The 144,179-nt window shown below is 37.8% G+C and overlaps 1 protein-coding gene across 4 annotated transcripts; it reads left to right on the top strand.

The window, feature by feature from the left end:
• Positions 1–33,172: 33,172 nt before the first annotated feature.
• Positions 33,173–123,912, top strand: LOC132157385 (echinoderm microtubule-associated protein-like 4). Of its 4 annotated transcripts, none has more exons than XM_059566722.1 (24): positions 33,173–33,525; positions 83,105–83,287; positions 91,457–91,589; positions 92,059–92,256; positions 94,835–94,972; positions 97,958–97,983; positions 98,573–98,605; positions 100,331–100,454; positions 100,799–100,948; positions 101,382–101,451; positions 101,711–101,821; positions 102,433–102,528; positions 102,823–102,957; positions 103,457–103,592; positions 106,279–106,430; positions 108,032–108,157; positions 111,069–111,200; positions 114,301–114,368; positions 114,483–114,571; positions 114,662–114,759; positions 117,806–117,893; positions 118,107–118,205; positions 120,593–120,723; positions 123,061–123,912. In XM_059566722.1, the coding sequence occupies exons 1-24, from the start codon at positions 33,501–33,503 to the stop codon at positions 123,553–123,555; spliced, it is 3,036 nt and encodes a 1,011-aa protein (XP_059422705.1). In that variant the 5' UTR covers positions 33,173–33,500; the 3' UTR covers positions 123,556–123,912. The 4 variants fall into 4 exon arrangements, with proteins under 4 accessions (XP_059422705.1, XP_059422703.1, XP_059422704.1 ...); XM_059566720.1 differs by lacking the exon at positions 33,173–33,525 and adding an exon at positions 66,432–66,686; XM_059566721.1 differs by lacking the exons at positions 33,173–33,525; positions 98,573–98,605 and adding an exon at positions 66,432–66,686.
• Positions 123,913–144,179: the final 20,267 nt, after the last annotated feature.

Raw genomic sequence — 144,179 nt, 5'->3', positions numbered from 1 at the left:
CTGCCTGTGGTTCTGGTTATTGACTCCATTTACCATCTTGCTGTGTTTTGTATTAGTGTCTACCTGGTTCAGCTGTGTTCCATTTCCTGTTTGTTCCTATGTTTGAGTTTATTAAGCCCTGGTCTGCCATTGTCTGTTGTGAGTTGTTGATAAGTGTTACCTCCTGTGTTTCTTGTGACCCTTTCTTGGTTCCGTCATGTATTTTTGGATGTATACCTCTGTGGATTATTATTAATGGATCTTAAACTGCATTTGGACCTACTGCCTGTTGCCTACTTGTGCTCAACCATAACAGAACAACTCACCACAACAAGGGATCCAGTAGTTTTCATCAAGCACCCAGGTCAATGTACTTGTTGTGACCCTTAAAAAGACACTTTGTTCCATTTGTCAAAGTGTACATAATATTGAGGCTTATGTGGAGGAGTTTCTTTCCTATTGCTATCTTGTACATAGCGACGATGCATTGCTGAGGGACTATTTTTGGAGTGGGCTCGACCTGGATATTGGCCTTAACTTGTCAGGTTAGACCCTGGGGTGCAGTAGTATGTTGTCGCCAGTGGCCACAAAGTCCGGCCGACCAGGATTGCCAGCATGCCACACACTGATGATTGCTGGTCTAGTGTTCATCACCACTCCCATGCCACAGCCAGAGCCAATTCCCAAGATGGCTGCATGGCTCCAGCCAGAGCCAGTTCCCAAGATGGCTGCAAGGCTCCATGCCAGAGCTGCTTCTTCACCTGCCACCTCATTGGCCAGAGTTGCTGCTTCACCTGTCTAGTTTGCCACATCAGAGCCTCCAGCCATAATGAAACCCACGCCAAGGTCTTCAGCCACCATGGACAACACTCCAGAGTTTACGGTCGTCATGGACACCAAACCAAAGTTCCCTGTCCTCAGGAGTGTTGTATTTGGAGACAATAAGGCTTTATCTGCATGTTTGAAGCTGGCTTCTAGTTTGGCATATCCACCACTGAGGTCAGTGAGAGCATTTGGCATCCCAAGGCCTTCAGAAGTGGAGGTTATAGAGGTGGTTCCTCTGTCCGCAGTGCTTCCATTTCATGGCAGTGGCTATGTTGTGTGACCTGGCAGTGCACTGTACTCTCACTCCAGAGGCAAGTCCAGTTCAAGTTTCTATTCCTGAGCCAAGTCCAGTTTAAGAATCCATTCCGGAGCCGAGCCCATTTCAAATCTCTTGTCCTTAGCCAAATCCAGTCTGAGAATCCATTCTGGAACCAAATTCCAGTCCAAGAATCCATTCCTGAACCAATTCCAGTTCAAGTCTCTGGTCCTGACCCAAGTCCAGTTCAAGAATCCATTCCAGAACCAAGTACAGTTCAAGTATCTGTTCCTGAGCCAAGTCTAGTTCAAGAATCTGTTCCGGCACCAAGCCCGGTTCAAGTCTCTAGTCCTAAACCAAGTCCAGTCCAATAATCCAATCCGGAACTAAATCCAATCCAAATTTCTGGTCCTAAGCCAAGTTCAGTCCAAGACTCCATTTGCTGAACCCAATGCAGACCCAGTTGCCTTCTGGCCACTGATCCATCCAGATCCACCTAACCCACCATGTGCTCCACCAGCTACACCAAGACCGCCATCTGTCTTAACTGTGCCACCTTATGGTCAAGCAGCTCAATCAGCTCAAGCCTTCGCCTCAATTTGGTCTGTGCCCTTTGCTTCGCTGATTCCACTGTGGCCACCGCCTTCAGTTCAATCAGCTCTACCTCTGAATTTACTCTAGTCCCTCCACTCTGATCCGCTGATTCCTCAGTGGCCGCTGTACTAAGTTCTGTCAGCTTCATCTTTGGTACTGATCTGATCTCGACCCCGTGGTTTGCGGACTTATCCATGGCCCTCATCCTCTGTTCCGCCTCTTCTGCCCGTGCCTCTCCATGGTCCTGGCTATCCTTCTCTCGCCTGTGTCTGCCTCTGTACCACCGCCCTCCTGGACTTTGATAGTGTAGGGCATCTGGAATCAGCCCTATGGCTGATATGTGGATTATCATTAAAGGATCTTAAACTACATTTCGACCCACTGCCTGTTGCTCAATTGTGCTCAACTGTTACAATACAAATGGGAAACTTCCAAGATGGATAAGTGGAAACATATTGTTGTGAAAGTTGATGGTACGGTTTAATTTGAAAGCATTTGGATTCATCTTATTGGTTTGTGAGGTGGTCAGTCTTTGTGGTAAAACTGCATTTATACATCTACACCATACAAACGATGGTTTGGAATGGTTTTCCCCAACAGATGTTGGGTAAGTTGTGGCCTAGTGGATAGACAGTATGACTCCTAACCCTAAGGTTGTGGGTTTGAGTCTCAGGCTGGCAATACCACGACTTAGGTGCCATTGTGCAAGGTACCGAACCCCCAACTGCTCCCTGGGCGCCGCATCATAAATGGCGGCCCACTGCTCCGTGTGTGTGCACTTTGGATGGGTTAAATGCAGACCATGAATTCTGAGTATGGGTCACCATACTTGGCTGTATGTCACATCACTTTTACTTTTTTTCACTTTCAACTACAACTACAAACACCTACTGTGCATCATTTGCTCTTTATTTTGGAACTTCCTTTGTATTTTTTGTAAGGAAAAAGAAACATCAAAATTTTATTCTATCCGGAAAAAAAAATAATTTACGCTTGTGAGAAGTAGACTTTAGAGTGTGTAGAATCTTGCATTAAAATCTTTGCATACTGAATGTAATGTTTTCAAACACCTAATTTCATGCTATCTGCAATTAAATTAAAATGTATTATAGTTTTATATATATATATATATATATATATATATATATATATATTTGACGATTTCGTGCGTGAAGTGCTTCGAGGCGAGCTTATCCGTGACCTCTCTGTTATCCCTCCTTCCTCGAAATGTAAAACTTCGAGCCATCTGGACCGTAACGAGGGAATTTTAGGGAATGGGAAAAGTGTTTTGTGAGTGCCACAAACAAAAATGCACCTCCTCGCCATCTCTCCTTTCACGCGCTGTCAATGCCCGCAAACACAAAGGCAGCCTGTCTACTGTCAGTTGGAGGGGCGTGGTTACGGATGCTAAGCAGACACCCAAACCGTCAAACCTACGTCATCAGGGAAGGTCCTCCAAATCAGAGGGGAGGGACATTTTCAGATTTTGATTAAAGATTACGAAGCCCAATTTTTTTTTTTTTTGGTGTGGATTGACTTGCATGGATGAATTGTTCACCACAAAACGATCAATTTAGGCAAGCAAAGTAAATATGGTAAATTTTGATTTCAGTTGGACTTTAAGAGATGAAGTTCACTACAAGTGTACATTCAATACAATTAAGCTTATTTTATTTACACTTGCCAGGTGGACTTGGCACACCTGACTGTGCCCTTCTCTCCAGATCCCATATAAATCATGCATACTAAACTAACTGACAATTTATGTATGATGAAACATTAGAACTATGGTACTGAATGTGTAATTAATGAGTTATTTGTACTTGGCTTTCAATAACGGGAAGGGAATTAACAAGCTCACCCGTGTGCTTGTGACGCGATGTGCAGACTGCAGTACATTGAATAGGGTACATTTCCATGCTCTCACACTCCTTCATCAGTTTGTTTATTTGCACCGAGCCCCAGGACAGTCCAGCACTGTTGCCCCTCTGACAGCTGGAGGAAGAACAGACATGAGCCGTGGCCCACTGCCCTGCCCAACTCAAAACAGAAACAATTTGACCTGAGGCAGAGAACCACACCGCTGAAAGAGTGAGGAATTATGGGTGTTTCTTTAAATACGGGCACTTGTGGACTTTTAGAAAATAAACGAAATCTTAAAATGAACTTTTCATAATCATTATTTAATGATGTCATTTCATTTGTACAAATAGTTTATACATGAATCAAAGAAGAATTCTGTCATTTTCTATAAACTTTCATGAACTATTAATTTTGGGTGGAAATAACGATGGCGACATTACATATTAAACATTTCAGAAATAAACTTGTTCATTTTTATTATATGATAAGGGATGTTTGCCTTGGTTGAAAAGAGAATATGGAAAGAGGTGTTCAAGAGAGAAGATGAACGAGAGCTAACCGACATGAGTGAGGCAGCGTTAATGAAAGCTTGGTGAAAAAAGTGATAGAAATGTGTGTGTGTATTTGGGCTTACATCATACATTAGATATCTTTAGATCTTTAAGATCTTAGTTGTTTTTCATTTTATGAAATATATGAAATATGTCACATATTGACACTTGGTCAGGACCCTTTGACATCACTTTTTGACACACAGGGTACACCTTTAGTGTCATTTTTCGACGTGCAGGAGCTTTAAATTAGAAACCCTTGATGTCAGTATGCTGACACGAAAGGCACTGGGAATTTTATCGTCATGATTAAATTATATATTGGTTAAAAATATTGGCATTATTGCATATATCTTGGGGTGTGATTTTTCAGTGTAAACAGTCACAAAAGTTTTATTTATTACACTATTTACACATTTATGAGCAGGTAACCCAACCCCTGCTCCTAAACCTACAATTTGTCAATAAAACACAAGATATAAGAGGCAGATACAGCTACAGTCATAATTTATTAAAAATATTAATATTCCAGGTATTTCGAGGCAAAACAACAAAGCAGGATCGTTTTCAGCGATTTAAACCTTGGGCTCTATCATACTCAGGCGCAAAGCGGTGCCAGGCATGATACAAGTGTATTTTTCTATTTTCAGCCTGAAGCAGTTATCCTTTTCAGGTCCTGCGCCATGTTGTTTAAATAGCAAATGCATTTGCACGCCCATGGGCATGCTGGTCTGAAAATGAGGTGTGTTCTGGTGCATTGTTGGCACGTTGCCATTTTTAGGCAATTGAAATAGACTGCACTATGAAGTGTTGCAGTTATATCATTGGGTAAGTGGGTAATGTTTTAATTTGACGGCATCAGACAGGGAGCTGCTATTATGCCTGGCACTGAAAATCCTTTTTAATGCATGATTTTATTTTAAATTTCGAGATCCGCAATCGCACGTGCTTTGTTTTTACTATGGAGAGGCAGTACTTACCACACATTTTACAAGATTAGATGTTTGTCAGTGGTGCTCAAGATCTCCAATTCACCCACTGCCTCAGTTATCTCTCCTAACTCTGTTTATGTGATAAGTGAAATTTTATGTACTGTAATGTAACAGACATTATGTAATGTCCGCAATGTAAGTAAACATCTCACACATTTTATGTTACGTTATGGAGTCAGCATAATCTGAATTTATAGTTTCTAAATGGTTATGCAGCGCTAACGTGATGCTAACGTGTTGCTAACTTGATGCTGACATGTTGTATCAGTAGGAAAAAATAAAAATAATAATAATAATAACCAAAATCAATTACTCAATAAGGCCGGAATATTCCCTCAGCAGTGGCCATCATTACAGGTGTTTCTGTTTAAAAGTGTTTCTATTTTTATATTTGCCATAGAAGGCTACAGCATACATGACCTCTTGTTGTCCTGTTGCTGTTTCCCTGGGTGTCCACTAGTGGTCTCACTTCCCCATAGTCACCCCACTGCAGGCACTACATTTCCCACAAGCCTTTGTCCCATTCGTCACTGTTAATTGCACACCTGTTAATTGCACTCAGCTGTCTCCACATTCATCGCTTGCACCTGCATATAAAACAGTCTGTCTCTATCTGTTTCATGGAGTCCTTGTTTTCCGTCACCGGGCTTTTTCGTGTTCTGTTGTGTTTTTTCATGTTTCTTGTTTTTGTACTGCTTTCCTTGTTATTGACCTCTTGCCTGTTTTTGGATTTTGATTTTGGATTACCCCATTAAACACTGCAATTGGATCTCTCGTTTCCTGTGTGCATTCATTACATAGTGATTGCTGAGGAGATAAAGTAAGAATTAAATTGTTCAGGACAAAAACCAAACGAAGTATAAGACGAATATTGAGTGAGAGAGAAAAGAAAGAAAACACAACAGGACCCTATAACTGACTGGGAGGTGAAGCAGGTCTGCTGGACCAGACTAGGGCAGACACTAGGATGTGGTTGCTACGGCAACTGCCGAACACTTCAAAGAACAAGACAACTTGAGATGGTGAAGATGTTCCTCTCAGCTACTGCATGCACATCATCCAACACTCACTGTGGCTGGTTGAAACTCGCAGCTCTGCTTTGAAACCAGCCTTCAAAGATCAGAAGACCTGAAAGGCCACATGCAACCATGGAAACAGAGTGTGTGCTCAGAATAAGGAACCTGATATTTACAGTGCATGACACACGTTCAGTGAGCAGACATGAGACAGCTGGATATAAACCAAAAATCGAAAACAAAAATATTTATTCTTGTAGACTGATATTTATAGTAGGCTGGAATTGAATGGTACATGTGCATGCCCCAGCATAAGCAGTACTGTAATCAAAGGTAGTGTCTCTTTGCACATTCTTCCCAGTGGAACAAGCCCATAATTCTGCTGAATGTCTGAGAATGAAGAGTTATGCCATGTTTGGTTTCCAGCAGGTCTAATCTTTGACATCTCATGAAAACCTCCTTATTGCATTAACGCCTATCAGCTTTCCAGAAAGCTCCTCTGCATTAAAGGAATACCTTTGTAAGAAAAAAAAAAGTATTGAATGCACTCGCAGTGTACTTCAAATCTTAAAAGTATATATATTTTTTTAAAATGTACTTACAGATAATATATTTCATGAACTTCATGTTATTATCACCCTTAAAGGGATACATTTACATTTTGTATGATCACTTATATATATTCATCTATTAGTTAATCTATATTTAATCTAGTTTCTTTTTTTATTTCATATATGTATTTTATGTAGGAAGTTTTATCATATTTGACAGCACATTATTAAATAAATTAATCCAACCAAAATGAGTTCATCCATCAGATATCTTAAACAGTTTAGCTTTAAATGTTTTGTAATCGAGTGTAAAGACTATGTTTGAGCCACACGCCTTGCAGCTCACACCCATGACATGTTTTTGTCATGTGACCTACTTGGGTCACTTACCTGTCATTCATGAATCCTCTCCTATGGCCTCATGGGATACTTAAGTGCCCATCAAATGTGCAAACAAGAATCTCAGCAGAAGCTGTAAGTCACTTTTGCGTGCTAATTAGCAGTGGTGTATAAAGTACCTGAAAGTCATCCTCAAGTAAAAGTACAGATATCTTAAATGACTTTGGTAGATGTTAAAGTCACCGTTTAGAATATTACTTGAGTAAAAGTCTTAAAGTATTTGATGTTTATTGTACTTAAGTACGAAAAGTATTTTCAAATCTTAAACGTACTTAAGTATTGAAAGTAAAAGTACAAGTAAATGCAAAATGGAAAAGAAGCAATATATATATATATATATATATATATATATATATATATATATATAAATGTTCATACACAGCTTGAGTAGCAAGATTGTGTTCAGTTCTAACTATTTCTTCCATTTTGTATTTTTGGGTAAGAATAAGAAGCACTTTATCTGGTACTTAGTGTCTTTCAGTCCAACATTCAGTCCAATCTTCTTTTCACCCCAAATTAAACATTATATTAATGCAATTTATATACATACATACATATATGTATATATATATATATATATATGTACTGTATATGTTTTTCTTCCTGTAATTTGAAAGTCATTGAAAAATTCCTGAAACGTTTAAAACGTCCTGAAACAATTTATTTCCACTCAAAACATTGTTAATTAAAAGTTTATTTTTAATATTGTAAAAACCTTTTCTCAGCTTTGTTTTTCCACCACTGGTTATATAGGGGTTAAATAAATACAAACTGTTCGCACATCATAAAGTACAAAAACTGTTTGTAAAGGTAATTCATATGAATCAAGCAGTTTAATCCAAGTTTTAAGAAGAGACATGGTCACTTTACGTGATGAGCTCCCCATTGGTTATACAGAGGTTAAATACATTGCGATACATCAAACAATTTGACCACTGCACACACAACAAAGAGCCTATAAAGCTTTTGCATAGGAGGGCACTCTAAAATCCTGTCCTAATAATGAATTCTGAGCTGGGCTCTTTCCAATAAAAAGTCTTCCAGATTCACTGTAGGAGCACCGATCTTCATTACTGGAATTCAAACAAAAACTGTCATGGAGAAGTAGAGAAAGCGAGAGAGACAGAGGTAGGCAGATGTAGCCGCAAAGCTTGTTTTTATGGAGAAGGTGGGGAACAGCATTGTTGCGCATCGCCTCTGCCATGCTCGAACACAGAACATCTGTCAGAAATATTCCTGTGCAATGTGGCGTGAAAGAGCGTAAAGGAGGGCAATGAATGAGGAGGGTTAGCACAATCATGTCAAATGCTGTAAAATACAGTAATCAAGTAAATGTGTGCTAAAATTAAATGAGAACCTTGGTGAAGAAAATTACATATTGTTTAAGGACACTGTGGCGATTGGGGCGGGGCCGAGGGAACACGAGTGAGGCCGGCAGTGATTGGGCAAATCAGTGGCACCTGCGGCCCACCGCCGGTCTCGAGTCCCACGTAGGAGATGGAAGGATATAAAACTGGAGCGACGACAGTGAAGGACGAGAGAGGACCAGGCCTGGGCTTTTAGTTGTGTTTTGGTTTCATTTTGTGCGCATCAGTCGTCCGTGAGGGGCTGGTGCGCTGTTTTGTTTTTATTTGGAATTATTAAAGTTTCAGTTGATTGTCCGCCGGTTCCCGCCTCCTTCTTCCCGATGATTATGGAGTCTTTATCATTACAGACACAATCAAAAATCCATCTGATTTAATTAATTTCCACCATAATTGGGCTTATGTAAAATAAATTGTGTGTCACACTGATAGAGCAGACAGCTTCTGATGCTGCCAATGCCAGAGTAGATAAAATTATCCCATAGTCCTTAGCAAACATAGGCCTCAGTATCCACGTTTTTCTCGTGATGTCTGTCAAGGTACCAAAAGGGTTTTTCAGAACGATGCCAGATTAGCAGAACCAGATTTGGCTCTCCAAAAACACTTTGAATCTGAAGAAGCTATAAAGAATATGGAATGGAAAGGATCTATACATGTTAAATATTCTTTACGGAACCATACAGTAGTTGCCATTAAAGAACCTTTATTTATTTTTTTTAGCAGTGAATGGTTAATAGGTTGTGTTTGTTCCTCAGAAAAGAAGAGATGAAAAGCACAGTGAATATGTTGCATTGCACTGCATTTCTCTTAGGAGAATTTATATGATTTGAGACATCATTCTGAAACTAAAATGAACCTAAACATAAATAAACAACAGATGGTCATAGAGGAGCGCTACACCTAAGTTAGTCTGACAGTAAAAGAAATTTTGTGTTCTCTGTGAAATGAGGTCATAATCTAATGCTTTAATCTCCTCAATCTGCTACAAACCTGCATGTGGAGCTTCATAGACCATAAACTCACTGTGAGTATAATATACATTGCAGTAAAAGGACAGAATAAAGCTAAGTGATAATATAGGCCTACTACTGGAAAATGAAACAGTTTAACCTAGATTAGGTAATATCGTAATTTATCAAGCTATTTATATTTTCTGAAGTAAAATTAAATGATTATGTGGGTGGTTTGTTAGGTTTTCTGACATGTTGCTATGTGGTTGCTTTTTGCTAGGCCTACAGGATATGTCTATTAACTCTGAAAACATGTGCTGTATACTACTTATAAATGTTGACAGTAATCTTCTGCAGATGAACACATTTAAATGTTACACTCAAAAATAGTAATGAATCATGTTGCACTACACAGAATTTTGTTCAGTCAAATAAGAATAGCCAGTATGATTGATGGCTGTGAGACAAGAAAACTACATTTAAAAGTAAGGATCGATTGATATGTCCCACCCAAACTACCAGTTTCAAAAGGAAATACATCAACACAGAAAATAAAATCTCACTTGCCACTTCAATTTAAATTTTTTGTCACACTTTATTTTAAAGTCCAGTTCTCCATATAAACAACTATGAATTTTGCCTCAATAAACTCCTAATTTGCTGCTTATAGTTAGTATGGTTAATTTAGCTATTGGGTAGAATTAGGGATGTAGAATATGGTCATGCAGAATATGTGTTTATAAATTGTAATAAACAGCTAATATGTTAACAATAGACATGCTAATAAGCAACTTGTTAATAGTGAGGACTAGTCCTAGCTGTTACCACATTTTGAAGTGTTATTTTTTATTATTAAACGGGTTGTTCAACCCAAAAATGAAAATTATTTAATCAATTACTTACCGTCATGACGTTTGTTCATCTTACGAACATAAATGATATTTGCTTATAATTTTTGTCCATCCAACCATAGAAAGTCCATGCACACAGCCAAACTGTTCGCACATCATAAAGTACAAAAACAATTTGTAAAAGTAATTCATATGAATCAAGCAGTTTAATCCAAATCTTCAGAAGAGACATGGTTCACTTAACATGATGAGCAGATTTGATTTGATCTTTTTTCCCACATATAAACGCCGATCAACACATATAAATAGAGCACATCAACTATGGTAAACACTGTGTCACGTTTCTGAACTTTGTTTCCTTATTTGGTCACCTTCCTTTTCTTGTTTTAGTTAAGTGATTGATCCCCACCTGTTTCCAGTTCCCTCATTACCTTCTGTGTGTATAATTACCCGTTCTGTTCAGTTCCTCCTGGTCCGTGATTGTCGATGTTTAGCATTATTGGTGATTGTTTATCGTTGTTGATATCGTTGTTGATGTGTTTGTTGTATGCTAAATGTAATATTGTTAATATAGTCTGTACCTCCTTCGTTTTCATCAGTAAACTCCTTATTTGTTCCAAATCCTCTTCTCTCCCTTTGTTTTACGTTTAGCTCTACCTCATCTGTAACAGAATCACGGACCTAAACAGTATAGTTTATTTTTAGCGGCGTTTTTTCTTTCATTTATTTTTTGCTTTTTTTCCCTCCTCTCCCGGAATGGCCATCCCAGCAGTCCGTCTCCTATGCCTGGAGCAACTGGACCGTTCGCTGGAGGACCACACCAGGGACTTTCTAGATCTGGCGTGCCTTACTCACTTCCCCGACCGCTCGCTCTCTAACTTTTTCTACACCGGCCTGAGCGAGCGGAGTAAGGCACGCCTACCAGCGAACGGTCCCCGAGAGGATTTCGCCGCTTTTGTGGAGTGGGTGCTGGAGAAGAATGGATCTTCGTGGACCATCAGCACCGCCGAAGAGGATATCTCCAGCCCCACTCCCGACCCAGAGACCAGCCAGCCACCATCAAGCCACACAGAGCCAGAGCCCACCGCAGCCGCAGAGCCCGAGCCGATTCAGGACATCGAGAGCGCAACTGACCAGGTGTGTGAGCCGGCAACACCGTGCATCATGGGAGTCCTCGTGGAGATCGAGGGCGTGGAGGAAAGCCCTGCCCACACTCCTGCGACTTAGGGTGAGCTGTATTCGGTCTCGGGAAATATGGAGCAACATATGGATCTAATGGACTGGTCTATGGAGGTAATTCCTGTATCCCCTGTTTTTCCGCTGGTTCCATCCAGCCCTGATCCCCTTGTATACCCTCTCAGTCTCTCACTCCTACCTCCTCCAGTCAGCTCCTCTGCTCTATTTCCGCTGGTTCCGTCCAGCCCTGAATTTTCTGTTTCTCCGCTGGTTCCGCCCAGCTATGAATTTCCTATGTCTCCGCTGGCTCCGCCCAGCTCTGAATTTTCTATGTCTCCGCTGGTTCCGCCCAGCTCTGAATTTCCTATGTCTCCGCTGGTTCCGCCCAGCTCTGAATTTCCTATGTCTCCGCTGGTTCCGCCCAGCTCTGAATTTTCTGTGTCTCCTGTACTCCCTCCCAGCCTCCCTCTCCCACCTCCTCCTAAACCTGCCAGTCCCTCTGCTCCACTACCGCTGGTTCCGTCCAGCCCTGATCCTCCTGTGTTTCCTCCCATCCTTCCTCTCTCTCCTCCTCCTAGACCAGCCAGTTCCTCGTCATCCCTGCTGGTGCCAGTCAGTCCCGCAGCTCACCCTCAGTCCGCGCCATCTGGGCGCGATGGTTCGCCGCTGGACCGCCAGTCTCCAGCTCCGCCTTGGCATGTTAAGTCCCTGTCTCCGCCTCCAGCCTCCGAGCCCTGGACTCCTCCTCAGTCCTTCGACCCAGCGGCTCCGCCTTGGCTCTTAGCTCCCTCGTCTCCACCATGGCCTGTCATCCCACCTGCTCCACCGGGCTCCCTCGTCCCTCCGGCTCCACCTTGGTCAGTCGTCGACCATCCGCCACCACGGGACTCCACTCTTCTGGTTCCACCTCGTTACTCCATCCCTCCGGCTCTGTCAGGCTCCTCCTTCCCTCTGGTTCCACCGTCATCCTCCGTCACTCCGGCTCCACAGCGGTCTTCCAGGACCCCGCCTCCGCCTTGGTCGCCAGAGCCTTCTGCTCCACCTAGGCCCTCCGGATCCTCGACGTCACCCTGGCTCTGCGGCTGTGCTGCTCCATCTTGGGATCCTCACCCACCGGTGCAGTCTCCTCCTGTCGGCCCCCTGGTGTCGTCGGCCGCTTTTCCACCGTGGCTCCTCCCGCCGTCGACTCCACCGTGGATCTCCGCCTGGCTGGTCTCTGGTGGACCATCTGGCTCCTCCTGCTCCGGGCTCCTCCCTCCATCCACTCCGCCCTGGTCCCTACCTCCATGCTCCCTCGTCACCTGCTCCTGGCCTACTCCTCGCCCGCCTCCAGAACCCCCACCCTCCCTCCGCTGGTATTCCTCTTGCGGTGCGATGACGCACCGTTCCGGGAGGGAGCGAACTGTCACGTTTCTGAACTTTGTTTCCTTATTTGGTCACCTTCCTTTTCTTGTTTTAGTTAAGTGATTGATCCCCACCTGTTTCCAGTTCCCTCATTACCTTCTGTGTGTATAATTACCCGTTCTGTTCAGTTCCTCCTGGTCCGTGATTGTCGATGTTTAGCGTTATTGGTGATTGTTTATCGTTGTTGATATCGTTGTTGATGTGTTTGTTGTATGCTAAATGTAATATTGTTAATATAGTCTGTACCTCCTTCGTTTTCATCAGTAAACTCCTTATTTGTTCCAAATCCTCTTCTCTCCCTTTGTTTTACGTTTAGCACTACCTCATCTGTAACACACTGAACCTCAGCTGTATTTTACTGACACACACACACACACACAAAAGTTTGTTTTTGTGAAAAGTGGGTTCATCCCATAGGCGTAATGGTTTTTATACTGTACAAACTGTATATTCTATATCCCTACACCCATCCTACACCTAACCCTCACAGGAAACTGTGCATTTTTACTTTCTCAAAAAAACAATTTCTTTATGATTTATGAGTAATACATGTAATACATGTAATACATGTGTCATACCCATGTCATTATACAGAGTTGTGTCCTGATATGTCACAAAAACAAGAGTACACACACACACACAACACACAATGCTAAAATACTTGCAGCCTGTTTTAAAACTAGACTTATCAAATAAGAATTTACAGTCAGAAGTATCCATTTTTAAAGAGAATCATGTGGTCTGAGTCAGACACACATGGGCTGCCAGTGCTGGTTATCTCATTATACGCTGAAGAGAGGACATGCATTGGTTCATGGGTTCATGCCCATATGTTTGGTCCATTTGGAGCAGAAGAGAGATGGTACGGATCCTAACTTTGATCCTAACTCAACCCATCTGCTGGACAGGAATTTATCTAACCCTGCTTATGATGCTGCTAAAAGGCAAAGTATGGAATAACAATAATCACTGCATGCTCGAACAATAACAGGCATGTCGAGATGTTTGCATTCATACATACTGTACACTGTAGATGAGTCTGTGAGGTCAAGTTCCCTTCACCAAAATGTTACGTCTCTGTATGATGCCTGATAGTCCTGAACTCTGTGCTAAGGGACACAGTGAAGTGGATAGAATTGAAATGTTTGGTTTTGTTTACAATAATTTTTATTACTGGCCTCAGGGAACGAGTTATTAAGAACTATTCCGTAATTCAATATTCTGTGGTTCAGTATCATTAAATTCTCTTTTTTGTCTCATTTTGATTTGAAACAGATTTGTTGCACGTTGGCCCGCCCAAGGCAACTAGCGTATAATGCAGTGTGTACGCTTTGACAGTGATGTATGAGTCTCCGGTGTTTAAGGCATATGTTCGTACACACTGCTGCATGTGTGAGTCTGGTATACAAAACACACTCTCACATTCGCCCCATGGAATTCAACACATTGCTGCTGAGGTGTCGTTGATAGCAGATTTTCACGTTTTCATAGTATATACATAATGACTCAATGGATAGGTTTCAAAACCTAGTGAACTGCCTATACAGACAGTATTTTAAAGGGACACTCCAGCCAAAAATGAAAATTCTCTCATCATTTAGAACAATAATTCATAATAATCAATCTCTGTGAGTCCGCATAATGCAGCTTAATAGGTTTTAAAATGTTAATGCTTTAAAAAGCACGTACAGTCATCCAGACAGTAATTCATTTGACCCCTAAAGATGAATAAATGTGAGACGATAAGTGTGTGTAAGAAACATACTAAAATGTTAAACGTTTTAACTATAAACGATCATTTACAGCCAGGATTTACACATTTACACACAACAAAACTAAGCGCTTGGTGAAGCTCAGCATAAACCGTTGTGAATATTTGTGAATATTTTACACTATTATTTTATGTTGAATATTTTTTTTTGTTGAATTACTTATCGGTCTCGGGTCCCACGGAGGAGCTCCGGAAGGATACAGAAGAGGAGTTACAACAGTGAAGGACTCGAAACCGGTGAGTGGCGCAGGTGTCGCTTATTTCAAATCACTCCACCGGCCTCGCTCTGTTCCCATGGCTCTCGGCCCCGCCCCACTCGTCACACAGGTGATCTGACCAATCATAACACAGAATCTGCCATTTTTGTCCAACAAACAAACCAGACAGGAGAATAGATTAGCTACACTCTACTTAAACTTGAAAAATGGTGACACCTTCTGCTGTTCATTCATGTTTATTTCATGCTATTGAGGGACTACTAATGAGGAAGAGATGATCAGTTCATGTGCCACAAAGAGCAACAAAATGGTATGTATTTTTTGAATTTATTTAAAAGTGACAGAATTGTCAGTGCGTTGTCAGTTTCTTCTTTGCTCCGCAATGTATTTTTAACTGTGTGAGAACATGACGTATGGCGTCAGAGCGCCATGGCTTGTCGGACGTAGCAACTAAGGGGGGGGGGGGGGGGGGGTTGTGAAGAGTCAATTGTGAGTCAAGCCATGCATACATATGGCATGATAAGTGCTAAATGTGTGACACAGATTTTTTTGCCTGCGTAGACTTTCCCAACTGAGTGACATACGAGGCACTGTTTCAGTTAGTATGCTGCCTTGAAAAGTAGTAAGTAGGCAGTAGACAGTAAGGCAGATCAAAGTTTTTGATATGAAGCCAATTTGAGCAGATGTTGAGACCAACCCTATGAAAAAAAAGAGTATATGTGGACACTAAAGCTTCTACATACTCTCTAGTGGTTGCAGAGATTGGAGAGGCCACATGAAAGATGCAAGAGCAGTTTAAACCAAAGTGTTTGGCAGCAAAATGTCATCTCTGCACTATCCCACCAGTATTTTTACTAATTACAACCACATTGTGTTTGAAGACACACACAAACTTCTCTTCACTGTGTGTCACTATACCAGATGAGACCAACACACACAAAAACTCATATATGCATTGAAGCCAGCTGAAATAATACAGCCAGTAATGACCCTACACAAAAGCCTGAGGGAGGGCCAGTTTTCAGAGTTCATAGGAAAGATGAAGCTATTTTTCATTTGATGCTAGATGGTGCATGTTGCTTAATGTTCCATATGTTCTATGCTGATCCATCGATTTTCTAGTTTTAAATGTCTTGTCGTTTTGTGCGAGCCATCAGGGTAGCCACAGAGAAAAGCATAAAGCCACATGACTTGATGTTACCAAATGCAACCCTCATAAAACCAACAGTACATTATTCCAGAAGGACAGGCCTAATTACTTGAATCTGCCACTGAATTATGTTTACAGGCCTTTCTGGTCAGTTCTGACCCTAAAAATATCAGTGCTGAGTTTTGAAAAAAATACGTAGATCCCAAACACTGTGTATGATTGATTTTACCAAGCTGAGAATCACAATGAAGATTATTCAGACTTCCTAAGAATAGCCTAGAAGGCCGATGGTTTGGATGGCAGACTGGCATAGCTATATCATTCACCAGGAAAAAAAAGAAAAAAAAAAGGAACCAATGAAGATGATGTGAAGCCGGTTAAGACATGAACATCTCGTGTTAGCATCCAAAACAGAACATGTGCTATATTTCATTCAGCTTTTTTGTGTTATAAATATAAGTATAATACAGAAAGTGTTAAAAGCTCGCATTTGCATGAGGGACAGAAGAAAAAAACATCTTTGAGGAAAGAAATGAAGCTCAGTGAAAATAAATCCTCAGTTTACAGGGTTTGTTTACATCCTATTTCTATTTCTGTTCCATTCTTAAATGACAGACTTCAACTTGCCTGGACCGCAAGCAGGAAATGCATTTGTGTCCAAAAAATGCACAGCAATAACAGTCGTGATGCATTGTGGGATGTTACATAAAACTTTTAATGACTCCTATAGAGCAGGCGCCGCCCGCTGTACAGAAGGAGGAACAGAGAGATGAGGTAAGGACAGGAGACGTGTTTAAGATCCTCAGAGTGTAAACCTGTCAGACTTTGTGCTTCCTGCTAATAAATTATGTGGTCTGTGGCGTTAATGTTTAAAAGCAGGTATTTAAAATGTCACGTTTTGAAATCTGTGTTCTCCCTCATATTTTTAACTGTCAAACACTGAACCCAAGGTGCCCAGCTTTGAGAAGTAGCCTACTTTTTATTTTCTACAGTGAAATTTGATATTGCAAGTATACGTTATGTGTTTTATATTCCTTGCTGGTTACACTGGCAGGACCTCAGATGTGAAGAGAGCAGCTGGGAAGAGACTTGGCTTGAAGAGAAGTCGCCGTCCTTTCTCAACCACACCTAGGACAATCTTAAATATCCAGAACATTCCCAGACATATTTAGTTGATGAATATTACAGTGGCTTGTGGTCAGACGTTTCAAAGGCTTCAGAGAAGGGATGACAACAGTCTGGACTGCAAAAATACTGAAGATTCAAAAGTTATAAATCAATTTCATCCATTCAATAAAAAATAATTAGTAAAAAAAAAAAAAAATACATTAAAAAAATTGGAAATATGCACTTCAGGTTTAAAATTACATTAAAACCTGTTAACCTGCACCAGAACGCCCTCGTCCTCAAAGCCTCCCCACACGCACATGCAAGTGATTATGAATAGATTAAATGAAACAGGACAAATTCAATCTTGACAATCTATGTATCATTATAAAGATCTAAGCCTCAAAGCATCGACGACAGATCGCTGTTTTTCAATGGAAAGCTTATAAAGACTGTATTTGCTACATTTGTGCAAGCGGTACACATAAAAAAAATAAGCAATGAAATCGCTGTACATACCAGATACGTCGTAATAACGAGTCATAAACACATCCACAGCTGTAAATCCCGGTTTAGTTAGAAAGATAAGGGTCCACTGAACGACATCTCATGAAGCACGTTTAGTCCAACGAAGCAATAACGTTGTAATATGGATCATAATTCCTTTGTTTACGTTTCATTTCTTCAGCGACAGAATTGTTTGCGTCCGTTATGGAATAACTCACGGTAGGAAACTGCGTCTTGGTAGTAAAAACACGGCATGGTTTTGCAGCGTACAGTGTCACAAACAGAATGAGGAGATCCACCGGAAAAAAGAATGAATGAAAAATAGGCGGAAAATAGTTTATTTGAATTTGGCGCTCTCTCCTGAGAGCTGGTGACGCGCTCTGACGCACCTGTCAGCTGATGGAGGCGGAACTTACAGCGATCGCAAATTCCTGTCTTTCTTTTTATTTTAGAGAGTTTTTATATATGTGAGAGTGTGTTTTATGTTGAATGTGAATGTATCTGCATGATTACCATCTGTCTGAGTGCTAATCAGCTCGCTATTACTGAATGGTCACGGCTATCAAAGTGAACGCGTCTATATGAATAGAGAGAGTGGATTATTTACTTCGGCACATTTGTGTTATTACCATCTGTATAAGTGGCCATCAGCACATCAGCACTTATTTGCATCGTAATTCATTGTAAAATATGCATCTCTAGCAATCTCAGGATGTTCTATATTGGCAAACAAAGTTAAATCTTTTTTTTATTTTTCTTATTATTCTTATTTTTCTTACTCAAATTATTCTTATTGTATTTTTCTACTGCTCAAATAAATAATTTATATGATGTCTAAGTTTATGTCTAGTGTTTTATAATTGAAAAAAACTATGCAGTGGTATGTTTACTGACTAAATAGTTTGTAGAAGTCTTCAATACTATTGGGAAATATATTTTCTTATATTTGGGGGGTGGGGGGTGTGGAAAAGTAACTGATGAGAAACTCATGAGACATGTGGCTTTCAACCCATTACTTTTCTAGATTGCTCCAGGACTCATTTCATGTATTTTTATATCAAATAAAAAAATATTTAAGAGTGGTAAAAAAAATTCAAGGCACTTCACCGTCTATAACTTTTAATATTTTTGAGCATTATCAAATCTGGTTGATAAAAAGTGAAGCCCAAAGGGTCTTCTTTCTAAAGACACCACAATTATGTTTGTACACTGAAGAAGGAAACTATTACAATTATAAGTTAGTTAGAGCACTTTCAGCTGTGAGTCCCATAATGGGGGTTCAGGTTAACAGGTTACAAAAAGACATAAAAATATTTAAAGTAGACAAATGCATGCACCACCCCATCATATATTTTATACACACTGCCCAGAGTAGGATCCCATATTCCTTGACCAAAGCAGATGGGAAGACACTGCAGGGATTTGCTACAATTTTCCATGGTATAGTGAGTCATCTCCAGATCTGCCCAGCTGTCTGTCTTCATTCAGAAATTAATACTGGCCACGCATATTTGACTGTGAAAGGTCTAAATGTTCTCAGGCAGAGAGAAACAAGAAGCCTAAGAAATAATATTGTATCTGGTAACGTGAGACAAAAATATTTTTAATAAGAGACTTTTAAATAGAGACATGTGCCGGAGCACCAGCAAAGATTCAATTTAGCAGCAGTGAAGAATAAGATTAATTTTATGATTCAAATCTTTTGAGCCGGTTCCCAAACAAATATTTGTTCATTGATTCATTCTGTTAGTGGCTGCTAGTGAAAGGCTATTTGAATATGCTACATCATTGAGTATTAGATCGTGGGTTAGGAGAATAAGTTGACATGTACAGTACTTTCAAAGTTGCTCATGCAATTTGACACGAACTGTGTCCATAGTGTCATTGTGTCGCCTGCCAATGACGTCATACACCCTTGATTTGATGGAAACACTAAAGAAGTTTTAATATTTTATGCATATTATTGGACAGGTGATGACCACACAGAGTAGCATTATAACAGAACTTTCAAACTTATCTAGTATGATAAAACAGCACTGCTTTACCCCACATAAGCACGACTCAAAAGAGCAGAAGCGGTTGACTATGGCATAATAGAAGCTCTGCTGCTTTCAAGCCGTGTGTCACGCTCGTCTCTCATTAACAATTACTTCAGCGACCGTGTTTCACTTCAACGGCTTTCAGCCTCACCCTGCTTCATACAACGACGTTAATAAATCTTTCATACTTTAGCTCATCCATCAACATGATTTCTGCCTGAGTCCCGTCGGATTGCATCGGCTGTGGGGATGAAGATGACAACTCCCATGATTCCACACTCAGTCACGACATCATCAAACTACAAACTACAAACATTGTTTCCTTGTCTGTTTTGAATATGCGCCCTCTAGTGACGAAAACTTGTCATATTGTGCCTTTAATGAAAATTTTGAAGGATAAAACGGATAAAGTTTCCTGTGTGTTGAAGGAGGAGATGAGGATGGGATGGTGGAGGGTAATTAACTATTAAAGCTGCTGAATAATAATGAATAGACCATAAAGGTATGCCATGATAGGTGTCATATTCCTATAGGTAGATGTGGATCAACAGAGAGTAATTGACAGTAATAACGTTATGACTGATTTCACATCCAGGCTTAATAATTAAAAGTAAACAAACTTGGCTTGATGTCCTCGATGTAGACTCGAACCAGGAACTCCTCCCAAACCTACCCGTTTGGAACGTCATTAGAATGTCTATTGGGGGAAATCAAAATGAATTGTTAGCAGATATTAAGCAGATAGTCTTCTGATACTCTAATTACTGCTAGTTGACAAGTAGTCTGCAGAAAGTGGACTATCGAAGTAGAGTGTTATCAGTTTTTGCGAAGTGCACATTTTACCAGTATATATATATATATATATATATATATATATATATATATATATATATATATATATATATATATATATATTCTTTTTTTTTTTTTATGTATTTATTTTATTTTTTTTATTTTTTTTGAGGCTCTTAAATTTTTACTACATATATATATATATAGTAAAAATTTAAGAGCCTAAAAAAAAAAATATATATATATATATATATATATATATATATATATATATATATACACACACACACACATTGTTTTTTTGCCGCCATCTGCTGACATTCACATCAGGTTAGTCACTAGAGAAGGATTTGAAAAATAGAAAGTAAAAAAAAAGACCAATGTCCGTTCTTAATATAGACCAAAAGTCACAATTAATGAAATTCAAGATGCAAAACCAATGGAAAGGTATAAAGCGTATTCAAAGAAACCAAAATGCAATTTCATGTGGCGTCTGAACCCGTCACAGATCAGAACTCTTTTAGACTGTTATGAAAGCCGCCAGTGACCGCATGATATATCAACATCTGTTCAATCTCTACATGGATGTCTGCATTGCAATTTTTGCAAATGATTATGTGGATTATTTTATTTCTTTTTTGTTACTGTGTATGCAAGATCGCTCCAGAAATGTTCAGCCAAGAGCAATCACAGACAGTTATATTCGAACACACTGCAGACACAAAGAGTCGCAGCCAGACGCTGTCACACTGGCGTGAAGCACATGTCCGGGTTTGTTCCGCTAAGGTCGGTTGCTCAGATTACCGTAGCAAATGCGATCAACATCTTTGATATGATGCTATATGCTTGTGTTTTACCCACAATTGGGTTTGACTTTAAGTTGACTGTTTATGGTAAGGCAGCCAAATCATTTGCGGATTTGGGCCGATCTCTTTCCACTCCTCCTGCTTTTGGTGGTCTGTGTTATGATGAAGAAATTAAACGGTAGTTCTGGTCCTATTACTGGAAACCTGATCAACAGCAGATGCCAAAGTCACGTTTCTACTCTTCTGACTCTCCCGTTCTCGCTCTATTTGGGATGTCGTCGGCGCTAACTCACGGCCTGTGAGGAGGAATGTAAACATGCATACGTCTCAAGACTTTCTGTTAAAACTGCAATCTTGAACTGTTCTTTTAAATAAAGCAATCAAGAGGCACTATCAGCATCTTAGTGTTACAATATCAACCCACCGTTGAGGTGATATTGTTATTACCTCAGACCAAACGTGAAGTTGACCTGCTAAAGTTTGGGTATTGTCCTCCAACAAGACCCTACATGAGTGTTTATAATAGAACGGCCATCCTTCAGTGAGAAAAATGGAAAATGATGCAGTGTTTTCATATTAGCCGGCTTTCCTGTTTATGTTGGGGCACTCTGTGACGGTGAGCAGGGTAAGGCAAGGCTTTGATCAGGGCTTTCGCAGGGATTGGGGTGATACAAGGGGGCATTGAAGGGGCTCTGGCCCCTGAGGGCCCCACAGTGCAGCTCGAAAGCCCTCAGAATTTGGGTCATGTCTTGGCCCACATCCTACTGTGGCTCATTTCCTGCAGTTTGATCATGACGAGAGAGCAGGTCTCGTGTTGAGCAACTATGCCTTACATCTGGACTATCAAAGCAGCATTTGGTACACAATATACTCAACCTACATCAATGCCATCTTTATCCAAGTGGATTTATTTAGATTTATTTCAAGACACTGAAATTTTACTCTTTAAAGGAAGAGTTCACCCAAAAATTCACTGACTGAATGAGTAAATGATGGCAGAAAGATGAATTTCTTTTTTGGATAAACTGCTTCTTTTTTCAGTCGCATTTTATTTCCAAACAATGAACAGAAGTATAAATTTGTTCTGCCATTAATTCACACACACACACACACACACACACACACACACACACACACTGAATTTGAATTGAATGTCAGGTGCAAAATAGGATGTTTAATTGCAATTAAATTTTGAACTTTTAAGGAAGTAGAATTAAAATAGAATTTTTTATAATATATATTCTGTTTGATGTTTTGTCAACAATTGTCTTAAATGATATTTCACTATTGTGTGACATAAAATGTTTATAGTAATATTATTGTGAGTGATGTATTGACTTGTATAAACTTGAATTTCTCAGTGCTAATTTTGCTTTAGGTTTGAAAAAGGTAGACTAAATAAAAATTATTATGAGTAGTAGTAGTATAAAAATAACTGAATAGTCATTCAGTTTATCATCTATTACAAAGTTTGCAACATTTTGAAAAATAAAAATGAAAATAATAATAATTCAAATTCAACCAACCAGTCAACCAATAAAACATATAAAACAGCATTTTTTATTGATTTATAATAATAATAATAATAATAATTAGTATTATTATCATCATCATCATCATCAACCAATAGTGTTATTTAGAGAAAGGGCTAAAGAAATATATATTTTTTTAATCTCCCAACACAATGGCATCACACTATATTGAAAGATAAAATGATCCAGTGTTAAAGAAGCAATCATTTCACACCTGCAGAATGAGCGGCAATCACACTGTGTTCACACTCTTCTAAATATAAACTTTTCCACATCTTCTGCGGGCAATTTTTGCCATGAGCCCAGTCTTCAAATTTAGCTCCAATGAGAAAATGTGCCTGCCATAAATATTCCTATTGGCTTATAAATATTTATTATTTCTGCCATGAAACTGTATTTATTGGAATATATTTTATTTGTATGACCATTGAATTATTTATTTTCCCTTGCACAATTTTTTCTTTCAAATCTGCATAAATCTGAGTCATGCCTGAAGTCTCTTAGGCACAAGAATGAAGTATTTTAAAATTCTATCTAAAAACTATTTTTAAAATGTATCATACAGCCCAAACTGTAAGAAGTATTAAAGACCAACAGCAAAGAAATATACGTGAAATGCATAATCTGAGGAGGTTCATTTGTATAAAGTTCAAACTTGAAAATAAAAACTAAAATATATGATTAGCCAGTTGCAGGAATAGCATTACACGTGGCTTATTGTGTGGAATATTCATTCAGTTGGCATATGGGTGAAAGCCAAAATTAAGGCATCCTAGATAAAATTATGATGGCAATCTTTCCACTGAGGTAAAAGTTATATGAGGCGACAGATGTTTTCTTCAGTAGATGTTAGTATGTCTTTGATTTGAATCTCACACATCGCTTATTACATCAGCGACGTCAGGCTATCATTCTTTCAGCATTGCTACAAAATAATGTTTATTCAACGTAAACATTATGTTGCAGTTCCCAATAAAGTTGCCGGCCAAATTGGCACATGTTAATTCTGAACCCTGTACGCACTTTACTGTGATTCCTGGCAGGTCTCTTCTTTTAAGGGTCACATCTTTAATGTATAAACAGGCATGCCAGCTTATTTTCTTCCATTCACCCACTTGTCAAAACTAAAGCCTTGCTGGATAGTGCAATGTGCAAACCAGCTGGGAACGGTTAAATCTAGGCATGTTTGTGGTGAAAACGTACACTTTTAAGTTTAAGTTCGAGTTGGCACTGATAATTGAATTGCCTGGCAGGAGTATGATTGGTTTTTTGGATGGTTTGTGTGTAAATGTGTGCATTTTTGAGATAGAAAGTAAAGGCAGAATAGTATCTGAGGGTTAATGAATGAGAGTAGCAGTGTGCGAAGAAATCTTTTTTTAAAAAGCAGCAGCTGATATTACTATTTCCAAAAACATGATTATTTTGTCCAGATAGCAAGCTAATAGTGACCTGAAGAGGTTCAGTAACAGAAAACAGACACCTCTCGCCCCCTAGTGACAGCATCCAGCAAAACACGCTCTCTGTTTTCTCTCTTAACTAGGTCTGGTTTATTTCATTTAAAGGGAGGTTGAAGTTGGAGCAAGGCATCCACTTTGGTATGTTCCATTACATATGTCCAATAAATATTTATATGAATAACATATATGTCAGAGTCAAGGAAGCACCAGAGTTCCCTGCGCGCCTCTTGCTTCTGGTTTTCTGGATGATGAAGATTATCTGGTGCTTCCATTGTTCTAAAGTATGTTTTTTGTTAAGATCTTTTTAATCCCTGCTCTTCAGTTTTTATACCACTGAGCTCCCAGGACAATTTTCTTTGCCAACCCAGGAGCGAAAAAAGCATTTTTCTCAACTCTCAAGTTAGCAAACATGTCTCTTTTTAAAGATAGGTAAACGAGGTCTCAACAATAGGAAAGGCTAATGGCCTGAGAGCAGTGTGAGAGAGATTCAGGCCAGTTTTTAGACATTTCACTTACGCTGTAAGACTATTAATTACAGTATGTTCTTTTGCTCCTGTGATCTTACATCCACAGATCCTGTAAATGTGTTTTTATGCCATGTGTTACATTAGAGTTGCCAATTATTATTGCAAATGTTAAACATTATTAAAAATGAAAAAAGTATGCATACTTAAGTAGAATTATTATGTAAATAATATGTAAATAATAATCTTCTACATTTGTACAAACTAAATGTAATTATTCAGACGCTGCATGTTAATTGCAATTAAATGAAAATGTATTATTGTTTACATTAAATGCAATTAGTTGAATTAAGAAGTGCTTTTTGGTCCATTTAAGTAGGACTTAAGTGTATTTTTATGTGTAATATGCTGTCACTGCTAAACAGTGTTGGGTAAGTTACTTAAAAAAAAAAGTAATCCACTACAAATTACTAATTACTTCTTTAAAATTGTAATTTGATTACATTACTGATTACTGCATTTAAAAAGTAATCAGATTACTAATTACTTTTCTTTCAAGTTACTTTAGATTTTAGATTTAGACGTTTTTGTTCAAGTAAAATATATTTGAATATTATTTCTATTGAAACTTGTATTTGATGTTTTTAAATATATTCGTAAATTTGCATTTGCAATTATGAAGGACATTTAAAATATCTCAACTTTAAATGTAATATTTAACACTTAAAAAAATTGAATCAAATACTTTACATGTGCTGAAAAATTAGTGTATTCCTTAAAGAATGACAAAAGATGTTGTTTTTTTTAGGTAAAACTTTCAATTTGATATTATTAAAAAAGCTGTTTTTAAAAGTGCACTTAAGTGTGAATAGAAAAATACAGGTAGTGTAACAATTTTTTTTTTTACAGTGACATTGTTACACACTACATGTATTTAATATAGTAATAACAGTGAATTTGCATAAGCAACTAAATCTAAACCAATACTTAATTGTATACAACATATAGTCATGAAAGTGTACTGTACATTAATGATATTAATGCCATATTATTTGCAAGTACAGATATTTTAATATATACTTTTTAGATATGAAACACACAAGTGCACATTCAATTCAAGGGTGACTATGGACAAAAATTCTATTTTTTTTTTTTTTGCATGCAATGCAAGTTTTTCAAAAACTCTGTACTGGCACTAACAGAACTTTTCCTCAATCATAAAAGTAACACCCACTCACATTATTGATATAACTCCTTGAGAGAAAAACCGCAGGCCTTGACGTCCCATTCCGCCTGTGCTGTGTGCGGAAGCCATTTGAAGCAGCTTTCTCTCCCCTTTGTGGCTTTGAGACCTGAGCTAATAGAAGGTTTCAGCACTGGTGGTGTTTGATGAAAGCGAACGTGAGCAGACAGGGAGCGGATTGTTCATTCATATGAGGAGCAGTTGTGTTAAAAGCGTAGGCGCCTTGTGATGGGCACACATAAACAGAATGGACTGAAGTGTAAAGAGCTCTAAAGGAGGGTCCCCAGTCAGGCGTCTCATTTCTGTTCCCTCTACATTCTCCATAATTCAGAATCCCTCCATCAACACGTCCTTAATGACTCCACTCGGCCTCGTACTCGTTTATCTGCCCTCCATCTTTGCGCCAGCTTATATGGCTCTGGGTGTGAGCATTTAAGAGGAATTACTCGGAAAAGTGAGAGAGATGTGCCATAGGTCACGCAAATATTATATATATTTATTTTATATATATTTTTTCAGAATTCCCTGCATGTCAGCTGATTAAAAATAATAATAATTGAAATTACTGTTTAAAATAAATGTTTTTTGTGAATACAATATATGTGTGTGTAGTGTGTATATTATATAAATATATATATATATATATATATATATATATATATATACACAAACATGCATGTGTATATTTAAGAAAAATATGTTATATATATATATATATATATATATATATATATATATATATATATATATATATATATATATATATATATATATATATATATATATATATATAATGATGACGTAAACAAATCATTAAATCATAATTATGTATCGATTCATGGGAATCTGCATACTAGAATCTTATATACAAACCAAAGTGCTTAATGAAAAAAAAAGGTTAAGAAATAAGAATTTCAAACAAAACTCTTGATGTTTGCTTGAAAACCTTTTATCAAAATCCAATGTATATTCGTGCACAATCAGAATGTCTGGATTGAGAACATCTACTGTTTGTCAGTAAGGGTGAATGAACATGTGCTGGGGCTCTATACAGTAAGGCCTCACATCTACAGAGTTCCCATACAGGAGGTAATGATAGCATGTAAAATGATTTTACCCCTCACCACAAATGTACACCAATTAGTGTAAAACACAGCGAAGAATTGCGTTTTAATGGGGTTATGAAAACATGGCTAATGAGCCCACCATCATACACATTCGTCTCTCAGCACCAGCACACAGATGGCTTCCAGCTCCCCAGTGATCCTCTCACCATCACCATACAGACCTCACCATGACGGAGAGCGCCATCAATCAGCTGTCCACATCATTAAAACACTAACCCAGACTTGATATAACAGTTTAAGGGAAGGGCAACACCGCTCAGGATTCCTTGAACGTGTTCTGTGCAAACATCAGCTGCAGACATGGAGCGTATTTTGTGGAAAGTTGAGCACAGGTCTCATTGTAATGTAATGTCTCACTGCAGCCACTAGAGGGAGCGATTGCACAGTTACAAATGCTGGCTGGAGGAAATACTTTATGGAATGGCCTTTCATGAGGTTTTAAAAGTACGTTTATTTATATTAAAAAAAAATTTAATTATTATTATTATTTGTAACATATGGTTATATAAAGAACATTTAACATCTATGGAATTTTCCCATTGTACAAAAAGCTCTTTATAGTGGAAAAATATTTATACTATGCTCTAAATGTTGTTCACGATAAGAAAAAAAATAAAATAAATTATAAAATAATAAAATTATTATAAAATAATTATAAAACAATTTTTTTTCTTTCTTTTTTTTTTTTTTTTTTTTGGCACGCCAAGATGGTTCTTCTATGGCATCACTTCAAAAATCCCTGTCTGGAACCTTTATTTTCTTAAACTGTAAATTTTTTTAACTTTTTTTTTATATTTCTACCAAGAAAGGCCATTGTGTTCATTAAATATTTGCTTGGTTATGTTCTATACATGATGTTATTGTCTTGTTTCAAAGCATTTTTGTTATTATTATTATAAACCATCTGTAGCCCATCTATATTAGTGTTTTTGAACTTTAAATTGTGTTATAATAATGAAAAGAACTCTCTGTTGAAGATAAAGGCAATAATCTTTTTTAAATGCAAGATTATATAGATTAAACAGCCATAAAGCCACTATTGTTTTTATAGAAAATTCAAAATAGTTTTCCAGTTTATTCCCGTGAGGCTGTTTTGAAACTATATCTGTTGTATAAAACACTGAATAAATAAATGTGACATGACATTTTATTAATATTAAGAAATATTTAGTAACAGTGCCCACTGTTGTCGGTTGATAGTTCACAACTCACCAACCAATTAAAGTTAAATTGTTTAATAATTGCTGTTATATTATATTAATATTAGTATTTCTACAAGAACACTCTTGAATATCAATGGAAAATGCTTCTTGCAGGATGAGTGTGTATTTCCAGCATCCACCAGCAGGGCCAGGGCAGATGGAGTCGTGCTTATCAGTCTATCACTGAAACCTTCGTCTTGCTCACTCACCTCTTACCTTTGGATTACAGATATAGCCTATATATACACAGAACATTGTTTATGTTATGTTATTATTGATTATAATGTTTAGTTTTTTTATTATATATGATCAGGGTTCTGAGGGTTGCTAAAAATGATTAAAAACCATGCCGTGTATTGTAAATAACAATGTTTTATACTTTGTAAGTAGTAAAACAACACAAACGAGTCAAAAATGGGATTTAAATTGAGAAACATTTTGAGTCTCCCCCTCCCTTGCCTCACAATGCTTTGGTCCAAATGCCTGCTTTCCTCTTTTATGTCACCGCGGTTTTCCCGCGGAATTGGGCTACTTTCACACTGGTGCTGAGGTTTGTTTTTCATGTTAACGGGTTGAATCGACCCCAATAACGTGATATTTAGCAACGTCCAATGCAAATTTTTACTAGAGGAACCCCGCCTAAAAACATGAATTTAATCCCCCAGAATGCCATTTTCACCAGGGAGGTTTTTTTTCTTCTTCTTTTTTTGCAAAAACCTGGCAACCCTGTGCTTTGTTCATTATTACTAATTATTATTATTATTATTATTATTATCATCATCATTATTATGCTGCAACTCTTAATTATTCATAAGCTGAACAAAAAAATTATAATCTCTGTCATTACTGTTATAGTTCCTTACAGCTATTTTCATAAAACTATTACTAACAACTTATTAAAACTGTATAGTTATAGTTAGCCTATTGTCCTTGGTTTGAACTTTTAGGCTGTGCTTACAGTTTCAATTAGGTAATGTATTTGTATATTCTTATACCTGGTGACTTTTTTAAGGTACATTATTTAATTTAAAAGTATCGCACAAATATCCATTCAGTGTCATACATTTCAGTCTAACATGTATTTGGTGAATGGATCATGAACTTAAGCTTCTATATTCCAGTTGTATATAGTTAAAATATGCATTCTATATCATCTCTGACAGAGAAAGCCTAGTGAATTTTACTTGGATTCAGCAAAAGTTTAAGGTGATATTTAAACTGGCTTAGGCTGGCCAAACAACGCATTGTTCACATCTGGTTCAGGCCATTTGAAAACTCTGTAATTTGCCAAAAAGAGACTTGGAAGGAAAACAATGTCAGGCGGCATCACTTAGCCGTAATGTATGGGATGAGTCACTGCGAATGTTTAACACTCAACGTATTCTTAAACTCCCATAGTCATCTGATGAATTATTAATGTCCAGCATATTGGCTGGAGTTTGGGTGATTCATCATCTTCAAAGAGGGAGAAAAATAGCTACTGCACAGTAGAGACCACAGCTTTGGTCTATGTGTCATTCTCTTTACTGGCCCAGAAAGAGAGAAAAAAACAAAGAAAAGGATTTCTCCAGTCCGTATTTGATTCCCTGGACGAGGACGTCCTTCAGCAGTGAAAAATAAAGAGAGCTTTGTCTGATCTTCTCTTTTTCTGGCTGGCGCGAGAGGTCAGACCCTGCCAGGAAGTCATCAGGAGAAGGGGGCATGCAGTGTGAAGCTACAATGCTGACATTACAGCTCAGCCTGAGAAGAACGCGTCTCTTTCCCATACACACAATGACAATCTCTCAGAGAAGATCCCAGCATGCTGATTCAAGGGTCATTCTGGAGGACAATCTTGTCTCTGTCCTGATCCAGTGCAAACGACAATGAGTCCTGGTATTAACAAAGACTCAGCAGCTGGGTCTAAGAGCAACCGTGAGCAGAAGCAGCAGTCACACACAGAGATCGTCTGTTTGCTCAACACAGTAGCCTGAACCTTTGGTATTTCACTGCTTCACCAAAACACTATTCTGTTTTCTTCTAATTGGTCCAGGGCTGAGTGGCCAGACTGTGCATTGTTAGTGGCGCCTTCTATATTCGCTTAATCAAATGATTTGAATCTCCAATGTGGAAAAACCCACATTCCACTTTAGAAGCACTAATAGCTCATAGAACCCGTTAAATCATTGGAATTCTCCATGTGAAATATTTCATGGCATGCAGAATTTGCAGTCACACTGCAGTAGTTTAACAGTTCATGGGTGTGCATATTCCTTGCTTACTACCTTAATGGTCCAGTGTGCAGTGAACCCCAACACAATGTGCTAAAAACTAACAGTGGGCATCTGTTGGGCAGATGTCATTCAACCACATTTTAACCCTTGCTTTCTGTCTTTTTAGACAGAAAAGATAGATAGATTTATCTATTTATCAATATACATCATGTAATGTTAGGACACCCTATTGAATTCCATGTTTTTTTTTTTATCAAAATTTTTTTCCAGGTCTTATAATTCGGGAAATAAAACCTCAGATGAACAACAAAACATGACCTAGTGCACCGTGTTATTATTTATTTGACAAAAAATGGAAAAGCCATGGGTGACAACATTAGGACATCCTTACTGTTAACATGAGAATTAAGAAGCGGTCAGGAACTGCTAAACAAATGCCTTTGATTAACTGATCATCAGCAAGTGTGAGCACCTCTATAAAAGCAGATGTTTTGGCAGTTTGCTGTTCTGGAGCCTTCAGGTGTGTGTTAACACAATGCCAAGGAGGTAAGGCATCAGCAATGATCTTAGAGAAGCAATTGTTGCTTCCATCAATCTTGGAAGAATAATAAGGCTATTTCTAAACAATCTGAAATACATCATTCTACAGTGAGGACGATTATTCACAAGTGGAAGACATTCAAAACAGACACCAAACTTCCCAGGAGCAAAATCACCCCAAGATTAGACTGTGTAATGCTTAGAGAACTGGCAGACAACCCAATAACTTCACTGCAGTCTCCACACGCCTCAGTTAAGATGTTAAATGATAAAATAAATGACAGTACAGTTAGCAAAATAGGGGACAAGTATGGCATGTTTGGAAGGCTTGCCAGAAGAAAGCTGCTTCTATCTAAAAAAAGCATAGTTTAGGTTTGCAAAGTTGCATCTCAACAAAACATAAGACTTCTAGGACAATGACCAAATGATGAGACCAAAGTGGAGATGTTAGGCCGTAATGCACAGCACCACATTTGATGAAAACCTAAAGAGCATATCAGCACAAACACCTGATACAGAATTCCACCTCACACATGCTGGTGGAGGACTGATGATTTTGGGCTTGTCTTGTAGCCACATGACCTGGGCACCTCACATTCATTGAGTCTAATAGTATTGTAGAGTCCAATGTGAAGACATCCATCCAACAGCTAAAGATTGGCCAAGATTGGGTGATGCAACAGGACAATGATCCCAAGCACAACAGCAAATCTAAAACAGAATGGCTGAAAAGAATCAAGGTTCTACAATAGCCCAGTCATAGTCCAGACCTCATCCTGACTGAAATCATGTGGTGAGAGCTGTGTATAAACAAATGCCCAAAAACCTCAATAAACTGGAGCAACTCCGTAAAGAAGAGTGGGACAAAATTCTTCCAGAACGATGTGAGAGACTGATAAAGTCGTACAGAAAATGATTACATCAACTAATTGCTGCTAAAAGTGGATCTACAGGCTCCTGAATCACAGGGTGTCAACTTTGTCACACATGGCTTTTCCATCTTGCCTATATATATATTTGTCAGTTTCAGTATGTGTTGTACACAATGAAACTCAATTAAATATATTTTTAAGTGTTTACTCTCATCATTCATATACCATAACATATTTCAGGGGCAAGAAATTTCCAGTCTTACAGTAGCCTACATGTGGCCTACATTTGTTCTAGAGATCAAAGGTAATTTTATAATTGTTTAATAATGTTTCATATTTTTATATATTGCAATATTGCATTCTTTTAATCTATCTATCTATCTATCTATCTATCTATCTATCTATCTATCTATCTATCTATCTATATTAAATGAAATGAATTTAGACGCTTTTATCCAAAGCGACTTACAGTGCATTCAGGCTATCAATTTTTACCTATCATGTGTTCCCGGGGAATCGAACCCCCAACATTGTGCTTGACAACGCAATGCTCTACCAATTGAGACACACACACACACACACACACACACACACACACACACACACACACACACACACACACACACACACACACACACACACACACACACACACACACACACACACACACACACACACACACACACACACACACACACACACACACACACACACACACACACACACATATTTTTGGTCATTTTTGTATATTTGGGAATATATATTTTTGCTGTATGGGAAAGGTTTTACCCATTTATTCTGCAATTTTTGGAAATTTCCACTTAGTATAAACTTTTTGTGTAAGTGTACTTCACTTCATTTTAAAGACAAAACTGATATTTTGATGTTTACTCGGTTACATCATGTGTCCAAGTCAGTTTCAATGAAGCTATCTTTACTAAGTATGACGATTGGATTATGCCACACTTCTACAGAGACAGACTCTAGAGTCTAGACTAATCAAAATGTACTTTTAGTATCAGGTTGTAATCAGGTACTTCAGACGTATACAATGATATTGACAAGATGTCAAGATGGTACCATATCTAAAACATATAGTTGGAATTTTTTTTTTTTTTAGATTTATAAAAGGATATACAAGGAGCAGTATGTCAATTATTAGAGGTACAAGCAATGATAAATAGACAACTGTATAAACAAACAAACAAACAAACGCAGCTCTACGAAGACAGCGGTCCTCTCATAAGGACAGCAGTGCGCACGAGAGTACAGAGAGCTGTCGTACTGAGATGCTGCGTAATGTCGGAGGCAGAGCGCGGCGCACTGCGCAGTCGGGTTTGAGCAGCAATGAGCGATACTCTGCGTCTGAAGGGAAGCTCGCCGTGCCAAAGCAGGCGGAGTCGGAAACGCGAAAGCCCAGCGCTCCTTCTACTCCCTCCCCCGGCGGAGGTGTAAACGATCGTGGTGGAGCAGCTCAGCTCAGGGAGCCGCCGTGAACAACTGCCCCAGAAAAGCGCTGCGTTATTCGGACGGAGATCCAGCCGCCAGTCGCTCGTCCCGTTGTTCTTGCATTTAAGCGCTTTCAGAGGAGCCGGTGTGACATTACACGAGCTATTCCCTTTCTTCTCAAATAGAGGACGAATTCCCCCAGTCGCCCCAGGAATATCTCCCTGGATATCTACCCCAGAAATGGACGGTTTCGCCGGTAGTTTAGGTGAGTGCGTCTGTCTGTCTGTGCGCTGAAATGTTGACTATTAATAGATGCGTCTTCTGCAGACATGGCGAATATAGACGCATGTATGGAATGTGTGTGTGTGTGTGTGTGTGTGTGTGTGTGTCAGCTGTATAGCCACGCTCCTCTGACACTGCATTCACGGTGGAGACTCACGGTGGCCGTATATCTTTACCCTGCTGTTTATTTCCGTTGTTAAACCCTGCAGTGACATGGCACTGGAAAATGCTCTGAACACAACACACTGCAGCTCACGCTTTAGACAGGATTTGCATTTCCTGAAGGAAGTGCCGGTGTTTACTTGTAATGCAACAAAAGGACAGTGTTAAACTTACAGGTAGCTTATTCTTAAAGGTTCTGTGTCGGTGTAAATGAAATCCCTCCGCTGTCACGACACCAGCTCGCGTCTGATTTTCTTTTGTCAGTGCACTTGAATCACATAGGTTAATTGGTTTGCAATGTAACGCGCCAAAGATGTTACCGTACCTGACCCTGGAACACAAAACCAGTCATAAGTCGCTGTGGTATATTTGTAGAAATAGCCAACAATACATCGTATGGGTCAAAATTAGTTTTTTAATTCCTAAAATCATTAGGATATGAAGTAAATATCTTGTTCCATGAAGATATTTTGATAATTTCCTACTGTAAGGCCTATATCAAAACTTAATTTTTGTTTAGTAATATGCATTTCTAAGAACTTCATCTGGACAACTTTAAAGGCGATTTTCTCAGTATTTTGATCATTTTGCACACTCAGATCCTAGATTTTCAAATAGTTGTATCTCAGGCAAATTTTGTCATATCATGTCATGCATCAATGGAAAGCTTATTTATTCAGCTTTATACATTGATATATTCACCCTTATGACTGGTTTTGTGGTCCAGGGTCACACATATTTATGTAAATCGTAACTGGAAGTCACAATAAAAATGCAAATAAATTCAAGAATGGAGACCAATCGCAAGCCAGTATGCAAATTCTTATACGAAATTGACTTGGTTAGATTTTTAATAGCGAACATTCTAGTCACAAATTCAAATTTCACTCTTAAATAATTACAAATATATGGTTTATAAAACAAAAACAGCACCCTATGGCTTAAACTATCCATGTTGCTGAATGAGGACTACAACCACAAGAATGTGAGTTTATGCTTGACAAAGCAGACATCTGTTGCAGCAACTTATTTTTTATCTATTATTATTATTTTTTTTTTTTTACAAAAAACAGCAAATTCAAATTACTGTGGGTAATTTATATTTTTGAACAAAACATAAAATGAATATTAACCTAATGAATCCAAAGAAACAATTCTTCAGGAAACCAGTGGCAGATTAGATTGCTCTGTTAGGTAATGCCACAATTCAGCGAATAGGATAGAATAGCATTAATGGAGCAGCAGTGCAGGCTGTGTGATCATGATGTTGGTGGTTTTAGAGCTCTGTCAGTGCAAATTATTTGGTCAGATAACAGTCCATGCCAGAGGCACAGGAGGCCGCAGGAATGTATTTATTGTTTATGAAGGGTCCACTTGAGGTTTGTGAATGTGCAGAATGCAGATGTGTTGATGTACTGTGTGTGTGTGTGTCTGTCAGACGTGTCAGATGGGTTGGTGGAGGTTAAGGGGTTTTTCCGATAGGAAAGTCTGATAGGTCTACAAGTAACTAATATTACAAGGCCTTTTTTGTTGCATAATTTTCATTATAGTATGGACTCTTTTTCACATTTATGGGTTTCTCTCAAGCGGAAGTAGTCAAACACTGCTAAACTTATATACGTAGCAGTGAATGGTAGACTACATCGAATATATGTTTCCATTCCCATTTGATCAAATGGCAAAAAAAAAAAAAAACCACCCTCCACAATAGTGTTTTCACGACTCTCAAAATTGTTTGATAATGGCAGTCAGATGAATTAAATTTACTGTTTCTCCCACTGTATAAGAAACCCCCTCACAGCAGAGTAACTTTTTTTAATTTGATGCAAAGTTAATATAATGCAAACTAGTATAGTGTTAAAAATGCCCGTACAAAAAAAAAAAAAAAAAAAAGTCTGTAGAAAGGGGCCATTTACTAATTACATTTTTTAATTACTCAGAAGTGCAGAAAAAATATTTCTATTTCAAATTTATTGTTTTCTAATGTTGAAGTTGCACAATTAATCAAAATAAAATCCCAAAGGCAATAAATCTGGATTTAGCAGAAGCTGTATGGCGTTATTTCCCTGTCAAATGTCGAGAGCGCATAATTGTTGCGCGAAAGTATATTAATGCAATGCGTGAGCATGAATCTCTCTGCTCGCGCGTGGAATATAATGTGCGCGAGCGCGAATCTCTGCTCGCCCGCGGGAACTGGGCGCGCGCTCTCAGATACACGTTGCTCTTGTAAGAATGTTCTCTGGGCTCGCTCAGAGAGTATGCCTGCACTTAGAACGTGTTCAGTGCAATCGCGAATCTCTCCACTTCACTTAAAGTAAGTGTGTACATGCTTAGACTGCGTCCCGTGTGTTCGCACATGGCCAAGTACTCTTCTCTTCGATTTCTTTCTCTTTGGTCTTGGCATAAATGCTGTCAAAACGGCAACAACCAATCAGAAATAGGCTTCAACGACTGACCAATGAAAACGCGACATTGTACATGGAATCTTATTGGTTGATATTGAACCGCACATGGAACACATGGAATAAGTTCACTGAAGTTCAATCAAGACGATACATTTGACATATTTAACATCAAAACAAATAAAACTGGTTACCTGAGATCGTCGATTCGGCGGATCCATCTTGGCTCGTCTTGATTGAACGTCAGTGAATTTATGCCATGTTATGATTGATGATCAGCTGACTTTCTCAGACCACATTGCTAAAACTGTCCGATCCTGCAGATTTTCTTTATTCAACATCAAGAAGATCAAGCCCTTTCTTTCAGAACATGCTGGACAACTCCTTGTTCAAGCTCTTGTTCTGTCCAGGCTGGACTATTGCAATGCCCTCTTGGCAGGTCTTCCAAACAGTTCTATAAAACCTTTATAATTAATCCAGAACGCAGCAGCAAGATTAATTTTTAATGAGCCAAAAAGAATACACGTAACACCTCTGTTTATCAATTTGCACTGGCTTCCAGTAGCTGCTCGTATAAAATTCAAGGCATTGATGTTTGCCTACAAAACTACCACTGGCTCTGCACCCATTTACCTAAATTTGCTACTTCAGACTTATGTGCCCTCTAGAAGCTTGCGTTCTGGAAGTGAACGTCGCTTGATTGTGCCATCCCAAAGAAGCACAGTCACTTTTACAGACTTTTGAATTAAATGTTCCCTCCTGGTGGAATGACCTCCCCAACTCAATCCGAGCAGCTGAGTCCTTAGCCATCTTCAAGAATCGGCTTAAAACTCATCTCTTCTATCTTTATTTGACCCTCTAACTTTAACACTCACTATTCTAATTCTATTCTTAAAAAAATCGAACTACTTTTCTAATATTTTTGTATTCTATTTTCTTTTCATTTATTATGCAATTGTGTGTGTATGTATGTATGTGTATGTATATGTGTATGTATGTGTATATATATATATATATATATATATATATATATATATATATATATATATATATGTATATGTATATATATATATATATATATATATATAGTATATATATATATATATATGTATGTATGTGTGTGTGTGTGTGTGTGTGTATATATGTGTGTAGAGCTGAAACAACGAATCGATTTAATCGATTAAAATCGATTATTAAAATAGTTGTCAACTAATTTAGTCATCGATTCGTTGCTAAATAACTTTTATTTGCCGTAAGCGGCTCATTTCGTGCATATTTCAAATCTGCGGTGACCAAAGTGTGGCAGTAATGAGCCACCGGAGGTTTTACTCAGCCAGTACAACAGGAGAAGTAGCGAATAGCCAATAGCTGGCCTTGTTTTATGTCACGTGCTTCCCGAACAGCGTCTCTGCAGCCATAGACATCATATGATGTCTATGTCTGCAGCATTCAGCGTGATGTGGGAGTACTTTACATTGAGCCTTTAAAAAAGAAGAGTAACCTGTAAACTCTGCACTACTGCACTGTTTAAGGGGAGGTTCACATATCGCGTCTTTTGCGCGCTCAAGTTCGTTATTTCCAACACCGCACCGCATCGAGTTAAAAACATTTCAACTTTTCAGAATGCAGCAACCGCACCGCGGGTCATGTGACAAGAACTAACCAATCAGCTTCATCCTTTCCCGTAACAACGTTAAAAGCTCAGTCAAGATGAAAGGAACAGCTGATCATAGTTGTATATGTATATGTATTTATTTCCATTTTGAAATAAATTTAGTAGCAGAGCTACTGCAAGCGATTTTTTGAGCTGCAAATCCATTTATACTTTGCTGAAATTTCCGCGTCTTCAAGGAGAGAGCACGTCATGGTTGCTTAGCAAAGGCAGACGCCTCGGGGGCGCTTCTGCGCGAGCGCTTTGGAAAGAAGGAGAAAGCGGCGCGCCTAGCGTTTTCCACGCGTTTTTAGGCGCGATTTGTGAACGGCCCCTAAGACTTTCATTTGTGCAGATTCTCCAGTACAATGTTGTTTGCAAATGTTTAGTCGTAAAAGCATGTTCTGTGATCAGTTTGTCGTTTACCAGTTCAAAATTCAGTCGTGCAGCCTAATTATGACTGAATGAGAGAGGTAAATGTAGATATTTGAAATGCACTTTTTTTTCCTAAGTATTATTCACTGCTCTTTTTCACACAGCAGGTTTTTTGTGTGTGTCCTATTTTTTTTTCTGGACAACCTTCTGATGGATTTTACTTTAAATTGTGAGTTCCATTCAGGTTTCATGCCATTGGCACTTTTTTTGAAGGATTGTTTACAATTTCACAGCAAAAGCTATATAGCTTTTTCCCAGTATATAATAAAATACAATGCACTGCAATTTTATTCTGTTTTATCCTTATTCTTCGTGAAAATATGTTCTGAAAGATTCCTTAAGCTTTGTTCGGGATGTTAAACTACTTTAGGAGCTCTAAGGACTGCCATGGTGAAAACATTATTTGAAATCTCCTTGTGAAATTTGCTAGAGTATGGGTCAGTGTTCTGATTGCAGAAGAGTTCGACAAAGGATTACTAACACAATAAAACAACTCCAGGTATATTTTTGATGAGGATATGACAGTGCAAAATGGTTAAAATCTCTTAAATCTATGCTGAATGATAAAGACCATTTATTAATAATTTACTTGGGGAAAAAATGGAAAAAACTAAAATATAAGTACATAAACCGATTAATCGATTAATCGTAAAAATAATCGACAGATTAATCGATTATCAAAATAATCGTTAGTTGCAGCCCTATATGTGTGTGTGTATATGTTTGTATATATATATATGTGTGTATGTGTGTGTGTATATATATATATATATATGTATGTATATATATATATATGTATATATATATATATATGTATGTATATATATATATATATATGTATATATATATATATATATATGTATGTATATATGTATATATGTATATATATGTATATATGTATATATATATATATATATATATGTATATATGTATATATATATGTATATATATATATATGTATATATATATGTATATATATATATGTATATATGTGTGTATATATATGTATATATATGTGTGTGTGTGTGTGTGTGTGTGTGTGTGTGTAAAGACCTCTAACACAGCTTGCTCTATTCTTTTTTTTTTCATTCTATCTGTTTTCTTTTTATTTATTATATTATTTAAAAGCCCATGCTTCGTGTACTGTTAACCTAACTGAGACTTGTTATAGCACTTATATTTCATTGCTCTTTTTCTTGTTTTTGATTGCTTCCACTGTCCTCATTTGTAAGTCGCTTTGGATAAAAACGTCTGCTAAATGAATAAATGTAAATGTAATGTTCCATGTGCTGTTCAATATCAACCAATAAGATTCCATGTACGATGTCGCGTTTTCATTGGTCAGTCATTGAAGCCTATTTCTGATTGGTTGTTGCCGTTTTGACAGTGTTTATGCCAAGAGCAAAGAGAAAGAAATCGAAGAGAAGAGTAATTGCTAATTGGCCATGCGCGAACGCACAGGACGCAGTCTAAGCACGTACACGCTTACTTTAAGTGAAGAGGAGAGATTCGCGATTGCACTGAACACGTTTTAAGTGCAGGCATACTCTCTGAGTGAGCCCAGAGAACATTCTTACAAGAGCAACGTGTATCTGCGAGTGCGCAGAGAGAGATTCGCGCTCGCGCAGACGCGCACATTATATTCCGCGCACGAGCAGAGAGATTCACGCTCGCGCATTATATTAATGTACTTTCGCGCTACAATTATTCACTCTCGACATTTGACAGGGAAATAACGCCATAAAGCTGTGATTGTCATGCCTATCTTGCAGTGAAGCACAGTTCTAGGATCAGCAGTAAATATCCATTCAAAGGCCAGAGGGCGCTAGCTTGCTGAAAATCTAAATATGCCTAGAAGAAGAAATCCAGGAAATGCTGGATAGATCACTACAGCTAAATAAACAGAAGATTTAACTGCTTTCATTGATTGAACGTGACTAATAAACACATGACTACAGCAATATATGCCTTATCTGAGTTCTTCTTATTATAATTTTCATCATAATAAAGTACATCTATAATGAAATGCTAATCAACATAGCCATTATCACTGCTTAGAATACAATGAAATATTGTGTGCCTTAATTATTCTGTTTAAGAAGCCACATAATCGCACAGAAGGATTATTTTAAACGCTCGACTTATGTTGTGAATTGAATTTGCAGTTAAAACGTTATTAATTTTCATGTGCTCTCAGATGGAGCAGCATTTACTACACAGAGCTATAGTTCACTGAAAAGATATGCAAACAGCTGTCATTATCGTGAACGATTTTGTCAAATTTCATAATCATACAATTATATCGTCTGCGATTAAGAACGCGATTTTGCATAGCTTGTCAGAGAACTATGGCTCTGTATAGTAAATGCTGCTCCACCTGAAAGCAGTTGACTGATATTTACTGCTAATCACAGAACCGGTGTTGTACCCAATTTTGACCCCCTGCCAAATTATTACCCCCCTAGTATTGGTAGGTTTAGGAGTAGGTTTGGGGGAGGGTTAGGATTAGGGGTGGGGTTAGGATTAGGCAATCGGGTAGCGATTTGAACGAGGGGGGTAATAATTTGGCAGGGTGTCAAAATTGGGAACTACACCGGCTTTACTGACATGTTCTATTAATCATGCTGCCTTAGTTGAAGTGCTTCATTTTAATGCAACAGTGTGAAGCTGTGTGGGACTTTGCCCTGTAATTGTTGACTTGAGAGTGGCTGCTTGAACATCCTGTCATATTACGGCTGATCAATGAAATTCTGTGCTGATTATATAGCTTGATTCTGTTGCTTGGTTACACTCGGATGAGGATTGAGCGCTCAGATTGTCCTGCTCTGCATTACCTTGGTGATGTTGCAGTGTCTGGCAGGGTTGCAGGGATGCGATATAAAGTAAAGGACCAGTTAACTAAATAGAGAAAACTGTCAGACTTTTCTGCAGGTGCATGTGATAGAAAACTTCATTTTGGGCCTGTTTTGAAATGGCAGTGCATTTTTGTGTATATTGCCATTCTGTGCGGTCAGAATTATTGGATATGACTGCTGCTGAACTGCTGTGTGTTGTAGTCTCTGTCCTGCAATGTCCCTATCATTCCTTACTAATGTCTTCTACTTTCTTTAAAGCTTTTTATTATTATTATTTTTATTTTATTTTATCTATAAAGAAGCACATTTGTATCAAATCACATTATCTAAATTTAATTTACCAGTCAAATTAAATCTAGTTTTGGCTTCCTTTATTTTGTACTGGCTTTGATTTCTCTGAAACTGCTTTTCTAATGACAAAGGTTAAGGTTTCAAACTCAAAAGTGCACTAAGCGTGTATAAAACCAGACCTAGTATCAGTTTTGCACCGCAGGTACATCCGTCAGAGACAGACCGCACTATCAGCCACATGCAACCTTGTCACCTCCGTCTCTGCGTCACACAAGGCAGCGACAGAGATTAAACTCAAAGTTTTCGGTATGACGTGCTGGCCCGTTTGACTCACTTTGGTTCTTGGAAGATCTAAATGTGGTTTTTGACAATGTCAAATGTGGTTTTGGTCATGACGACAGTGAAGCAAAACTTGCACAGCTAAGCTTCAAAAATGTGCGCATGTAATAGAAAGCAGACTGATTTCTTTTCATGACACCTGTGATAAGGGTGTGATAAAAGTCTTAAAAATACCACCTCAGTGCTAATGTAGTACTTTGTATTAATGCTCCTTTTGGAAAACTTGAAATCCATTTTCAAGAAAAGCTTAATTTTGATGACTCATGAATAAAAATGTTGTGTCATGTCATGTGGTTTTTACTTAATAGTGTAACCATTAAGTAAAATGGTGTAATACCTTGAATACATGTGAGTAAACCTTGTTAAAAAATAAATAAATAAATATAAATTTAAATTTTTTAATTATAAAAAAAAAAAATTATATATATATATATATATATATATATATATATATATATATATATATATATATATATATATATAAATTATTTGTAAAATTAATAAATAAATATAATTGCAAGTGACTTTTTAAATTGTTATTAACAGTGAAGCTGATTAAAAAAAAAAAAAAATTGATGCCAAAGAATTTTCAATAATTTTTTATTTATTTATTATATTTTAATGCAATTTTCCTTGTATTCAGATCTACCCAATCAAAACAGACTCAAATTTAAATTTTGGGTTGCGACCCATCAGCTAAGATCTAGTGTTGTTAGATCTCTGAGTAATGTGTTCTTACGAGTGTAGGTCAGTAGGTTGGCCTGTGAGCGGTGTGCTGCCTTTTAAGGCATGTGCATGTGTTATGTTGATGTGTAAAAGACACTGAAGCAGGGAGCCTGATGGAGGTGTAGGGTCTTGCTCATGGCTCCAGTATACTTAAAGGTCTCCATGTAGGCCTCAAGTGTAAACTGTGCCGAGATGGCACCAGTTTTCGCTCTGCACCCAATCAGTTGCCCAACTGTCAAGCTTAACATAAAAATAGCAGCCGGCCCCGTTCCTCCCGTCGCCAGGTGCATTCCCCACCTCTATTGCTCAATCCCAGGCCTCTGTGGGGCCGTGTGTGGGTTATTCAGCTGTAGTGCAGGGACTGAAAGCTCAGGGTGGATAACCATATAGCTGCTGGTTTAAGCCCTGTATGGAGCGAGCTTTTCCACAGGGGCGGTGAACTTCACACTTATATCAATTCATAGTGAAAACAGAACCAGAAGCTGATTGATTTGGTTATAGTTGCTGATTTCCTGTGAAGCAGTGTAGGTTTATCCATTGATGCAACAAAGTTTTTATGCAAATGAAAAGCAACAAAATGTGACAACTAACGAGAATGGGTGAATATATCGGTATGGAAGCTTATTTCTGCAATGGAATAAAAAAAGTAATTGCGAATAATTACGATCACGATTCTGACTTTTCTTCCCCTCACAAATCTGAGTTTATATCTTAATATAAACTTAAGATATCTATCTGTATCCGTACACACACATACACCTGTATACACCTGTACACCTGTGTATGTATGTGTGTGTGTGTGTGTGTATATATATATATATATATATATATATATATATATATATATATATATATATATATATATATATATATATATATATATATATACAGTACAGACCAAAAGTTTGGACACACCTTCTCATTCAAAGAGTTTTCTTTATTTTCATGACTATGAAAATTGTAGAGTCACACTGAAGGCATCAAGGGCTATTTGACCAAGAAGGAGAGTGATGGGGTGGTGCGCCAGATGACCTGGCCTCCACAGTCACCGGACCTGAACCCAATCGAGATGGTTTAGGGGTGAGCTGGACCGCAGACTGAAGGCAAAAGGGCCAACAAGTGCTAAGCATCTCTGGGAACTCCTTCAAGACTGTTGGAAGACCATTTCAGGTGACTACCTCTTGAAGCTCATCAAGAGAATGCCAAGAGTGTGCAAAGCAGTAATCAAAGCAAAAGGTGACTACTTTGAAGAACCTACAATATGACATATTTTCAGTTGTTTCACACTTTTTTGTCAAGTCAAGTCAAGTCACCTTTATTTATATAGAGCTTTAAACAAAATACATTGTGTCAAAGCAACTGAACAACATTCATTAGGAAAACAGTGTGTCAATAATGCAAAATGACAGTTAAAGGCAGTTCATCATTGAATTCAGTGATTTCATCTCTGTTCAGTTAAATAGTGTCTGTGCATTTATTTGCAATCAAGTCAACGATATCGCTGTAGATGAAGTGACCCCAACTAAGCAAGCCAGAGGCGACAGCGGCAAGGAACCGGAACGCCATCGGTGACAGAATGGAGAAAAAAACCTTGGGAGAAACCAGGCTCAGTTGGGGGGCCAGTTCTCCTCTGACCAGACGAAACCAGTAGTTCAATTCCAGGCTGCAGCAAAGTCAGATTTTGTTATGTATATAATTCCATGTATAATTCCACATGTCCAGCCCTCATATATATATATATATGAGGGCTGTCAGTCAATTACATTTTTTTATTAATCATAATAATTCATACTTCTTCAATTAATCTGATTTATCTGATTAATCACAAAATTAATTTGACTGTGAAAATAACCACAAAAGATAATTTAAAGCTATTTTCATGTTAAATGAGAAAGTATCAACTAGACAGTGGTGTATAAAGTACCTGTAAGTCATACTTAAGTAAAAGTACAGATATCTCACTAGAAAGTTACTTTGGTAGAAGTTGAACTACCAAAAGTCCAGTGTTTTGTGACCTTAGGGAGCATGAGGGATTGTAGCGTGGTATAGGGCCAGTTAGGTACGCAGGAGCTAAACCATTTAGGGCCTTATAGGTAAGTAATAATATTATATATGTTCAGAAAAAGCTTGAGTAGCAAGATTGTGTTCAGTTTTAACTATTTCTACCATTTTGTTTTTTTGGGTAAGAATAAGCAGCATTTCATCCGGTCAAAATGTTAAATTAAAACCACCAGTAGGTGACAGCAAGTGAATGATTCAACCGATTCATGCAAATGGCTGATTCATTTAGAAAACAAAGCATTTGACTGTTAATGAGTGAAACAATGAATCATTTATTCAACCGAATTGTTCAAAAATCAGATTCATTCAATATGTAAACACAGATCCATCACTCAGAGACATAAAACAGTGCTGTTATTTTTGTTTGAAACTATCGTTGGCAAAATGTATTTCGATACAAAAATGTAAAAATGTATTTCGTTACATTACACCACTGCAAGTAGAAATTATAAATTGTAGCTTTAGAAATATTATTAAATAATAAATATATATTTGTTGTTGATGCTTTAAAATTAATGTGTTTTTTACCCTTTTGGCCTTCCATAGGAAAACGGTACTGTGCTCGTAGCGCGTGCTCTTCAATTGCATGCACAAAGGTGCCAGCGTGCACTGTAGCCTGTATAATTTCATATCAAATATAAAAGAAATAAACTATGTGCATGCAATGTCATGGTAAGTTAAGTCATGAAGTTGCCAAAAAGAAAAATTAAAGCTTAAAGAATGTCTGTGAAATGGTTTTCAAAATTGTCCTGGAGCAGCCCAGCACTGTCTCCTTCATCTAACACACCCCACTCAACTCGTCAGCTCATTAGTAGAGACTTTAAGACCTGAAGTGGTTCATAAAAGATATAGAGATTTGAGGGAAAATACAATGCGTGTCAGATCCGCGTCATGTTCAGCAGCGGACTCTTAAAGAAATAGCAGCCAAAACAATCTAATAACTAGCTGCTGTGATGTCTGTTAATCAAAAAAAAAAAAAAAAAAAGAAATCAATAACTTTTATAAATTTAAATAGCAGGTCCATATGGGTTTTTGAAAAATGACTCTTTTGAAGTTTGTAAAAGTACTTATCCTTAAATGTAAACTGTCTGCAAAGTTGTTAATTAAAAATGTGCATGATAAATAAATGTCTCTCAAAAGAGAGTCAATTCTGAATTGCCTTAACGAGTTGTCATATTTTCAAATCTTTTGCCTGTTACCCCTTGAAATACAAACACTCTGACCTGCCAACAAACACTTCCGCCAGTTAGTGTGTTTACATCATGCTGAGAAGACACTGTGTTCGTTTTGTTTTAATTGCCGAAAGATGATGATGTGAAGAATCAGTAGTTCAAATTTATATTTTCCAAAGTAATACAATTCCATCCATTTGTTGTGTGCTCATCATTTTACTGAGTACTGCTTCTCTAATCTTGCCTTTTATCTTCATCGGTTTATAATCTTTATTTGGACCTGTAAGTACGAATGATACGTTATGTGTACGTTTTCAACTGAGTGCTCAAAATTGCTAGTTCTTTAGTGCTAATATGTGATGTAAGCCCATACCTAGAGCAGCTTTAGTCTTACTGAAATAGTTCTGATAATTTTCTGTGAACCCACTATTTCCTAAGAATGGGTTAATTAAAAGTGGGGTATGTAATTTTTTTCAAAAACGCAGAGTACCAAAAACAAACTTGTAGCCAATCAGCAGTAGGGGCGTGTCTACTTATGATGTGGAGGAGAGAGAGCACTCCGTGTACATGATGGACATTAGCAGAGCCGAGTGACGACAGAAAGATAAAGATGGCGAAAAAAAAAAAGAGAAAAACATCTGCGGAACAAAAGAAGGCTTACGATATGGCAAGAAGTAGGACCTGTGTAAAATTTCCAGCGCTGGAGAGAACTCACAAAGCCGAAGTTTACTGACAAGCTACACAATATCACGTTCAAAATCTCAGGTGAATCGTCTGCAATTATGAACGTCATATTGCGTATCTATTCAGTGAAATTCGGCTCTGTGTGGGAAATGCTGCTCCATCTGAAAGCATGTGATTGAGATCAACTACTAATCACAGAACCGGCTTTACTGACGAGATGCACATGACAATGGCATGTGATTAATTGCACAGCCCTACTGTTGACTTCTTTATTGAAGCTACAGTACATGCACCAGTGTGCTGGCTTAGGTTTCTGATTCAAGGAAACGTTACAGCGTGTCTTTTGTGTGCTCAGTTTTCCTCCGTGTTTGTGAAAACCCCAAAAAGGTCAGATGCAAATACATTTTAATATCGGTAGATAAACACAATGTAACCTCTGTGAAAGCTGTAGTGGGATGTGAAAACCGTATCATTGTTGAAAACCCTGACTTATGTTGGTTTAGGATGAATGGGTCTCCAGCATCGCTCATGGTTCATTTGCAGTGTGCCGAACTGGGTTTTATGCGCGAGTTTGTTTTGGAAGTATCTGATTGTTTTGACTCTAAATGACCTGTGATGTGGTTTTCATGTGGTTGTGATTGCATATGGCAGTTGTTAATGTTAAAATGTGTGTGTGTGTATTTGTATGCTGAGTTGCACTTGGAAAGACAAGCTGAGGATCAGATTTCAAAATTCCTTCTTTGAAAGAAATAAGATGGAGGGAAGCAGGAGACAGACGGACACAGAGAGAGAGAGAGCAAAGGGAGGGAGAGATCCGGAAAGGGACACACGTGTACCCGAACGCTTCCAGATGCTGGAATGTTGCCTCCCAGCTTTTCACATTCCTCATTCCCTTCTTCCCTCAAAACAATGGATGAGATTACAGCTGGAGTGAGAAGAGAAATGTGTGTGTGTGAGGACAGACAGATGAAGTCTGATGAATTGCAGAGCTGCTGATGCTGATGTCCACAGATTCCAGAATATATGCACGTCCTTATTTTGTGCTGCACACTAGATCCAAAACACTCACACTCACACATAATGCAACTTACAGTTTGGCCGGATCAATTTTAGTGTGTGAATTTGTCTGGAAGGGAAGATCTTGGGCCACTGGCTGCTGTATGTAAACATCACTACAGTGTCACCGCCTTTACTTTGAGTGGTTTCTCAGAACGGGACACTTGTATGGACAGTGAAAGAGTGTCTGTAACTTTTCCCCATAAGCCCACTTTGTCTGTCATCCATGTTTGTTTCATTTCTGTTAATTGCCTGTAAACTCCACTGAATTTCCTCTAGGGTTCTCTCGGGAAAACAGGAAGTAGTATGATTAGTCAACAACAACCTCTTTCCTCGTTTTTGATCAGGAAAAACACATGCAGACAAGTGAGTTGAATGATGTGCAGTATTTTAATGTTGCCATTAGGGCTGGGCAGTATAGCTTAAAATATAATATCATGATTAAATATTAAATATTGAAAACCTTACTATTTTGATGTTCATGTGTTTGTTTGATACTTTTTTTCAATCATAGAAGCCATCATTTCAATCATACTTACATTTTTAGATAGTAACTTAACAAAGTTTAATGTCCTGAACTAAATATAGCAAATATTGAATTAAAAAAAAAAAACAATCACTATTTAACACCTTTTCACAAAATTTTCAATCAGACAGGGTTGATATTATTAATAAATAATATTATTTATTAAAACATTAATGCTTTAAAAATGCAAATATGAAACTTATGAATCATTTAAAATTGTTTCTGAAAAGAGTTTGAACTGATTCACAGAAATCCATCAAATTTAACCTTCTGCAGATTTTAATGATAACAGCAAAAATAACTTAAAATGCTCCATCATATTTGATTGTACATATAAGAGATATACAGCATTTAAACCTGTAAAGGGTCTACTTTTATTTGTGTACACTCACAATATCAACAAAACATTGTGCTTTTGTAAAATAAAGAAAATATACAGGGTGCGCTTTCAGACGTCTCATTCTCGGCGCATATCTGTTTGTAACGCGTCACTAAAATGAACTGAAACTCAGCGAATACTCGATACACAGACATGAGAGACAGATCGATAGAAAGCATAAGACTGATTTTGATACTGACACATTTTCTTGTCACGTTTATCTTAGCGCTTATCTAAGATATCTCTTAAAATCATGACAATATTTATTTTATTGTTTAATTCTGTGATCAGCATCATTGTAAATAAGTTGTGAGCATTTTAAATGTCATGCCCTAGCTGTCATGTTTATTCTGGAAGCTCATGCACAGAAAGTCTATTGAACACACGAGGCTTGCTTGACTGATTTATTAATGCAGGCCCTGGAGCCAGCAGCCATGAAATTGAGAACTGAATCAAGTGGAATCAACAAATTTGAGACCTGTTTTTGCACTGATTCCCCCGAGTGGGAAAAAGAGCAAGAGAATAGGCCACCGGAGGACAGTGCTTGTGGACATAAGGGACCAGATTTTGTGTTGGCTGTACTCTAAACTTAATCAGGATTAATCAGGATGTTCTGCCGTCCCCCGCGAGTGTATGTGTGTGTGTGTGTGTGAGAAAGCGAGAAAGGGTTTTTATCTGAGGCTGGACATAAATCCATATGCACGGTAGAACAGCATGTAGTCTGAAGTGGTTCAGGATGGATTAAGTTAATGACTGGCTTGAACACAGATCTTGGATGAGGTTTCAAGCACCCTTTCTCCACTCATGAAACCCAGTCAGAGTTTTTAGACACATGTATTGAGTTCAAGATGCACATGGTTATGAAAAATACCATCTGGGTCATGTGTGATGTGGTTATGACTCTATAAATGGTCCATAAACCATGAGGCACACTAAATCATTTGTGTTAGGATAAACAGCACGTTTGGCAAGTTGTGGATTCAAAGTTGTAGTTGTGTACAGTGTTGGTTGTCTTTACAAACCCATCATGTGCACACACACAAACACAAGACAGGTGTGAGCTCAGCGGGAGTTGGAACAGTATCAAATGTACTGCTATAGATGTGCTAGATTATCTGCTCATAGGCTATTTTCAATTAGCTTGCCTTCTTAAGAAGACTGTAATATTAGTTTAACATGATGAAATATGGCAAAATAATTTTTGAAACTCTGCATACATTCATTACATACCTGAAATTTGTATTTAATTCTTATTTTGTGTCTATCAAAGGCAACAGTGTTTGGCCAGTATGTTGTTTTATAAATTATATAAACATAATATATACAATTTAAATATATGCACATTATCAGTCAAACATTTGATGTTGGATCTTTTTTATTTATATTTTAAAATAAGTCTCTTATGCTCGACAAGGCTGCATTTATTTGAAAAAATAAAAAATAAAATACAGTAAATTGTTGTTATTATTATTATTATTTAGAATAACTATTTTCTTTTTATTATATATTAAAATTTAATTTATTCCTCTGATGCAAAGCTGAATTTTCAGCATCATTACTCCAGTCTTTACTGTCACATGATCAATTAAAAAATCGATCTAAAATGCTGATTTACTGCTCAAGAAAAACTTCTTGTTATTCTCAATGTTGAAAAGTTGTGCTGCTTAATAGAGCTGAAACAACGAATCGATTTAATCGATTAAAATCGATTATTAAAATAGTTGTCAACTAATTTAGTCATCGATTCGTTGCTAAATAACTTTTATTTGCCGTAAGCGGCTCATTTCGTGCATATTTCAAATCTGCGGTGACCAAAGTGTGGCAGTAATGAGCCACCGGAGGTTTTACTCAGCCAGTACAGCAGGAGAAGTAGCGAATAGCCAATAGCTGGCCTTGTTTTATGTCACGTGCTTCCCGTACAGCGTCTCTGCAGCATTCAGCGTGATGTGGGAGTACTTTACTTTGAGCCTTCAAAAAAGAAGAGTAACCTGTAAACTCTGCACTACTGAACTGTTTAAGGGGACGTTCACATATCGCGTCTTTTGCGCGCTCAAGTTCGCTATTTCCAACACCGCACCGCATCGAGTTAAAAACATTTCAACTTTTCAGAATGCAGCAAGCGCACCGCGGGTCATGTGACAAGAACTAACCAATCAGCTTCATCCTTTCCCTTAACGTTAAAAGCTCAGTCAAGATGAAAGGAACAGCTGATCGTAGTTGTATATGGATTTCCATTTTGAAATAAATTTAGTAGCAGAGCTACTGCAAGCGGTTTTTTGAGCTGCAAATCCATTTATCCTTTGCTGAAATTTCCGCGTCTTCAAGGAGAGAGCACGTCATGGTTGTTTAGCAAAGGAAGACGCCTCAGGGGCGCTTCTGCCCGAGCGCTTTGGAAAGAAGGAGAAAGCTGTGCGCCTAGCGTTTTCCACGCGTTTTTAGGCGCGATTTGTGAACGGCCCCTAAGACTTTCCTTTGTGCAGATTCTCCAGTACAATGTTGTTTGCAAATGTTTAGTCGTAAAAGCTGATAACATTGCTTTTTAACAGTTAACATTTAAAGCTTTACAAACATGTTCTGTGATCAGTTTGTCGTTTACCAGTTCAAAATTCAGTCGTGCAGCCTAATTATGACTGAATGAGAGAGGTAAATGTTTAAAGATATTTGAAATGCACTTTTTTTTCTAAGTATTCACTGCTCTTTTTCACACAGCAGGTTTTTTTGTGTGTGTCCAATTTTTTTTTCTGGACAACCTTCTGATGGATTTTACTTTCAATTGTGAGTTCCATTCAGGTTTCATGCCATTGGCACTTTTTTCGAAGGATTGTTTACAATTTCACAGCAAAAGCTATAAAGCTGTTTCCCAGTAAATAAAAAATACAATGCACTGCAATTTTATTCTGTTTTATCCTTATTCTTCGTGAAAATATGTTCTGAAAGATTCCTTAATAAGCTTTGTTCGGGATGTTAAACTACTTTAGGAGCTCTAAGGTCTGCCATGGTGAAAACATTATTTGAAATCTCCTTGTGAAATTTGCTAGAGTATGGGTCAGTGTTTTGATTCCAGAAGAGTTCGACAAAGGATTACTAACACAATAAAACAACTCCAGGTATATTTTTGATGAGGATATGACAAAATGGTTAAAATCTCTTAAAAATCTATGCTGAAGGATAAAGACCATTTATTAATAATTTACTTGGGGAAAAATGGAAAAAACTAAAATATAAGTACATGAACCGATTAATCGATTAATCGTAAAAATAATCGACAGATTAATCGATTATCAAAATAATCGTTAGTTGCAGCCCTACTGCTTAATATTTCTTTAGAAACCTGATTTTCCAGGATTCTTTGAACAGAAAAGAACAGCATTTATCTGACAGAAATATTTGTAACATTTTAAATGTCTTCACTGTCACTGTTTTGGTTAATTTAATGTGAATTTGCAGAATTAAAATATAAATTTCTTTACAAAATTGGTATTATACATTTACAGTATAATATGGTATATCATGGAATTTGGCAAATTTTGGATGATTGAATTTAAATCCAAGCTGTCAGTACATCTACAAATATTACAAATAACAATATAGTTTAGTAGCTCACTGTGCTGCTGTGGGTTTTTATTTTTAGCAGTTTTGTCACCTGTAAATCACAAATGTGCAGCGTCTGTCATTTTCTGCCATCATACGCCTCCACGTTATTCTCCTGAAATGCTAACCTTACCACACGCCGGCCGCAGTCACCTACCTACGCACACAAGTGGATACACAAAACACTGAGTTCAGCTGCCTTGTAAACACACAAGGCTGGACTCTACAATTAAGCTAAACAAAATCAGCTATTGTGATTAAACCACAGAAACTGTGATTTAATTAAATAAACTAAGTCTGCTGTCTACATACTCGGATCATGTGTGGCGCTTATGGTGTTTCCGGAAATGTCCATAATTCACAGTTCAAATCACAATATTTGGCCAAATTGCACAGTAAACTCTTCCTCAGAAAAAAAAAAAAAGTTGTATTTCTTTCTCTTATTGGTTTACATGGTTGTTTTACTGGAAAACAGTCACGTTCATGTGGGTTTTGAGGGAGGACATTTGCGCACTCTGAGGTCAGCCAGCGCAGTGACACTGCAGATTTTACGCTCTGTATACACATGTGTCTGTCTGACGGCCTCATTCCGTCTCCACAGTGCAGCAGAACCCAGTGATGACTCTGCATTTTCACTCAGGAGAGCTGGGTATTTAAAGGCAGGCCACTGAGGTCCTTCCAACTTTCTCTGGTAGTTTTCCACAGCATCCAGCTCAAACAGGGCTGGTAAAAGGATTTCCATGCTGACCAGGTGCACAGCAGCACTAGGTGCTCACAATTTGTTCCATCAGAAGCTTTGCAGAGTTTGTGTGAGGAGCAGACAGGGGGCGCTGTAGACATTTAGACAACCAGATTTGAGGCTGATGACGGAATTGTAGTGTGTTTTAAAGTTTTTTTCTTTGTGTTTATTAAACATAAATCTTCGGAATATGAACTTTAAATAATGACAAATAAAAGGTGCAATAAATAATACATTTACACCTACTGAATAATGCATATAGTCATATCAGTGGCATAGAAAAGGTTGTTGTTGTTTTTTAAATAAGTGTGTGTGCGTGTGTGTGTGTGTGTGTGTGTGTGTGTGTGTGTGTGTGTGTGTGTGTGTATATACATTTATTTTTTTTGGGCCATAACATTATGCAATAATTTTACTGACTTTTCTGCTAACACTAAAACACAACACAATGCAGTGCAAAAATTCTAAATACAGGTAAAACACATTAAAAAAAATAAAAATACAGAAAATTATTTTAATACAATACACTGTGTCCTATTTTGTTTTTAAATTAATACTTTTATTCATCAAGTATGCAATGTATTTTTAAAACGTCACAGTAAAGTCTTGAAAATCCCGAAGCAATGCATTCATTGATAATAATAATAAAGGTTTCTTGGGCAGCAAATCTGCATATTCAAATGATTTCTGAAGGATTATGTGACACTGAAGACTGGAGTAATGAAATTCAGCTTAAAATCACAGGAATAAATTACATTTTAAAGTACATTCAATTGGAAAACAGTTATTTTAAATTGTAATAATATTTCACTGTATTTTTGATCAAATAAATGTAGCTGAAGGATTATGTGACACTGAAGACTGGAGTAATGAAACTGAAAATTCAGCTTAAAATCACAGGAATAAATTACATTTTAAAGTATATTCAATTGGAAAACAGTTACTTTTAAATTGTAATAATATTTCACTGTATTTTTGATCAAATAAATGTAGTCTTAATGGGCATAAGAGACTTATTTCTCAAAAATCTTGCTAGTCGTGTGGATACCTACTGTTGACAAAGTCATGTGGAAGTTAAGTTATCACAATATAAACATTTAATGTTGAATGTATCGTACAATATTCAACAATGATTCAGTATCATATTGTGATTTTATAATGAGACCTAGATCAGTTTCTAAGCCCATTTACAAAGTGAATACAATCAGAGCTGGGCTCATTTCTTCTGCACTTGACTTTTGGGTCATCGGAAAGAGGTTTGAGTTTTTTTAAAGTAGAATAAGTGACTTAAACAGCATTTTTTTCTAATGGCAGAACTTTTTTTTTTTTTTTAAGCCCCATGCTCATGATAGGTGACATTATAACATCCAGATGCACAAACAAAACATGTTTAGTGCACCTGGAATCTAGTAAACACTATGAGTGTTCAGCATCACACAGAGAGGCATTCAAAATTCTGCTCTAGAGAGAAGTCATTAGGACCTAAATTACCCTCTTAGGGGCTTTTAAGTAATGCAGATCATTTGTAATGAAGCATTTGGAGGAAGACGTCTCAGTGCTGTTTTTGCAGGATAAACAGTTATTTCTGTGGTAATGGTACATCTCCAGTTAGCTGCTACAGACTGAGCATTGTAAGCCTGTGCATGGACTGTTTGGAACACTGTGGTTGGGGTTTGCTGTTGGAAGCGTTATACTCCTATAGTGCCCATTAATTCCTGTAAGTACCACACTGGGGTTTGAGTGAATGTACTTCCCCTACCATTTCATTTTGATCTTGCTTGAATAAATTTGAAAGCTTGCGTAAGCACTTGAAGCTAAATGGCAACAGAGTTAAAGTGAGTTAAAGAGGAGAAGCAGATGTAAAAAGAAAGCGTAAATAAGAGAAATATGTGAAGACATATGGAAACATAGAAAAAGAAAGTCAGAAACAAGATGAAAAGCAATATAAGCGATTGTTAAGATTTTTTTTTTATCTGTATCTAAATTGCTCTCTTCTGCCAAACAGTGCTTTGCGATTAAGATAGATTTAATAAATTAGGACAGTTTTTTGTTGTTGTTTATTTGTTTTTGGGTGAACTGTCCATGTAAAGCGATAGTTCACCCCAAAATGAAAATTCTGTCATTAATTACTCATCCTCATGTCTTTTCAAACCCGTAAGACCTTCGTTCATCTAAGGAAAACAAATGAAGATATTTTTGTTGAAATCCAAGAGCTTTCTGACCCTCCATAGACAGCAACACAACTGACACGTTTAAGATCCAGAAAGGTAGTAAGGACATCGTTAAGACAGTCCATGTTACATTAGTGTTTCAACCAAATTTTTTTTAAACTTTGAGAACTTTTTGCGTGCAAAGACAACATCAATAATGACTTTAGTCAGGGTCAGAAAGCTCTCGGATTTCAGCAAAAATATCGTAATTTGTGATCCGAAGATGAATGAAGGTCTTATAGGTTTGGAACGACGTGAGGGTGAGAAAATAATGACACGATTTTTGGGTGAACCACTCCTTTAAGAATAAAGTCAGTATGTTTGTCATCTCTAGCCTACTTTTGTACTTTTTAGTACGCAAAAAAAATTGCATTTCACAGGTGACTTAAGCCTGGAACACCAAGCCGACGCCGACGAACTAGCGCTGATGAAAGCCAACTTTGTTGTCGCCTCGCGTCGGGGTAAAAAGCTGCACTTGAACACACGAGAGAACTACTGCCGATTGTTAGGTAGAATGAGCGTTCTGCGCCTGCGTGTAAATGAGACAACTGTCTATTTCTGCAGATATATTCGTCTATATTCTTCATTCAAAAAGGGAAACTGACGCTGCCGGCTGAAGTTATACACACCGTAAACAAAGTAGCGCGTGCTTACTGTTTTGAATATTAATCCTGCTAAACACTTTCTTTATTCCACTCCTCTCGTGTTAATATTGAAATATTCCCCAAGGAACAATCAGGTAAGATGACATCATTAGAACAGCCTCTATCTGTACCGTTTTGACTTTGCTCGCTGTTTTGCTATTATTCTCGTCCACTGACTCGTTCACTAAGCTGAACAGCCAATCAGAGTTCCCTCTTTCACCGACGGCCCGACGCCGATTCAACATGTCGAATCGGCAGAAGAAAAGCCGACGAGGACCAATTTCAGCCGACGGTGCGGAACACACTGAGGAAACTTAGTCGGCCGACGCACAAAAACTGCCCGACGGCCGACCGTCGGCTTGGTGTGTTCCAGGCTTTACAGCTTCTGCTGAGATTCTTGTTTGCACATTTGATGGGCACTTTAGTATCCCATGAGGCCATAGGAGAGGATTCATGAATGACAGGTAAGCATCCCAAGTAGGTCACATGACAAAAACATGTCTTGGGTGTGTGTGGCTCAAACATACTCTTTGCACTCGATTACAAAACATTTAAAGCTAAGCTGTTTAAGATATCTGATGGATGAACTCATTTTGGTTGGATTAATTTATTTAATAATGTGCTGTCAAATATGATAAAACTTCCTGGTGATGCCTTTAAATATGTATATGAAAAAAATTGACCTGTACTTATTACATTTTTTATTTATTTTTTATTATGTTTTTAATGATAAAAAACTTTTTGCTGACTAGGTAAAACCTAATGGTAAAACCTAATTATAAAAACCTATTTATTTTTGGGGGGCTGAACTGATCCTTCTTTATTCTTTATGGTTCTTTATCAAATGTAGTACCTACTCGGACAGCATGTGATTTTGTATGCAGTGTGTGATTTAAACTTCAGTAGCAGAAACAGAATATGATGGAAAGACAAGCAAAGTTCTTGAAGCTAGTTTGTCCGATCTGTCACTTGTGCTTTATAGGAAACTTAATGGGCATTATAAAGAGTGGATTAAAATGATCACAATATTCAAGAGTAATCCTAAAGTGCCTCTAAAACCATTTTGATATTGTGAGCTCTTGTTACATGAGGACATTCTTCTCACGGATAGTGAAATGAAATCCGATTAAATATGAGATACCATTTGGAGAGAGAGAGAGAGGAGGAATTGGCAGAGACAGAGTGAGAAGTTACTGACAGCAGTTCTCCAGTCAGACGAGTGTCAGCTTGTCAGTAAGTGTCAGGTTTGCAGTTTAAAATTTCCAGCAGCCCTGCAGTGCTCTGGCTATGTGATTCCTTTGATTTCACTCCTCAATTTGGTTTTAATGCCAAAACTTGACATGCACAGATTGACACAATTGTGTCCGAACACAATTTTTTCATGCAAGTCTGAATGGCCATGAGCAAAGATGCTAATTATACTGTATGTCTTAAGGTGCAGGTGTTTTTGTGACCTTTCAGGGGTTGTTGGTGTTTTGGAGTGATTGTTAATGATTAGTATTGTCTTATCAACCAGTTGCTAACCGGTCCAGCGTGAAACTTTGCCCGGATCAATGTACAGCCCTCTAGTGTCATTCAATTACTGCACACCCGATCCATCTGCTATTATTTAACTGATAATGTGGCTTTCATTAGTGCAGGATATATGAACTCTATCCTGTCGTCTGTATGCTCTGCTCGGGCACGAGTGCTGTGCATTTCCTTCATTTAATTTGTGTTGAAGCATTTACGCAGTCACAGAAACGAAACTGAGCTCTATGTTTGTGTGTATGTGAGCAAAAGATGGTAAAAGCTGTTCATCAATATTGGTTGTACAAAAGAAGGTTTTTCTTTTTTACCCTAAGTTGTAGTAGATGATTAACTCTCTCATGTACTAGAAAGAGGGTTTATTCATCACATAACATACTTCCATGTTGCTTTCGCTTCATGCTGTTGAATCTCGGTTGTATGGTTGTATTAATTTTAACATTCATCCAGTTTTTGGCTTCAAACTGGTGGGGAGAAACCTTCATAGACAGACAGATGCTGTCAGTATTTTCTTAGCTACTACAGACATATTTTTTGGACTTTAAAACACTCTTTTCTTTTCTTAGCTGCCCCAGACCAGAGCGCTCTCTCCATCCCAATTCAGGAATACAACGATTCACTCATATTAGGATGCAATACGATGCATGATACTGATTTCACAATACAATGCTCTCACAATTTTTTTAAACAAAATAAGAACAACAAATTATGTAACAAATTATTGCAATCTGTAAATTAAGGTGTGTTTTTGTTATTTCTAAAACAAAATGCTGCACATGTCTCTGTTCAATTTAAATACCGGTATGGCTAAAAATGAAAGTAGATTACAATTTTAAATCACAAATCATATAAATAATACAAATACAACAAGTCTCTTCATATAAACAGATTAAGGCTTTGGATGTGCTTTTTCCATTTAAATTTGAGGCAACCAATGCATTTTATTCATGATGCACACATGCGACATGAGCAGTTTCTGATTTAAATTAGACTGCAGAATTTCTAAATTTGAGGGCAAAAACAGAATGCTTTGACTTGCATATCTGAACAAAACAAAAACAGCAGACGGGCTGAATGAGACACAGATTCACCCTCTGTCAGTAGGTGGCGCTTATGTATGTATGTGTTGATTGAGTAATTGATTATTTAAAAACACATAAACAAGATATATTTATTTATACACAGCACTGTGCAAAGGTCTCAGGCTACTAGTTTTTTCACCAACAAAACAATGTTTTTTAGTCAGTTATTTCTATCCTTTGCTATAGTGTGTCAGTAGTAAATATTACATTTCCAAACATTATTTTTGCCATTAAATGTAATAATCCAGTGAGATTTTTGTTTGCGCAAGGAGTCTGACAGCAGCCAGTGCTCCACACAGAGATCTGATCTCCCCATCATCCAGTCTAGCTGGAATAACATGAAGAAACAGAACAAAGTGAGACAGACTCAATCCAGAAGAACTGTGACAATGTCTCCAAAACACTTCAAGAAACCTACCTGCAAAGCTACCTGAAAAACAATGCGCACAAGTGCACCTAGGACAATATATATATCTTTTTAATGCATAGTGTGGTCACACCAAATGTTGATTTAATTTAGTCAAGTTAAAAGAAGTTAATTAATAAAATCTATTTATGGCATTATTTTTGATGGCATCCTCACTTTAGAGCATTTTTATACGGGTGCCGAAAACTTTGCACAGTACTGTAACTTTGTAGGTTTCCTAAATCGATGAATAATTAAGTGAAATTTCATTCATTCATTCATTCATTCATTCGGGAATCATTAAGTTAAATTGGACCCAGAATCATTAATTTTCTTATTGTATCCTTGCTTGTAAACATTAACACACATTAGCTAACTAAACAGGGACATCTCATAGTTTTTTACTCTTTTAATATAGATTTAATTATAAATACTATATCTGACCGTAACTAACATTAAAACTTTTGAATATGTAATAAAACACAACAACAGCAACCCTTTATTTAATTTATATATATATTTTTTTTATACAAATGAGAACGCCCTCACACACACTGATATTATCAACATCTCTAGTGAGCTTTAATGAATATATACTAGTACTCATTCATGTGAAAAAGACTCTATCCATTCAGATTATCCAAGTTGTCAATGGCTCGTTCTTCTCTGTTGTATCGATGTCCTAACACAACCTTCCTCTAACAATCTGCGGTTGAAATGAGCTGAAGTTGGAAAGCAATAAAAGGGTTCTGTGGCCAAATTAAGCAACAAAATAGCTTCAGACTGCATAGCTGTATTGTACAATGCCATTTATGATGGCACCATGTTGCTGGATGTTTATGTAATGCTCTTGTTAGCGTCTCAATCTCAGCCTAAGACAGCCCTCGCATGGACCATATGAAGCATATTACACAGAAGAATGAAAAAAAAAACATGCTTTATTCTCATTGGCTTGCTTTGTGTAATTTCTGGGAGACATAATGCAGCTCTTTGTAAGTTTGCAATATTAGATTTAGATAATTACAGTTACGGTGTCACAACAAGATTAATTGCCAATAAACATGGTCATGGTTGGGCACTTTACATTTAAAAAAAAAAAGGTATGTGGACCAGACTTCTTGCCAATACTCAAAAGTCTGACAGTGTGACTAGTTAATGTGGTAGGCATTTCCCTAAACGCTAGTTTGCGTGTGACTGCTGTATGTCGAACATGTCTTGTTTTGTCAGGCTCACCCCATTGTGGTTTCTCTCTGTCTGTATAAATCTCTTTTTCTGTCATCCCTCGCTTTGTCTCTGTGTGTGTGTTAGTCCTATAACTCATGGCAGCCATTCTCTCTGTAGTCCGTTTGACCTCAAATGGCCTTATGACTCCGTAGGGGCCATCTGTGCATATGCATGCATGTGCATTGGTGTATTTCGGGCCCTCTGTCTTTGTTCTAATTTAGCGAGGCTAAACAAACCACGTTCATCATGGGGAGGAGCGTTTGTGCTCTGCATGCTGTAAACGATATTACAGAGCCTCTGAAGCTGAAGTATGTCTCTTTTTTAAGTTAAAGTACATTACATTACCCTAGAAAAATATTAAAGAACTACAATTACTGAGCCAGGGTGAACTAGTGCTTTCAAAACATTGCTCTGTTTGAGAATCTGACCAGCCCAGCACAGCAACAATGATTCTGCCAATGTGAGATTGGGGGCGGGGCCATTTGTTTATTAGACCAATTGTGGACAAGGAGAGTGTTCAGAAAACTTTATTTTGGAAATTTACATGTACACAATTGCTCTTATCCAAAGTAGACATTTTCTTCAGGTTTGCTTTCTCTGGAAATCGAACCCATGTCCTTGTAATTAGTGCAACATTCTACTGTTTGAGCTTTAGAAAGAATGCAATTATTGTTTTTGCAATCTGCTTACAAATGAAATGCATCATAGCAGCTAGTGATGTGCAAAACGACATTTTCTACACCAGTATATAATAGTCTTTTTTCCTTTACATTCTTGTGATCTGACATGTTTTTAGGGGACATTGAGATAGAGGATGTGTTCTTATGTTCAAAACCTGACGGATCTCAATTTAATGTAAAGAAATACAGGGGTCTTGATTTATTTGTTTGGACTGTTTTCATGTCTTAACATGAAGCACATTGCGCAAGATGCTAAACAAAACATTCGCAAAACGTGGCCAAATATGTCTGTGGCTGGTTTTAGGAGGACAAGTTTAAAGATGCAATTTTCTGAGAGCGTTTCACCGTGCAAACTGTTCGACAGCTAAAGCAAAACATGAGGTCACCGGTCATGGTGATTAAAGCACCAATCGAAATATCAGAACTAAAAATAAGAAAAAATCTAAAACTAATCAAGCTCACTAATCAGACTTTAAGTCATGGCTTTCCTAGTCTCACAGAACTGGACTTTTAACTATTTGTAAACCATCTAGTCCAGTTATGTGTATGCTGGCTAAGAATTGCCCACTTAGGATCTCTTAACATGACATTTAAGGGTGTTTAGGATCCTCTGATTCGGCCACTCAAACTCTAGTGTGCTCTAGTCTCTGATGTTAACACCTCTCTCTTTCAGCAAGGAGCCAAACTGATCATACAGGTATCAGGGTGCATTACTCTTAAATATTGTGTAAGCCCTAACGGCACCGTTCAGACATGCCCAAATGTGTCATGTCAAAAATCATTACCCTTTTTATGATTTATGCAGGGCAGAGATGGAGAAATTAAAAATAAGAATGGAGAAGAGGAATAATATTGCAGTAAATCAGATTAGAAATCTTCAGCTTTAGACGCTGCAGAATGGAAATGCATGTCTTTACCAATTCAAGTGCAAGCTTGCATGATCTGTCCCTTCCCACTTTATCACCACTGTTAAAATTAAAAACCTTTGGAAACGTGCCCTTGAAAATGTTTTTCTTTTGTCTGGCCTCAGTGGGTGTCATGAGTCACCAGTAAAGAGTTATGTTTGAAGCACTGAGAATTTCAAAGCTTTCACAACACATTTTTCATTTACATTTAGTGCAGAGTTTATTCACTTAAATGCTGTGTCATCACATTTATAGATTACTGATATTAGTCTCAAATGGCTAAACTATCAACACACAATAAGGTCTCCTTTCCAGCTTATTCTGGTTAAGAACTGCCTATTTAGGAAAGTCTTAGTCTTTTTTTTTCTAATAAAAGTCATTTTATAAATTCATTTATTTATTATAAACTAGCAGACTGCTAGTTATGTAAAGCCAAATCAGATTGGAACTGCTGATTTGTTGTAAGTTCTTCAGAGTTTTATGTGTGTTGCATGACTTGGTGTTGCATGTGAGGCTGAAAGTGATTCTTTCTTGTCTCCACAGAGTGACGTGGTTTATTGGTTAAAGATTTGGGTTGGTACTAACCAGAAAGTTGTAGGTTCAGACCCCCAAGCTTTTTGTACATGACTCTTAACCCTCTTTTGTTCAAAGCAGACTGTCCCTGTAATAAGTAGAGTAATAAATTATTTTTGGATAAAAGTGTCAGCCAAATGACTGCTTACTTACTCTCATAAACTGCTGGGGTGTTTGATATTGCTGCACGAGTGTGTGTTAGTGGTGACACTGTTTCTGGTAAGGCGTTGGGGTGTTCGTGCAGATGCTCTACTGAAAGTATGCACAGCCCTTCTGCTTTCACCCTTTGCACACTCTCTCTTTCCTGTGTGCCACCGACTGCCTTCCTTTCTTCTCTATTTTAGTGTTATGTTTGTGGGACTCTGACAAGTCTCTGTTTCCTTTCTCGAGATGACAGTGTCCATCGTCAGGCCACACGACAGCGGGTCCCACTCTTCAGACATGCTGGGACATGGGGAGTGGCACATGCCTTGGGTCTGCAGTAGAGTTATTTTGCAGGTCTTGCTCTGGGATTTGTGCATTCTGCTAACATGTTTGTGTCTATCGTTCAGGCATCTCAGTTGTGTCTAAGTTTGATTATTGTCAAGAATTGAGCACTTGGGTACATTTATAGACCCAAAAGGTTGGAATTTGCATGCAGATCTGTTAAAATGAAATATTGCACTTTTTCCCTGTTTAACACTAGGTATACACCTCAGCACTTATGTTACGTGTCAGCATTTTGAATTAGTGCATCTGCGCACCTGTGCATGATAGTTTCAGCTGTGTTAAATTTGCCTTAGGGTCTTACACGCCAACACGCCCAGTTTGACCTGACTCACAAAACGAGTCAATCTGCTCTTCAAAAGTAATTAATAGACCAAAAGTCTAATTTCTCTCAAATTTCCTGTTGTGCAAGTGCGACCTTTAACTTCTAAAATGATATGAATAGCTTGAAAACTTCTGGCAAGAATCTACATGTAAATGTATGTAAGCTCAATAAGGAAATGCTTTGAAATTAATGACTAGGACCAGGCGATATGGAGCAAAAAATATATCTCGATATATTTTGCTATCTCTCAATATACTATCCCTTTATATATATATATATATATATATAATTCTTTTTATTATTATTATATCGGCTTTATATTGGCTATGAGTTGGCACTGTCTCATTGCTTGAAGATTCTCTTACTGAAGTTCAACTGGTCCAAGGAAAAAAATAAAAATAATTAAATAAACAGCACTCAAATTTTTAGCTTAGCTTTTTTTATGCATGGATTGTGTTGAAATGAGAAATGTTTATTATAAATATTCTAATTAATTTAATAATGAAAATAGAATAACACCCAAATTTTACATTTATAATGTAAATTATAAAACAATAAAACAACAACATAATTTCTAGTTTATTATTTGTATGAGCTCTGGACATTTTAGAGATTTCAGGCTTTAAATAGAGTTTTAGACAGTTGTGACGAAAGTGACATGACATACAGCCAAGTATGGTTACCCGACCTCGAGACTCGAACCCACAACCTTAGGGTTAGGCGTCAAACTCTCTAACCAGTAGACCACAACTTTTGGATTTGGAATGTGCTTCAATTTTGAATAACATCCTAGAAAACACTTGATCTTTTTCTTAGAACTTACAGTATGATAATAAAAAAGAATTAAATAAAATTAGAAATTACTTTTTTCAAAGATCAAGTGCTGGAAAAGTGCTTGAATTCCACTCTAAATCAACTGTATGAACCCTGAGTGTTTCAGATCAAGTGCATTTCAAATCAGAAATTCCATTTCACTTGGGATACTGCCATCAATGAAAACTGCCTAATGTAGGTAGTAGGCTAATGAAGCTGAGTAGGTTTTGGAAAAGAGCTAGTTTCTCTTTCTTAATCGTTCAGATGTAGGTGTACTGCAATTTCATTGAAAGCTGAAATATGTTTGGCTGAATGCAGATGTTAATGGTGCAAGTGCATGTATGTATATGTGTGTGTGAGTGGGAGTTTGAAAGTCCCTATGATTGGCCTTTGATCTACTTTCTTTTCGTTCCTCATCTGTAATTGTGTCAGTATGACACTCGTATAACACTGAAAGACGAGGTTTCCACCTCGTATGCTGATTATCTTCGCAGTCTCCTTTCATTCGGTTTATAGGCTTTTTTACACTGAAGGACTGCAGTGTACTTGGCCACAATATTCTTTCTCTCCTCTGTTCTCCTCTCTCTCCTCCTGGCTTCTAGCAGTCACTTTTTGTTGTTGGTTTTTCTTCCAACTTGGCAGCTGTGTGCTGAAGGAATGCTCTCTCTCACTCGCTCTCCTTCTCATTGTTTTATAGCTCTACTCAGCGACAGGCTGGCCCCTTCACAAACGCGGGATAATTAAATGTTTCATTCTTTTTTAAACACTGCTGCTATGCTCCACTCCTTCTCCTCAGGTCTAAGATTATTAAACAGCCGTGTTGTTTTTGAACGAGGGCCAGCCAAGGCACACTTACCATTATAGCTCACTGAACTCTGAGGGATATAAACTGTAAATATATGAAAAGTACATAAGTTGTTTATAAACTTAGACACTAAGACTCGGAGTGATGTACAGGTAATGACTTGAGCTCATAAACACACATGCACAGTCATTCATTCACATTGTTTTGCAAAGCATGACGGTCATGGGATGATCGTTGGATTAGTAGGGCTCATATTTTCTGAAAACTACAGAATATTATCACTTCATGAAGTCACACCATCAGGGCACTTTTGAATTGTTTCATCCATACTAAGATCTGAGACTAGTGGTTGACCAATATGGGGAAATTTGAAAAGAAAAAATGAAAGTGACGTGACATTCAACCAAGTATGGTGACCCATACTCAGAATTTGTGCTCTGCATTTAACCCATCCGAAATGCACACACACAGAGCAGTGAACACACACACTGTGAGCACACACCCGGAGCAGTGGGCAGCCATTTACGCTGCGGCGCCCGGGGAGCAGTTGGGGGTTCGATGCCTTGCTCAAGGGCACTTAAGTCGTGGTTTTGAAGGTGGAGAGAGAACTGTACATGCACTCCCCCCACCCACAATTCCTGCCAGCCCGGGACTCGAACTCACAACCTTTCGATTGCAAGTGCGACTCTCTAAACATTAGGCCATGATTTCCCTGATTTGTCAGATGCTGTAACTACACCATTATCTTAGCAAAAAGTCTGTTTCTTCTTTGACCATTCAGAATTAACTGTATAGGGAGATTTCTTGTTATGAAAATAATATAGCCTATTTTCAAGAATATACTTAATTGCAAACTGACTGTAATGATTTCTGACATGTAATTGCATGTTAATTGCAATTCAATGATACTTTGTTGTAGTTTACATTTATATTTAATGCAATTAGCTGAACTAATAAGTGCAATTAGTAACAAGTGTTTTTTTTACCCACTTAAATATTATGCAATTATATCTTTACCTAATTTCATAAACAATCTAATATACTAAAACTAAAGGATTACTACTACTACTTAATAACTACTGTAATGTCATTCCTAATGAATCTCCATGTATTAAATACATTGTAATTATACTTTTGTAATGATAAAGATGTGATTTATTACATTTAGAAATAATATCTGAATATAATATTGAATAACACACTACAGTTAAGTAGTACTTTACATGTGCTTTAGTTGTACATAGTTATCACATAAAAAATAGGTGCACTTGTTTAAAGTACAACAACAAATACAAAATTAAAAAAGAATGGTTTAAAATGTACTTTAAAATAAAACTTAGAATTTTGTCATGATTACAAACTACACTTTTTAGGTGTACTTTATTTTGCTTAAAAAATAATAACACAAAAGTTTTTTAAACATACTTTTGGATTTTAAATTTTAAATTATGCATACATGCAAGTAACCCTAAACCAAGCCCGAATCCTACCCTAACCATATCGTAAGTACATAGTTAATTAATATTACTCAGTACTTAAATATATGTATAATTACACTGTAACAAGGACACCTTAAAATAAAGTGCACCCAAAGTTTTAATGAGCAAAGATGGCAACATGCAGGTTTGTGTACTTCTTCTGAGGCCACATGCACCAGCCTAGCAACTTCCATTGAGCCTATCGCTATTTCTACTCTTGCATACTATATGCAGGACATTTGAGTTGTGTAATACAGTCTGTATCAACCGGAATAGCCTCAGCAATTATATGGAATTGCAATTTATAGTTTTGTTTTGCATCTTGATGTCTTAAATCATGTGATGTGACAAATATTTCACTTCCAGCAGCCAGTGCCCGGTCATTTGAAAGAGGGTTGCGGAGCTGTTGTAATTTGCTGTAGTGTGCGTGGCCAGTTTCTGGAAGCTTTGACATCCTCCACGTGGTCTCCTCCCCTCTCCTGGCACTCCCTTCCCCCCGTCCCAGCGCACAGTAAAACAACATACACTCTGTGTGTGGCTTTGTCGGAACGGCAGAGGTTAAAGACGTGCAAGCTTTAGCCACTCCCTTAGCCTACAAAGATTTTCTTTTTTTATCTCTTTATCTCCTCCTCCTCTAGTTTCCCTTGTTCTCTCTCACCCTCGCGCTCACTCGCTCGCCCTGGCTTTTGTGTGAGCAGACGTATGTGTGCAGCACTGTCCAGGAAAGAAAGAATGTGTGTATGAGACAGAAAAGAGAGACATAGACTGCAAAGAGACAGACAGACAGACAAGAAAGGAGGACAAGCGGACGAGCAGCAGTGAAGATTACAGACGTATGCTCGAGCAGAGAATGGAAGACAGTACGACAGGTTTAGCTCCAGTGTGCAACTCTTCGGCCACGCTGAACCACCACTGCACCGGTAAAGCAGCGCTGCGGGATTGTGGGGAGAGCTGTGTGTGTGTGTGAGACTGATGCATGTGTGTCTGCGCGCGCAGTGAATTAGTATGAGTCTTCCTTTTTGTCATTTGGAGGTTCCCTTCTGCACACCACACAGAGAGGAAGTGTGTGTAACGCTTTAACCTCACTACATTGATGCAACTCAACCATTTATGTGTGTGTTTAGTGAGTAAAGCAGTTTATTTGAATGCTGGTCACCACACCGATAGAGAGCTTTGTCTTAGAAATAAAGGTTCTTTATTGGCCTCAATGATTTCACGAAGAACCTTTACCATCCATGGAACCTTTTCATTCCAGGAAAGATTATTTATAGTGGACAAAGGTTCTTGAGATTATTAAAATGTTCTTCACATAAGAAAAAATGGTTCTTTTAAGAACTGTTCACTGAAAGGTTCTTTAGGGAACCAAAACTGGTTCTTCTATGGCATCGCTGTGAAAACCCCCTTTTGGAATCTTTATTTTTAAGAGTGTACTGTAGATGTAAACCATAATTTAATATTTATGTTGGCTTGACAAATCTGGCAGAGATTTTCAGCAAAAATGCTAATTTGCTGTATCTTTTCTAACTCATTTAACTTAAGAGTATTCCCACAGCAGACCATTCCACATTGCAAAAAAAAATACTGTAGATTTAAATTGACTTTTTCTCATTGTTTAAACTCAGTGCAACAAACTTAGCACAGAACTTTATGCTTTTGAGTTGTTGTTTTTTTTTTTTAAACCATTAAACTTGCACATTAATTTACATTGTTAGCAGATCCTTGGACTTTTGTTGAGGAAATAGGTACACTGGAGGATTTCTCATTTAAGAGTTTTGTTAGAAATGAAATATGTTGAATGTTAAAAACAGCGTTCTAAATGTAAAATAGTGATTCATATTTATAGCTGTCTCAGTTTGGTGTGAAATTTCAGGTTTATACTATCATTTAAGTAAAATTCACGTTTGGGGTCAGTAAGATTTTATTTAGCAAGGACACTTTAAATTGAACAAAAGTGACATTAAAGACATTTACAATGTTACGAAATATTTATATTTTAAGTAAATGTATTACAATTTCCACAAAAACTTTAAGAATCATGACTGTTTTTTACAGAGATGTTTCTTGAGCAGTAAATTAGCATATTAGAATGATTTCAGAGAATTCAGCTTTGCATCACAGGAATAAATTATAATAGGAAAAGTAATGTTCAATGACACATCACGTCTGTAAACTGAATAAGATCTAGTAACTATGGCAGCATATATTCTGTATATTTGTAGTTATACCTCAAATCATCAAAGTCATTCATTAAAGTGGCTAAACATCAAAGATTGTTAAAATGTTTCTCTGCAAGAAGTATTTCTGCGTCTGTCTATCTCTCTCTGTCTGTCTTATTCTCTTCTGTCTATATGGTCTATATAACCTTCAATCCTCAAGGATTTTAAAACCTTTTTGATCTTCCAGATAAGGCTTTCTCAAGTCAGCATTTAAGGATTATCTTGACACGCTGTCTATTTCTAAGTTTTTTTTTTGTAATGTAAGCATTTGTGTAATGCTTGTATCTGTGTCTTGTGGCTTTTTCTTGGGATGCCACGTCTGTACAGTCTGTTTGTGGTGTCTCATTCATGGTGAACTGGCTTGGGGCAATATAAGCAAATCTCTTTGTAAAAGTGTGTGTTTAAAAGTGTGTGTGTGTGTGTGTGTGAGACTGGTTAGGGTTAGAGTATTAATGCTGAGGATGTGAAAAAGAAATACTCAGGTTCAGTGGTTTAATTTTGGCAGAATACTGCCTCTGGTCAGGGTGTTTCTCCTTTCATTGTAATAAATGCTGGTTAAGAAACAATAAAAAAGTGAATGATTAACTAGTGTGTGTGTGTGTGTGTGTGTGAGTGTTTGTGCTCACACCACTTGTGAATCTACCTGTAGTATGTGTTCAGCTGGTGTTCGGATTGTGTTTGTCTTTTTGCAGATGGTACACAAGCTTTTCTGTTTACTTCCTTCTGTCTCACTTTTCCTTCTTAGTTCTCTTCTTTAATGAAAGCTGAAGTATCTGATATTGTTTTAAAAATGGTAAAACACTTTCTCCCATCTGGGTTTGTATGCAGAGACAACTGTAAGTAAACCATTACAGGTTTATTTCCTCTAAGTGTAAACACTGTGTCTCTGTGTCGCTTTCAAAACATTGCTCTGTTTGTTTAAGCATCCAGACCAGCCCCGCACTGCAACAAAGGCTCGACCAATAGCGTGAGTGTGGGGTTTGTCTCACCAATGGTAGATGATGGAAACCTGTTTGAAAACATTATTTTTGCAGTTCTGTTAGTGTTGCAGAAAAGACACCTCAGTTTTTTTTTTTTTTTTTTTTTTTAAAGGGGTCATATGATGCGATTTCAAGTTTTTTCTCTTTGGAGTGTTACAAGCTGTTTGTGAATAGATAAGTCCCTAAAGTTGCAAAGACTAAAGTCTCAAACCCAAAGAGATATTCTTTATAAAAGTTAAGACTCATTCACGCCTTCCTAAAACAACTCGTCAAACATGCCCCCACATGTCTATGTCATAATGTGGAAAGATTTGCAAAACACCGCCCAAATGTTGACGCAAAGAAAGAAGGCATAACTTTATTGTTGTTGCCACCACCGCGCCATGTTGTGGAGACACTGTGCATTTCGTTGCAAAAGTGAAAAAATACTTTGTTTGGCCTTCCAAAAGAGGACACGACTAGAAATCATTGATTAAGTTGTATTCACAACACTATTTCAGAACAGTTCAAATATTCGGATGTGTGCAACTAGGGTTGCACAATTAATTGAACGCAAATAATCATGATTGTCATGCGCATTTTGTCAGTAAAGCCGGTTCTGTGATTAGCAATAAATCTCCATCAACTGCTTTCAGGTGTCACATGCTTGAGGTATTCGCCCAATCACAACGCAATGGATAGCTGGCCAATCAGAGCACACCTCTGATCCACTGATTTTCAGAACGATGAGCTTTGTAAAAATCGTTGTGTTTCAGAAAGGCTGGGCATTGAGGAGAAACAATATTGTACAGTATGTGGAAAATAATGTTTTTTAACCTTAAGCCACATAAACACTTTTCATTAAACCAAATACACAAAATGTAATGAAAACATGAAAAGATCTATCTCTTTCTCTGTCTAACTTTTCACATCATTTATAAGCACCGACCATCTACTGTATATAGACTTTTATGGTTGTATGAACAGCTCATGGCTGTGCAATATTTAAAAATACATATATAATACATATATATTACAAATGTACAAATCATCACATGCATATCGTGATAACTAAGTTGCTGAATATTTGCTGAATACAGAGTCCAAATTTTAAATTCAACAAAAAAGTCAGAGAAGACTGGTCATGCAGCTGTGTAAATATAAATTAAATTGATTATTTTGCGGCTAAATAAACAAACAAACTTTATTTGTAGGAATGTTTTTATTTTTTTATTTTTTACCAATGAGTACGTCCCCACAATGAGGTTTCACCAGACTCCATTCACTTCTGAGTACACTTTTTTTTGTCCTCAAAATAGTTAGGTAGCTACACGTGTATACACACACGTTCTATTACAACCGTCTGCTTGTATTTGGCGCTGGAGTTGAAGTACTGATTCCAGCTGAGAGAATCTCTCAGACAACTTTCACAGATGGACAACTGCTGTGTGTGTGTTTGTGTAGGACATGTTAGTGTGTTTAAGTTTATCTAGCACTCAGAGGTTAGTTCGAAATTGTACCATAGATATCTAAACTTTGTGAACGTGTGAATAGAAACTTCTAGCTTTTCCGCTTATGTTTGCCTGGACGTCTGCACAGATATAAATAACTATAAATATACGTATACCATGAGGAAATCATCTTTGGATGCTAACAAAATATCACCAGAAATCTACCATTGTATAACCACTAGGTTTTTGGCCACAGTACCATGTATTTTTGCACATCCATTCCATAGATGGTGATTCTGAAGCTTTCTTTAAAGGACTGTGGCATGGTTGCACTTTATTTTACAGTACGTGTACTTTCATGTACTTATAGTGTACTTACAGTGTATTTATCTAAGAATGTTCTGGTAATACAACAACTACATGGGCTGGGGTTAGGTTTAGGGGTAGGTTCAGGGTTAGTACCTAGTATGTACATGAGAAACAGGACTGTAAAATAAAGTGCTACCTGTGGCATTATGAATATGCTATTAGCATCTGATTCCATGATTGTGACGTGATTCTTCCTGATTCTGCTGATACAATGCTGATAGTGATATCTTGATGCCAGGGTGTCTGAAGGCCAGTCTAGTATTGATATTAGTATTAAAAAGTTTAGTGACGGCAAATAGGATGATGTATACCTGTTAAGTAACACAGGGTAAATCAATGTGTGGTTTTATAGAACGGATGTGGCATTCTCTGTGCAATTCTGTGATAATCCTGCTAATTCATTAGCAAATGTGCCGCTGCTTAAACCCTGTCTTCACTTTTCTCAGTGCAGGTTGCACAGTCTAATGTCTTTAAACAAACATGTCACCACACGCGTTAAACAATTTAAAGCCACTGTGAGGCAGTAGGCTGGAATCTGCAGTGCAATAATTAGCACTTCATGCAGACAAACATTTTATTATTTCCGTGCACAGACCTTCATTATTGGGCACATGTTGGCTGTGTTTACAATGGAATGCTATGTACTGCATACTGCGCAGTGTGCACTGTTCACTGCCTACTATTCTTTTTTTTAATACTAAGTGTAACCGTATGTACTGTATTATGCAGAATTGTTCAGGTGTTTTTTTTCTTATTTAATTTTATTTTTATTTTTTAGAAAATGTATACAATACTATGCCATGCCAATGTGACATGACATCATGATGCATATTTAATTCAGGGAGTCACAACCATTTATTATTTAGAAAATAAAAATGAATAATAAATAAATAAAAATAACGTGCATATAAATATTACTATTTAAATTTTAAAACAAGTATATTAGTATTAGGGATTGGCGATAAGGGCTTAAAAATATATCACAATATTTCTAGTATTTATTGCAATAACAATATAAATCCTGTTTCTTTAGAGAAAAGTATTATCTTTCCTATTTTTTACCCAAAATAGGGTTTTGTGAGCATTGCTGAGTAGCCTACACACCTAATGCATTGACTGTTTAATTCATCCTGGAAGCCGGAGGGCATCCTTGTGCAGAAATTCCACATGCATAGCAGAAGTAATACTACTGACAAAGCTCCAGGAAATCCCTAATATGGACAAAGGTATCCAGTTATCGCTGAATAAAACGCACAGCGGAGATAGAGAAATTTTAGCTGATGAAACTTGAAGACAATAAACATACAATTGCACAGAATATATGGTTTATCTGTGTTCTTCAAGCATTGTTGGGTATTTTTTATAAGGAAAGTATATTTATAACGCAATGCTGATCGACATCACTGTATATAATATCACCTTTATCACTGTATATAATACTATCATTCTGTAATATGAAACCACGTCTACCAAGTTATTTCTGATCGTGGATGGTTATCAGGAAAGCCATGTCTGTGTTTAAATCGGATGTATTACTTCAGATTTGTAAGCAAGGAGTGGATGTAAGTAGGGATGCACCGAATTTTCAACCTCCGAAAATAATCGGCCGAAAATGCGAGCAGAAATATAGGCTACCTATAATAATAATAATAATAGTAATAATAATAATAATTAATTTTCAATAATTTGACCGATTAATACATTCAGTTAAATGGTTTAAAAAGTCATTTATTTATTTATTTTCAGTAATTTATCAAAATATTTAAAAAGGTTTGCTGCATTGTCCTATCCCATTTAAAAAAGAACAACAATAAAAAATAGCCTATCAGAAGTTATACAGTAGCAACATTAACTTATCCTTTCTAAATTAATTCAATTCTAATTTAAAATAATCTTGCCGGTTAACAGGTAATAATTGGTTAACGAGCGTTGGTTGTCAGTGAAAAAAAATAACCAAAATAAACATCCCTACCCTAGATGTAAGACTACATGTTTAATTTAATTTAATTTAAATTTAACTGTAATTTCTTTCAAATGCCCCAATTGCTGAAGGGTCTGCACAACGTTTTTGTACAAGTTCAAGTTGCACTGTTATATCGCAATAAATTGCAGAATATCACAATATATTTAAAATCACTTCTGGATGGTTAGTCACATGGAAATGTTATAATATCAAGTTAAGCACATTGAACTGTGGGATACAGTATAACATTACAGCTATCTGCTATCTGGGTATTGCATACAGTAAGTTGCATAGTATGCTTAGTAAAATGCTTACTGCAAGAATTAGTATGGTAGTACAATAGTTGATCCAAACAGCAAGTGGTTATTTGGTGGATATCTGTGCTGCCTTTGTATTAGTGGATTAGTGAATTAGTTTAACCAGAGTCTGTTTTGTCTTTTGAACATCAGCACAGCTCAAACTGTCCATAATATAAGAAGGAGAAAAGGTGGTGAAAATAAGTACCACTTGTTATCTAATCTCACATATGCCCCACAGATGTTTTAGTGTGTGTGTGTGTGTGTGTGTGTGTGGTTTTGTGTGAGGAAGAGTATGTGTGTATCTTGTGTGTCCAGCCCCGGGACATTACAATGAATCATTAACATGAAGATTCAGTGCCGTGTAGTTAATCGTGTCTGTTACATGCATGCTGGTCTGCTGAAGGCAGAGGAATCTCATTCATAAAGCTGCACTGAGCCACTCTCACTGCAGTCTTAATATTCTGTTAGAGTTGTTGTGTCATCTTTTATGACTTTCTTCACAAAATCACGACAGGAGATAAAAAGCAGAATATATGATTCATTGTATTGACAGCAAAGCAATTGTAAAGATGATGAATATTCAAGCTCTCCTGAACAGTCTAGTGTGGAAGCTCATAACCTTGAGATGAGGACAGAGCACAAGCGTCTTCCTCCCTAGTCTCTAATATGCAACTGAGCTTTCATGTCTGTGACACATGTACGAGTATGTAATCCCCTGTGTGTGGATATGCTGAATTATAATGTTTAATTCATATTGCTTGCATGCAACAATGATACCCAGTCTCAAGAGGCTGTCTGAGCAAGTCCGTGTAACTGGTACAGTACTTCTACAAAAGGACTATAACCCTACAAAACTGTGATGGAATTTCATAAATAGTGTTGATTTTTATTTTTATTTTTGTTTTTTCCTTGGGCAAATAAATAGGCATCCTTCAGGAGGTAGCTTCATGGCGATGACTTTTAAAAGGGCAAACGCCACTCACTCATCAGTGTTCTAGTTAGGATTATAAATATCTCCTGTTAGTATAAGTTTCGGGTTCAATGTGTAGTGTGAATCTTTGCATGTTAACCGAGAGTTGAGAGATGCATCACAGCTTGAAAGCAGTGTCAATTTATTTCAGAATTTTTACTCTTATCTCCCACATCTTTGAGGTCACTTCCTGTATGAGCTCACCTCTGCAAAATGACTCAAAGCAGTATTACAGAGGCCTTGCACAGCTTCCCTTTTGTGGCTTTCCCTGCCTTTCACAGTCACATGTTGAGCAATTACCATAGTACTGCAAATGCAAAAATATAAAAAAAACATGGTATTATAGCAGTCTTTTTTTAAATAAAGTTTGGACCATGGTATTGCAAAGTGTATTTTCAGGGGTACTACTCAGTTACTTTTAACAATCCTATGCTTAAAAAAGGGTGTGGTAATACTATTTTCGGACTGTTTTTGAATGATTTGTACAACCGCTTACATAGTACTACAATGTATTACATAGTGCCATAGTACTACAATGACTTTTAAAACAAATTGTATACAGTACTATTGTGGTTTTTGGAGTATCACAGTTTTCTCAAAAGTACCGCAGTACAAAATAGTTCATTTTACAGTCCTGTTCTACATAGACAGGTGCTGGTCATATAATTAGAAAATCATCAAAAAGTTGATTTATTTCACTAATTCCATTCAAAAAGTGAAACTTGTATATTATATTTATTCATTATGTTCAATGTTTATTTCTTTTAATTTTGATGATTATAACTGACAACTAAGGAAAATCCCAAATTCAGTATCTCAGAAAATTAGAATATAACTTAAGACCAATACAAAGAAAGGATTTTTAGAAATCTTGGCCAACTAAAAAGTATAAAAATAAAGTATGAGCATGTACAACACTCAATACTTACTTGGGGCTCCTTTTGCCTGAATTACTGCAGTGATATGGCATGGCATGGAGTCCATCAGTCTGTGGCACTGCTCGGGTGTTATAAGAGCCCAGGTTGCTCTGATAGTGGCCTTCAGCTCTTCTGCATTCTTGGGTCTGGCATATCGCATCTTCCTCTTCCCAATACCCCATATATTTTCTATGAGGTTAAGGTCAGGCTAGTTTGCTGGCCAATTAAGAACAGGGATACCATGGTCCTTAAACCAGGTACAGGTAGCTTTGGCACTGTGTGCTGGGGCCAAGTCCTGTGTGCAGGTGCCAAGTCCTGTTGGAAAATGAAATCTGCATCTCCATAAAGTTGGTCAGCCGCAGGAAGCATGAAGTGCTCTAAAACTTCCTGGTATACGGCTGTGTTGACCTTGGACCTCAGAAAACACAGTGGACAAACACCAGCAGATGACTTGGCACCGCAAACCATCACTGACTGTGGAAACTTTACACTGCACCTTAAGCAATGTGGATTGTGTCCCTCTCCTCTCTTCCTGCAGACTCTGGGACCCTGATATCCAAAGGAAATGCCAAATTTACTTTCATCAAAGAACGTAACTGTGGACCACTCAGCAGCAGTTGAGTCCTTTTAGAAGCGAGACACTTCTGACGGTGTCTGTTGTTCAAGAGTGGCTTGACACAAGGAATGCAACAGCTGAAACCCATGTCTTGCATACGTCTGTGCGTAGTGGTTCTTGAAGCACTGACTCCAGCTGCAGTCCACTCTTTGTGAATCTCCCCCACATTTTTGAATGGGTTTTGTTTCACAATCCTCTCCAGGGTGTGGTTATCCCTATTGCTTGCACACTTTTTTCGTCCACATCTTTTACTTCCCTTTGCCTCTCTATTAATGTGCTTGGACACAGCTCTGTGAACAGCCAGCCTTTTTTGCATTGACCTTTTGTGTCTTGCCCTCCTTGTGCAAGGTGTCAATGGTCGTCTTTTGAACAACTGTCAAGTCAGCAGTCTTCCCCATGATTGTGTAGCCTTCAGAACTAGACTGAGATTAGATTAGAGTGTGGCACCAGGTGTCTTCAATATTGAACCTTTTCACAATATTCTAATTTTCTGAGATACTGAATTTGGGATTTTTCTTAGTTGTCAGTTTTAAACAACAAAATAAAAAGAAATAAACATTGGAAATATATCAGTCTGTGTGTAATGAATGAATATAATATTCGAGTTTCACTTTTTGAATGGTATTAGTGAAATAAATTCATAACTTAAACACAACTTTTTGATGATATTCTAATTATATGACCAGCACCTGTATATATGTACTTAAAATAGTAAGTGCATTATCTAAGTAACTAGGTATTAACCTAGTATCTACCCCTAAACCTAACCTTAACTCAGCCTTATTTTACTATTTTACTTTCCTGAGGAAGTACAATGAAATTGGTCATGTAATAATAATAATAAATAAAGCGCAACCAAAAAACATGATGATATCATAGTACGATGGTACTGTGTACTAAAAGAATATGGTACATGTCTAATAAAACATGATAAATCTATAGTACTTTTTGCAAGCATTTAGGTCCATTTAATTATGGAATGCACGTGTGAGAGTATAATAACCCTACTTTAAGTTAAATGTTTTGTTCTCTAAACCATTTAAGACTCTCACACAGACATAACCAGTTCAGACATGTGCAGCCTTTTGCTCTACTCCAGTTTACAAGTGTGCTGAGTGTTTTAATGATCTCCTAACCCCCGGCAGCGTGACTTGATTATTTTCCTTGCCAGGTACACAAGAGATATCTCTGCTGCCTCATGAAGGTCAAGTCCAACCCAGTTTTGTGTGCGGCCAGTCAATGCTTCCGTCTATCCCTTATCTTGTACTCCGGAAGCTCACAGCTAAACACCATGACAGATTATCAGAGCTATCTGTTAACATGAAGTGTTGCAAATGATGAACATTAAAAAGACTCATCAATCAATGCTAGCGAATGTTGTGTTTATGTGCGACTGGAGCCTGAATGCAGTTGATTGCACCACTGAGTCTTATCTCAGCTGTATATCTGCCATCTAATCCTGAGGACTTCCTCCATAGACCTCCAGTCAAAATGAAGCATGCCAAAAACAAGCCTTACGAGCATGCAGTCTGGCCACGTGCCATGAGATTGTGCGTATGAGCGTATGTTGGGCTCTGGTCTGAGTCTGGGTGGTTTGCGTATCTTCCATGCAAGATAAATTAGTTTTATTCTGAGGTTATGTGTGTTAGGTTGGAGGTGTGTGTGCATTTAAGTGTACGTGCTCAAGGGGTGGGGGAGAAAACTAAGGAATGTGACGAGCTATTGTGAAATATGATGTGCGTAGGCCTTCCTTCCTCTTAGCCCACAAGGAATCATGGGTAGAAATGTGGAAAAGGCCAAATTTATCGGCATTTTAGGTGTACCCCATTCTGGAGTAACGTCACGCCATTGATATATATTCAGTGGAGGTTACCTGGGGATACTCCGTCACCTTTCAACCCTCTCTTTGTCTTTCTGTTTAGCGTGCTCCCTCTGCCCTTGGTTTTTCCATACACACTGCCAGTATCAAACGACCTCCCAAAGCAATTTCCTCTCAAAGAAATGCATTGTATTATAAACGTTTGCCCTCTCCATGTTTCCGTGGTCTGCTGAGATAAGACGGTTTGAGAGGAAGGACCTGCAGACAGGGAGGAAACCACGGGCAGAGAAAGCAAATTAAATATTGCAGCCATTTCGCAGCCCTCCAGAGATTGGATTTTATTGGCAACTTCCTGCAACCTTGAGATGTTTGCTTTTAGTTTCTTGGTCAATTTTTGACTATAAAACAGTTGAGCGTTGTTGGTGTGTATTGGCTTGTGTCTGGTGCAGCCTATATATTCACCCCAGTGGAGTCTTTTGTGGTGACTTGGGAATGTTCACGTGTGTCCAGGTTCCTTAGTTCAATGACTTTTATTCATTGAAGGATAATGTGCATCATATTATCAAAAGTTTTTACAGGCAAAAAAAGCTCTGTTCTGTATTGTCAACAGTGTAGCGTTGTATGAAACACAGCTCACACAGAAGTCAATTTCAAAACGAGCAGCTTTCTGTTAGTCCTGTTGCAAAATGGCTAGATTTTGTGAGCAAAAATTCTGCAAAATCCTTTCTTCCATGTAAACTTTGCATTTGTTCATAATCTTTTGTGTTCTCTATCAAAAGTTTTGCTTTCCACCAGGACACCTTGCATTTGCTTGCAAAAGCATTGCAATGTGTAAAGATTTTACTCCCAAAACACGTTAATCTCCATCATCAGTTTGGATTAATTTCTCGGGGGAATGCAAAACTTTGTGAGAAAATAAAAATCTTGCTTAAAGTAATTGTTCACCCAAAGATGAAAATTACTCCATGATTTACTCACCCTCAAGCTATCCTAGCTGCATATTCTTCTTCACAGCCACTTTCCTGAACACACTTACCTGTACACCAGTTAGCGGAAGCTAGAGAGTTAATAAATAAATGTTTAAATATGGATATTTTTCTTATACAAATGCATTGATTCACTTTAGGAGGCCTTTATTAACCCCCAAAGCCATGTGGAGTACTTTTTAGGATGGATGGATGCATTTTTTTGGGGATTTAATATCTCGACCCCCATTCACTGCCATTATAAAGCTTGGAAGAGCCAGGACTATTTTTAATATATCTCTGATTGTATTCGTCTCAAAAAAGAAAGTCATATAAAGTACAATACTTGAGGTAATTTTTTGTTTTTGAGTGAACTGTACCGTTCCCACTTTGTAGCATTAGATTTTCATTGTCAATCCTGTGAAGGAGCTACTCCATATTATTGCCTCAGGTTTGATCCTCTACACAAGAAATTATTCAAACTATAAGCGCTATGTTTGGCTGCTTTGCCTCAGAAAGAGCCTAATTTATAGAAAGCCTTGGTGTTCACTCTGTTACTGGCTTTGTGATCTGATGTAGATCTGAAGAGAGTAATTCACTAATAATTCTGCTTCCTGATTACATTGTTTATTTGCACATGCTATCTTCAATCTAGCATCACTACAGGAAATGCAAATGGAGGTAATGTTATGAACACAACCACAAAAGTATTGCCCAATCATTTAAGGATTTACTGTTGCCGTAATCAATCAAAAAGCACATAATTTGAACATCAAATTCAGTCTTACCCCCAGCTTCTCATGGGTGATATAACATCAGATATTCACCCCTGATTATTCTTTGAAATGCTTCCATAATCTGGACTTCAGATGTCAAGACTTTAAAAAGGAAATAAAGCAAACAGCACAGAAGGTGATTCATTTTTAATGGTAGTATTCGTGATTCACCAAGGCAGGAATGAAAGGTTTGATATGCAACTCTGACAGACTAAGTATCGATCAATAGTTTTGGGCTCGCTTGGCGTCTCTGACTCACAACAGACGATGGCTTGGACGGCATCAGGAGGTTGATTGTGGTTGAATCGTTTCGCTCTCCATTGCTGCAATTGCCAGATTGGACCAACTGATCTTTGTGCTAAGGGATAACGGTAAAGTGGGTTAGCTCAGCTATTGGCCTAGTATCTAGCTCATGTACTTGGCTTCATGTCTAATAATGGAGTCTGGGTTAGAGTGCACAGAGGGTCCCTTTGTTGGCTTGTTTGACATGTTTTGTTTGGGTATTTAACCACTGACTTCCTGTTAGTAGGTTGTGGGTTGGTCTGTGTGAGTGTGTGCCAGGGCATTCCTGAACCTCCTCCCCATCTCCACACAGTGCTCCACAATGACCCAAAGACTGCAGGGACCCTTATCATTAGCGCTGTGTAGGAAATTTGTCGATTTTTCAAGAGCTGGATGTGTGGTGTGGTAATAAGCTTCTTGTATTTGTGCCCATGTGTTTTGTTTGTGAATTCTGTGTGGGTGAGTGTGTGAGTACTTCCAGTGATTTATTAGTGGTGTAAAAATGTCCCATGGTTTGGTTTCAAGCTTGGATCTGAGATGTGTTGGTGTGTGAGAGTTTGAGTTGTTATATGGTATTTTATGCCCCTTAAGCTAGCTAACCGCAGCTCAGAATGCAGGGCCTCTTTGATCAGGGAAGCAGTCCAGCAATCAAAATCCCAACCACAGTAACGCCTGGCAGCTGACTGCAGCGCTGCAGAACCATCCAATACCCCCCATCCGGAACCCAACACTAAAGGCATCTAAAGCACTGCAGCACCAGTAATACTGCTAACCTTCTGCTGCGAAGAGAAGCACTCAGAGCAAAAGTCCACCCGAAAATTGAAAATCTCCCCTTATGTTGTGACAAAAACTTTATTTCTTCTGTGAAAAATAAAAGAAGATAATTTAAGAAAAGTCCACATTTTGTCAATACACTAAAAGTCAATACTGTTGGGTTTACCAGCATTCTTCCAATATATATATATTTTTTTTTTTCCCACAGAAGAAAGGTTTAAAACAGCATGAGTGTGAGCTAGGTTTGGAAATCAAGATTTTAGAATTGGTTCCCTATCTCTAAAAACTGAGGATTCAATAAGAAACATGCATTTCAGTTCCTCTTATTGATACATGTCTGTGCATTTTATAGTTTTAAACCATGCAAGTGCAAGAAGATGTGAAAAAGAAGTCAGTTGGGCACTCTTACTCTGTTTCCTGTGCTCCACACACATCAAAATCATGCACTAAAAAAGACGCCTGTCATATAGTACAGAATGAAACCGATTATTTTACTGATCTCCTTGCTACGTTTCTGGACATTGATCGTGTATGGACCCTTGCTGTCTATGGAAGGGTCAGAGAGCTGTTAGAATGCATCAAAATATCTTAATCTGTGTTCCAATAATGAACCAAGGATTTACGAGTTTGGAACGACATGAAGGTGAGTAATTAATGACAGACTTTTTGGGTGAACTAACCCTTTAAAGTGATAGCAACCTATACCTGCTGCTGTCTGTGCAATTAAAGTTAGAGGGTTAGTTCACCCAAAAATGAAAATTCTGTCAGTAATTACCCACCTTCATGTTTTTCCAAACTCGTAAGTCCTTGTGTTCAATGTCATCACTAATCCGGCATAAACAAAGGTCGCATAGGTTGGATGATAAACAAAGGTCTTACGGGTTTGGAACAACATGAGGGTGAGTAATTAATGACAAAAGTTTCATTTTTGGGTGAACTATCCCTTTAATTTAAGAACAAAAGAAGAAAATCACTCGCTGATCTTGACTGAATAACTTGTAACTAAGGATTAATCTATATGTTATTTATAAAACTATGCAGTATTATTTTACATTGGATTACATTTGATTTAAATATCTGCACCTTTCTGTTGTCTATTTTTTTCTGTTTTAAGATGGGTGGCAACTAACGTTAAAGTTCAATACTGCCACCTACTGCCTTGGATTATGTACGACTTTATCAAATGTGAAATATTAACATGATATCTGTATTATTTTTTATTTTTTCAGACAAAACAAAAACACAGTTTATTAAAGGGATAGTTCACCCAAAAATAAACTATGATGAAATTAACCACTGATGTCACATGGACTATTTTTACTTTTTGAATGTGTCAGTTGCGTTGCTGTCTATGGAGGATCAGAAAGCTCTCGGATTTCATCAAAAATATTGTGAAAATATCTATTTGTGTTCTGAAGATGAACAAATGTCTTATGGGTTTGAAACAACATGTGGATGAGTAATTAATGATAAAAGTTTAATTTTTGGGTGAACTATTCCTTTAAGCCTAGCTCACACTAGAGGACCGACTCTTCTGGTTCTGTCGTGTTTGACTCCTAGTTCATGTCTGTTAGCTTTGAGGGTGTATATAAGTGCTACTGTACTACTCAAAGGGGACACAATTCACATTTAACAAATATTTGCTTATAAAATACACAATTTAAATATAACACCTTCAATAAAATGTACTTTTTTTTTGCAACTTCAAATATTGATGAAATGACAACTGTTTATAAAAAGTATAAAACCTGTTCTGAAATCTAGCCTACCTGTGTTTAGATGCTTTCATTATCTCTGACATGCAAAAGAGCATGAATAGCAGCAACCAATGAAATTGCTAAATTGGTGCTTTGCTTACCACCGATTCCATCTGTAACTGATAAGCTGTGCTGCCCACGTCTCTTACTGTCTCATTCATATTTTTTTTGCCTCGTTTCTTCTTTTTTTTCCGTTTTGTGTATAAACAGCCCCAAGCCCATTCTCAATGTTGTTTGTCGACGTTAGTGGTGTCTGGTGCTTTTCAAGATTGGAAAAAGCACAGATGTCACTTATCAATGGGAAATGTGCTTTGAAGAACAGCTACAGTGGTGCTTTATATGAACAGTGTATCCACTAATGCTCTATGGATATATTCATGTAGACAGCAGAGAACTGTTTTGAATTAATGCTACAGTATGAGAGTTCTGTGGAATAGTTTATGCTTTTATTCGCTGAAATAATTCTAGATACAAGGGATTTTTGAGAGAAGTTTGGAATTAATAAGATTTTGTTCTTGTTTTTGAAAGAAGTCTCTTAGGTTCACGAAGGCTACAATTACTTGATAAAAAATACAGTAAAAACAATAATATTGTGAAATATTATTACAATATTATTGTAATAATAATATTGTAACAATTTAAAATTTTAAATAACTTTTATAATTTTAAAATGTAATTTATTTCTGTGATATCAAAGCTACATTTTCAGCATCATTACTCCAGTCTTTAGTGTCCCATGATCCTTCAGAAATCATTCTAATTCTAATCATTAAATGTTATTATCAATGTTGTGCTGTTTAATATTATTGTGAAAACTGTGATATGCAGTTCAAAATAAGAACCTATATATATATATATATATATATATATATATATATATATAGTAACAGAAATATCTTTACTGTAATTTTCAGTTCATTCAGTGTGCCATTGCTGAATAAAATTAGTAAAACTACAAATAAAATAAATCTTACTGACCCCTAACATTTGAACTCTAGTGTATTTAAAATTGCATTGTGATTTTATATATATATATATGTTTTAATAAAGGTATTGCTGCAGGAGCTACATATACAGTACACAGAATTTTTTTTCTTTTCTTTTTTTTACAATTTTAATGGAGAAAATTTATCTGACAAGACTTCTATATTGCGCAACTGTACTATATGATGAGAAAGTCATCTTTATCTCTCTTTCTCTGGCAGATGACAGTATTTCTGCCGCGAGCACATCAGATGTGCAGGACCGCCTGTCCTCTCTGGAGCTGCGGGTGCAGCAGCAGGAGGATGAGCTGACGGTGATGAAGGCTGCGCTGGCAGACGTACTCAGACGTCTGGCTCAGTCAGAGGACTCCGCAGCCGCTGCCAAAAAACAGCAAAGCAGCAAAGGTAACCTAGCACTGCCGTCTGTGTGTGCATCTTTGCCTCTAGTGATCCTCGCACTGTTTACATGCAGGAAGTGTAGGAGAGCGGCCAGACCAGGATCTGTTAACAGTTTCAATCTAGCCTTGACCAACGGCGCTGAATGTTTCCATTTGAATAGCAGCTGTGTGTGTGTGTGAACGTGTGATCTTGGGGGCTGCTTAAGGGAAGGCATTTTAATGTTTGACCATTAAAACTGACTTCACTTTGTTCTCCGTTTAACACACCGTATAAAACACACTGGCTGCCTCGTGCCCTGTTTCTCTCGCTCTCACGCTCACACGTATACAACTTGTGTATATTTAAACTTTATGCAGCTTAAAGTTTTTTGATGTTAAAATACTTTAGTCCTTTCCTGGTTTAAAATGTAAAGACTAAGGATGACTTACGAGAGTGTAAACAGTGTGGCGCTGACAAAATATTGCTCTGTTTGTTTGAGCGGCCCAATGACGTTTTGGGTGGACTACATATTAATCTACTATTAAACACAGGTTTTTAGAAATATTGAGAGAAACAATAAATGTTTCTTGTTCCATTGATGTTTAGGAACGTAGTATGGCAATACACAATCAAATTTTGTGTAAAATAACAATTTTTATGTTAGAAAGGAGTGTTTAAAGTAAAGAATGTCAAGTCAATTGCATTGCATTGCATTGTTGGATGCAATCTTATATAGTATTCCTTGCTGTATATTGCATGTAATGGAAAATATAGCTAGTCATTCAGGTATTCTTTGAACAAGGAATTTGTTCATACTGTGCACATGGTTTAAAAAAAAAAAAAACTGGCAGCTGTCGTTGCCAGAATAATTCAGCAAAAATAAAGCAAACACTTAAACATCTTTACAAAGCAACCTGTACATTTTGTAATTTACTAGTAATTAATAATAATAATAATATATAAAGGTGTATAAATATATGATGTGTATTTGATATATGGAAGGTGTACAGTGTCATAAACACAAATACAAAACATAATCATGCTAACATATCACCAAAAAATAATGGAAGAAAAAAAAAACATGAATTTATCAATTTAAGATGCGACATAAAAATCCTATTGTGCATTACGGATAACATAAACCAGCGGTCCCCAACCCCCGGGCCGTGGCCGTGCGTCATTTGGTACCGGGCCGCACAAGGAAGAATAAATAACTTACATTAAAGCTGCAGTCGGTAACTTTTGGCGCTCGCGTCTGGCGGAAGAACATTGTAGCCGGAGCTACTTCTCTCTGTTTACATCTATGGCGAGTCACACAGGTACTGTGCTACTCTGTAGCTTTGCCGACCCCAACCAGACTAAAATAGTCCTAATATAAACACTTATTATAAGGGTACCGTAGTGATTAAGGAAAAGACAAAAACACGGTTTGGAAAATGGATTCATGATGTACTCGCTCATTATATATTTTTTTTACATTTTCGACACAAAACAACACTGTGGCACAGCCCTGCGCTGATTGGACCAGTAGAGCCGGGAGCGGTGGATTTTTGCGGTATCTTATATTTTTAAGGCATGTTTAAACGTCACAGAGTCAGTGAGCGTTAGGGACAGAGAGGATGTTATTCATGTTATGTTGTTGGCGTGATGTTATGAGGACGCTGCTAATAAAGTTGCATACGAATACATAGTGGATTTATGTTATTACTATATTTACAATATACCAGAGTTTTTATGCCAATCGTATCATTTTATTTTGTTGTATTTTTCCGTCACACCTTAAAGCCCGGTCCGTGAAAATATTGTCTGACATTAAACCGGTCATTGGCACTAAAAAGGCTGGGGACCGCTGACATAAACTGTTGAGAAACACAATTATTTAAACAAAAAATAAGTCCTACAGGGAATTCTGGGAACATACTGTAAGTTTATGGTTTATGGTTTTATATTTAACTATATTTTACTGTAAATTTACATGAAGTGTACGGTTAGGATGAAATAGTAAGGAAACTATTGTAATTGCAACAGAGATAAATTCAACTCTAGTTAAAATTAGTTTTTAATTAGTTACTTCTGGAGAGAAATTAAACAAGTACTGGACACAGATGTGGAATTTTAAGTGTTGAGAGCCTCTATATAGTACATAGGGGTGTGTGATATTGACAAAACATAATCAATAGCCATAATTAGACGATATTTTGCTCAGTGTGTTTTTGTGCTGGTACCTAAGGACTACCGTGGACAGCTGATTCCTAAAGTTTTTGATTTTCTTCATATTCCGTGTGGCTGTCATTTCACACTGATAGAAATAAATCTTTTCCAATACGTTTAAACAGATTTTTACCTTTTTACCTTATAAATTGTCCATTATGTTTTGAGTCAAATTCTCACATTTAATCAGTGAATTAGAATAATACGACATTTGGGCTATAACAAAGCAAATTAAATCCGTATCAGAAAAATTCATGTTTGCAATGCAGAGGAAACACAGAAGCTGCATCTGAAGTGGCATTTAGATAAATTATTGCAAGCCATGAATGCATGTAACCTGCAATTACAAATGCATGCATTTATTTTTGATATATTAAACATAAAACGTTAAATACTGTTATTTAAAATTATTTAAATAATAATAGATACTTAGAATGTGAAATTGAAACTGCCGGCAAGTCACTTTTAATAAGGGAGTCATTGCGATTGAGCCAAATAATTTAAACTGGTGATTCATTCAGGAACGAAACGGCATCATTCTGCTCAGAGACGCAAAACAGTGCTGTGACTTTGTTCGGAATTATTTTTTTTATTGTCGAAAAACAGGAAATGTAATGGTTTTTGCTAAATACTTGATAACGTAAAATCGCACATCGTTAGAACAACATTTACGATATTATCGCAGATTAAATATATTGAACGACCCTAATAGTACACTATTAAAGTCTACATTGAAAGGCTGTGCATTCTGTTGGAAGCAAATGCTTAGTGTTTGCGTTAAAACTAAAGTATGCTTTGGACTTTTTTTTCAGCAGTATCGGATTTAGCATACATCTTCATTTTCTCTTTAAAATTAAATCTGCGAACAGACACTTACTCAGCAGTTTACATTTATCAAATCCTTCTTATCAAAAATAAATAAATACAAAGGGCTAGTAAATGTATGAGCCTAACGAGAGTGGGTGAATAAAGGGAATGAATTGCTGTACATATGAGGACAGGAGAGATCTGGCACGGTGTTCTCCTCATCCATTCACTGGCCTCCGGTTTCCCTTTCCTTGTGGGATCTGTGTACGGATGGCAATACTGTGTGTCCCTGTGTGACACCTCCCGCCCATCCACGACCCGACCAAAGGTGCGTCACACTAGACCTCATGTTCCATTCACTCCCATTCACAAGTAATTCTTACCATTTTACAAAGATAGCTGGGTTGGATTTCCCTTTGTATGTAAGATGATAGGCTTTGGAAAAATAGACTTGAGTAATTATACGTATAAGTGTACAGATGTCTCCAATTAGACCAATGGACAGACTAATGAATGTTTTACTCAACACAAGCAAAAACAAAGAGCAGATTCATCACAATGAAATATTTTACTGCAGAACAGGCCTAGAAAGATTAGGTAATTATTATTAATTATTATTATTAAGGTAATTATTAAAATTTCGTTGACTTTAGAAGATATTTTCTCAGACTTTTCTGTTTTTGATTTACTAAAAATACATTTTTTTTAAATTTCTTTTTATTTTAAGTCTAGTGTGACGCAGCTTAATGTGTGTGTTCAGACATTTGATCTGCTCTGTGTAAAGGAGCCGGTCATGTGACGGACACAGTGGGTGCTTGAATCTGCCTTTAAAAACACACAGGGCATGGCCTAGAAATAATTTGACCAAAGGAAAAGATAGCTAGAAACAACAATTCTCAGGCAGTGAGCAATGAAAATGGGCAAAACGAAACCAAGAACCTAAACAAAATAGAAATGCAAGCCCTGAACGGCAATTGCCAGACAAAACCATCAGAAAGAAGGCCAACCACTGACTCAACACAGAACTCAGCTTGGACAGCTACACTGTTCATTCTTTATTATGACCGTTTTCCACATTTTACAGTAATAGACATCAAAACTGGAAGCTAATAGCCAATACAAACCTCAAAATAATGATATTATTTATTATAAGCATGCAGAGCTTTGTCCTTACTAAAAAGATGTGTCGTAAGATGAATGTCAGATCATCCTTCCTGAATCCATGACTGATTTAATTTTTTTTTAACATGAAATGTATCAGTGTCTGATTGAATCTTCATTGTAAACACACTGAAAAAAGTGCGCATTCCTTCCAAAAACTATTGGTTAGATTACATTTGACATGTCTGCTTTTCAGACTTCATCTGTTTGAATTCAACAATTACTTTGGATCTCAAAATAGCTTCATGATTAAGCTAGTTAAGACTGGATTTCACCAATAAAGAGATTGTTTTAAGCGGTTCCAACCTAACCATGCAGTCAAAATATTTGATCCTCGTTTTTTTATACACTACTGTCTAAAGCTTGGGATCAGAAATATATATGTATATATGTGTGTGTATATATATATATATATATATATATATATATATATATATATATATATATATATATATATATAATTATTATTATTATCATTATTATTATTTATTATTATTATTTATTTATTTTTAACATTAAATCTTACTGATATTAATATAAGTACATTTATAATTTAAAATAAATTATTTACTTTCAAATGGGACAAAACATGCATTTTTTTGAGTACTTGCACTTACATTGTGCTGTTTATTAATTTTCATTGTAGATTAAACTAGTCACTACATCTCATTTTTCACATTTTCTTTCCACTGCCCAGATTTACTCACTGCGCCCATTATGACCCATTTTTCTCACTTTTACGCCTCCATTTCTCTTTCATTCTCACCATGCTGATTTGAGTTTCAAGGCTGACTCACTGCTCCTATAACATTCAATCCCCCTATCTATTCCCCCTCATTTCCCATAATCCCCCACACACTAGTATCTTTCCCCAAACTCTCAGTCTTTCCACTCAAGTCCTCGCCCAAACCTCAGTTTATCCTTAATCAGCTGCTCTCTGGACAATATCTGTGAAAGGGCTCAATTCTCGAAGGAAAAGAAAAGCGCTGGTTCCTCGCAAACTGCTTTTCCCAGTTACGGATGAATGCAGTGATTGATTTATTGTTTTTGTGATTAATCTGATCACTCATTTGGCATATCATGAAATACATTTGAATGAATTTTCACAAGCTGTCTGCTTCAATAAGGCAGGCTGTTGTTGAGGTGGTTTATTGCTGTCTTCTATCATATGAAGTACACTGAATATGATTAAGAGTGTCTATATATGTAAATCCAGTAAATTGTCCTGTATTTTGAGCATGAAAGTGATGGAGAATACCAGTGGTTTTGGTGTCTAACAGCTAGTGACAGGCTTCTGATGGAAGGCAGATAATTCCTTGGTTTCCTGTTGGAGTGAGGTCACATGAGGACTTCCTGTGTGGCTGTGCTGACTAGACACACACACACACCCATGCAGTATACACAGGAAGAAGATCATCTCATGCTCAAATGCTTAGTCTCTGTCCACGAAAGCCAGTGGTCTAAACACATGAGTTAATTAGTTCTTTAATGCAAACAGCATGATCTGTTGTGACAGTAGTGGCAGCTTCCAGTAAAGTCACCTATTAGTGAGACACAAATCTGTATGATTATGTTTCCTTAATTATAACAGTATAATGAAAATAAAAGCTTGTGTAGTTTGTTTGACTTTCACTGTTCAACATGTAAAAACTGAATTTCTTAATGAAGGCCAAACATCCACAGAATCACAATGACTGTAATTCGAACGGTTTGAAACCTCTCCTGCCCCACGCATGTTTGTTTGTTTATTAAATATTTTGGCTTATTTTCAGCTAGCTGTAATGGGGCCAGAACTTAATATGACACTCTCAGAATATCATTTTAAATTCAAAATGTTTTCAGTGCATCGGAGTTCTGTTCCCAAGAGCCTGAAAGTGCACTTTTCCCTTTGTGTGTGTGTGTGTGTGTGGTGCTAATAATCCTGGTAATATGTATAATAATAATAATAATAATAATAATAATAATAATAACAATAAATAATAAAAAAGAATAAATCAATACTGTATTTGTATATTAGTAGTATATTATTTGTATTTATTTTAATATTATTATTATTATTACTAGCAATACATTTCAATATTGATATTAATTCATATAGGCATTTCATCTGTGGTATTTTTTGAAAGATCTTGTCTTTGCTGTTAGTTTGCACATGTTGAATACAAAATACAAAAGAATTGTTTTATTCATTTATTTATTTCAGTGGGGAACAGTATGGTCCATTTGCAAACATACTGTTAGTTTTAATAACTGTTGAATCAGCTGATCATAAAAGTAATTGTTATTACTTTTGTTATTGCAGCCCTAGCAATAAAGACGATGCAGATTTTCCCACAAAATCAGCATAGACAATATACAAAAACTTGCAGTTTCTGCGTGGAGCTGGAACTGTTTTAATTTAAGAATAAACCTAGAACTAGACCATTAATGTCTTAGATCATTAATTCACACTAAATATTTTTAAACATTCTAATTACATTTTAAAAGAAACATGCGCAAGGGAAATTCTAGATGAATGTGACCTGTAGTTGTTTTGCTTTTTGCTGTGTTTTATCTGGAACACTGTAGAGAAAGGTTTGCTGAAGCACACATCTCTCAGCAGTCTGATGAGGTCCGCCACACACAGTGTGTTTTTGTTGTGGGCTAATGGAGCGTGAAACAGAGCCATGTGGTACTGACATCGCATCACCACCTCCTAAGATAATATACACATGCATACGCGTGCCCCGGAGAAAAACAGCTAATCGAATCCACCACGCAAGGCCTGCACAAGCGTCAGTCTCTCTCACAAAGAAAAGGGGTCAAAGTGAAGTGACCGGTGAGCAGCCAAGAACCTAAATCAGACATTTCCACATGCAGGCCATTCAGAGAGAGTTTTAAATAGCATGGCTGATGCAAACCATTGCAATCATGGCACTGACGTTTAGCGTGAGGACACCATAACAAATTCAGCTGGACACCTCCAAAATGCTAGTTTAACACGAGTCAGTGGGTCTCTGCTAGGATCCAGTCGTCTGAGACTGCTTCTGTTTATTCTTTCTCATTTAATTAAAAAGGAAAATAAATCACAGAATGTTTTTTTTTTCTTTTCATTCTGGTCTGGTCTTCACTATAAATATTACAGACAATATATATATATATATATATATATATATATATATATATATATATATATATATATATATATATATATATACATACATATACATACATATATATACATACATATATTTATATAATATTCTGATTTGCTCGATATAGACTGATATAATAATAATTTTTTGACCATTTCACCCTATTCAGATGATGCCAGCCCTGAAACAACACACAACAACTACCCAATGTGGCTATAAGTTTGATCACAACATATAATCATTGCTGTTAATTGTGTTAACCATCTGAAGTGACGTGACATTCAGCCAAGTATAGAGACCCATACTCAGAATTAGTGCTCTTCATTTAACCCATCCAAAGTGCACACACACAGAGTGAACACACACACACCATGAACACACACCCATTGCAGTGGGCAGCCATTTATGCTGTGGCGCCCGGGGAGCAGTGCCTTGCTCAAGGGCATCTCAGTCGTGGTAATGCCGGCCTGAGATTCGGCCACGACTTCCTGATAAGCTACTACAGTAACTGATAAGCTACTACTAAATATAATGTAGAAACTTGATTTTTCTGTAAAGCTGCTTTGCAACAATTTGTATCATGATAAGTTTGTAGAAAAACTGTAATACACCCATATCATTTTTTAAAACTTTGACCATGTTCAGCATGAGAATCCAATTCTTTAGCAGTGTAAATATATCAAAATGCACGAAACCGCATTAGGCCCCCCCTTTAATTAAAAAAAGCTTATCCAATTGGAAAATTCATGGAAATGTAAAAGTCAAAGGGTGTGGGAACCCTAATAGAAGGTCTGTGCAGTAAATGTGTTGCAGTGCTGAGATTTGAGTCATTGTTCTAAGATACAAGAGGGAATAAAACCGATGCGCAATGTGTCTCCTGCAGGTCAGACCCCGCTGCGAGAGGCTTATTCAATGTCTTGTATTGCCAATGGCAGTTCCAGCGGCCGCAAATCTCACAGAGATAGTTCCACAGTGTCCATAGCCAAGAAAGAGACACTCTCCTCCGCCGCCAAGAGGTAATGCACACACAACCGAAATATGCAAATGATCTCAAAATCTCCTTTACACATTTTGGATGTCTCCCTTCTCTGACCCATTTCAGCTCTCCACTAATGAGCTGATGATTTGAAGCAGGTGTGTTAGCTTAGGGAGATGATCACAATGAGTTGTGGTGGCAAACCTCCATGACTGGTTTGGGAAACACTTTGCTAGGATACTCATTAAATTCAATTTTTAACAGACACGCTTTTAATGGAATGTCGTCTGGAAAAATGCTGTCTAAAATATTGACGACTCATTTAACGCTAACGAATTCAAATGTTGGTGCATTCAGATGTTCTCAGTTTAATATTTAACGTTTTTTCAGCCTGAAGATATATATTCATCTGAATGTCTGTGAGTGTTTCAGTGTTGAGATGCTCAGCTCTCCTCATCTTTAAATGTGTATCGGATCTTCCTATGTTGACTTGCATGTTGTTTTTGCAGTGGTGGCGAAGGGAAAAAAGACAAGCCTCCGATGGAGGGGATCAAGGAGAAAGAGGAGCCGCCACAGGCTAATGATCAAACCCCTTCAGCGCCCAGCACCCCACAGGCACCGTCCCCTTCCAGCAACCCCCCCTCCCCTCATCCCCCACACCCCCAAAGACGGCTTTCAGAGAACAAGGGGTCAACCCCGGCCAAAAGGTTCCTCCCATCAGCCATGCAATTTCTGGCAGTTTTCGAGCAGCGTTTGGCAATCTGCTTACAGCGGTTTCGCAACCTATTGACGTAAAGCCAAGGGGCAGGGCTGACATGCTTCCTCAATCAAAATCAAGATCAATAGAGAGCAACAGTGACTGGCCGCTTTTTATCTGCCTTGGTTCCGGAAGTATTTTTCCCATTAATTTTCACCATAGGGTTTTGAAAAATGGTTAACTAAACATCTTGGTCCAAACCAAGATGAATCGCAATATTAAAATGTGTGTATATATGTATGTATGTATATATATATATATATATATATGTGTGTGTATATGTATATATATGTATATGTATATGTGTATGTATATATATGTATATGTATATATATGTATATGTGTGTATATGTATATATAGAAAATATTCATATTTTTTTTTAAAGAGTGGATGCAATGGATTTTATTGTGGAAAAAAGGATTGGATTTATACTTCCAGAACAAAGTATGCATTGCCACATGTAAGTTACCAAGACTTAAAAAAACAACATCCATCAGTACTCATTACAAAAACCTCATTTCCAGGCTCTTAAATTAATTATATCTAAACAAATTATTGCTTTTTCATCATTTATCAGTCCTGCTAGGTTCAGGCTGACAGTGTAGGTCAGAATGTGTTATGCTCTGGATCGCTCTGAGCGGTCCACCCAGAAGAGGAAAGTAATGGAAAGCAGATGTGATGTCCTCTCAGTGCTCAAACCCTTGGTTCTTGCTTAATAATCTGCAGGGTAATCAGGCTAACACATTAGCCCAGCCATGCTTCAACGCCATTAGCAAACCTTCTAGTCTGTACTTAATAACCCAAGGGCCCGCCTGCTGAGTTATTCATATCGACCCTGCAAGCTGTCCCATCCAATTAGCTAAAGAGAACTTGAAAACCAATTAGCTGCCTCAGTAATGTCATTTCACGGCCCGATCCATGCTTGTTAGACGATGCAACAAGAAGATTATTAGCCAGGATTTGGCCACAGTCACATTACTTAGAAAAGCCTCTACAGTCGATGAAGATTCAACTCACACTAGCAAAGACTTGAGCTTTCTTATAGGTAATTGGAATCAGAGATGTTAAATGTGTGGTTGTTGTGGTTCACACAATGAGTTTTTTGAAATCTTGCAGAGATTATTTTGAGAAATATACTGTTGTCAATACAGTGATGCCTCGTGATGTCTATATTTTCCTCAAAAGAAGAACTCTTAGGAATAGAAAGTGCAGTAAATGTAGGGATGAGCATCGTTAGACCTGTATACCTCACAAGTGGCCCCATATGTAGAACTCAAGCCAGTTTTTCACATGTGGAAGTGTGTCAGCTCTGCCCTGGAGTACTATCCATTCCCTTTCCTCTCTTACTATCATGTTTGGTGAGGTTGGAGGTACTTTGCTACAGCTCTGACCTATTTAATGGCCTTAAGCCCAAAGTATACTTCAGTTTTAGCATGAACACCTTGCATATATTGTACATACAATCGAACCCACAGCCTTTCAAAGTATACACCATTTGATAGCGTGTGAGAACACAGAAGTTCAAACCTTGCGAAACCTCTAGAAAGTTTCTTGTGTCTTCGGCATTTCTCTATGACCAATAAAAATGTCTTCAGACTCGTTTATGAAGTACAAATTCACACAGATAGAAACTTACAGTTCACAATGTACACCTAAGTATACTTTGGGCTTTAATGTATGTGTACATCTTTGAGTTTCTGGATCACTTGTATAATTTTTTTTTTTTTACAAATGCTCCCCTGTCTTTACCTCTATAGATTCTGCTAAGTTTAGGGCTGCTAACCAGAAGGTTGTTGGTTCAAGTGCCAAAATGAGCAATCCTTAATACATTTTTTTGCATAAAGGTCAGATTTTCCCAACATTTTTGTTCCACTTCCCACTTTTCTGTCAAAAAACGCCTCCTTTTTAGGTCCCATAGCGAATGAATTGGAAATTGGGTCGGTGTAGAAGTTGTGGTCCAGAAAACTGGTTTGTTTTTGGTCTTTTAACATTTTTTTTTTCTTGTACACAGCTTCGCGTGAAGATAACGCTCCTCTGTTTTCCCTTTCTAAACCTCTGATGTGTTTCCTACTTTCCTTTAGCTTTGCTGTGTGGTGTCTTTTTCCCAATCAATCTCATGCAATTTACCACAGGACTGGGTTTCAAGTTTTTCAGCTCCCCTGTGTGTACTAACGATCGAGTGGATTGTGTGCATATGCATGATCTTTTACCTGAGGGATGCATTTTTGACTTTCAAGGGTCGTTGCTTGTTTTCTGGCTTCCAGTTTGAAATTAACAAAAGAGGAGGAGTGGTTATTTGAGTTCGGAGGACCTGGACAGAGTTAGCATCTAGACATTGCGGTCCATCCTAAGTAAAATTATCTAAACAAACCTTTGATCTACTATGTAGATCTATTTAGATTTAATGGATTGTTCTCCTCCTAGCTGGCAATGCCTCTCCTCTAAATTTTTCACTTCTTCCCTCTATTCGTTTTTCACCTTCCTTTTCAATTGAAATCCTTGTATGTTTTTTTCCTGTCTGCAGCAGGGGTAGCAGTGTGAAGCGTGGAGGAATGGAGCGTTCTCAGAGTAGTACATGGGACAGCGGAGAGGAGAGCAGGAATAAGCTGGTGAAAGCAGCCTCCACCTCCAAACTGCTGTCCAAAGTGGTGAAGAACGCAGAGAAGTAAGTGTTAGGTTTCTTCTGTTCCCTTTGCCCTACAAAGACTCGTGCTGTAGACTCGAGTCCTCATATAAGTCATCCAACTACACTGCAGTGTACACTTTTCTCAAAATTCCAAGAAAATTCTAAGAAGTTCTCATGATTTATGAAGTTACACCAATATTCAATACATTCCATGTTTCATTTATTTTTTTGTAATATGATTATGCTTTTAGCTACCAATATTTAGTTTAAAGGAACACTCCGACTTATTCACAGTATCCCCCAGAGTTAGATAAGTCCATACATACCTTTTTCATTTCTGTGCGTTCTGTAAGTGTTATTTGACGCACCCACCGCTAGCCTAGCTTAGCACAAAGACTGGATGTAAATGGATACTGGAAGCATAGTAATCCCAATAAGTGACAAAATAATGCAAACATTTTCCTATTTACATGTTGTGATCTGTATAGTCACAGCGTGTACAAATAACAAGGCTATATGAGACAGAAAGCATTTTTAATCATATAAATACTGGGAACTATATTCTCACTAGGCGTAGGAGCACAGCTAACGTTACTTGGGCGGAGTGGCTACTTGGGCGGAGTGATTAGCGCAGCACACGAGACCGTAAACAAAACAAACGTGACTAACTAGCTAGACATGACTCGTGATCATGGCTGACTTTGAGGAATTGTCAGATTCAGAGGAATTTTACTGTGTATCAAACCAAGATCCAGAACCATATAGTTTTGAGCCAGAATACACAGACGAGGAGTTACAAACTTTGGAAGCTGTAAGACGAAGGGAGAATCAGAACGAACACGGACTGGTGGTGTAAATGTGGAACATGCCAACCTATGCCGACAGAAACCGAGTGCCTTTGTTGTAATGAATGGGACCGGGTATTGCCATCAATGTCAAGGCTTGATGACAATCAAAATATTTGCGTCACTACCACGGAAGATTTCTCTGCCCTAATACACCCGGCAGTTGTCTTTTTTTTCCCATTGTGACAAGATCAACTGGAAGAAACGCCCCATGCCGAGTGAAACTAATGGTCAGCTATCCACCAAGTAAGTGATTTTGTTATAATGATCATTCATAGTTCAATGAAATTGTAGTATAGCATTACATACAGTATGTCACAATAATAACTATAAAGGGGATACACGGAGCCCCTATTCACGTAATAGTGCCACTACTAAGGTTATATTACATTAGCATGGCACTGTTACAGTATGGCTAATGTTAGTCATCTCAAAACATAACGGAACACTTACCGCAGCAACAGGTGATCCAATTTGTCCTGTCTTTATTATTGATGGGATGGCTGTATCCTGTAGCACACGTTTCATGGTCCGTGTGGCAACTTGCATTTTTTCAAAATAGTCGTCTACAGTAAAATGTTCAGAGCAAACGAAATACTTCGTGATGGTGTTTTCAGGTGTGTTTGGATCTATTTCCAGAGCAAGTAGTCATCGATTCATCAGGTCAGCGTTTGTGGTTGGAATTCTATGAAACATCATAGTAATACCCGGTCTCCCTTGTTTATTGTCGCAGGTCTTTACAATACAGCGAACACCCATGATTGTACACTATAAATTTACTATCTAGTAATTGCTGACTCTATTACTCCAACTCTGAGCGAACTCTCTTCTCCTCAGCACGGCGCGTCTCAGGTGCTGCCCTAATCACTCCGCCCAAGTAACGTTAGCTGTGCTCCTACGCCTAGTGAGAATATAATTCCCAGTATTTATACGATTAAAAATGCTTTCTGTCTCATATAGCCTTGTTATTTGTACACGCTGTGACTATACAGATCACAACATGTAAATAGGAAAATGTTTGCATTATTTTGTCACTTATTGGGATTACAATGCTACCAGTATCCATTTACATCCAGTCTTTGTGCTAAGCTAGGCTAGCGGTGGGTGCGTCAAATAACACTTACAGAACGCACAGAAATGAAAAAGGTATGTATGGACTTATCTAACTCTGGGGGATACTGTGAATAAGCTAAAGTCCCAAAAAGTCGGAGTGTTCCTTTAATACTTGCTGTTCAGCACATTTGACCTTAATTTGAATTCATTCCATAAAAGTCCAGATCCATGTTTAACTGCAAACAATCTAAGTTGTTTATAACCCTTGCCTCTTGCTTAAAAATGCTGAAGAAAAAGTCTTCATGCACCCTAATGTTGTTGTAAACCTTTATGACTTTCTTTTTTGTTCTTTTCTTCATGAAAACACAAAATGAGAAGTTACTGATAATGAAGAAAATAACATAAAAGTATCATAAATTGGGCTATACCACTTGTGTGCTATATTCCAAGTCTTCCAACAATAATGTCTGAAATTTTTGTGGTCATTAACTTGTAATATTCCTCTCGCCATAACATAAAACTTGGTGCATCCATGTTGCTTTTATATGATTTTGGGTAACACTTTACAATAGTTCCAATTGTAAATATTAGTTAACTGCGGTAGTTAACATAAACTAACAATGCAATATACTTCTAAATCATTTATTAATCTTAGTTAATGTTAATTGCAGCATTTACTAATAAATTATTAAAAGTTCTACATTATTTTTTGGACTAACATGAACTAACAGTGATTTATGAATAAATGAATGATAAAAAAAGAATTTGTACTTAACTAGCATTAACAAAGCTTAATAAATACAGCAACAAAGGTATTTTATTATTATTATTATTATTATTTAATATTAGGGTCCTTATTTGTTGAATTCCTGCTCACTGTCAGTGTGGGGAAAAAGCATGTCAGAGATTCTCTTTTTGTATTGTGTGGAAAAAAAGAAAGTCATATGATTGGGAAACATCATGAGGGTGAGCAAATGATGACAATAAAATGAATTTTCATTTTGGAACTGTTCCTTTGAGACATTCCTGTAGCTGAAGAAACATTTTTTATTTAGAAGAATTTTTGGAACTCACTTATTAGTCTCGTGTTAACAATATTTTGATTTTCTTCCCATTTCCTCTTTAGACACAGAGATCCAGTCATCAGCCAAGGTAAAGTCTCATTTTGCCTTTACGTGATCTATTATGTTTCACCTTCATTTTTTCCTCATGTGTTCCTCTCATTTCCTCTATCACAGTGGTTCAAGTGAAACTGCTGCCTCGTGCAGAACTTGTGCACTTAAGATCGTTACAAATTCTCATTTACATGTCATTTGCACAGTAACATCTGTAACAAACATTAAAGCTGTGCCCTGTAGCCAACTTGCATTTGATAAGAGTAAACGTAAGCTACAGTAGCATGATGCCACCTCTCAGTACTTGGCTTTATCCCAGGGCAAGATTAGCGGTTCACAGGCCAAGTGTGCCCTGGAACGACCTTATCCCGAATCTGGATTTAGCCCTGGGCCGAGAAAAGTAAAGGTGTGAGCATCTCTCGAGTCATTTTAATCTTGGCAAAGACGCACACAAACTGCATTCCTGTGTCTTGTGGTTCCTCGTTTGTTCTTCCAGACATTTCTAATGATCACGCCCATTTTAAAAACTGTTGACAGGCCTCTTTTATAACGAATCAATAAAACTGTTCCTTGTCTGCCATTCTGTGTTTGTTTTTGAGAGATTATTATTTCTGTCCCATACCCAGCTAAAATGTCAACCCGTGAAAAAAACAGTCAAGGTAAGGTTTTTTCTCTTCGAGGCCCAAAAACCGCCGGAAAAGTTTTTTTTACCCCTCCCTTACCCACTTCAGGCACTAATCCCACTTTAATTCTCTTAACTTGTTGATCGATCTGAAAGATCAATGGTCAGTCACTTGTTCCACTCTTTTTCTATCTCTCTGTCGCTCTTGTTCCTCAAAATCTTAAATAACATTTCTGGAGGAATCAATAGTAAGTGGATTTCATCCCAGCTTACAGGCTAGACGATAAACGCGCATCTCGCTTCTTCATTTCTTCTCACTGTTCTGAATAGATGACTTACTGTAGATTCACCACCAGTAACTCATTAGCAGAGGAATGGGTTTGTCCTAAAATAAAGATAGCAGAACAGCTTTACGGCTGAATCTCACTAAAGTTTTCAAGAACATATCGTATTTCACTGCAAAATCAAAAAAAAAAAAAAAGAGAGAGAGAGAGAAACAAGAAAGTGCATTTTGTAAAAAGAAATTAACATTTATTTTAACTATATCTTTTAGCATTATTTTTATGACCGCTAAGCTTTTGTATCTTGATGCTAAATAGTCTCATTCTCTTGACTGTAGAATATGTGGGGAAGAATATTTTGTACTTAATATCCATTGAAATAGACTAAATCCAAAATATTTTATTTTATTAATTATTTTATGATATATAATATAAATTAGATGCATTGTTTTGTGAAATGAATCATTTATAATCTAAAAATAAAATGTATTATTTTTGTACTTTTTGATTTTTTTGGATGAAATGTGTCCTAGGCATGTTTTTGTAATATTCCACTGCATACAGTATAGATTAATTCAGTAAGCATGCACTGTTATAGTTCACCCAAAAATGAAAATTCAGTCATCATTTACTCTCATTTCATCCCAAACCTGAAGGCCCTAAACATAGATACATGTATTATGATTATAAAAAAAAAAAAAAAGAAACATGCACACAGACATTTCTAAAATTCTTTCAGGTTTGTAACAACATGAGCGTGAGTAAATGATGATAGAATATTAATTTCTGGCTGAACTATCCCTTTAAGGATATCAGTGTCAGTGAGGAATGTTCTAGATATCCTCGGCCAACTAAGCTGTTTTTAAAGGTTATCTATGGTCAGATGTCTTGTTCAGTGTTAAATACTTTATAGAATTATGCAATGCTATTATAAGATCTGCTACTGTGCAAAGAGACCATGGAAAATACTTCTTTTTTCTGCCTCACTGTCCATTTGTTTCATCAACTTGATGTTTCTGCTTTATACCTTTCTTTTTTATTAAATCACAGTTAAATGTGGGCATTGTCATTGCTCTGGTCCTTCTGCATGTCGCTCAAAGCTTCACATTTGTTTTGCTTGGGTTTATAAAGGAGTTCTAAGCATGAGCCTCACTAACTCCATCGAAGAGCTTCATTTAGAAATGTTGTAGAAATGTAAGGAGCAATGCTAGAACCTAAATATATGCTATGTGTATGTTAAATGTTGCTAAAACAAACAAACTATCGCAGTCTTTTCTAAAAGACCATGTTCACTACTAAATTTCAGAGAACTTGCTGCTTGAATTCAAGATACACGTCACACAAACAAACATGGGTTTTGTTTGAGATATAGGTCTCATTCACAGTTGTTAGTAATTGCTTATAATTATTGATTCTTAATAACTAGTTACTATTGCTAGTATTTTCTTAGAATATATTTCTTTCATCAAATTTCTCCACAGAGGGAGAATATATTAAAATGTTCATGCGAGGACGACCCATCACGATGTTCATCCCATCGGACGTGGAGAATCACGACGATGTCCGAACCGAACTTCCCCCAGAGAGACTCAAACTGGAGTGGGTGTATCCTTTCTAGCAGGCTTTGAACGTATTGTATTTTACAATGGTGATTTAAAATGCTTTACCTAGGCAAAGTAAAGACATAAAAGACAAATCATAGCATGACATTACATAAAAATGCATTAAAAAATAATGGGAATTTTTTATTTTTTTTAAATGGATTAGAACTTCTATGGCTATTTATTTTATTTTATTATTTTTTTTTTAAACCAGTAATTGCTGAGAAAATACACCATTCTGTGAATTAATTTCACAGACATTAAACTATTGTGATGGACAGTTATAACACACATTTTTGGTTGGAATATTGTTGTATTCTCTGTATCCTCCTTGACTCAGACGGGCAGATATGGCTACAGGGGACGTGACTGCCGTGCAAACGTGTACTTGCTACCTACCGGAGAGATCGTATATTTCATCGCCTCGGTGGTTGTGCTCTTCAACTACGAGGAGAGGACACAGCGCCATTATTTAGGACACACTGACTGTGTCAAATGGTGAGACTGAAAACATATATTGTGTTATTTGGGCCTTGCAGGTATCTGTTGGTCTTATCATTCATCATATGGGACGTCACTGACGGTGATTAAATAAACTACTCTCGCTGAAAATTTCATTTTTATAGTTATGAATAAGGCATTTATATGTACTTTTTAAGTACTAATCAACAGCAAATATGCTAGGAATATGTATGCTAATAAGAAACTAGTTAATAGTGAATACTGTTTCTTAATCTAAAGTGTTACCAAATATTGTCTAAAATATGTATATAATGGAATTCATACTGGTCTGTAGATATCAGTATATGGACAGGCCAGTGGAAATCCTTAATTGTTGCTTATTTGGCTGATGACATTTTAATGATCACAAACAAAGCCAGTGTGGATCAGAGAATGTTCTGCTCTCTCTGAATGTCTGTTTCTCTTCTAGTCTTGCTGTTCACCCGGATAAGATCCGTATCGCCACAGGACAGATAGCAGGCGTGGATAAGGATGGCAGGGTGAGATTTATCAGCACAGCTACTGTGATAAAGCACAAACCTGTGTTTGCTTTAATGTACACTACCATTCAAAAGTATGAGATCAAATATTTCGATTTAAATTAATACTGTAACAATGTAAAAACACTTTACGGACCCTGTATTACTTGAGTTACTAATTTCTTCTTTTCCCGCCAATGTTGCTTGTTTATCAATGTAAGCCCTTTTGGGATATTGAGCTGCTGTGATATTTGACATGTCTGTATTGTGAATCGTGCAGCCGCTTCAGCCTCACGTCAGAGTTTGGGACTCGGTCAGTCTGTCCACGCTGCAGATCATCGGCCTCGGCACCTTTGAGAGAGGAGTCGGATCCCTCGCTTTCTCTAAAGCCGTGAGTCTAACATCTGCTATCTAATTTGAGTTGAATTCATTATTTTAAGTTAGCACTGCCTAACAACTATTTTGATAATTGATAAGCCTGGTGGTTTGTTTGTTTGTTTATTTTTTTCTAAATTGTTCTAATATTTTTCACAGTCTTGCACTGCGCTCTTCCTGGATCTGGGTCATGTTCGCATTTTTTATTTCAACTGTAATGCTAACCTTGAAATCAGGGTAAACCATAATAATCAAAATAATACCGTATCTGTGAAAATCGACTGAGAATTGAGCAATAATTTTAATTTGGCTCAGAGGAAGCTAGGAATTTAGTTGCCTTTGTGACAGTTTTTCTGGTGACTAATGGACAAACCAAAACTTCTTTATCTTCAAATGGTGGAAAACCTCACGTTTCTATGAACCTGGTTGTTTCAACATCAAACACTGTACTCTGTGGGCATTTTCAGTGACTCTATTTGAATGAAGTGCAGATATATGAACAGCTTTTATGGGGAGACTGAAGAATCCGAAAGTGTTGGGATTTAGTGTTTGTCATTTAATCTAAAATGTTAAGAGTATGGATTTGTAATGCTCATACTGTGTGTGTGTGTGTGTGTGTGTGTGTAGGACTCAGGCATTCATCTCAGTGTGATTGATGACTCTAATGACCACATGCTCACTGTGTGGGACTGGCAGAAGAAATCAAAAATCGCTGAGATTAAGGTACGTGGGCCCTTCTTTGATTCATTTCATTTGGTTCTTTTTTCTCACATATCACAACTCCCCTTCCTTTGTTGCTTTCTTTTAGATTTCTTAGCCCTTATCTTGTTTCCTCCTTCTCCTTTCTTCTCAGCCTTTTTCATCTCGTTTCAGATGGCTTCCTTCTCATCCTTTTATGTTTTGCCATGTCTATTCCATTTGTACCCTTTTTCCCTGTTTCCCTGCACATTCCTCTTTTGCTTCTTCTCATCTCTTTGTTCATTATGTAATGATTTTGCCAATATAATGTTTTATCAGACAACCAATGAAGTGGTCTTAGCGGTGGAGTTTCACCCGACTGACGCCAACACCATTGTCACGTGTGGGAAATCCCATATCTTCTTTTGGACCTGGAGCGGTTCCTCACTTACCCGCAAACAAGGCATCTTTGGCGTAAGGACACCCATGCTTATATTTCTCATCCGGGAATAAAAATAAATAAAAATAGTTCACCCAAAAATAAACATTTGCTGAAAATTTCTCCTCAGGGCATAAACAAACTGATTCAGAACTCTGATTCAGTGATTATTTAGCATGATTACTCAGAAGAGTCCATGGAAGACTCCATATTGCAATTTTTTTTTTTTATCTTTTAGTTAAAATGTATGTACTGTAGGTAAATGTTGTTGTTTTTTAGTATATACTGATTTGGGGAAAAATCGCTGTGTCAGACCATTTCAGTCCATTTCCATACAGTAAATATTGAGTCTTGTATGAAATAGTCAAAAGGTCAAAAAATATCAAGATGAATTTTATTTGAGCAACATTTCCCAGCCCAAGAAACATGTCTAAACTAATGCTGCAGTCAGCTTGATCTACAAAGCACAGACTTGTACATAGAGTTTATAAATCTGACTTCATATTTAATACTTTGTTTGTGTGTCATTGACAGAAATATGAGAAGCCCAAATTTGTGCAGTGTTTGGCTTTTCTCAATAATGGAGACATCCTGACCGGAGACTCGGGAGGAATCATGCTGATATGGACTCGCAGCACCGCGGAACCAGCACCAGGGAAAGGGCCGAAAGGTAGACACTCGTCACACACACACACACACACACACACACAGGCACAGGCTTTATTGACACTGCCAGCATACTAAAACACATACTTCACATTAACATTCTCCTAATATTTCCATCATCACCTGCATTTCCTTACAAAAAGTACTTTGGTGGCAAGTTATGGTATCCTCCTCCAAATGCAGTGTGATCCTCTGCTCTGCTGCACGCTCTGAAACCAGAGACTAGAGAAGTTCCCGCTCACCATGAAAGAAAATAAAGGAAGTAGAATGAGGCCAGATGCATGTAGGGTCAATGCATAACCACATTATGTTCTACCAAAAAACACGTCATATTAACAGTAGCAGACACAGTTACTGCACAGGTCACGAAAGGCTGTAGGTTTTACAACTCTTGACGACACACTGCTAGAGGAAATCTGTGTTTATTTCTTATGTCAAGACTGTGAAAATTACATGAGAAGCTCAGTTTATGATTGCTGTTCCAATTATTATTATTATTTATTTAATTTTTTTTTTACTTCAGTAGTAAAAGAGGAATTTGTTACATTATGGTAAATGCAGCAACTAAAACCTCACTGACCCTTACATTTGATCTACTACAGCCCACATGTGCTCAAGTTTATAAATTTCTTTGCAACAAGCCTCTTTTGTTCAGGAAGGCTGCATTTATTTGATCAGAAATACAGTTAAAACAGTATTGTTGTGAAATAGTATTACAGTTAACTGTTGTGTTTGAATATATTTTAGAATGTAATTTATTCCTATGATGCAAAACTGAATTTTCCGCATCATTACTTCAGTCTGAGTTTCACATGATCTTTCAGAAATTATTATAATATGCTGATTTGCTGCTCAAGAAACATTTCTTAATATTATCAGTGTTGAAAAGTATCATGGCACTTTGAGGTACCTTATTAACATTTTGTGCCATCAGTAATGTATAATGTTAATGAGGCCAGCATTCATTTCAGCAAAACAGTGACGGAAACAGAAACTTCTAGAAACCTGTCGTAGAGAGTAGCTTTCAAGAAGACTTTCAATGGAAGTGCACATCTCGTGATATGTGACTGAAAACTGTTTGCATGCACGCATGCTAGAGTCTGTGTGCACAAGTTGACAGATTATTTTCTCAGTGTTGATCCTGGAGTTGTAATGGTTTTCACTGGCATGCTCGTTCATCATCACTCCTTTATTTCCCCCCTCAATCTGTACAGTGCAGTCCTGTGACACAGCGCCCCCTAAAGGACAGAAACTACTACTACTACTCCCAGTCACAGAGCCCAGTCCAGCATTTGTAGTAGTTTTACTTGATACTTTGAACTGGAATTCTTCATTAATCTATAAATTCTGTAACTTTCAAAACTCAAACTCTTTCCTGAGTCCAAAGAAGTGCATTTATGGAAATAGCTGCTGCCTGTAGCTGATCTCAAACTTCTACATAAACAAGTGAATACATAAGCACGACTGTATTTACATATCAGTGCCACCTGATCAGAAGCTTGGCGCAGTGTTATTGCACTACCATTCAAAAGTTTACGGTCAGTAAGAATTTTTATATTGAATTAAATTAACACTTACATTATATTCTCCAAGGATGCATTAAATGGATCAAAATTGACTTTTGATGTTACAAAAGATTTCTATTTCAATTAAACTCCCTATTCATCAAAAAAATCCTGAAAGTATCACAGTTTCCACAAAAAAAGAAAATAGTTTATAACACAGATAATAATCAGAAATATGTCTTGAGAAACAAATTGGCATATCAAAATGATTTGTGAAGGATCATGTGACACTGAAGACTGGAGTAATGATGCTGAAAATTTAGTTTTTTTTTGTTGTAATAATATTTTACACCTTAACTGTGTTTTTGATCAAATATGTTGATAAAAGAGCATAAGAGACTTATGAATACCGTTCTGAATATTTCCAGATAGCAATGGTATTTAAAATCGAACTTGCATAGCTAGACACGTCTGTTCTTGTATGTTTTGTGGATTACTATTTTGTTAAATGAGTTGAAAATTAGAGACATCGTGCAAAAACAACAGACGGATAAGCGCACACTTTATGAAAATGAATTCCTGCTTAAGCTGCGCAACATCCTCCTGTAATGAAGCCTCACATGTGCTTCGCCGGCTGCTGCTTCATTTCTTCTTTCTCTCTTAAGTCATTTGGCATATGTCATGTCCTGAACTGGCCTCGTCTAGCTGATTTCCTGTCTCTGCGTCTGTACTCGTGCAGATACCATGTAACTGTAGAAGTGCGGTAGTGCAGGTGGGTTACAGTGTGTCAGAAACGCATTCGGTTTCAGATATGTGAGTGTGTGTGTGTGTGTGTGTGTGTATTGACAGGGCTGGTAAGGCACTCCAGGGGTCTATATTTCCCTTGGTTTGGCTCTTTGCGCAGACAGCCGAGCCATCAGTATTATTACAGGGAGAAGTGATAATCTACTGGAATTCCCAGAATGCAACATCCTCACACACACACGCACCCCTGGCCTCACTGGCAAGCATATCTATGAGCTTCTCTTTCACTGGCTTTTCTAAGAGCCCTATCACATCCCCAATGGCAAAACAGTCTGGCACTTAAACCGCATTAGCCAGGAGAGATATTTGTGGTGTTCTGTTCCCAGAAATTGTGTGCAAGCGGGTCTAAGGCTGTCTTACTAACCTGTCCCATCCCCGCAGGAGCGTTTCAGATCATGCGTCAGATCAAGGCTCACGACGGCAGCGTCTTCACTCTGTGTCAGATGAGGAATGGCACTCTGCTCACAGGGGGCGGCAAAGACCACAAGATCATTCTGTGGGACCACGACCTGAATCCAGAAAGAGACATCGAGGTGAGAGACAAAGCTGAGCGACGCTCACACTCACACATGCATGTTTCAAAGAGACACGGATCTGGTATACAAAAGTAAAAGTGTGAAATAGGCTAATTACATTATTTTAATGTTGCTTTTCTTAAACGCTTTACTTAAAACGTTGTATAAATGCATATCTTAAAGTAGTTTCAATGCAGTAATTATGCCTTATAATGCACCTTATAATGCATTGTACAAACTCATGAATAATTGTATCCACAGTTAGTACATTGTAACACTTAATTCATTGTTATGCTATGCATTTTAAATTTGTTTATAATTATTTACAACAAGATGTAATGTATTACATTATGAATAATCATTGTGCCTTATACATAAAGGGTTTAAGTAAAGTGTTACCAAAGTTTTCATGCATTAAAGCAATAAAAGTTTAATACAGCTTTACTTTTTTCTTTGGTTTTCTGTACATTATTAACATGTGTCCCATTTAGGGCCCTGTTTTAACGATCTTAATGCAAAGTGTAAAGTGCACAGCACAGGTGCACTCTGGGTGTGTCCAAATCCACTTTTAACGACGGAAAAACAGTTGGCGCGCCCAGGCGCATGGTCTAAATGGGTTGTCCCTATTCTCTTAATGAGTAATGGATGTTTTTGGTGCGTAATGTGCAATAAACCAATCAGAGTCTCATCTTCTATTCCCTTTAAGGGCCAGTTGTGCTCGTGCCATGACGGATTTGCTATTTACACGGCAGAATTTGGCAAGCGCAAAGACAGAACGTGTCTCCGAGATGAAACAGACCTGTTCGTTTGCGAACAAATAGATAGCCTAATTCTGATACATGCGATGACTATCCATTTGCAATCCTTTCATTTTTAATATTTGTGTGCTGCTGTGCGTCCTTGTGTTTAATAAGCAGCGTGTACGCGCGTTGGGGACGCGCCTATACTAGCATGCTCTTTAAATAACAAAGAAAAACATTGCACCAGACTTTAGACAAGGTTTGAGTTGGTCTATGGTGCAATCTATTTTCAGTTCATTAATATAGCAATGCTCCTGAACACACCTCTTTTTTAGACCAGCATGCCCATGGGCGCAAAAATGAGCGCAAATGCATTTGCTAATTAAACGACGTGGCACTGGATGGGAAAAAGCGCCCGGATTAAAACTAGCAAACACACTTGCGCTGTGCCTTGTCATTGCCATTTATGCTGCGGCGCCCGGGGAGCAGTTGGGGGTTCGGTGCCTTGCTCAAGGGCACCTAAGTCGTGGTATTGAGAGAACTGTACATGCACTCCCCCCACCCACAATTCCTGCCGGCCCGGGACTCGAACTCACAACCTTTCGATTGGGAGTCCAATTCTCTAACCACCAGGCCACGACTTCCCCGAATGAAGGAAGGAATTAATGTTAAATAACTACTATACATATACTGTCTTTACGGTTTGCTAGGGTTAGTTACTTGTAATTATGCATAATTTACTATGTAAATTATGTAACGTGTAACTATGTCACCCTAATAACATAAAGTGTCACCAGAAATCATAGCATATAATATAAGAAACATCACAAGCTCTTAGAGAAAATAACATTTCTATCATGTGTGATTGCTTTTCTTCAGGTCCCAGATCAGTATGGCACTATCCGTGCAGTAGCTGAGGGCAAGGGCGAGCAGTTTCTGGTGGGCACTTCACGCAACTTCATTCTGAGAGGCACCTTTAACGACGGATTCCAGGTGGAAGTGCAGGTAAAGCAGATCTTTTATCTCATGTGCAGCCTTTTCAAAAGGGGGTTTTGTAGTGATGCCATGGGAGAACCATTTCTGGTTCCCCAAAGAAGCTTTTAATAAACAATTCTTAAAACAACCTTAGGCCCTGTTTACACTACACTCTTAAAAATAAAGGTGCTTCACAATGCCATTGAAGAACTTTTTGTCTAAATTGTTGCTTAAAGAACCTTTAACATCTGAAGAACCTTTCTGTTTCACAAAAGGTTCTTTGTGGCGAAAGAAGGTTCTTGATTATAAGTAAGTAAGAAAGAGATGGTTCTTTGTGGATCCAAAAAAGGTTATTCTATGGCATCGCTTGAAGAACCTTTATTGTAATAGTGTAGTGTGTTTTGGTTATAAAACGGCGTTTAAATGAAAACGATCCTTTTCTGCACTGGCATTTTCACTGCATTTCACAATCTATCTCTACCCACACTACACAACTGAAAACACATGTCACATCACAATTCATGCAGGTACAACCATAGATATATGTATAGGTAGATTCCCTATTATTTAGATGACAGGTGCGTCTGCAGCTGTCGAATGGGGAATCTACCTATTCATATCTATGGGCTCAACAGTGAGCATGCGGTCGTCAAGAATATGTAGAGCAGGGATGATTCTAGGATTTTAATTTTAGGGGGGCTTTAGGCCCCAATAAGGGTATGATTAAAACAAATATTATTTGACAATTAGGGTAGGGTTGTATACTACTAACCTTATTGCAATCCACTATTCCATTGTATTCCCTGTATTTCATATATGGGAGTGTGAGTACTGACTGAGCCATATACAACACTGTTAAAATTTGGTTACACTTTATTTCGATAGTCCACTTTAGACATTCTACTGACTATAAGTAACTTTGTTACTACATGTCAACTGCATATTAACTAAATCTCAGAAATTTGCAACTACATGTCTACTATATCTCAGAGTAGACTGTTAGGGTAGGTTTAGGGTTAGTGTTAGGGGTAGGTTTAGGCTTAGTATAAGTTGACAATAAGTTGACAAAGAAAGTGTTAAAAGATATTAAGCAGACAGTCTACTAATACTCTACTAACTGCTAGTTGACATGTAGTTGCAAAGTTACTTACTGCTAGTAGAATGTCTAAAGTGGACTATAAAAATAAAGTGTTACCAAAAATTTAGATGTGACCAGTGACTAGAAAATGTTGAGTTGGCAATGTAGTTTTTTTATTTATTTTTGTTTTACAATCAAGACTTCCTGATTCATTATTAGGACATTCATGTTTATCCTTTGACGATACCACTGCTTTTTCTTATGAAATGTATGTGGAAATTGGCAGACAATTAAAACAACATAAGGGTTCAATGACTGCAATGAATCTTGGGAACACAGTGGTATTGTGTGTGAGAGGCTGTCGGTTCTATTCTCACCTGACTGCTGCTCATTTGCAGACCTACTCCCACACAACAAGACAAAATGTTTTATATCCATCTACAATGAAATATATATATATATATATTTTTTTTTTATATTATATATTTATATATTTAGCCTTTATAATCAACAATATGGTTTATTTCATTTGAACTAACTAACTAACAGATAATTAACAATTAACAGATAATATTCATTAAGAACATAGACAAAACATGTATTAATGCAATTATCTATTGGCAATATGTTTAATCTGTTCTATATTTATTTCTATTTATTAAAATATATAAATCGATTCCTTAAAAAAAAATCACAAATCCCTTTACTCTACTCTTACTCTAATATGTGTATCATGATACACTAATGATTAATTATTACTCAATACAAAATTATATTTAATAATACAAAACATCATAACTCCACATGATGTTTCTCTCGGTGCTATTTAGTGCTTTCAGATAGTGATGTTTGTCTTTAATCATTTCTGTGCATGGCTGCATAATGTAATGCCAAAATACTGTACACAATAATATGTTTTAAATTTCATAAAGTAAAAGCAATCTATCAATAAATGCACACACACACACACCTTGTACTCTCTGATGTTCGCTCTGCTCGGCCCCTGCGGACTGAAAAACACGCTGAATCCATGAAGATCCAACTTGAAGCAGCTTGCTGCCATTTCAAATGAGTTTTTAAAGGGGATTTAAGCGATCACAAATTAATCAAATATTTTTTAGGGGGGCTGGCCAGAAGTTTAAGGGGCTGAAGCCCCCCTTAAAAGGGCCTAGTGACACCCCTGACACAGAGAGAATGTGGGCTGCCACGCCATCTTTTTCAAAAGTCTCCCTTTTGCTCCATTTACACTCAGATGCATCCCCAGAGTTTTCGAACTAAAAAAGGGTCTGCAGCGTTTTCAAAAATCTCCGTTTTCGAGGGTCGAAAACTTTCTCATGAAGTAGTGTAAACGACAGGCGTAACCTACCAAAAGTTATGCATTTTAAAAAGTTAAAAGAGGCAATCCCACACACTATCAATACTTGCTAAATATTGAAGTTTGTCACAAGCCCAAGCAATGTTCCAGGCATATGATTTTGATATTTTTGATTCGACAGTGTTGTTGGAATATTTTTCCTATGCACCTAGTGTTTCTTTCGGTGTGCAGAGTTTGTGTTGAATGCAATTTAAAATGAAAACACTCTAGTTTAAACGTAGCCTTAGTGTGGTTATTTTAATGATCTGAAGAACCGTTTTCTATTATGAAGAACCTTCTGTGGAATGGAAGGATTCCATGGGTGTTAAATGAAATGTCCTTTATTTTTGAGAGTGTAGTGAAGGTCAATTAGCATTTTTTTCCCCCACAATTCTCAATAATCCCAACAATCTTAATCTCTCATATATATTGAGTCAATGCTTATCAAACATGCTTGTTCCTGCAGTCACAGTTATAAGAGTTAATTTTACAGGACTCTCTATTTTTAGGGACACACGGATGAGCTGTGGGGTCTGGCCTCCCACCCGTTCAAGGAACTGTTCCTCACCTGTGCTCAGGACAGACAGGTGTGTCTGTGGAACTCAGTGGACCACACGCTGGAATGGACCAGACTGCTGGACGTAAGTCTACCACAAACACACATTTGCGCACATACAGTGACCTTAAACAGTCCTTTCATGCTCAAGCCCTCCAATGTGGCTGAATGAAAACAATTCTGCAAATAAGAGTAGGCCAAAATTCATCCACAACAAATGCTTAATTGCAGTTGATGCTGCAAAAAGTGGCACAACCAGTTATTAGATGTATGAACCAATTATTATTAATTAAGTTGCTTAAAGAACTATAAACAAAACAGCGTCAGGTATACATGCATTGTTAAATAAACAAAAAGGGCTGAACACCAGTCACACAGAATAAATTTTTTTTCAGTTAAAAACATGAGATGCAGTGGGATGGGGAACAAAAACCCAACATAAAGTCTCGAGATATTTTTAGAAAATTAAATTAAATACATTAATTTTACATGTCTTTCTAAACATGCGGCTCTCTTGTGCGAGACGCGAGTCCAACAGTGTCCCTCTAGAAAATGCGCGAAATAAGCATTCTGTGTGAACGGCTTGGTTTCAGTTTTGATGTTAACAAGATCTTCTCCACATTGATGTTCTCTCTCTCTTTTTTTATTTTTCTTTTTTCTTTTTTTTGTAGTGGCTTCAACTGGATAGGCTAACATAACCTTATAATGCAATGCCACATACATCGTCATGGCATCTCATGTGCCACTGATAAAGATCAAGTAGACTTCGGCCGCATGCACACAGTCTGCATTATGTCCTTTTCGTCATCCGCGTGCGGGCATTTTTTGAGACCGTGGATGGTGCGCATACACGAGGTGAAAGATGAGACAGCAGATACTGTATGTCGAGCTCGTCCGCCTTTGAAAGTTGTGTAGACACGGCTGTGCGCGCGGCAAGATGGAATGGAACACGGACTGTGAAGTACCAGGGCTCATAAGGCAGCTTGCTTAATGCACACCTAAAATTAGAATGCAACGTTTTTGCATTCGAATGTGGATTTTTATTTTAAATTCGACGAATATTCAAAAAATATTTTTTTGATAGCCCTAGAAAATCACCTATGCGATTTGTTGTTGATGAAATTTAATCGTAAACACAGCCATGTTGAAGCCTGCAGTAAATGTTTTTCATTATGGCAGTCCACTCTGCTTATTGTTTTTCGAAAATGTTGCACTCCTGTTTGTCATTGTGCACGTAACTTCACGCCAATAAATCATCAGAAATATTGGTCTTTACATTCGTCCTGCCTGTTGTCCGTGGATTTACCTATATTTGGTGTTATTTGCTGTATAAAACTTATTCAGACATGCAAAATCGATTTTACAATCGATTCAATGAACACTTGTCACTCACAAATCAAACAGGATTTTTTTCACAAAAGTTACAACCCAATAAAGCGAAGTAAACGGTCTCTCATTTTTAGGTTGCATTGACACCTAGCGGTGGATGCAAGTAAAACAGTACCTCAATTTTTTTTTCTTCTCACCTGAAATTCATCCAATAAACATGTTTTTGACAAAGATTTACATTTGTTTGTGGTCTATATAGCCTGCATCAAAATGAGGTTTGCAATGATGCAACCGAAGGCACGGGTTGAAGACCCAGTCAGTGACGTCACGATATGCTAATTTGTTTAAATTCATACCGACGTCATCACCATCACAAAAATTTATTTTTTCTCTTTTACATTGAAACTTAAAAAAAAAAAATATAGGCAGACCTACCGACCCTTTTTAAAAAAAAAAATACTGTTACTGCAAACCAAAATATTTTTAAGGATGGCCTAAAAACTGTATTTTGTATTTACTTGCATTATCTCTGTGTAATAGTAAAAAAAAAAATCTGATCTGAATCTTTTAAGTGTGACAAATATGCAAAACATAAAAAAAAAAAAAAAACAGAAGGGGGCAAAAACCTTTTCACGGCACTGTATGACTGTCAGTGGCCTGTTAAATATTGCATATGTTAATAATTACAATAATAATAAGCACAATATACTAGCCTTTCACCATGTAATATAGTTCATCGTCTTCGTTTAAGGTGGCCTTAAAGGGCATAACCACTAAATGTTTCATTTTTGTAACTATCAAAACAATCCAGGCCTACAGTTCTCTGTTCTATACTTCAGACTGGTTACTGGCATAAATTATGGCCCAGTGCTTTGTTCTTTTGAAAATAGCTAAGGCAGCTTGTTTGTTGATTTTGTGAAAACTTTCTCTTCGTCTAGATGTAATCCATACTGAATATTTCTCAGAAAACAAAGCAGAATAAACAGATGGTGGGGGATTTGTTGGCAAACTTTATGACACATGCCATGACATTAGTGGTTCTTGCAAAACCTTTTTATTAAGACATCAGTAAAAAGTCAGCTTGCGCAGTTTGGCAAATACAGATTTTTTTCACACTATCATTTATTGTAACAGTGGTTACTGTTTTTGGACAGTGTGTCTCTGAGCTGAGACTATGGTTTGTAGGACCTTGAAAGATTAAAAGATAGACCGGATAACCACTGAATACCCTTGTCATCTTAACCGTAGGCTGTTTACATTTGTATTAATGCAGTAATACAGTATTTAGTTGATGTATGTATATCAGGTTTAAAGGTTTTTCTGACCTCATCCACTTATTTAGAGCAGTGCTTCTCAAACAGGGGGCTGAGACCCACTAAGGGGCCTCAGCACATTTCCCAGTGGGCCATAAAATGGCTTAAGATTATATGAAAAAAATAAAATAAAAATGCTTGCTTGTTTCCAAAGTCTTGGAAAACCTATTCACTGTATGTGAGAAAAGTGTGATGATCATTTTTTTTTTTTTTTTTGTAATTCAAGTTCTAAAATGTTTATCATGTAGAAATATATATATATTTGTTTTTTTAAGACTGGAAATGTCATGCAAATGCATTGGTCATCAAGAGTTTACATTTGTTATGCATTCAGTTCTTGAAACACTTTAAATTTAGCATTTTTATCATTTATTTTAATGCATTGTCACATCTAATGTCTGTAAAAGTTTAAAAACAAGCACCTTTCATTTCTGCAGAAATATAGAAATTAGAGCATCTGCATTAGATCCAGAGTTCTCCGTTTTTTAATAGAGTCCCGTGCACTTTGAGTGTGACAGTACTAATGTGTTTGTATGTTTTTAGGAGCACGGGCACTGCGCAGATTTCCATCCTAGCGGTTCGGTTGTTGCAATTGGTACTCACTCAGGAAAGTAAGTGATCTCTATATCATCTCTATATCAAGTTTACATGAATAACTTTGCCCAAATTTAACACAAAAATGCTTTGATGACTGTAGTTCAGAGGTTGTTTTGTATGTGTCTCAGGTGGTATGCTCTAGACGCAGAGACGCGAGACCTGGTGGCCATTCACACAGACGGCAATGAGCAGCTGTCATTGTTGCGTTACTCTGTCGGTGAGTAGGAGTGTGGTTGGTTTGCATACTCTGTATTTTTTTTGCATTTCTATCGTGCAGACAGCCAGACGTCTCTCTGTCTCTCCTCAGATGGCACGCTGCTGGCAGTGGGATCACATGATAACTTCATTTACCTCTACACAGTGTCGGATAAGGGACGCAAGTACAGCAGATATGGGAAATGCACTGTGAGTATCTGAAGTTTATTGTGGCTGTTTGCACAAAATGTGTTCTAGCATAAAAAAAACAGCTCAGTTGATCTCAGGCGCATTTAACTCCCAAATTTTACTACTGTGCTTGACGGATAGAAAAATAAATAAATAAATAAATGTACCTACACAAATTTGTAGAAATTTTAAAAAGTATATTAGAAACAAAAAAGAATGCAAAGAGTTTGAAACATGGATTTAAAATAAATTCGTAATCAATCCATAAGTAATGCCTTTTGATTGATCTTATAATTCACATAATTGTTTTATGGCTGTATTATTGTCATGTTCACTATTCCCAATTCTGCTGGATCCGAGGGCTCAGTGGGAGTGGAGAATAAACTTTACCATGCGTGACTGTTCGCCCATGTCTGACCTGGGTCTCGTTTCGCTCGGCTGTACTCCATCAACACACTCTGAATCACACCACTGTGCTTCTGATTCCTCTGATTTTTTTTTCTGTGCAGTTTTTCAGTAGTTGAGAAGTTTAGTGTCATTAACATCTGTGTTCAATCACAGTAATAATGGAGCCGTTCTCTGAAACGGATGACTTACAGAGTGCATTTGTATAGATTTATACGTTCTGTCAGACAAATAAAAAAAGTTCTGTCGTGTACTAATATAGGCTATTGCAGTAGACTACCTTTATAATTTGTCTAAAAAAAACACTTAAAAACCCATTTCTGTGTTTAGTGTTCTTCATTAAATATAATGGACACACAAATGGTTCTCCTTTCATAGAATTATGAAATGACTAGCAGAAATGTAATTATTTCCACATAGTTTTTGTGATTGTCTGTCCTTCGATGAGTGAAGAAACGCTTGATGTGAAGATGTCAGTGTGATTTTAGCGGACAGAATGAAAGTGTGCCTGTCTTTCAGCACTCTTGCCTGCCTGACATGTCTGAGCTTCCAGAGGGAATTCAGACATTGTGGGAACGCTGGTCTGTGGTTTTATTGATGCTGGCAGACGAATCGCTCATGTGTCTGTCAGCGTAGCTGAACTGTGTTACTCGCAGACAGATGAGAGCAGATGAACACATACAGTGGCCTCAAAACGTATTTGGACACGTAAGCAAAACGTAAAAATATCAGACTGAGTGATTCATGGTAAAGAAAAAAAGTACAAAAACACATTTTCAAGAAAATATCACAAAGACTACAAATCACTAAAACATCATCTTATTAAAAGTATTTGAAAAATGGCTAGTTCTGAGAAAAAGCTCCAACAGCATTTAAGTGCAGATGACATGGTTTAATAGTTTATCTATGCAATTCATAAGAGATTCATAAATTTGTACATTTGACTTAATTGTGCAAAAGTGTCCAAATGCTGTTGAGGTCAAAAATTCCAAGCAATGCACCGTTGAGCTATAAACCATTTGCATTACCGTGCAGCGTGGGAATGTTTGCCTTTTACTGACCTCTTTCGACAGCCATAGAAAGGATGTTCAGGATCTAGGATAGTGGAAACGGAAAGCACATGTCAATATGTGTATGAAAAAGCTTGAAATGGAGAGCCAGGTGATCTTTATAATCTACAGGGAGGCCTCTGTGTGCATATAGCAAGCTTTCACAAACGCAAGACTCTTTAAAACACGCACACACTCACATGTAAATGTCAGTGCACATATGGTAGGGAAGCCTGCGGACAAGTCGGAGCCAAGTCAGACAAACTGAGATTCCCTCCCTGAGCTGTTACTCAGACGGTATTAGTTTTGTGTCTCTCTTTGCTCTGGGTGGAGAACCCTCTGGCATTATTTATTGAGACCATTGAGTTCTGTCTTTGAAAAAGCCTCTTTTTGTGCTATTCCATCCATTTGATTAGTTGTCAGTGTCAGTGAAATGTCCAGGCTCTTGTTGATGTTGTCTCATTTGAAGAAGGTTTATTTGTGCTTTTGTAAAATAATTGATTTTTCAACTGAACTTTTGAACTTTTGTTGCTTTCATGCTTCAAGGTTAAAGAGCTAGAGTACCTCAAAATTTAAATGGTTATTTTCTTTCTAATATGTTGTTTCAAACCTGTAAGATTTTCTTTAATGGGAAACAAAATTTGATATTTCGCAAAACGTCTGATCAGCTGTTCTCCATAAAATAAGCATTCACTCTCTAAGGTTCCGAAAAGGACAACAGAGCACCAGAACAATATCATAAATGTAGTCAAAATGGCTCACACACATCATTTCAAGTATTTAGAATTATTTAATTATTTTGGGTGTGGAACAATTTTCAAATTGCACTTGCTTCCATTCTTTCATGGTGCTTCATGATGTGTTCTTATTTTGTTAAAAAAAAAGAAAAAGAAAAATGTGCATCTAAGTATAATTTAAAAACAAAAAAAGTACTTTTTTTCTCAGAAATATACTGTAAAAGAATACTCAGAGTTAATGTAATGTTTTCAGACAATCTCAATTATTATTCTTATATTTTATATTGAATGCAGTTAGCTGGACTTTAGAGTTTAAGTACATTATTTTTTGTAATGTCATATATATATAACTTTTATTGTCAATGAAATAGGGTTAAAGTGTACTGCCAAATGCATTTTTGGTAACCTAACAAACTTTAATGTGATTTCTGTATTTGAATGCTGTATATTTGCTATTATACATTTGTTAATGATGAAATCAAATAGTCATAATCAGTATTTTACATGTGCTTTAATATTTTAAGTATAAGATGTACACTTAAACAGCCTTTTATTTCATTAATATTATATTTTCAAATAGAGTTTTTATATACTTGTAAGATTAGTAGTACACAAGAAATGCACTTTCTAAACAAATTAGATTAGCAGGCATTGAAATGTTTGCTTAAATGTTTAATTAGTAACATCATAAATTTTTATCCTTTCTTTGAACAAAGACGTTCTGATGTCTGTATAGGTTAAATGTAAATTTCTAGTGCTTGTTTTGTCCTAAACAGTTCTGATTGTCCTTAATCAATTCTGGTTATTGAAAATAATTCGACAGAACTGTTTTAGTTCTCATTTTTCATTGTCAAATCTTTAAATCTCTGTCCTCAGGGACATTCCAGCTACATTACACATCTTGACTGGTCCCCCGACAACAAGTTCATCATGTCCAACTCGGGAGACTACGAAATCCTTTACTGTAAGTGGACGACCGCAACAAGCCCTCTCTGGCGCATTTTTCTGAAAAACAACTCCGTCTCCAATCGTATTTGTTTTTTGTCTCATTGGTTTGGTAGAACTCTTCATTACTGATTCAGCTTGTGGTTTGTGTTTGCACTTTTCCACTCAAAAGAACTTAAATTTTGCACCATATCCCAGATTTCCCTGACATGTTGTTTTCCCTCTTCCACAGGGGACATTCCAAACGGTTGCAAGTTGATTCGTAACCGTTCTGAGTGCAAGGATATCGACTGGGCCACATATACCTGTGTGCTAGGATACCACGTCTTTGGTCAGTATCTGTAGACGCTGCATTGTGGGTGTTATTACTAGTAGGGGTTTGATACCTACAGTACTATATACTATAGTACACACTGCTGAAATCTCACCACCTTCTAAGGGTCTGTCACTGATTGACTATTGGTGCTTTTCCACTGCATGGTGTGGCTCGGAACAGTTCACTTTTGGGGGGTTTTCCATTGGGTACAGTACCTGGTAGTCTACCTGGTATTTTTTTCTGTATCACTTCGGTTGAGGTTCCAAGTGAACCTTATCGTTACCAAAACGTGACGTGTAAACTCTGCCGATCACTGATTGGCCGGAGAGAATCATCTCTACCTGCATCACTGAACTTGCGACACATACACAGCAGAACCACTAGATTTAAATCCGCACAGCCAGCGAAGGATCGAACACAACTGTTGGGAGGCTGTTCTGTTGTCTGTGGAGGAAGTACAGACGTTCCTCTAGTTGATAGCAGAGGACATGGCGCGACACACAATTAAAACGTTTTTCAGGAGTCGCGTCAGTAGAAGCAGCGCAACTATAATGACGTGAATAATGCCCGCCCACTCTAAAGCAATACTAAACTGCATTGGAATCGCAAACCGAGCCGAGTCGTACCACGCAGTGAAAAAGCGCCATATGTGAATCAAACTTGTGACTAAAAATTGGCTAGAAGAATGTTTGCTCTGTGTATTATGAGTATGTGTGCTCTGTGTATGCATGCCTCGTTTGGTTTTTCCAAATGTGTGGCTTTGAACTCTTTGCTTTTTCACACTCATTTCCTGTCAGTGGTTTAGTCTTGAGGGCGTTTTAGTCATTCACTTTCTCGCACACACCAACACACATTTGCTTGGCAATCTAAACACACCAGATTTACTTTAACTTCTTAATCTAACTTTTACCAGACTAATAGCTTTAACCCCAGAAGATTTTATAGATATATATCAGATTCCAAAAATTAAGTACTTGTAATTAAATAATATTACATTTTAAATACTCATAATCAGACTACAGTTACTTTTTATAGATTACATGATCAGATGTTTTTCACAAAATGGCAGTAAAATATGCATAACGTATTAATTTGCTCTAATTATTTTCTCTCTTAAACTTTCCTTTCTAAAAAAAAAAATCATACCACTTAAATCAGAAAAAGTATTTTCAAGTTTTATGGACCTGCTCACACCAGCCAGCTGGCAGGTGACTGTAATTACACACACATTATGAGTTATTTTTTATTATCAAAACATTATGAATTATCTTTTCATCACTTTTTTTTTATTTATTTTTTTTTTTCTATCGGCAAATATTGCACATCACATTGTTTATATATTCATCTCACTTTCCTTCTGTTTTTGCAACTGCATCATTATACACACAATTATAATCTGCTGTTCTAATTTTGCTCACATTCTAAGGGACTTCTTGTCTAAGCAGGGTGATTTAAAAAACCTAAAGTAGTTCAGACCACAAACTCACTTTATCTCTCAGCATTGCGTGCCGTCTGGTGTGTGCAGGTCTGTAATACTGTTGCACATTCACACAGGGTGCTTTTGAATACATCCAGCCCAGTCCTGACCACCACTCCACATATTTTAGCATTTTATTAGACTGGAAAATTGGTTAAATTGTACAAATTCCCCAGCACTGAGCCAATAGATTAGAGCAGTACAGTGAGTGTGATATTACAGAAACTGTGTGTGTGAGATATTCTTGTACCTGGTGTTCGTCTGCCTCCTGCTGGCAATCTCGTTGAAGGCTCCTAATCCATTCATGATCATAGTTTTTGAATGAGATGAGGTGTCTACTATATGTGCAAAGTGTCCAGGTCAAAAATACCTTCCCTCCTAAAAGTTAGTAAGGTTTTAATATTTCTGTTTGCTACCAGCTAAAGATGGATTTGAACAGAATATTAAATTACTAACAATATAGTGCATTTATCTAGCACAAAAATACATTGATATGTATTTAAACCTCAGAATTGGACACATTTAATAAAATGTTAAAAGTTAAAGTATATTAAAAAATGTAAAACATAACATATTTCTCATATAAAAAAAGAATTAAACATACCATATTTATCATATTAGTTAACTACAACAACAACAACAACAACAACAAAAAAAAAGGAAAAAATATTGTGACTGAAGGACAATGAGTTATCACTTCTCTTGATTTTGCATAAAAATAATGAACTGATTTACTAAAATGATTCCCTTGATGATACACATGATGCGTAAATTTACATGTCTCTTCATCATGTTGTGAAATGTCAGTTGTTCCTGGAAAAGGTGATACTGACAGCCTACTGCTAAATGTCATTATTAAACTGCAAGAGTTTTTCTTCTAGCTTCTTTTGTGCACTGATGTGCCTTGTTGTTTGCTGTGTAACAGGTGTTTGGCCGGAGGGCTCAGATGGGACAGATATCAATGCACTTGTGCGATCTCACAACAGGAAGGTGATCGCTCTGGCAGATGACTTCTGTAAAGTTCACCTGTTCCAGTATCCCTGCTCAAGATTCAAGGTCTGTCACGTCACTTTGCGGTCATATTTTAAAGAGCGTATTTAGTTTTACATTTTAGAACATGAGGATTATTAGTTGTTTGCTAGATATCTGAAGCCAGATATAAACCAGTTTGATTAATTATTAATTGTTTTTTTTTGTTTCAGTTTGTTTCAATGTAATGAACAGCAATTCGATTCAGTACTTAAAAATTGTCATTTATAAGTTCTTTAAAACTTTAGTGAAAATCCTATTTTCATCTATTTTCCAAATGCACGTGTATTATAATGATTGCTTGTAACAAAGATTTAAATGCAAAAGAAAAGGCAGTAGAGCTGACTGTTTATTTCCGTGGTAAGTTTTAATTTAGAATATTTGTGATCCCCTCTTAGAAGTGTCACCTATAAGAGGGAAATTCCCTTTATTTTAAAAATTTAATTCAGGCACTGAATGAATGTCTAAAAATCATGATAGGAGTATTACTGTAAATAATTCTAAAAGATAAAAATAAGGCTTTAAAAAGATTGTTATCAGTGATCATATCGGCAGATACTGCTTTCTGTGATCGGCCTCAAAAACTGTGATCGGAGCACCCCTAGTTCTATGGTATCATTTTTTTTTTATGTCATAAAGACATTATTTAAAGAAAAAAAATACTATTGTGATATACAGTGCCCTCTATAAGTACTGGAACCGTAAAGACAAAATTGTTCTGTTTTCGGTGGAGTCAAGAAATCTGTAAATATGATTAATAGATGAATATGAGACAAAACTACAGAATGTCACATTTTATTATTGGGTGATTCAACACAAAGATTTTTTACCAGCTAAGAAGATCAGCACTTTTAGAGTTTCATCTCCTTATCTGATGTGAGCAGAAGTATTGGGACAGTTGCCTCGCAGGTCTTTGTAAGTGTTCAGCTGTGTCCTGTTGCATTCATTTTTCAGATATTAAAAGCATGGAATATGTCTTATCAGTTATATCCATTGCTTCTGCATTCTAAGTCTTGCATTCGATGATGACACACACAAACCAGGGTGAAGACGATGAAGCCAACTCTGAGAGAAAAGCAAGCAGTTTGGATGCTTAAAGAAAGAGGAGGTCAATTAGAACTATAAGAAAACTATCGGCGACATCAGCATCCTACAACAACCTGATCAGCTGAGAAAAACAACAGTAGTTGATGACAGACAAAAATGCTGTGAAAATGAACCCTAAAATACCTGTCTGTAAAATCACCAACAACCTCCAGAAAGCTGGGGTGATGCTCTCACAATGTACAGTCCGCAGGAGAATTTGACACAGAATTACAGAAGCTACACGGTGAAATGCAAACCTCTGATCAGCACCAAAAAAGAAAGGCAAGATTCTTCACAAATGTGAGCCAGTAGAGTTTTGGAGTTGTTGGACAGACGAGACAAAGATTAATCTTTACCTAAGTGATTGGAAGCAAAAGTGTGGAGAAAAAAGGGAACTGCAAATGATCCTAAGCATACAATCTCACTGTAAAGCATGGTGGAGGGGGTGTCATGTCTCTAGAACAGGACCTCTTCATTTTAATGATGACTTTATGTATGATGGCAGTAGCAGAATGAATTTGGAAGGGTACAAAATCATCTTGGCTACCAGTATTCAAGAAAATGCCATCAAACTCATTAGAAACCACTTCATATTGGATCAGGAAAATGACCCAAAACACCCTGCCAGTTCAGTCAAGGACTTAATCATGCCAAAGAAATGTAAAGTCTTAGATTGCCCAAATCAGCCTCCAGATTTAAATCGATTGAACGTTAATTTCACCAACTTAAGAGGAGACTAAAGACAGAAACTCTGCAAAACAAGCAACAGTTGGAATTGGCTGCATTAAAGGCTGGGAAAAAGCATTTCAAAGCATAAGACCAAGAGTCTGGGGATGTCTATGGGTTGCAGACTCACTGCTCTGATTGTATGCAAGGGATCTGCAACTAAATATTAGCTTTTAATATTTTACATATGCCTTAAATTCAACTGTTAGAATACTTATGCTCACATCAAATATTGGGATGAACTCTAAAAGTGCTGTCCTTTTTATTTTGTAAAACATGTATGTGTCGAAAGACCTAAAAATAAAATGTGACATTTTGTTGCATATTCATCTTTTAATCATATTTGCAAATGTCTAGACCCCACAGCAGAGAAAGCAATTTTGTCTTTACTGTTCCAAAACTTATGGAGGGCACTGTATATCATTATTGTGAAATAAAGTTACTCCTATCGGGAGATAATATTTTTGTCATATTACCCAAAACATTGAAGCCTGGGGGATATTACTTTCTTTCCTTATCTTATGTTTTACTGATTTTATTATTTAATTGCAGGCCCCAAGCCACAAATACAGCGCCCACAGCAGTCACGTGACAAACGTGAGCTTCATGCACAGTGACAGTCACCTGATTTCAACGGGTGGCAAGGACATGAGCATCATGCAGTGGCGTCTGGTGGAGAAGACCTCATCCTTGGTGCATAGCGACTCCAGCTTGGGCCTGGGTGATTCCCTGCTGCACAACTCCACCCCTCGCACCCTGCCGACGGTACCCAGCGGTCCCCACACTCCTACTGAGCCCTTGCCGGTGCCAGCCTCGCTTCCCCTCAGCAACCAAACCGAAATCAACACTCCCCCTCCCACTCCCCCTGAACCCCTGCACACGGTTACTCCTAATGGACAGCAGGACGGCTCCCCTGAAACCCCGCCCCCTTCTGATGAGGCCACGCCCCCATCCGACAGCACCCTGAGCCCCAAGGACAGCCTAGAGCCTAGCGACGATACGGCCACACCCAGTGATGAGGGCACAACCTTTAACCCTCCCTTATAAGGCAGTCCAACCCTTCTCTCGCCTGCTCGATAGCCCGCCCAAAGGCACCAGCATGTCACTGCAGCCTTCCTGTCAGATTACAAATGCAGGGTCTCATCAATTTTTATCCTTTCAAGATTTTCTTTTCATTTTGTGTCTTAGTTTGTTATGTTGACATTCAGTAGATGTGGTTGTGGAGGCATTGGTTTCGTTAGGATGGTGAGAGATTTGGAATGTGTAATTAAAAACCTTTAGAACACCAGATTTAGAACACCTACAAGTTTACACTGACTCACATACATACACAGACACACACACACACACACACTACCACACAAACACTAATACACATGCATAGACACATCAGTAACTGTGATACATTAAAAAAAAGAGAAGAAAACAAACGATTTACCAGTTTTAGATACAAACAACATGTTCATATAAACAGACAAATAGACAAATATAGCATAAAATGGATACATGCTTTCAAATAACGATCATTTGGCTTATACATCAATATATTCATTGATTAAGGATCAGCAACTAAGGGTGAATTAAGCTGGATTACTGAACCTTTTCCTCTCTTTCTTGACATGAAAAAAATTATGTTCTGTATTTATTTACTCATCCTCAAGTCAAACCTATATGACTTACTTTCTTTTGTGTAAAGCAAACATGTTTTATATGTTTTGAAGATGTTTCAAAGATCTTTTGGAGATCTGTTTACGATCTGTATGAGGATTTTTGAAGATGTTTTGAGGATCTTTTAAAGATCTTTTGACTTTTATTCTTCAAAACATAATTTTATTTGTTCTGCAAAAGGCAAGTCAAGTCATACAGGTTTGGAGCGACATGAAGTTGAGTAAACAATGTTCATTTTTTGGGTGAACTATCCCTTTAAATGAGTAAACTTTTAAAAAAGTCACATGATGTAGATGATTTATATTCTCTTGCTCTCGGTGAACATTGGTGGAGGATTGCATGTAAAGCTGATTTACGTGCTTGCATAGCATCTGTCCCTAAGCCAAAAACTACAGGACGTGTATATCTGGTGACACCAGGCAGGTGCCCCTGGCTTATTGTTCAGAAACAAGGACCTCAACAATTCAAGCTGCATCTGTTGGTCATCATGGTCACGGACACCTTGTATTTCAACTCGGCACAACTATCGCCGCTTTACAGGAGAACAGCCATAAACAGCAGAGCACTTCATTCAATACAAACACAAGTAACACACACTCACACAAGCCTGACCTGCATCAAAATGGGGTCTGCATGGCAGTAGCCACAATATTTTATAAATAAAATACAAAAAACAATTTCAGTCTCATCCGCCTGTCTAAAGATGCCGTACCACCCGCACATCTCTCAGTTTCCTCTGTTGGACTGGAGAACCTCCTCTGTATTCATACCATCCGTTTTAACCTTGCATCCAAATGACTTTCTTCTCGAGACTGCATTGTTTTTAGGTTTCATTTTGGGTCTGTTTTTCTTGTCATTTTCTTCATCGGACTGAGATGTTCTTGATTTTTTTTATCATATGAGAGAAACAAAAGATTAAACAAGTCTTAAATGTGCGTGCGTAACTGTGTATGTGCACGCGAGTCGCCGCTTCTTTCATTCCGCTAATGGGTTATCGCCCTCTCCCTCTCTCCCTCACATTTTCTAAGGATCACTCTTTTTGGACAGAGTCCAAAAGAAAAAGAAAGTAAAAGGAAGAAATTATGTTTCCCCCACTCTTTTCTGTAATGCTTACAAAAACAGTACCAGAAAGTACCATGGTATTATTTGTACCATATTGGGCTAATGTAGGTAATTTGGGCAATGTTTTGACATTGAAAGGGTGGAAAATGAGTATGGTATAATATTATATTTATAGTGATGAGATGAGAGGACAAATTATATTTAAATTCTATCGCAAAAATAGTGTGAAATTTTGCACTCAACAAAACATTTGTGATTTCTTGCAAAACTGCTACACTCCCCTTAGAAACTTTGTATTCTCCCTTGAATCATGTTTTGTAAAAGTATTGCGTTCACCCAAGAAAGTTTGCAATCATTCGCAAAACATTTGCATTTTTCTTCCTTAATTCCTAATATTATTTTCATCACAAAATATTTGTGAGCGAACACAAGATGATACAAAAGCATTGAAATATAATTTAGTATTACCATATAATACCATGGTACTTTTACATGGTACTGCCTTTGTGTGTTCCCTCAAAGATATGGATGAAAAAGAAACTCACTGAAGATTAAACCGCATTCGCAGGCACCGATATCTTGAGATGAAGCATATCTTTTTTTTCTGAAATGAATCAATATCAGTGAAACACAAGAGAACAGCTGCTGAGAGAGATTCCCTCCAGTGCTGCTTGATGAACGGGAACCTAAATCATCAATATTACACAAGAAAATACATCAAAACAGCTCTCAAACCAGACAACCTCTAGATTTAAAAGCATTGCAGAGTATTAAAACGCATTGCATTTGCAGTCTCTGTGTACAAAGGCATGAGAAAGCATGGTTTACACACTCGGATTTTAGGTTGTGATGCTGTATTGACGTACGGTATTGAGAGGTTCAAATACGCATTTACAGTAATTTGGGTTTTCCTTTTTTAATTGTGAAAGAATGACAATCTTCTGTAATGTGTATAACAATACACATCAGCATTCAAATACTAAGTATTTTACACAACTGCCTCAAATTCATGTCTGATGTGTTTTAAGGTGATTTTTAAGTGCATGAAATGCATGTAATAGTGGATTAGGTGGTGTTAGCAATGTTTAGATGGTAGAAGGAATGATATCTGATTGTTTATGTAACGTTTGCGCTTTAGACGGTGTTGAGTTGAATGCCTTTTTTTTTTAAGAAAGTTGGATAGTTTTCACTGAGAATGCCTTAGTTAGGTCTTCCATGGACTTCCATGTTTTATGTTTTTTTTCCTGTCCTATACAATGGGAAAGCCACACTTAAAATGCAGAATTTCTTAGTGGAAACATAATACAGGCACATTTTTTAAAGCAAGATATTTCAAAGAAAGCATATGAAGTTCAAAACAAAGTAAAAAGTCAAACGCTAATGTGATCGTTTTTGCGTTGTGATTGCTTTGTGTGAACTTGAGGGGGGGGGGGGGGGGGGGGGGAATCACCAAAACACTAGCAATCAAAATTGCTCAGAAATATGACATTTGAAAAGCTCATTCATACTTTCAATTCTAGTTTAATAGCATTCAGACATTTGTAAGTGTGACTTGAGTATCAGAATACTTTTTAAGGGCCACTAGCTTGGACTCTCAAACCTTCAGGACACCATTGCTATCAAAAGGGCAACTCTCAGAAGTTTTACACAAGTTGCAAACGAGGATGTCGATCTTTCATAGACCTTTGTTGTTGCATTCAGGGCTGGCTTTATTGTGTATATATTGGTGTACCTGTATGTATATAACTATTTTTGGGTAGGGAGGTTCTCTGAAATGCAAGGGCAAAGATTCCATATTTGTTTTCATCCATGAAAAAGCTGGAGACTGTTCTCCTGCAGATGCAGGTATAGTGGCCTTTTGGCATGGATTCACATTTTAGGATTTGTCACACTGTGGCCGGGTTTTCTCAGTTCGGAGGCTCCAGGGCTTTTCTATAGACCTGTCACATAAACCTGTTAGCTGAATGGAGTGTTTTCTGAATGTAACAGATTATTTGCCTTGTTATTTGATATTGAAAAGAATGCTAGGTGTGTTGGTAGAAGTATTGGTGAAGGGTTTGGGTGTTTTGAGAGAGTTTTCAAAAACAAGAGTGAACGTGAAGCTGTTGATGTCAATGTATTGGAGAAGACTGCTTATTTTTTGTTTTTATATCTGCTAATATCCAAGAGCTAATTTCCAAAACATACACAGGGAGAGAGAGGGGATGGAAAAGCCCAGCTGGTGATTGTATGTACGCTTGGTGGAAATGTTGGGCTTGAGTACAGCTCTGGACTTCTGAATGCTTTGCTGTTTGCAGGCCGTCTGACTATGTCCTCATTGAATAAAGGTGCGGAGATTAAGCTAAGCTTTTCTGATAAACAGAATCACAGTTATGAAAACCACAATGATGATTCTGTTTATGCAACTGATTCAATGATGTTAACAAAATATGAAAATGCATTTTTTTCTTCTTCTTGTGACAAAGTTTGAGCCAATCTGTTTCTTATGCATTCCTGCCAATGGGCAGAAAATACTGAAGAATTTAGAAAATAAAGAAACATTTCAAAACAGTCGTTGTGTTGTCTCTTGAAGATGCATAGAGTAATTTGTTCGTTTAAAATTCGACATATTTATCTAATGTGAAAACGCTCATCTTTTTAATTCCAACACATACATTGATGGACTGGAGTAGTGTGGATTATTGTGATGTTTTATCAGCTGTTTGGACTTTGGATTCGGACGGCACCCATTCACTGCAGAGGATCCACTGTTAAACAAGTGATGTAATGCTAAATTTCTCAAAATATATTTGGATAAAGAAACCAACTAATTTTCATCTTGGGCCTCAGGGTCAGAAAATGTTCAGCAAATTTTTACTATTTCACACTTCCTACTCGGTCAGCTTTACAGTATTTTTGAAAATAGACTTTACTGTTTGGTTGTTTAAAAATAGAAATACATTTTTGGTTCCATTATATGCTGCTTTTGAGGGTACTGCCATTGTGTTTTATGGCCCCTGAGCTTTCCAAAGTTGAGTAGATCTAACTAAAAATATGTTTATTGCAAAAAAAATAAAAATAATAATTGTCAGAATGAAGAAAGTTGTTTTTTACTGCCAGATGGTGCAGTTGTGAACTATCAGCAGGGGTTAATGGAGTCATGCCAGCCAAACCTTGACCCTTCAGACTTGTTGCATCTGTAAACTCTGAAGTTTGGACCAGTAAACAAGCAAAATCGCAGACCTTGAATGATGTTTATGTTCTTTATTGATTTCTTCCGTCTGCGTTGGACAGCGAGGTTATGTTGTGGTGAAACCGACGAGGCACCTCACTGAGAAAGACGCTTCCTGACTCAGCAAAACGATCTGCTCTCTGCTGTGCAAATAAATAACTGGCCAGCGGGCCAGGCCAAAGATATTTCTCCTTGATGTATGTATGTAATATGCTAGCTGTTAAACTTTATCTGACGTCCAATTGAGAGCACAAAATCATACACTGATTGCTGATATTTATTTATTTTTTATTTTTTGAAGTCATTGGTGTCACAATATAAAATCGTATTGATGTCAGAGAGTATAAAATGAAAACAGAGATGACTGAGGCATAAATGAAGCTGGTGCTCAGCAGACTCAGTGAGGATCAAGCGTTGCACCTGTTTTCATGACAACATTTCCAGCCTTTCCTTTGACAGAAATCTTCGCTGACACAGCCTTTCTCACCAGTTGCTGTGGAAGAGATCTCAGGTCAATTATCACACCCTCAACATATAAGATATGTCCAACTCTCTTGCTGGAATATTATCTTTTCTAGTGTTCCTGTAGCTCAATTGGTAGAGCATTGCGTTATCAAGCGCAAGGTTGGGGGTTCGATTCCATGGGAACACATGATATGTAAAAATTGATACAGTAGCCTGAATGCACTGTAAGTCGCGTCTGCTAAATGCATAAATTTAATTTAATCTTTTGTAGTAGGACTTAAGTACATCTTTATATGTAATTTCATAATTCTATTGTCTTTTAAATATGGTAAAAGTTGCTCTGCTTTTTGACAGTCATTTAAGGGTAAACTACAATATACAATAATGTCAATTCTATAAAACCTTGTATGTTTTTAAAATATATATTTTAATTACACTTTTGTAATGAACATTAAAGAGCTTTTTCACAAGAATTGTTATGAAAGAAAAATTGTGTGATTGAAATTGAGACTCCTTAGATTGAAGAATCTTTTGGAAGACTTTTTAACAAAACTATATATATATACATTTTACATAAAAAATAGTAGCTTATTTTTTCAATATCGTATTATATTATTGTTATGTTGCATACTGACAGTTAAAAGTTATTTAAAATACAGCAGCTTTTTATCTCCATTCATCTATGATTTTTATCATTCCACCATGACCTTGTGTTATTACTGTTGGTACTATATGTGTAAATGTTTCTTAGAAGATGACAGGAGTTGTTACAAAAATGTTACAATGTCCTTGTCGCCTCTACAGCTTTGTTGTATCAATAACTTATCACTGTAATGAAGTCATTCCACTGTTCTTTGAAATTGTGATTTTATCTGATTCCGTTGACTGTGTAATGCAGAAACATGCATAGTTTATACTATACTGAAGCTGCCCTTGAGTCTCAGCTGACCGTGTAGTGCACTTATTTACCTCTGGTGTAGCAGGCCTGAGGAACTTTACTCCTGCACTGCAGAACCATGTTCCTCACCATCAGGAAGTCTTCACCATAGCACTCAATGTAATGATCCGCTGAACACACAAACACACAAAAGGACCTTAAGTTTGTTCAGTCTGGAGTCTAAACAGTACAATGATGTTATGAAGGATTTCAGGAAATTGCCATGTTAATATAACAGAATAGCAAATAAATTCTGTACTGTGGTACATAATATTTAAATACATATATTTACACCATTGTTCAAAGGTTTGGGCTTGGTTTTATTTTTTTTATTGTAAAGAAATTGATACTTTTAGTCAGCAAAGATGAAAAAAATTGTATCAAACTTGACAGAAAAGGCATTAATGTTCTTTTGAACTTTCTGTTCATCAGAGAATACTGGAGAAAAGAAGTATCACGGTTTCCATTGCAATCTGAAATGGCACAGCTGCTTTCAACGTTTATAAAAGGAAGACATGTTTCTTCACCACCAGATTAACAAATTAGAATGATACTGAAAATTCAGCTTTTCATCACAGGAGTAAATTACATTTACAAATATATTCAAATAGAAAATGCCTTTTCACAATATTACAGATTTTACAGAATTTTGGATAAAATAAATATTACCAAATATTATTGATAAATATTAATAAATCTTAAATATATTGAGACTTCTTTCAAAAACACTAAAACAGTTTTTTTTTTTAATTTTTGGTTGGTAGTGTTTATCTTAAATTAATACAATATTTCCAAAATGTTATTTTTTTATAATTGCTTTATCAATTAAACTCAATATTCACACTTTACGTTCACGTTACTGTGTATTCAGAAATACTAATGAACTACAAATAAAACTTTGAATTTAGACATTGTTTTTTATTACTTTTCATTGTATAACTTTATTGTATTAACATCCATCCATTCTTCACACTGCTTGTTCTTAGTAGGGTCTAAATTGCTCATAGGAATATGGGAGTCTATTCCAGCATATTTCAAATGGATGGATGGCCAGTCCTTCACAGGGCCAGCACACACACACACACACACACTCCCTCACTTCTATGGGCAATTTAGTGTCTCTAATTCACCTGACCTGCATATCTACGGACAGTGGGGGAAACTGGAGCACCTGCAGGAACCCCACACCAACCCGGGGGACATGCAAACTCCTCGGTCAGCATGGACCTCGACTGAGCCACCATACCCCACTGTTGTAGTAATGTGTGATAGTTACAATATTTTGTGAAAATCCCCATATAGATCATTTCAACCACAACAACAACAACAACAAAAACTCTTATTTGAAAGCAAAAAGAAAAACAAGTTAATGTTGTAAAAATGAACACCATTTCAGCTGTTCTCATCAAGGATTTGCCACTTACAATAAGTTCGAACAAATTTCAACAGTGATGGCAAACATGTGAAATGACTTACCCATGCAAAGAGGCAGCAGCAGGAACAGAACGAACCAGACCTTCATCTTGGATCTGAGGTTTTGTGATGGAGTTTCAGTATCGTCTCGCTGCTCTGAAATGTCTGCTGGAATCTGAGCTTTTGCTCTTTTATAGCGGTGTGGAGACGCAGGGCCACGTGTGTCAAACACACGCATACAGTACATGCAGTGTTGCAAAGCGTAAACAGTCTAATCTCATTGGATACCTCTAAGAACAAATAAAGATGAAAGAGTGTTCTATGAATGGATGAAATATACAAATAAACCCTGCTTTACTGGATATACCAGCTTTGAATTACAAAATGTACTTTATTAAATGTTTACTCAAGTTTGTTAAGAAATATAAGATTACATTTTGTGGCCTTTTATTTAATTGATATTATAGTTTTTGCAAGTGCAGTCTTTTTTATACTAAACATATAAAATACAATGAATATTTGAAGTATACAAGTACATATCTAAATGCAATAGTATATGACTTATACTGCTCTTTATCAAGAGTGATATTGCCATCAATATATATATATATATATATATATATATATATATATATATGTATATATATATATATATATAATTTGTGTGTATTCTTACACACACACACTATATAACTCTATATGAACACACACACAAACAGACATCTCTATGTTTTATATTTAATATATCAACGTATTAATGGCTTTTATGATGATATTTAAAAAACTTTCACATTTGTATGGGCTAGATATATAGTTCATGTATGAAATTGTTCTAATTTCAAATAGGTTTCATATACAGTAGTTCATAAAGTGCCATCATATGACAATATTTCAGTTCTATGTGTTCTAAAATAAAACTTTACTACAAAGTTGTGGGTACCATTTTTAAAACATGTACATTTGTATATATTTCCCTGCTCAATACATGTTTAAACATTTTAATATTTAATGCATTTATTTTAAAGTTTTATTATTATTATTATTATTATTATTATTACTACACTACAAAGTTGCATAATTATGGAATATTAAGAGAATGTATCTTCTGATGTGAACAGAAGACATTTTTTGTACATTTTACAAATACATTTTGACAAATTTTAATTTGATAATTGCAAGGAAATGGAATACTTGTATGCCTGAATTTTAGATAAATTCAAGAGTTTGACTATTTCATCATATGTCAGAGGTGTCAAATTCAGTTCGTGGAGGGCCACAGCCCTGCAGGGTTTAGATATAACCCTGATCAAACACACCTGATGCAGCTAATCAAGTCTTTCAGGCTCATATGAAAACTACATAGCATGTGTGCTGGACCAGAGCTGGCACTAAACGCTGCAGGACTGTGGCCCTCCAGGGACTGAGTTTGACTCCCCTGATCCATGCAAACACCACCACTCTCCCACTGCTGACACTTTCGTGATGCATGAAGTCAGACTGCAGAACGAAGACAGGTGTCCTTCACTATCTCTGTCACTCTTCATTTACCAGTTCACATTCCTGACATAATTAACATTACATGTGAGATTCTGTTATCTGGGTTGTACCTAAACAGAACTATTTGAAGCTGTGTCATTTGAGAACGCTTTTAATTTGGGACATTCTGTGCCATAGGTGTTATATCAAAGCAAATGAATCTAGTACATGATGTACTGTACCAGATAATTGGCTGTTTGTAACTGCAAATACAAATTATTTTAGGTTACTTTAAAGTAACTACCCTACCTGCAATGTTCTAGGAACATTATTTTAAGGTTGCAAAATAGCCTGTACTAACTTTAAGGAAATGTTCTGTGTTTGCTGGGATTGAGGTTTAAGGATATTTATTAACACATTCAAACTTTTTTGAAATATGAAATACCATCTTCATTGTATTAAAGGCCATGCAATCAGGGATAAAGTATTGTAGTAAATGTAATTAATAACTGTATTTGAGTATCTTTTCGGATACTTTGTAGTTTTACTGAGTATCAAAGATATTAGCAACATTTACTCTCTACTTCACTACATTTTTTAATGGCTATCTGTACTCTTTACTCCATTACATTTTAAATGAATGTTGCAGTTACACATTGCATGTTGCATGGCAGCTAGGTTCCCTTTCATAGGTCACTTCGATGCTGCGGTGACGTCACCACTATGGGAACACCTTCGGTGTGACGAATGTCTGAAGCCCTATACCATCCCGCCAATCCTATTGGCCAAATAGCGCTTGGCACAGCCCCACGCATGCGTACGCATATATACCAGGTGTCGCGCGCCATTTCACTCAGATTTCATTCCTTCAGTAATTGAAGCAAATCTTCTGTGCCCTTAAAATCCATCTCGCATTCTCCAGCGATTCTTAAGAGAAGTTTAACGTTACTCCTCTCCGCGGACGCGATGAGTTAACGAAAGGTAAGAGCCGTATAATGGGTTTATCACGAGGAGGCACTTATGAGAGGTTCGTTAGCAGCCTCTCTACAGGTTCTCTCCGTGATAGCCTATGGCTACAGTAAAAAAAAAAGAAAAGAAAATATATATAATAAGAAAGTATTCGCGCTCTGGAGTGTATTTCTTAAGTCGCCTCCCGTCTAACCCCCACCGTTTCGCTTCTGCGGTCGCAGAGGCCCCGCACGAGGTGTTGGTTGGGGGCGATATGTGCGGCTTGACTATGAATACAGTGATGCACTGGAGTTCCACTTGCTCGCTCTCCCCCACTCGAGCGCGTTAATCAGCAGATTTGCTCTTTCAAACTATGTTTGTCCAACTGCGGCCTCGAACTCTGAGTAGGCTCTGGCCAGCATATGCGGTTCTCTCCCTCCGAGCGGACAGGAGAAACGCGCCTCTCCTTCCTCAGTGAGCTATTTATGTGGCTACCCGCATGGTGGATTATGTGTGGGAAGCCTCTCGTCCTCAACCCCCACGCTCTAACATTGACTGTCTCGCAGCGAAGGCACCTCGAGCGTCATTGAACTGAGCTATCGTTTGAGCGCCCCCTCAGACACTCTGCACAATCCAGCCTTCAGAGTTTGAGGGACGGCAAACAGCTGCAACGAACGGCACAAGCTTTTTGTGCCCGGACATTTTAACGTGTATGACAGCGTTGCAGGAAGCGGAAATTTTGAGACCGCTAGTATGGTTTCGGGCCGTGTGGGAACGCTTGCCCGACAATTGTTACGCACAATTGTCACGGATACACCATTCAGTTTCAATAAGGCCCGCCTCCTTTCCGCAGAATTCTTTCCACGGTGGCTAAACCGATGGAAATGGCGGTGCTGCGACAGGAGATGTCAACTCTGCTGAGCAAAGGGGCTATAGAGGAAGTACACCCCTCTCAGATGGAGGCAGGGTTTTTACAGCCGTTATTTTGTGGTACAAAAAAAAAAAAAAAAAAAAAAAAGACAGCGGATTACGACCCATTCTGGATTTACACCGTCTGAATCTTGCACTCAGGCCGAGCAAATTCAAGATGTTGATGGTAAAGTCTATTTTGTCTCAGATTCAACCAAATGATTGGTTTATCACGATCGATCTGAAGGATGCATATTTTCATATTCAGATCATCAAGAGACTCAGGAAGTTCCTCAGATTCGCTTTAGAGGGCAAAGCGTATCAGTACTTTCTCAAAGTGCATGGATGGAGCTCTGGCCCCGTTGCGGCTCCAGGGCGTTTGTGTTTGAACTATTTAGGCGATTGGCTGGTGTTAGCGCAATCGCAGACTCAAGCACACTCTCATTGGGATCTTGTGCTGAATCATTTAACAGCCTGGGCTTACGCATGAAATTCAAGAGAAGTGTTTTAATCCCCTCTCAACGGATAACCTTCTGGGATTAGAGTTGGACTCTCGCGCGATGACAGCGAAGCTTTCTCTCCCACGCGCTCAGTATATTGCATCATGCGTGCGGCGCTTCAAAGCGGGTCGCACAGTGACAGCGGCATTCCCTGTAATTCGTCTGGGATTACTTCACATGTGCCCTTTTCAGTGGTAGACGAAAAGACGGAATGTTTCACCCCGTTGTCTTCCGCATCGGACGATTCCGGTGACACGGCGGTGTGTGATGTCATTAAAACTATGAATGTCAACCGAATTCTCCTGACCTGGGTTCGGCTGGGATTTGTGCTTTCCGAGAGACTGTCACGACGGATGCGTCTTTAACCGGTTGGGGAGCTGTTTGTCAAGGGCGCCCAGCCCACAGAGTGTGGACAGCGGTGCAATGCAGTTGGCACATAAACAGGTTGGAATTACTGGCGGTTTTCTTCTGGCTCTCCAGTATTTCTCGAATCTGCTGATCGGCCGTCATGTACTGCTCAGATCGGACAACACAGCGGTTGTGTCATATCTGAATCATCAGGGAGGATTATGCTCTCGCCCCCTGTGCAGGCTGGCGAGACGTGTTCTTTTTGGTTTCAGAACAAATTTCTATCATTCCGAGCTGTTCATGTCCCCGGACGTTGAACTTCGGAGCGGATTTGCTATCCAGGCAGACTCGGGAGCAAGCGGAATGGAGATTGCACCCCCAAACGGTGAATCTCCTATGGCAGATTTTCGGAGAAGCGAAAGTGGATTTATTTGCGTCGAACACGACTACGCATTGCCTGCTTTGGTTCTCCCTATGCCCTCCAGCACCCCTGGGCTTGGATGCATTAGCTCACAGCTGGCCCAGGACCAGTTTGTATGCGTTTTCCCTAATCCATCTGATTTCGGCGGTATTATGCAGAATACGGCTGGACAGAGTGGAACAGCTGCTGCTGGTGGCTCCGCGGTGGCACACACAGCCTTGGTTTGCGGATCTGATCAATCTGTTAGCGGGCTCGCCATGGGAGATTACCCTCAGACAGGATTTGTTATCACAAGCACAGGGACTGATTTGGCACCCGATGCCAGATCTATGGAAACTGTGGGCGTGGCCTCTGAGTGGAGTGAGTTAGTATGTCCCGGTCTTTCTGTTGATACTACCGAGACTATACTGAATTCTCTACGAGATGCTTATATGCTTTCAAGTGGAGACTTTTTATGACCTGGTGTGAAATTCATTATATGGATCCAGTTTACTGCCCAGTGGCTTCAGTACTGGAGTTCCTTCAGGACCGTTTTTCGGAGTGACACCAGCCACTCTAAAGGTTTACGTGGCAGTCATTTCAGCTTACCACGAGTATATAGATGGTGCCTCGGTGGGCCGTCATCCACTGGTTTCTCGTTTCATACAGGGTGCGCGATGGCTGAGGCCTTTCCGCCCCGTGCGAGCTCCTTCATGGGATTTATCCATTGTGTTGCACGCTTTATCAGGGCATCCGTTTGAGCCCTTGGAAACTGTACCGGATAAAATCCTGACTTTGAAGACTATTCTTCTTATGGCTTTATCCTCCCTCAAGAGAGTTGGGGATTTACAGGCTCTCTCTGTTTCACCTTCATGCATGGAATTTGCACCGGGCTCTGTGAAGGTGTTGTTGCGACCGAGGCCTAATTATGTTCCTAAGGTCGCATCTAATCCCTTTCGCTTTCAGCAGGTGGTCCTGGAAGCTTTATCCCCTGTTGAGGTGGGGTCTGGAGATCTAAGTCTTTGCCCTGTGAGAGCTTTAAAGACTTATGTGGATCGTACTGCCCCATGGCGTGAGTCTGACCAGCTGTTTGTCTGTTTTGGACATAAAAATAAGGGCCATGCGGTTACAAAACAGCGCATGTCACATTGGCTGGTGGAGGCAATATCTTTAGCCTATGAGGTGCGGGGGCTCGCTTCGCCCTTAGGAGTTAAAGCTCATTCCACGAGAGCAGTGGCTTCTTCTCGAGCTTTTCTCAGTGGATCTTCTATGGATGATATCTGTGCTGCGGCAGGATGGTCCTCACCGAGCACTTTTATCAAGTCCTACAGTCTGGATGTGAGGATGGCTCCTGGCTCCCGGGTTCTCTCCGCTTGAGCAGATGCTTCCTTGGATCCCAGCTATCAGGTACGTCAGGCGTTATGGTATAGTGTTCCCATAGTGGTGACGTCACCGCAGCATCGAAGTGACCTATGAAAGGGAACATCTCGGTTACGTATGTAGCCATGGTTCCCTGAATAGGGAACGAGATGCTGCGGTCCTGGCCGTGCCATACCTTGATAGCATTCTTCTTCTTCAGTCATGAAATCTGAGTGAAATGGCGCGCGGCACCAGGTATATATGCGTACGCATGCGTGGGGCGGTGCCAAGCGCTATTTGGCCAATTGGATTGGCGGGATGGTATAGGGCTTCAGACATTCGTCACACCGAAGGTGTTCCCATAGTGGTGACGTCACCGCAGCATCTTGTTCCCTATTCAGGGAACCATGGTTACATAGGTAACCGAGATGTTTTCCTGCTGCAGTTTATTTCCACTACAAAAGATGTGATACTGCCTACTACAGGGCACCGGGAGTACTATATCTTATGAGTTTTGTCCTTACCCACCCAAACTTGTCAACAAGGCTATACTTCACGTGAATGCAAGCTCCATATCAAGTAGTTGTGAATCACAGGTGTTTTATATATGAGATGAGGACGTGACTGCAGCAGGCAATGAGAAACTAGCACATCCAGTGCAAGAAGGCTTTGACTTTAATTTTACTTCACATTATTTCACAGTATCTATCTATTTCACTAAAGAGTCATTTTTGGAGGATGTTGTTTTTGCAGTTTTAAGGTGTTTATTTTTATTTTGGTTTTAGAAAATAAGTGTGAAATAAACTATTTCTTGTTTTTGTTACACGTTCTCTGTGCTTTGTCTGGGACTTTTGTCACTTCCTGTCTCCGTTGGTGTTTGTAGTCAGTTTGTAGTTCTTTTGTTCATTGGTTCTCCTTGATTAGTCTCCCCAGGTGAGTCTTGTTATGTTGTTAAGCGTTTTAGCCCCCACTGTGTGTGTGTTTATTATAGGCTAAGTAAAATACTTAAGTACATTGAAATCATATACTCTAAGACTTTTAGACAAGTTGCTTTGGAAGTGGTGACTTCACCATTCAACATGTAGTTGAATAATTTTCACTGAACGGTATCTATACTTTTATTGAAGTATGGTTTTCAGGTACTCTTTACACCTCTGCTGCAATTCCAACAGAGATGTGTGTGCATTTGCACAATGTAGAATACATTATGTACAGTCATGTGTACAGTATTTACTTTATTATAATGTACCAAGATGGATTATAGAGAGCTTGACCCATATTGGCCACCAGCAGGTCCTGTGATTATTGCGTGTTTTCTGCACCCTTCTTGTTCTGTGATCCCCAATTCAGAGTCTCTTTCCAAGATGGCTACAAACCCAGATGGCTGTCCTACCAGAGCCTCCAGCCATAATGGATGTCAAGCCACAGCCTTCAGCCATAAAGTATGCCACTGAATGTTGCATTTGAAAAACCGACGAGAGGTCCCATACAGGGACTGACAGAGGTCTGGGAGGATTCAGCCTCCTAGCTCCTCTAAGGAAGCGGATGACCAAATCGTTCCTTCCTATTGACTGACCGAGCGTTGTCTCAGAAAACGCTGCGATAGCCGCCACGTAAACTTTGAGCGTGGAGGGGGCTCTGCCCTTATCCAACAGCTCCTGTAGGAAGGAGAGAACCTCCGTCACCTCACAACTAAGGGGTGAACGTCCCCGAGCTGTGCACCAGCTGGAGAATACTGACCACTTCGAGGCATATAGCCGTCGAGTCTAGCCTGAGTGATAGTATTTAGCACTCCCACTGGCTCCCATCGAGCCCCTGGCCTGCGAGAGGAGGTCCCTCCTCAACGGCACTGGCCACGGGGCAGTGTCTGCTAACTGCATCAAATCTGGAAACCATGGTTGGTTCTTCCAAAGTGGTGCTACAAGCAGTACTGAGCATCTTGTTTCCCTCACCCGTTCTATCACCTGCGGAAGGAGGGAGACGGGGGGAAAAGCATAGAGAGGGCAGCACGGCCACCTTTGTGACAGCGCGCTTTCATTCTTGGAAAAGAACACGGGGCAGTGAGCGTTTTCCTGGGACGCGAAGAGGTCCACTTCCGCCCTGCCAAATCTCTCCCACAGCAGCTGGACTGTCTGTGGGTGTAGAGACCATTCGCCCGTGGGAATGTTGTTTCTGGACAGTCTGTCTGGACCCAGATTCTGTAGCCCAGGCACATGAACTGCCCTGGCGATTTATGTAGGACGCCACAGACATGTTGTCCGAACGGACTAAGACGTGGTGGCCCTTGATTTGGGGACAAAAGCGCGTCAGCGCGTTCTGCCAGCATTTCCAGACAGTTGATATGTTGGAGCTTTTCCCGTTCTGACCACAGGCCAAAGAACGGTCTGCCCTCGAGCAGCGCTCCCCATCCCGAAGTGGAGGTGTCCGTCGACACAACTTTCACTTTCGAGGAAGTCCCCAGGCTTACACCTGATTGGTACCAGTCGTTCGCTGTCCAGGGTTTCAAGGCTGTAACACAGCTCTGATTGACCTTGAGACGCAACTGACTGGATATGCACGCTCTGCACGGTACTCGCGCTTTCAGCCAGAACTGCATGGGGCGCATGCAGAACAGGCCCAACTAAAGAACTGGTGATCCTGAGGCCATGAGACCTAGCATCTTCTGAAATTCTCTGAGCGAGAAGGTCGCGCCACAGCGGAGAGAGCTCGCTGCACGCTGAATGCACGCTGATGCTAGGTCTCATGGCCTCGCGTTGTGGCGACAGCCGCGCCGTCATGGAGCGTGAGTCCAGAGCTATACCCAAAAACAGTATCGTCTGACTGGGGTTCAGCGAACTCTTCGTCCAGTTGACACTGAGACCGAGTTTCTCGAGGTGATCGAGTAAAATGGCCCTGTGCTCCACGAGCTCTGATCATGATTGAGCCAGAATCAGGCAGTCGTCCAAATAGTTCAGCACTCGCATGCCTCTGAGTCTGAGAGGAGCGAGCGCTGCGTCCATGCACCTCGTAAACGTACAAGCCGAACGGCAGGACTGTATACTGGTATGTCTGGCCCTCGAAGGCGAATCTCCAGTATCGCCTGTGACGTGACGCTATCTGCATTTGAAAATACGGGTCCTTCAGATCTATTGACATGAACCAGTCTCCTCTGCGAATATGCGCAATTCGCAGAGGAGAGCACTAGCAGAGAGCACGTGTCCTCTTCCCCCGACGCGGCCCTGAGATCTACTTCCTCGGAAGACGCGGCGGCAGACAGCGGGCGCTGACCATCGGGAAGCGATGCAGGGGAGGCCGGTGAAGCAGGGCGAACTGCCGAGCTCGGTTGAGCTGGAGACGGTTCCGGAGCGGCGCTTTTTACGGCGCTGCAGCGCAGCGGGGAATGCAGGCTCGGAGAAAAATGCCAAGCAAGTCCTCAGAGTCACCATTGGCAACAGCTCGCAGTGAGGGCAGCCGCCGTCAGCGAGCGCGAGCGCTGCATGATCCTCACCCAGGCAGGAGACACAGATGACATGACGATCTCCCTCGCTGAGCGGGGCTCTGCACGAGCCGCAAGATGGCATCTTTAAAAAGACGCAGCTCTTTTACGAGTGTGTGTCGCAGGGCGAACACACACACGAGGATGCAGAAAAGGATATAGGCGCCGGAACGCGCAGCAGGAACGGCAGTGGAAGGCAGCGTTGGCCAGCGGCTTCAGGAATGGCTCGTCCCGCTGAGATGCTATCTGACGGCGCTTGCTTCCTTTCGTGATCCAACGATGCGTGTGCTTCGCTGAAGAGATGAAAAATCAGAAAAGTCAGCCTTTTCGAGCTCCCTTTATAGGGCTAGGCCACACCCGTTTCGGCGGGAAGTGGCATGGAGGGCCCTCATTGGTCTGATGTTGCATCAGCCTGCGCTCGATAGGCTTATGCAGTTGCCGCAGAGCAGCCAATGAGCGAGCGAGCCTTCTCGCCTATGGCTGTGTGCTGCTGCAAATGCGCTTTACAATAATTCAAAATTAAGGATAATTTTTTGCTTCAGTGTATCGTGAAAATAGACTTTTCCCGTAGCACGCAGTAAGAGAGAACTCTCGTAAGAGAACCCTATTTTCTCACAGATTTTCACAATGTGTCTATGACTGTGTTTAAACTTGTAGCAGTTCCGTTCTCTTGGTTATTTTTCATAAAAAGTACAAGGATAGGGTCACAACTTGTGACACTACGTCCTGTTTTTGGTTCATTTATATGTCTTTGGTTCACGTTGAATTCATATTTCAGAAAAACTGGACCAGAGTTCATCTGGAAATAGACCCTTGTTTGGTGTGCAGAAAGGTTCTCTACTCTATGGCATCAGAGTTTGTTTTAAGTTAATTTAAACACACTCTAAATGATCCTAATACCTACTGTACTCCATTTGTCCAAGCATCTTCTCCCATACTTTAAACTTCAGGTTTCCCACATGTTTTAGTGCCTTAATGAGAGCATCACCTTTTCCTAAAAAAGGTGTGAACTTATGATTTAAGGTTCTTATGTAAGAATCATGTCATACCCAACCCCCATCTAAACTCTACATCCCTTGGACCCCCAAAGTAGTCAACTGGGTTCCACTTTATTTTAAGTGGCCTAAACTACTATGTACTTACATCAGAAATGAAGTTCAGTGTACTTATTGGGTTCATATTGTATTGCAAAACACTGTTGTTGCTATTGAGGAGGGAAATGGGTTTAAGGTTTAAGGGTGGGTTAAGGTGTAGGGGATGGGTCAACAGTGTAATTAAATGTAATTACAGAAACAAATTACAGATGCAATTACATGCAGTTATTTTTAAAATTTTTAAAATATAAGTACAATGTAAAAACATGTATGTACACAATAAGTACATTGTACCAAAGGATCAGTGGTGTCAAAAGTATTGGCATTCATTACTAAAGTAGAATTATAGATACTAGGGTTTAAAAAGACTTTTGTAGAAGTTGAAGTATCAACTCAAGCTTTTTACTCAATTAAAAGTGTAAACGTACTGGTTTAAAAAACTACTTAAAGTATAAAAGTAAAAGTAATGTAAGAAAAAAAAATGGCATTAAGAACAAAAGCTTAGGCCGCGCCACAGGGGCCTATTGTGCACTACCCCACCTCCTGAAAAAAACATTTTTCTAAAGGCCATAGGCCATAATGACTATAATGTTATATTAAAATGTTCATGTTGAAAAATTTGGGATGCACTAGGCTACCTCTTTCAGCCGCATATATGCCCATTGAAAATGAACGCACTTTAGTACATTGCAAATACATTAAAGAACTAGATATGATGACTAGTTGCCTATAAGTATTGTTATGGTGCAAAAAGTCAAACTTCAGAGGCATGTCATCAATAACCTGTAATGGAATGTAAATGTACATCCAAGCTTAGCTGCAGGAATCTGGGAGGGCAATGGACAAGAACATTGGTGTACCCAGGGCAGGCTTAGTAACAATAATCCTTGTATGGTTGTCTATTTACAATAAACATTATAGTGTTGTCAAAATGAATGATTAATCCAAGTGATTAATCAAAAACAGAAAATTAAAAATAACTCATAATCCTGATACCTTCTTGATATACCATACATACGTCTGCTATGTTCAGTGTTGGGGGGGGGGGGGGGGGGTGGAGTTACAAAGTTGGCATAGCCTACTTATCACAACATTGTCAATTGCATCGTCAATCGCAAATGATGATTTATTAACACGTCTCGCAACCGAACTACCTACAGTAGCTTAATTTGTGGAGGACAAAGAGAAAGCACCCATTTGGTAAATGAGCCAGTGAGAAATAATAACTTTTAAGTAGGGTCCAGTGCCTTTTAGATACTTTTAAAATGGCCTATACGGTACCTGAACCGATACTTTTAAAAAAAAGAACCACAAAAAAAAAAAACTATGGATAATATTAAAGAACATTACAAATATTTAAAATAAATCCATAGCTTTCACCTTGGATGCTCTCATTTCCCGAGTTGTGCTTCCCTTAATCTAAGGCTAATAAATGTATTTCACAATCTGGGTCATTATTTAATACAAAAACACATAATGTTTCTACTGTATCTCTGTCAATCTCTCTGATATTTAGTTAAGATGGGTGCTGTCTGTCACTGTCTTTAATCAGTTCTGTGAATGACTGTATGCTCATTCTTTATAAAGTAGCAACAATGTCGTTTGTAAAGTACAGTACTGTGCAAAAGTCTTAGGCACATTAGTATTTTCACCCCAAAAAAGGGTTTTAAGCCAGTTATTTATATATTTTGCTGTAGTGTGTCAGTAGGAATTAGTTTGCCATTAATTTTAATAATAATCTAGTGCGATTTTGAATGCACACGCAGTCTGACAACGGCAAAATAAATGTTTGGAAATGTAAACTGATTTTTTATACTGACACACTACAGCAAAATATATAAATAACTGGCCGAACACCATTCTTTTAAGTGAAAATACTAACATGCCTAAGACTTTTGCACAGTAGTGTATGGATAAAGTACGTATGATTAAATTAAGTATATTTAAATAAGTGTAATTAAAGTATGTGTTCGTTCATATGTGTTAAAGGTCCCGTTTTTCGCGCTTTTTTGAAGCTTTGATTGTGTTTAGAGTGTGCAATATAACAATATAAAATATATATAACAAAATAACTGTTCATGTTTCGCGTGTAAAAAAACACAGTATTTTTCACATAATCCACCTATCTGTATACCGCTGTTTTCACTGTCATAAAAACGGGCTGATGACTTCCTTGTTCTATAAAGTCCCTCCTTCAGAAATACGTAATGAGCTCTGATTGTGCCAGTGGTTCCTGTGTTGTGATTCGACAGCAGCTGAGTGCACGCTTGCCTCCTGGAAACGCGATTGGACTAGTTTTGAGAAGCAAGTGGGCAGGAGCATGTGCTGGAGATGTACTTATAAGCACAGGAGCGTTTTTACTGACAAGATGCGAATGAAAATGGCATTGAATTTTTTTGCACAGCC

Source organism: Carassius carassius, chromosome 14 (assembly GCF_963082965.1).
Source record: "Carassius carassius chromosome 14, fCarCar2.1, whole genome shotgun sequence".
Lineage (NCBI taxonomy): Eukaryota > Metazoa > Chordata > Actinopteri > Cypriniformes > Cyprinidae > Carassius > Carassius carassius.
Note: the sequence above shows the minus strand (reverse complement) of the source record. Positions and strands in the feature narration are given on the sequence as shown.

Coding starts and splice junctions, on each gene's coding strand:
- LOC132157385 (XM_059566720.1), top strand. CDS start 66,602: ATGCTCGAGCAGAGAATGGAAGACAGTACGACAGGTTTAGCTCCAGTG. Junction 94,973..97,957: donor GTGGTGAAGAACGCAGAGAA/GTAAGTGTTAGG, acceptor TTTCCTCTTTAG/ACACAGAGATCCAGTCATCA. Junction 101,822..102,432: donor CCCTCGCTTTCTCTAAAGCC/GTGAGTCTAACA, acceptor GTGTGTGTGTAG/GACTCAGGCATTCATCTCAG.